Raw genomic sequence first — 144,179 nt, forward strand, 5'->3', positions numbered from 1 at the left:
CTCTAAACGCTTTTGCCACAAATAAGTGCACCAGTGACGTGCGTATATATTTTTCTTGCTGTACTCTTTCAACACATATAACTGCATAAGTGAACTGCATATATATTTTTCTTGTTTGAAAAGATATAAGCCACTAAAGGCTTTTCAACATAGCACTTGCACCCCAAGAACAAATTGCTGGAATGACAGAGCTGTATAATGGCTATTTGGATCCCCAAATAATCTTTCCCTGCACTTGTAAATTGGTTTTCTAGCACTGTCCCTAGCGCCTTCTGACGTCTCTCCCTGCACTAAGATGCTGTGAAATGATTCCTTCCTATCCTTTCCCTGCACTTGTAAATCGCTTTTATGGCACTGTTCCTATTGCTTTCTGACGTCTCTCCCTGCACTAAGATGCTGTAAAATGATTTCTCCCTATCCTTTCCCTGCACTTATAAATCGTTGTTTCAGTTTTTTTTTCACAATCAGGCTTTTCCAATTGCTGTCCCTAGCGCCTTCTAACGTCTGTCCCTGCACTCAGAGTGCTTGAAATGTCTGACTCTAAGATGGCCGCTGTATTTATAGGGCTGTGACATCACAGGGCTGGCTGGCTGCTGATTGGCTGCATGCATGGCATTATGGGTCAGCCCGCCTTCCCAGAGTTCCTTGCCCGATGTCATCACACGTGGAAAAATTGCGATTCGTTACTAAGAAGCGTGAGGAAATTCGCATTAGTTGCAAATCAAATTTTTCCTGAAATTATGATCAAATTCCACTTCGTCTGATTCGATTCGCTCATCCCTAGGTATAATTGTATCAACCTGCAGAAAAAAAAGTTATCATATACACCACATGGTGAACCTTATAAAAACACTGACATAATTTAAATTTTTGCCCACCTTACCTTCTAAAAAATGAGATGGAAAGTGATCAGGAAGCCAAATGTAACCCAAAATGTTGCCAATGAAAAGCTTTTCTTGCAAAAAAATAAACCTTTACACTGCCCAGTCAACAAAAAAAAATTATTATTAAAGTTATGGCTCTTAGAAACCATTTCAGCAAATTCCCTGTTAGAAAATCCAGATGCCGCTCCTTCCTTTCTGAGTCCTGACGTATCCCCAAACAGCAGTTTCCAACCACAAATGGGGTACTTCTGTACTCAAGAGAAAATCGGTAGCAAATTGTGGGGTGATATTCTCCTGTTATCTCTTGAGAAAAAGAAAGTTTGGGCCTAAAGCACCATTTTCTTGTAAAAATAAAATATCATTATTCATTTTCACAGCCAAGTGTTATAAATTCTATGAAACGCCTGTTGGGTCAGTGCTCGCTACTTATGAGCGCTGCCAAGTGCCCATATAGCAATTATACAACCACATATGGGATTGTTTCTGTAAACTGCAGAATCAGGGAAAGTTTGTTTTGTTGTTAACCCTTGATGTGTTATTGTGGAATACTTAAAGGTTAGCAACATTTCTAAAATCAGTTTTGAATGGTTGGAGGGGTGTCGTTTCTAAAATTGGGTAATTTATGGGGGGGTTTCTATTATGTAAGTCCCTCCTCCAGAACTGAATTAGTCCTTAAAAAAGTTTATTTGGGAAATTTTCTTTAAAATTTCCAAAATTGCTTCTAAAATTCTAAACATTCTAACGTCCTAAAAAAATAAAATAATATTACCAAAATGATGTTAATTATTAAGTATTTTATGAGCTATCACTATCTGTCTTAAAAGAAGAATGATTCTAATTTAGAAAATTGTGAATTTTTCCAATTCTTTTTATGAATAAAGGTAAAAGATATTGACTCAAATTAACCATTAACAAGGTGTCACGAAAAAAAACACAGTCTCTGAGTGACTTGGATAAGTAAAAGTGTCCAAAGGTTAAAATTAAGTTTGGTCAGGAAGAGGGTAAATGGCCTGTTCTGGAAGTGGTTAAGTGCCCCACCACACAGAACAATGTCCTTTAAGAGCCTCTCACACAATATGGTGTCCCCTTAAGTCTCCTTATTGCCTCTAATCTGATTACTCACCTGCCCCACATTCCCCCACGAACAGAGCAGAGCAGGTCTGCTCCAGTCTGTGCTGTTCCTGTCATTGCAAGAGGGGCAATGACATCACTGTACCGTGCCTGCACTAAACCACTGATGACAGAGGAATGGTGCAGCAGAGAGCTTCACCATTGTATTCAACTGAATTTACGTCCTGAGGATGCAGATAGAGCCGAAATCAGGCTATGGAGTGGTCTGGACAGCTGGCATCTGCCACCCAGAATCGGACTGCAGTCTACTAGTTGAGGAGCCCTGATGTATATTAACATATTTTTAGTTGCATGAAAAATATACAGTCTTCGTTACTGCCCACCAGATGTCCCCATTGATTTAAACTAGTCTTAGATGTTAACGCTTCAGAACAACACCTCAGGCCTGAATTACCCAGTCAAATTTTCATACAGGTTTAGATGCATTTCTTAATACATTCTTTTAGCCAAACCTAGTAGTGAATCCTGAAGGTGAAGGAAACGCGTAATGTAATTTCATATAATGTTTTATAAAGAAGTCTGGTTCAGTAGCCTTACTGCGAGAGGCACATACTTATCTTTTTCTGCTGTGCTATTTTTTTGCTATCTACAATGCAAAAAACAACGCGTAATATGAAAAAAAGCACAAGTGCACTCTACCATGGCTGACATGCAAAAGCAAACCTGCATGTAGCAGCACCATGCTGGTCTTACCTTGTTTTTGGCATTGTACATTTGGGGGAGTGTCTGCCCTCACTTGGATCCTGCAATTTTGCTCATCTATCCAAGGCTTTTAAATAATATAGCTGGATCCTGCATTGCCCTTAATTTTGTAGGCCTAGGCCAAGGAGAGGCAAGTCTCATCTATCTATCTATCTATCTATCTAGCGTCGAACTAAGGTACCTAGGGCCCACCAGTAAAATTTATTTTGGGGGCCCACCATACGGATACATTCAAATATAATAAATAATCTAACTAATGTTTTTTTTCATGAACATAGGCTGGTTGAGGTGCTGTACATTGAATATATGTATGTAGTGCAGTAAATCTACTATGTTATCTGCCACTTGTGCTGGGGGTGGGAGACTAGGAGCCCACCGGGGATTCACCTGTACCCCTGTGGGCCAGTCCGAGCCTCTATCTATCTATCTATCTATCTATCTATCTATCTATCTATCTATCTATCTATCTATCTATCATCTATCTCATATCTATCTATTATCTATCTATCTATCTATCTATCTATCTTTCTATTTATCATCTATCTCATATCTATCTATTATCTATCTATCTATCAATCATCTATCTATCTATCTATCTATCTATCTATCTATCTATCTATCTATCTATCAATCATCTATCTCATATCTATCTATTATCTATCTAACTATCTTTCAATCCATTATCTATCTTATATCTATCTATCTATCTATCTATCTATCTATCTATCTCATATGTATCTCTTAACTGTGATCTGACCATCTTTTTGTCTGTATCTATCTATCTATCTATCTATCTATCTATCTATCTATCTATCTATCTCATATCTATCTATCTATCTATCTATCTATCTATCTATCTATTATCTATCTATCTATCTATCTATCTATCTATCTATCTATCTATCCATCTCCTATCTATCTATCTATCTATCTATCTATCTATCTATCTATCTATCTATCTATCTATCTATCTATCTATCTATCTATCGTTCTTTGCTTCCCATCCAGTATCCAGTGTAAATAACCAGTGGACACCTCTGTTCTCCATGACACCTCCTCCGCCAGCAGAACTCTCGCCATCGGCCTCCTAGTTTCCATAGTTACTCTGCATTTGTTGCAGAACAAGCATCTATTGTTGCAGAATCATTCATTTCACTCATCACTCGACCTGAGCAAGATTAGAGATGTGCTCTCTCATAAATAAGTAGCTGGAGTTAAATGTTTGTAATATCACGCGGAAAAGGCAGCTCTAGAATTTACAGCAAAGTGCAGCACATGCGCAGTACACTCACTGTTAAAGTGAAGCTCCACCTTTGATTAGCATTGCTTCTGAGGTCAGCACGTGTAAAATCTAGCATTTTCTTTTAAACTTTCATGTTGCCCTTCTTGCTATTTTTATTTATTTTTTGAATTTGTCTCAGGAGTGATAGCTATTGGCCAACTGAGTGTTCTGCCGACAGCTATTTATGTGTATGGCCATCCTTGATTATTTATCAGACACTAGGACAAATTTCATTTTTTGGTAAAGTGTTTTACCTGGGTCAGCGGCGTAGCTATCAGGGAAGCAGGGGAAGCAGCTGCTTTCGGGGCCCGAGCTCAGAAGGTGCCCTGGAGCAGTCACTGTACTTGGTCACCCCATTACCCTGTCAGAGCTGCTGACTTCTCCTGCACCGGGTCCAGAGTCCTGCACTTGCACCTCTGTCACTGACCTGACATCAGTGACATTGCTCCGCCTCTCCCCCTCCTCAGTTCTGATGGTGGACAGTGACCAGCAACAGGATGGTCCAATATGGGCGGAGCTAGCATATTCCCACCCCCTTTCCTACCCGCGATTCCTGCAGCCTGAACCTTCCATGCCCAGCATGCTGAACATCATTTGGATTGCCACAACTGCACCAGTGATGTGAGTTGCAGGGGAACTGCGGTTATATTCAGCTTTCCCAGACTGTGCTCATGTGACCTGCAGTACAGTAGGAAAGCTGGGTGAATTATATCATGAGATGTCATCCAGCTTCCCTGCTATCCTGCATGCACGGCACAAGTGCAGAGGCATTAGAGTAAGGCACAGCAGGAAAGCTGGGTGTCTATATATGTGTATTGTATATGTGTGTGTATGAGTGCATCCATCGATATGGAGAGTGTGTGTATGAGTGCGCCCATGTATGTGGAGAGTGGAGAGTGCATCCATGTATGTGGTGAGTGTGTATATGAGTGCATCTATGTATATGGTGAGCCCATGTATGAGTGCGTCCATGTATGTGGACAGTGCGTGTATGATTGCATCTATGTATATGTTGAGTTGAGTGCGTGTATGAGTGTGTCCATGTATGTGGGGAGTGCGTCCATGTATGTGGAGAGTGCATCCATGTATGTGGAGAGTGTGTGTGTGTGACTGAGTCCATGTATGTGGAGAGTGCGTCCATGTATGTGGAGAGTGTGTGTGTGACTGAGTCCATGTATGTGATGAGTGTGTCCATGTATGTGGAGAGTGCGTGTATGACTGCATCCATGTATGTGGAGAGTGTGTGTATGACTGCATCCATGTATGTGGAGAGTACGTCCATGTATGTGGAAAGTGTGTGTATGACTGAGTCCATGTATGTGGAGAGTGCGTCTCTGTATGTGGAGAGTGCGTGTATGACTGCATCCATGTATGTGGAGAGTACGTCCATGTATGTGGAGAGTGCGTGTATGACTGCATACCTGTATGTGGAGAGTGTGTGTATAACTGCGTCCATGTATGTGGGGAGTGCGTGTATTACTGCGTCCATGTATGTGGAGAGTGTGTCCATGTATGTGGAGATTGCATCCATGTACGTGGAGAGTGCGTGTATGACTGCGTCCATGTATGTGGGGAGCACGTGTATGACTGCGTCCATGTATTTGGAGATTGCGTCCATGTACGTGGAGAGTGCGTGTATGACTGCGTCCAAGTATGTGGGGAGTGCGTGTATAAATGTGTTCATGGCTGCAGTATGAAAGGTACAGAGGCTAAAATACTTGTGGATATGTAGAGGTAAAATAGGACATGTCTATTACAATTGCAGCACAGGTTTTAAAGGGTTTGAGTTGAATATAAACTCTGTCAGCAACTGTAAATGTAAAAAAACAATAAAGTCATGCTAAAAATGAGGGGCAAATAAATAATGCAGTAAATAAAATACAATTATTAGGAAGGAGGACGCTAAAATGGAGCAAAATAATAAATCTTTATTGTGCTCAATAGGGAAGGGGGTGAGACCTATCTAAATACATAGGGCCGAACCCGTCTATACAGATTTGTCCAGCCTCATACAAACACAATATCACTACCTAGATAGGAGGATTTGTCATAAATGTAATGAGGGGATAGACGGACTAATAATCTAAAAACCACCGCACTATTGATCGGATAAGGTGCTCCGAAAAGGCAGATCCAGCCTATACAATAATGATGTGCTGGCGGAGATAGATACTATGTGTAGCAATCCCTGGGAAGACTGTTATAATATGGAGATCCCACATATAACTCAGGGACTGGCACACATAACAAACACTGGTCTGACCAGTGACCGCAAATCACTGAGCAGCAGGCGGTGAGTCACAAGAGCGGCCGTGCACTATGCCAACTCCCGGATTCTACCACCATAGGTGAGTAAACCACATAGACATTAGCTGGTGTTGGCATAAGCACTCCAACAACCAGCCGGTCTGATCATTGAGCTACGGCTCTACGCGTTTCTGTGCATCTGGTATGTGCACGTCATCAGGAGCCAAGTAGCCACTACACCTAGACTACCTAACGCCGATACCACAGATTTGAAATCGGCTATCAATGCAGTGTAATTAACAAGAATCACCGAAGCCTAGTGTGAGAGACGGTGTATTGTTTGTTATAAACATAGTATCGGCTCTGTAATAGCCGCGAGCGGCCAGGCAGACGCCGGAATTTGAAAGGACACACCACGCCCCCAGGAACACGCCTCCAGCCGGCAGCCAATCCACCAGATGATACAGTCATACTGGGCTGGTCCGCTGACGGCAATGGAAGAACACGGATGTGTTCAGGGGGTCAGCGCAGCAGCACTGTACAATCACAAAGTGTAAGGGAAATATCAGCGGTTTATTGAATGACAGGCAACAGTATTTAAAAGCAACATCAGAAATCCTGAAGGTAAGCAATTAGCATCAGACCTGTAATGTTACAAAGCTTGGCTCAGTTGCAAAAGATGACACTACTAGAATATATGATAATGGCCAGGTGTATATATAAACAAGATATAAAATATCTGGGTGAGTGAACAAAACACTCAATCATACACCAATGACCAAAGATTAATTAAATACATATAATCTTGTAAAAGACAAAGTGTAAAGAGGGAGGTGCTATGCTACCATTAAATAAATGGAGTATAAGAGATGGCATCATTTAGACCATTAGGCTTGATGGTACCTAGCCTAAAGATCCATTGTGCCTCCTTTTGTAAGAGGATACGATCCAAATCACCTCCACGTGGTGTCCTTTTCACAGTGTCAATGCCCTGAAATTTAATGACGGACGCATTGCCACTGTGGTATTCAACCACATGGCGAGCGATTGGTGTATCCTGACATTTATTAATGTCTGATATATGCTCACCTATGCGCCGTCTTAGTTCACGTATCGTTTTACCGACGTATTTCAGGTTGCATATACATGTCATCAAATAGACCACACCAGTAGTTTTACAATTCACAAATGGTCTGATAAAGAACGTTCTGTCAGACATGTAGCCGGAAAATGATTTGTTCTTATTGATATGGCCACAGAACTTGCAAGAGCCACATGGAAAAGTTCCCGAAACGGGATTATGTAACCAAGTATATTGTCTGGGGCTCTGATACATGCTGTGAACCAAGATATCTCGCAGGTTCTGACTGCGACGGAAGGTAATCGCTGGTTTGTCCGGGATGAGATGACCAATGTCCGAGTCAGATCTCAAAATGTCCCAGTGTTCAAATAGCACATTGCGCACTTGATCATGAGCACTATCAAACGTGCCAATGATTCGCATACTTTCCATCCCTTGTGGACTTAATTTAGGAGATAGTAGCGAATCCCTATTTTGACTCAAAGAATGTTGGTAAGCTTCTCTGAGTAGCTGGGATGGGTAACCTCGAGACAAAAATCTCCCTTGAAGGTCTACGGCAGCTTTTCTAAAATCCGATAACTGGGAACAATTCCTACGGGCCCTTAAATATTGCCCCTTAGGAATACCTTGTTTCAGAGCTTTCGGGTGACCACTCTCCCATCTCAATAGGCTATTCGTAGCCGTGGTTTTCCTATACATACTGGTAACGATATCACCAGATGTATTGAGCTTGATGGTCAAATCCAGAAATGAAATCTGGTTCTCATTTATTTCTGAGGTAAAAAATAAACCCAGCTCATTGTTGTTTAAAGCTGCCACAAACTCATAGAACAGGGTGGCGCTGCCCCCCCAGAGGATCAGCACATCATCTATGTATCTGATCCACAGGGGGACAGCACCAACAAAACGCTCCATGACATCAGAGAAAACCAGTTCCCTTTCCCACCAGCCCAGGAAGAGATTCGCAAAAGTAGGGGCACAGGGACTGCCCATTGCGACTCCCCTGAGCTGGTGGAAAATCTTACCGTCAAATAAGAACACATTATGTGTCAATATGAACTCCAAAAGTTCCATAATAAAGGCATTATGGCCTAGTAGATGTTCCCCTCTCTGTTGGAGGAATGAGAGGACCGCTCTACAGCCCAAATGATGGGGAATGGAGCTGTAGAGGGCCTCCACATCTAGACTAGCCAATTTGGTACCCTTATCAACATGGATACCATTGAGCCTTGCCAACACATCCATGGTGTCTCTAACATGGGACGGCAGACTAGTAACAAAAGGTCTCAGAATGGTATCCACGTATGTGCTGATGTTTGCAGTAAGACTGCCTGTACCAGAAACAATTGGCCTGCCTTTCAAAGGATCAAGGCCTTTGTGAACTTTGGGCAAGCTGTAAAAGGTGGCAAGAACTGGAAAGTCAGGAAGCAAGAAAGCAAATTCAGTTTTATCAATCAGTTTATTTGCCAACGCATTCATTAAGATGTTCCGCAATTCTAGTCTATAACCCACTGTGGGGTCAGAGGGAAGTTTTCTATATGTGGATTGGTCACTAAGGATGTTGAGACACATCTGTTGATATTTCTCATGTCCCATCACTACAATGTTTCCACCTTTATCAGATGGTTTTATGACCAATTCCGTATCCGACTGCAATTGTTTCAAAGCTTCCTTTTCAGACCAACTCAAATTATCAGCACTGCCCTTCAATGTGTCCAATTGACGAAGCTTGTTGGTCACCACAGACACAAATATGTCTATGGGTGTATTATCATTTATAGGCGGCATCTTCTTGGAGGAAGGTCGTAGATCCGTAAAGGGACCCTCACCGGGATTTCGTAAGGCCTCAGAGTAAAGGTCTGTCAAAATTTGTGCTTCAGGGAGATCAGACAGATCTATCCCTAATTCCTCACATTTGCGTCGATCATGAGTGGCAAAAAATTTACGCCACTTCAACTTGCGAGCAAAGAGGTGCAAATCCTTTACCCAGCCAAATAAATCAAATCTGCGGATGGGCACAAAAGATAATCCTTTGCGGAGGACTTGTATTTCTGTAGATGTAAGAGGACGAGGTGAAATGAGGTCCTCTCATTCCTCCAACAGAGAGGGGAACATCTACTAGGCCATAATGCCTTTATTATGGAACTTTTGGAGTTCATATTGACACATAATGTGTTCTTATTTGACGGTAAGATTTTCCACCAGCTCAGGGGAGTCGCAATGGGCAGTCCCTGTGCCCCTACTTTTGCGAATCTCTTCCTGGGCTGGTGGGAAAGGGAACTGGTTTTCTCTGATGTCATGGAGCGTTTTGTTGGTGCTGTCCCCCTGTGGATCAGATACATAGATGATGTGCTGATCCTCTGGGGGGGCAGCGCCACCCTGTTCTATGAGTTTGTGGCAGCTTTAAACAACAATGAGCTGGGTTTATTTTTTACCTCAGAAATAAATGAGAACCAGATTTCATTTCTGGATTTGACCATCAAGCTCAATACATCTGGTGATATCGTTACCAGTATGTATAGGAAAACCACGGCTACGAATAGCCTATTGAGATGGGAGAGTGGTCACCCGAAAGCTCTGAAACGAGGTATTCCTAAGGGGCAATATTTAAGGGCCCGTAGGAATTGTTCCCAGTTATCGGATTTTAGAAAAGCTGCCGTAGACCTTCAAGGGAGATTTTTGTCTCGAGGTTACCCATCCCAGCTACTCAGAGAAGCTTACCAACATTCTTTGAGTCAAAATAGGGATTCGCTACTATCTCCTAAATTAAGTCCACAAGGGATGGAAAGTATGCGAATCATTGGCACGTTTGATAGTGCTCATGATCAAGTGCGCAATGTGCTATTTGAACACTGGGACATTTTGAGATCTGACTCGGACATTGGTCATCTCATCCCGGACAAACCAGCGATTACCTTCCGTCGCAGTCAGAACCTGCGAGATATCTTGGTTCACAGCATGTATCAGAGCCCCAGACAATATACTTGGTTACATAATCCCGTTTCGGGAACTTTTCCATGTGGCTCTTGCAAGTTCTGTGGCCATATCAATAAGAACAAATCATTTTCCGGCTACATGTCTGACAGAACGTTCTTTATCAGACCATTTGTGAATTGTAAAACTACTGGTGTGGTCTATTTGATGACATGTATATGCAACCTGAAATACGTCGGTAAAACGATACGTGAACTAAGACGGCGCATAGGTGAGCATATATCAGACATTAATAAATGTCAGGATACACCAATCGCTCGCCATGTGGTTGAATACCACAGTGGCAATGCGTCCGTCATTAAATTTCAGGGCATTGACACTGTGAAAAGGACACCACGTGGAGGTGATTTGGATCGTATCCTCTTACAAAAGGAGGCACAATGGATCTTTAGGCTAGGTACCATCAAGCCTAATGGTCTAAATGATGCCATCTCTTATACTCCATTTATTTAATGGTAGCATAGCACCTCCCTCTTTACACTTTGTCTTTTACAAGATTATATGTATTTAATTAATCTTTGGTCATTGGTGTATGATTGAGTGTTTTGTTCACTCACCCAGATATTTTATATCTTGTTTATATATACACCTGGCCATTATCATATATTCTAGTAGTGTCATCTTTTGCAACTGAGCCAAGCTTTGTAACATTACAGGTCTGATGCTAATTGCTTACCTTCAGGATTTCTGATGTTGCTTTTAAATACTGTTGCCTGTCATTCAATAAACCGCTGATATTTCCCTTACACTTTGTGATTGTACAGTGCTGCTGCGCTGACCCCCTGAACACATCCGTGTTCTTCCATTGCCGTCAGCGGACCAGCCCAGTATGACTGTATCATCTGGTGGATTGGCTGCCGGCTGGAGGCGTGTTCCTGGGGGCGTGGTGTGTCCTTTCAAATTCCGGCGTCTGCCTGGCCGCTCGCGGCCATTACAGAGCCGATACTATGTTTATAACAAACAATACACCGTCTCTCACACTAGGCTTCGGTGATTCTTGTTAATTACACTGCATTGATAGCCGATTTCAAATCTGTGGTATCGGCGTTAGGTAGTCTAGGTGTAGTGGCTACTTGGCTCCTGATGACGTGCACATACCAGATGCACAGAAACGCGTAGAGCCGTAGCTCAATGATCAGACCGGCTGGTTGTTGGAGTGCTTATGCCAACACCAGCTAATGTCTATGTGGTTTACTCACCTATGGTGGTAGAATCCGGGAGTTGGCATAGTGCACGGCCGCTCTTGTGACTCACCGCCTGCTGCTCAGTGATTTGCGGTCACTGGTCAGACCAGTGTTTGTTATGTGTGCCAGTCCCTGAGTTATATGTGGGATCTCCATATTATAACAGTCTTCCCAGGGATTGCTACACATAGTATCTATCTCCGCCAGCACATCATTATTGTATAGGCTGGATCTGCCTTTTCGGAGCACCTTATCCGATCAATAGTGCGGTGGTTTTTAGATTATTAGTCCGTCTATCCCCTCATTACATTTATGACAAATCCTCCTATCTAGGTAGTGATATTGTGTTTGTATGAGGCTGGACAAATCTGTATAGACGGGTTCGGCCCTATGTATTTAGATAGGTCTCACCCCCTTCCCTATTGAGCACAATAAAGATTTATTATTTTGCTCCATTTTAGCGTCCTCCTTCCTAATAATTGTATTTGCTATATTAAAGGACGTGTACCTTAGATATATATAATTAATTCTGCAGTAAATAAAATAGCCATATGAGAGGGGTTTGCACAGGAGGAGGGGGTTTGTCAAGAAGTGTGTAAGTGTGTGGGTGGGGGGGGGGCATACAAAAAATTTGCTGTGGGGCCCAGTCAGTTCTAGCTTTCTAGCTACGCCTCTGCCCTGGGTATTAACACATGCAATAATTAGGATAAATACATTCATCCATATGACCTATCTGGTGGAGCAACACGTTTTTCTATGCTGTACAGAGTAGCACTGAATAGAAGATTTAATAGGGTAACCAATTGAGTTGTATGGAGCATGACTATACCTCTGTATGCCTCTGATTTTATATGGAGGCATTCAGTGGTTTCTTATGCATGCTGTGTTGTTATGGTTGCCAAACCACAAGAGAACTCCTTACTGTGCTCTTGCACAATTGTGAACGGAAGACGCTGCTATCTGCTTCCCTGCTCCAGCATTCACGACTGCATGGACCTTCTGTCGTTTCTCCTCCAGTGGGTCCTTCTGCCAAAGTTGCTTTGCCCTTCCACGCACGATATGGACTGCTTCTTGCCAGCAAGTCCTTTCCACCTCTGCCCATAAGGTGAACGCTTCCTCCAGCTCCTAAAGGGCCAGCATGCGCACCCTAATCCACACGAGCCAATGACTGGTAATTTTGGTGTACTTAAGGCACCGTCCTCAATGGAAGGGTGCCTGAACAATAGGTTCACTAGTTCCCTGCAAAGGTGCACTATAGTTCTGTCTGTTTGCCTGTGTACTGGCTTATGCTAGTTTTTTGGATTTGACACTACGCTGCTTGACCTGACCTCTGCCTGATTTCCATACGGACCCTGAGCTGCCCACCCTGACCTTGGACTGTTTATCAGATTATGTACTCTGTCTGCTTTGACCTCTGCTTGTCCCCGACCATGGTTTTACCTGAACCCTTGATGGGTCAGCTGGCAACCAAACAGAGACTACTCCAGGAGGTAGCAGCCTGGTGGTTCTCCTGCAGCAAAGTCCAGATTCTTGTATAGTGGTTAAAAAGTGAAAACCAGAGGACTGCCAGGATAATGCCCTTAAGAGTTACCTCAAGTCATATCTGTTCGGTTGACACATGGTTCCACACCCAATGCATAACATGAGCTTAACTTTTGGAAGGCTAAACATCCCTTTATATTATACATGAATGGCTTTGGACATCTTTTTTTGTTACTGATTTACATGTGTTTGGGGCTAAAAAAGTTTTAATAGGTTTTTGCAGATCCAGTTTCTGTTCTGTGATAAATCTGGCATAGAGCTTGTCTGACAGCTCTTCAGTCCCTCTCTGGCCTCTCCTGAATGAGCTTCTAAGATGGATTTATGGCCAAATGAAGTTTGTTAGAAGTTTGTTCAGGAGAGGTCACAGAGGGACTGGAGAATAAGCCATCAGACAGCCAGTCTGATGGATTATATCATAGCCTCAGCATCCAAGCCCTTTAAAAATGTTAGAATTTCCAGCCTAACATGTCTTCTTTTGATCTTAAATTAAATTATGTGTATTGCTGGGGTTTACAGTTTTTATATATGCGTGTCAGCCCCACATTGGGACATTGGTCACTCATACTTTGTGACGTTTCTGTCGCAGTGTAACCATGCCAATTGTTCATTACACTGCAGAACTGGACATCACCTATAGCAGTTGACTTTCCCGAGTACTACCAGTGTCTCATGGCACTGAAATACCACCAGAACTTAGGGCTGAATTGCACAACAACTGGAAGGTCATAAGAAACATCTATTAGGCACATACCAAGACTGGCAAATAGTAATGTACTGAAAGAAACTCTCTGATAGATGATAGGAACTGAATGATGATGGCCACAGATAGAGTAGATGGGAGTCTTACAGTGGAGTGGATGGGAGATGCAATGGCATACATGTTGATAGCAGATGAATGACAGTGAATGCAAATAAACATACACTCAATTGACCCTGCTCTGAAATACAACCTAGTAAGACAACAAAAAAAAATGAATAAAAAAACAAACTTCAGTGCTGACAACCATAAAACTAGAGGACCAAAAGTTCAAGAATACACTAATAAAACACAATACGCAAGAACTAGGGACTAAAACTGTAAAGAGATGCACAAAGCATACACTATCCCAGCAAAGAGAGAAACAAAAAGGCCTGGACATACAAGGGCCAAGGAATCAACAACTCTACCCAAAATTAATCAGACCAAACCAAAATTCAACAATCGGAAAATGCAAATGTGATCGCACACTACATCCAGCACTCTGCCCTCCATGCTGGATGAGACATTGGTTTATATTTTGGCCAAAGCATAGTAAGCCACTCACCGCGTCAAGGCTGTCTCATGAGTGGTCCCTAACTCTTGTTCCTACCTGTTCATGGGCCATGACAGCCACATAAAATCCAGGGAATGCAGGTCAGCATGCAAGCCAAGTACACTTTGCTTGTAACCCCGTCCGGTGCCATTACAGCTTTCATCGGATCCAGGGATGCAAGTACCAACATGCATGCTGAACCTACCATATACTTCTCCTGGAGCCAGATGGCCAATGGTAGGTTCTATACAAGCAGACTCAGTTTTATACTGACTTTAAAACCAGCTTAAAGGACAGATTAACTGGTCAGGTGTGCAATGACTCCAAGGAGATCGCCACGCCTCCAATATATACTACAAAGAAAAAAATTCAACAATGCTTGTAAATACATGAGGTACTGTAATGGTAAAATCCCTGTTGCTCAAAACTGACGGCTTGTAATAAAGCACCATGAATTTAAGTTTTGGTGGCATCTTTTTTTTGTTCATGCATTCTTTAAATGCACTTTTCTCAGGAGCTTGTTTCTTCTTATAGATAATTCAATGGAAACTAAACACCTGAAAAACAATACCTAGACCATTCTGTGTTTTTCAGAAATGCCACTGACCCAATAAAAGACCCCGAAATGCCACAAAAAAAAAACATTGTTTCGAGATTGTTTCACATTTCTATATAGACTTTCAGACAAAATGTAGCCGTAACATTCGAAAAAGCTTTAAAAATGCCAGGAAAAACACAGCAAAAACCTGTGGCAGTCTGCTGGTGTAAATTATTGTTAATGTGAGGCTGAGGTGGCCCAGACCCTTCCATTCAGCCCACCATTTTTTTATATGTGTTGAAAATGGAAGAACGTTGTTAAAAGCTGAAACTTTTGTACACAATGATGCATAAATATGTGACTATTGTGAATGTTTCCCATTGTGTGACAGTTTTTAAAAAAAATGCCATCTCCAGATGTTAGCTACAAGTCTATGGAAATTTATTAAAAACTTGCATTGCATTTTTTGGGTCCATTGTATTATTTGAAAATCACAACATGCTCTGGCTATGCCATTTTATGGCTCATTTTCCCCTGTTTTTGTGTCAGAGTAAACTTCCATTTTTTTTTGTCCTTGTTTGAAAAAAAGCCTTGTGTCAATGTGTGCTATAGAGAATTGACAACTTTTTTATTTTTATTAAATGATCACTGTAATTGCAGAATTTCCTGTACAACAATTATTTAAAGGGGTATTCTGGTTATGTCAAGTTATCCCCTTACCACAGGATAGGGGATAACTATTAGATAAGTGGGGGTCAAACCTCTGGGACCCCCACGAGGAATGGAGTAGGTAATTGGAAATGTGTGCGGCTGCTCAATTCATTTCTATGGGAGTTGCCGAAATTGCAGAGTACAGTACTTGGCTATTTCCAGAACTCCTATAGAAGGAATGTAGTGGCTGCACGCATTTCTGACCACCCGCTTTGTTCCTTTCAGGTCAGATTCATGGTGTTTGGTTCTCGTGATTGGTGTGGGTCTCAGTGGTATCTAATAGTTATCCTGTAACGGGGAGCCAGCTACGCGCTCTCTCCCTGCAACGCCGCCGGCATCCCATTCGTGAGGAGGAGCGAGGAAGCAACTGGCGTCCTCGTCTCCATGGTAACAAGGGGGCGGAGAGGACTGGGCCTCTTCAGCGTGGCCGGCGTCCTTTGTCCCCTAGACAACGAGCATGGGGGGGAACTGAGCGCTGATGTCAATGAGTCGGCGCTCAGGTTTATTGATGTGCTGGACATGGGTCATGTGACGCTGGCCACGTCACGTGCTGCTGATTGGTCTTGTTACCTCACTAGCGTTCTCTGCATGTGTGACTACTTTTGTTTGACCTCGGCTTGTATTTGACTTCGATCTTGTGTTAACCTTTGTACTGACGCAACCTCTTGGCTCCTGACCTCGCCTTTTATTGACTTCGATCTTGAATTACCCCTTTGTGCCATTGTTACCCCCTGGGTCTAGACCTTGGCTTCTATTGGTTTCAGTTGTGGTTTTACCCAGCCTGGGAAGCTTGTTGCTTCTGTCTTTTCTGTCTTTGTCTTTTGTTTCCTCCCCTTGTTGTTTCCTACTTTTAGGCCCCTGCACGCACGTAAGCTAGGGACTGCCGCCCAGTTGTACCCCGTCGGTTAGAACGGACCGTGCAAGTAGGTAGGGAAAGGGGAGTGGGTGGAGTTTAGGGCTCTACTTATCCCTACCTTTTCGTGACATATCCCCTGTCCTCATTGCTCCTAGAGGCTCATTTGCATATAATAAAACATCATTTTTCTCAGCAATGTGGACACATATGAGCATGGCACCAACACAGATGCCTTCAGCTACCAAACGCACATGTAACAGGTAAGCCAGTTTCAGAGGTACAAATCTGCTGACAGACGCCCTTGAAAGGGACTTTTCATTTTTTTTTTTAATTGATCAATATTAGATTGGTGGGGGTCTGACTCTTGGCAGCCTTGTTGATCAGCTCTTGGAAGCCCCACATCCCCATTGTTTACCAGGCATGGCTCAGTACTTTAAGAAATGGCTTTACCTGGCATTAAAGTGAATGGGATTTAGCTTTACTGTCAGGCACAATGAAGTGTAAACAATGAAGGGGGATGCAGCACCTGCAGGAACTCCACAACCCGTTCAACCAACTTATTGGCTGGGGTCGTCGAGAGTTGGACCCCCACTGATCTAATATTGATGGCCATCATAAGAACCAGAAACCACCATTTAATGAGCACTAGTAGAAAAAAAAAAAGGTATATGGCTAGGTTCACAGCATGTCTTTGCATCATCAAGGCACTGTTTTTTTTGAGGGGTGTTAAATTTAGCATTAAAACAGGATGTGGCAGGACACAAAGTTGATGTAGACTCCTTTCATTGTTCTATTAAAGAAAAGTATCCCAACTTTTTGTACAATAATTAATACTAATTTTCTTCAAGAGCAACAGGGTTTAACAAGATAGGTATGTTTTTTTGCACCTGTTGCATCTTGTTTTAAAGGGAACCTGTCACGTTGAACATGGTGTTGTAGCTGTTATAGAGCAGGGGGAGCTGAGCAGATTGATATAGAGTCTTATGGGATTTAGTAAAACTTGTATTTTATAAATAGATAAATATATACTTTTGTGAAAAAGATTTAGTGAAGCTTGTATTTTATTCATTTAATTTCCTGCTCATTCTGTGCTTGGAAGTCAAGGAGGCGGTCCTATCAGTGATTGACAATCTGAACTCTATGACTGTGTATACAGAGATAGCTATCAATCACTGATGGGACCACCTCCTGGACTCTACAGCCCAGAATGAGTAGAAATTTAAATGAATAAAATACAAGCTTCACTAAATCTTTTTCACAAAAGTATATATTTATCTGCTCAGCTCCTCCTGCTCTATAATGTGCTGCTTACAGCTCAAACACCATCTTCAGCATGACAGGTTTCCTTTAAAGGTACCTTTTTCTTCTAATCCTGAAAAAATGATATCACTGTACAACAGGATGTAAAACAGCGATATGAACCGGCCCTAAGTGTACGGCCACATGGTCAGGTTTCTGCATATGCGGACCTATGAATTTTTTGGGGCAGCAAAAAATGCAGACAGCAAATGGATGACATCTGTGTGCTGTCCACATCCATGCAGTTGTTCCGCAAATTATAGAATTTGCCTTATTCTTCTCAATTTCTACAGTGGGTCCTGTGAAAAGTGAGGGATGCACATGGACTGCATCTGAAATACCACAGAGTGGCATTACTACCTCTTTTGTACCCCCACTGTCTTTATTGGTGCATCATGTGTCATCTCTTATATTTATTTCCATTTCCTGCAATGTGTGTATTCCTATTTACTCATAATTGACAGTTCAAATGTAATGACCCCAAGCTAGAGAGGAGGACGGGAACCGTGGTATGGTTCTCCGTGGAATGCGGCTCCGGATTCGTGCAGGACGACGAGACTGGGGTCAAGTACTTTGTTAACAGACGCTCGGTGAAGTGTCCACACCTACCTCAGGCCCTGCACAGTCTCTACCAAGGGGACCAGGTGGAGTTCACGCCTATGAAGTCTGAGAAAGGCCCCTTTGCCACTTGGGTGAATATGTTGCCGAGGCTATGGTCCCAAAGTCCCCGGAGGTATGGGAAGAGGATACCTCTGCAGTGGGGAGAATGGGATCGCTTCAAGAGACAGCGGGAGGAGTGCTCCGCTACCAGGAGTGACCCAAACCAGAGCCAGAACCGCTTCTTCCTGGACTGCCGGCACCACCCGTAAATCAGATAGGATATGTCTCCACCATCATTACCTCCTTCGAGCCCAGGGTGACCTACCAGCTACCCTGGAAGATGACTGTAGCTCCGGAGGATCGTCTACCAGCGCCTCTGCAACCTGAGGTCTTAGAACCTTTTCAGATGGCCGGAGCGTCCGCTCCCATTAAACAGAAAATGGCGGCACGGGTTCAAAGTATCACCACCCGGTCACTACCGGATCCAACCACCGCAGGGCAGTGGTGCTCCACTACCCAAGCCAGATTAGACTATCAGAGGCAGGACCCTCCTCTTATGTCCTTCTCCAGCTCAAGCAGCAAAGAAGACTTCCAGTCTCTCCTCTAAGGAGCTGGACTATCTCACCTTTACAAGAACATTGATTCTGGGAGCCACAGCGTTGACTGTTCCTGCAGGGTGAGGGCCTGTTGGCATATTCTATGTGTTTTTATGTTTGCAAGTTGCCCTTGTTTTTAGCCCTCACCCGAATGGTCATGTGAGTTAGGACTCCCCCTAGTTACTATTATCTACATCCCAGTTGCGCAAGGTCAGCACCAATTTCCCTTTCATTTTCCCCCCTTTCCAGGTTATTTGGGAGCCTCTGCTAACAGTTTTCATGACCTGTGCTGCTATTTTATACCCTTGTGGATTGCAAATAACTTTCTTACCCATGTGGATTACAAATGACTCTGTTACCTCATTTGGATTACAAATAATGACATTACTGTTCCCATTGATTTCAAAGGACTATTTTTGCACTTAAAGTTACAGTTCAGTGCACTTTACCTTCAAGAACTGAGGAATGGACTCTAAGAGACTCTAATGCAGGCATCCTCAAACTGCGGCCCTCCAGCTGTTGTAAAACTACAACTCCCACAATGCCCTGCTGTAGGCTGATACCTGTAGGCTGTTCGGGCATGCTGGGAGTTGTAGTTTTGCAACAGCTGGAGGGCCGCAGTTTGAGGATGCCTGCTCTAATGTGATCTTCCTATTGCACTACTTTATTGCATTAAAAATGTGACTTATATATCGCCATATGTATTTGCATTAAAAGTTTGCACTAACTTTTAGAATTTTCAGCAACGTTTAAGTATTGTGCCCATTGTGTATTTGTCTTTCAGGTACAACAATGTGATTTTATATGCACTATTGTATGGATTATGTTTGCACTTATTTCAGATCACCAGATAATAGGCACCTTATGTATTGCTTAGTATTATGTACTGCCCCTGAGGACGGCTGGTACGTTCCAAGCAGATCTAACATCACCTTGCTCATTATGGCTCGCCTCTGAGTACAATTAAAAGCTAACTGTCTTAATCTTAAAGGAAACGAGTGGTTATGTGCCAAGCAGATCTAACACCGTTAAGGGTAACCCACTGCTAATATGTGTGTTTTGAGTAAATAGTCCTCATGGAGATATGGGAGAATAACTGCTCCTCCTCCTAATTTGCAACTTGTGTTTAGCCAAGGTTGAGTATGTCCTAAGGCCTAGTGCACCGGCTTAGGAAAAATGTTTTGCTGCCTGTTTCATTCATCAAGGTGACGAACCATCAAGCATAATTAGACCTTGGTGCTAGAGGGGAGTACAGGATTAGGCCACCCTTCTATTTGCGGGCATTTCATTGCATTATGGTGGGATTATGGAGTGAAGACACCCCCATGCTTTCTTTGGTATTCATGTCCAGAGTACTCAAAAGGAAGCCATGATCGCTTGGTGCAGACATTTTGGTTCTCTGGTTTATACCGAGAGGCACAACTGTGAATAGACTCCCTACTCATACGGGCAGAGAGGCCTTTTGGTAGCCGTATTCAATGTCAGTCTTCGTATGTATTTTTATGCAGCACTTTATCTACAATATGAGAGCATATATTTATGTATACCCTAAGCACAAGCCGAGGGTGGTTTGCCTCTTAAGTGCCGGGGAATGTAATACCCCAGAGTGGCATTACCACCTCTTTTGTACCCCCACTATATTTGTTGGTGCATCATGTGTCATCTCTTATACTTATTTCCATTTCCTGCAATGTGTGTATTCCTATTTCCTCATAATTGACAGTTTAAGTGTAATGTGCCTGGTTTACCAGCAGGTGCAAAGCTAGTTTCCCTGAAGAGGAGCATCCTTGTTCCTTCGAGCCCTCTCTAGAGAGGGAGAAGTTCAGTGCTAGTGAGGTCAGTCTAACCTTCCCCTTCTTGGGGACAGGATGTGTGCAGTCTAGCTTACCTTTCCTAAGAGGAAGTCGTGTGTCGGCCAGCAGAGCACTGTCTGCTCTGCTGGGCCCGCAGGCCCTGCCTGTGAGTCCTAAATGGTTGCATGTCCCCGCCTGAGCTTGCATTTTCTATATCCAAGCTAAGTGACATTGTTGCAGAAGTGTTTGCCTGCCAGAAGTTAAGCCAATACCTGCTGATGACCAAGATAAAGTCTGGAAACTGTTTGTATTACTGTTTATTCAAGTAAAGCTGTGTTTAATGTTAATACAAAGTCTGGACTCCATTTATTCTACTTATTCATCACCCAAGTTCAACAACTCCCTTTTTGCACTGCTTCAGACTACCATGTCTGGGATCCAAGGATATCCAGGTAGGAACACCGTGATACGTGCATACAACACCTTCAGAGAGATTGTAGGTCACTCTACACCACTCTGGCAATCCTACACCTGGATACCAATGCTATCATTTACAAAGGGGACTCCATGTCCTCGTTGCTTGACGGCAACTGGCGTCATGACTACTTGCTCTGTAAGAGGGACATATATCGTAAAAACCTCCTAAGGGGCAAGGGATACCCCAGACGCCTGGGAGTGGTCCGCTGCACATCAATATGTTGCAGCTTTGCATTTTGTGGATCGCAAAACATATACAATTGTGTGCAGGAGGCCTTAAAGGCAGAGCATGTGCGGCACACACATTGGAATTGGATGCCACTTAAAGAGGACCTGTCACCACTCCTGACATGCCTGTTTTAATAGCTCCATGCATTCTCCATGTAATCACAATTCTGGAGCATCTATTCTTATGACCCTATGATGTGTCATTGCTTTATTATTTGTACTAGAATTTATGAATGATTTGCTAGCAGTCTGCAGAGGGGTGTTAACCAGTTGGGTGTGTGTACCTGCACAGACTCACTCGATCCAATCAGTGCTGCCATTTTCAGTCTGTGCAGGTACACACCCCAACTTGCTACCTCCCCTCTGTGCCCTTACTGCAGACTGCTAGCAATTCATTCATAACTAAAATAATAAATGAATGGGACAACATAGAGCCATAAGAATAGATGCTCCAGAATTGTTATTACATGGGGAATGCATAAAGCTATTAACACAGGCATGTCAGGAGTGGTGAAATGTCTTTTTATTTGTAACTTTAGGACAGGTCCTCTTTAAGCACTGTCATGAAATGGCACTAGTATTAAACTATGGCCGAGATTTACTAATCATAAAGATGGCGTAACCTTAGATGGGCTTTCTAGATTTGCATCAGATTCATCGCAGGGGCTCAGACTGGATGATGAATGTGGTGCAGGGATAGACACTTTTCTCTGACTCTATACCAACTATTGGTTGGCTTACATTGAGACAGATTTTAACACCAGAATAGCGATGCAATTGTGACTCTTAGGCTCAGCGCCATTTAAGCTCTGCCTGCTTTTCACAAAACCCCACCCCTCACTGAGCATGTAGGAAAAAAATGCAGAACCCTAGATGTGCCAATATGCATAATTTTGCGCCACTTTTTTTAGACAGAGTTTTGGCATAGATACATTAGTAAATCTGGGGTTACATCTTGTGCTTGATTCTAGCCTACAGTCTTAATCATATGAACTAGGCTGGCTGTAAACTGCTGTAATGCAGTTGCATTTTAGTAATCATCACAGACCCTTTGGGGGGTCTAGGTGGGACTGAACACTAAGGCCCCTTTCACACGAGCGAGTATTCCACGCGGATGCGATGCGGCAGGTGAACGCATTGCACCCGCACTGAATACTGACCCATTCATTTCTATGGGGCTGTTCACATGAGCGGTGATTTTCATGCATTACTTGTGCGTTGCGTGAAAATCGCAGCATGCTCCTCTTTGTGCGTTTTTCACGCAACGCAGGCCCCATAGAAGTGAATGGTCTTGCGTGAAAATCGCAAGCATCCGCAAGCAAGTGCGGATGGGGTGCGATTTTCACGCACGGTTGCTAGGAGACGATCGGGATGGAGACCCGATCATTATTATTTTCCCTTATAACATGGTTATAAGGGAAAATAATAGCATTCTGAATACAGAATGCATAGTAAAACAGCGCTAGAGGGGTTAAAAAAAATAATATAATTATTTAACTCACCTTAATCCACTTGATCGCGGAGCCCGGCATCTGCTTCTGTCTCCTTTGTTGAATAGGACCTGTGGTGAGCATTAAGTACAGTTACAGGACCTTTGATGACGTCACTCCGGTCATCACATGGTACATCACATGATCTTTTACCATGGTGATGGATCATGTGATGACCGGAGTGACGTCATCAAAGGTCCTGGAATGAATGCTCACCACAGGTCCTGTTCAGCACAGAAGGAGACAGACGAGATGCCGGCAGCGCCAGCAAGTGGATTAAGGTGAGTTAAAATTTTTTTTTTTTTTTTAACCCCTCCAGCGCTAGTTTACTATGCATTCTGTATTCAGAATGCTATTATTTTCCCTTATAACCATGTTATAAGGGAAAATAATTCAATCTACAGAACACAGATCTGCACACGAGTGCAAAACGCATTACAATGTTTTGCACTCGTGCGGAAAAATCGCGGGTGTTCCCGCAACGCACCCGCACATTTTCCCGCAACGCTCGTGTGAAAGAGGCCTAAGGGTGGTCTTGGTGTTGTAGTCATGCGGGCGCTAAAATGCAAATGTTTTATCTAAAACTGTGAATTCTCTAAGTTTTTTGAAACTACAGCACAACCATTTCGGGTTTGGCACAGATAAAACTGATATATATGTGTAAAAAAGAACAACAAAAAAGACAGATATCCACAAGTAGAACGTGAGTTTTATTTGTGAAGTGAAGTCAGGTTGGTTTTTGAAAGTTCCCTGAGGCCAGATTCACAGCATTTGAAAGATTATAACAGAACAACAGCTAGTCTGCATTAGCCTTTAATGCAACCTTTTATTATTATCATTATTATTAATAATATTCTTATTTTTTGTTATTTTACTTTAAATATTAACAGGAATTTCTTCACATAAACAATCACATAACAGACTCACAAACATGACAAAATAAATATACAACAAGTTCACATGTTCATTTTCTTCTTTTTTTTACTTAAATAATAAATAAATACAGCATTTTATATACTGTCATCAGTGCCTGCAATATTGTGACCCTTTCGTGCTAGAGAAGACTGCAAGCAACTAATCAATGAAGTCTTTCCAGGCACGAAAGGGATTACATAAATTAAACAAAATCAATTACAACAAAAAGAAAACAAAAATCTATTTTTCCCAATTCCCCAATAAAATGAAAATAAACAAAAATATCAAAACTCCTGTTTTATAAAATATTTTTTAAAAAAATTCCCATTGTTTAAAAGAATAAATAACAAAATATATAAAAAATAACTAAGTTTCATCAAAACTATTAGCTGTAGATAGCGATTTTATTTCATATTATTTTCACATGGAATATAATTTGTCAAAAGTTTTTATTTTTTTGTGTTCACATTTTTCTTTTTTTTTTTTCTTTTTTTTACTTTTTGCTCTTTCCCCTTATTACCATGTGGTGTCTGGTTATAAAAAAAACAATAATAAATTAACATAAACTTTAAATAAATATCAAATGTTAACATATGGTTTGAATGAATAAATTACAACAGAACTTGCCAAAATTAAATAATTTACACAATAATTAAACCTATATCTATAGTGTTTCCGTGGAAGTGCAGCTGTTCTATAGGTCGTATACTAAACTGGTATGCTTTCACAAACAGGGTGGGGCTTATTTACAAAAGCAGGGCTGTGGTATGAATTTGCAAAATACATCTAATCTTCAGCAACTCGAAATCTACGAAATCTAGAAATCACTTTTGCAGAATTTAAGAGTCCTATGCGCCCACTACTATGAATTTTAAGAATTCCCTGCTAATATTCTACACTGTAAAAAGCAACTGTGTACAGAATTTCCACGGAAAGCCTCAGTGCACTAGTTAACTGGCTATTACTTGGAATCTACAAAGGTCTTAAAGTGCACAATGAGAAGGTGAGTAGTATTGTGAACCCTTTTCGTGCTGTATGTCCTGTAACTGATTACTCCAAAAAAGACTCAGAAAATGGATAAATGGTAAAAGGATAAAAGGTAAGGTCAAAGTATTAAATTGCTTATTGTTCCACTAGGATACCTTATTCTTCGGCTAGTTTCACACTAGCTTCAGAGATCTAGCAGGCCGTTCCGGCAGGGAACAGCCTGCTGGACCTCTGTGCACTTTTGTAAGGCACTGTCTGGCCCCATGGGGACTGGTAGAGATTCGGCCACAAATATGCCGAAAATTTGCCGGAAGAAAACTTCTGTGTGCAGTGGTTTTCTTCCGGCCAATTCTCGGCATATTTGCCTGAATTTGGCTGGATCTCCGCTGGTCCCCATTATACTGAATGGGGCCGGACGGAGCCTTACAAATCTCCGACAATTCCGGAGTGCACAGAGGTCCTGCAGGCTGTTCCCTACTGGAACAGCCTGTGGGATCTCTAATGCTAGTGTGAAACTTGTCTTAGATTGTGGGATAGTGCATCTCAGTAAAATAATTAAATAAAAATGAAGGAAAAACTTGTTTAGGCCGCTTTTACAGTTAGTGTTTGACCAGTGATTTCCAACAGTGATTGTGAGCCAAAACCAGGAGTGAAGCCTCCACAGAGATAAGGTATAAATATAATGGAAATTGCTCTTGGCCTGTGTTTTTTGACCTGCCCCTGGTTTTGGCTCACAATCACTGATCTGACCAAACACTGACTATTTTAAAGTGGCCTTAGGCCTCTTGCACACGGCCGTGGTTTGGCTCCGCATCCAAGCCGCATTTTTTGCGGCTTGGGTGCGGACCCATTCATTTCAATGGGGCCTTAAAATATGCGGACAGCACTTCGTGTGCTGTCCGCATCCATTGCTCCGTTCCGTGGCCCAGCAAAAATTATAGATCATGTCCTATTCTTGTCCGTTTTGCGGACAAGAATAGGCATTTCTATAATGGTCCGTCTGTTCCGTTCCGCAAATTGCGGAAGGCACATGGGTGGCATCCGTGTTTTGCGGATCTGTAAAACACTGCACGTTCGTGTGCAAGAGGCCTTACTTTGCTTTCATCCTATGTCTTCATCTTGTTTATTGATTTCTGAAGTCTAGATGTGTCAGCAAATCAAAAATCTATGTTAAAAAGATTGGGTCCTACGTAGAAATGTTACACATATAAGAACTTATAATAACTTAATAGCAATAATAACATAATAATTAGATCTATGCAATGGCATAGGTTATCTGGATATACGTTTTCGGTTTTTTTGCGAGGGCTTCTTACTCTACTATGAGGAATAATCCATAATTGTTTTGTTTTTTTACAGATAAATTAAAAAGACATTAAATATTCCCTGCGTTCACAATACAAGTGTTCCCAAAAATAAATTTATATTTCAGCACATGAGACGTAAGCATGTCAAGTGCAGCAAAATTTTATACAGCCACATTTTCAAGGTGGTCGCGAATCATGGTCATGCCATATTCTGGATCAGCCAAGCACCAACCCCAAAAAAAGGCACGCCACCATTCCCGAAGGCCGTATAAATCCCTCTGCTTTACTTTTCTTGCACTGCAGCACACTAGGGACGAAGACATCGCACAATTCCAAAAAATTATAGGACACAGTAACATGACACGAGCTGGCCATCCCACCTTTACTGCCAGAGTGGTCAGAAACGAATTGAACAGAGTGATTCTGACCTCCAACTGCTTACACTAGGGTTAGGACACAAAAATAAAAAACAATTGGACTATGCAGTTGGTAACTCCAAAAGCTTTCCCTGAGAACCTTTATTCCTTTGCGCTTCTGTTGGAATTAAAGAACTGCTCTTCAAATGTTTCTTGTGAAAAACAAAAAGAAAATTAAAAGAAAAAATAGTTACGGCTCTTCTCATAATACTTGTCGCTTGTCTTCTCCTGTCAGGTGGTTTTTTCTAAAGACACAAGGAGTGAAATGGCCCAGACAGAGAGTCAGCAGAGATAAAGCTTCCATTTTGGCTTCTGGTTGAGTTTGGTCCATGTACAAACCTCAGGGATTTGCTGTGGAAAGTTGATTCCTTTGTGTCTTTACACACTATAATCAGACAACTTGGCCCATTCACAGTCAATTGCCTCATCCACTTACAGGTAGGTAACACCTCATTTTTTTATTTTTTTTTGGATGTGTTCAAGCCTTCTGTCTGACTTTCATATACATTTGTAAGTTCAGTCTTTGTCCAGCTTTTTTGGGATTAATTTTCTTAATTCATTTTGGTCCGCTAAGTTTGTGATTCAATGCACAGAAAACAAGGCTTGTGAACCTGAATACTAGATGGGAGAGTCCTCATATCCCCTCTTTACACCTGGATACCTTTGACTGCTTGTTTGATACTCTCAAGCAATGCTTTATTCTCTGGGTTTTGGTAACACTCTTGGTTACTGTACATATCAGTCAGAGTGGTCACATAGGCATCAAAGTTCTGTTCACTGATTGGTTCCTATAAAAAAAAAGAATAATACAGCCCTCATCAAAATTACATATGAATTGATGGATTGAATCTAGAAACCAAGGGGGAAATTAATCATGAGAGGAATATTTGAAGCAGGTTTTGCTTGAGTCTGCATCAACGTACTTTATGCCACATTTATCAAATGTCTCATGTTGTTTGATAAATTTGTGTTATTCTTAAGGCCCCCTGCGGGCCGCAATGCACAAACTCAGTCCGTGGGGCAGCCGCAGCGGATCGCGGACCCATTCACTTTAATGGGTCCGCAATCCGGCCGTTTGGCAAAAAGATAGGACATGTTCTATCTTTTTGCGGAACGGAAGTACGGGACGAAACCCCACGGAAGCACTCCGTAGTGCTTCCGTAGGGTTCCGTTCCGTGCTTCCGTTCCGCACCATTCCGCATCTCCGGATTTGCGGACCCATTCAAGTGAATGGGTCCACATCCGTGATGCGAAATGCCCACGGAACGGCACCCGTGTATTGCGGATCCGCAAATGCGGTCCACAATACGGCAACGGGAAGCACATGTTCGTGTGCAGGGGGCCTAAACCTAATGCTTTTGCCTAGAAAAGCTCCTCCAGTTTTCCTACTCCACCCTCCTACTGGAGTGAGAATGCAACGTTTTTTAGGCAACTTTTTCAAAATATCTCAGTGATAAATCTAGAGTGAAACTCATTAACAGAGCTAACCATGCCCACTTCCTCATCCATATTTCAAAACTGGAGTGAGTGGTGTAAAAATGGGCAGTTGAGCCCAAAAAGTTGCAAAAGCCCCATTTTGCAACTTTTTGAAGCCAGAATTCTGGAGTCAAAGCCTGATAAATCAGGGCTCAAGACTACAGCATTCATGAACCAAAACTATTTTATAATTTCTTAATTTGTCAGCTAGATGATGATATGAATAAAAATATGATTTTTTTTATAATAGGTTTCTTGAAAGAGGTTGTATGAGATTTAACAATAAAATAAACAAACTTGATGGGAGCTGGGCTGCAATGCCACAACCAGCCATGGACAAGAACCCAGCCATGTTTTTCTAATGTTATCCCTACAAGAAACACAGTCTGGCAGGGAGTGGCTTTGGAATTGCTAAAACTAAAGTCAATCGATAAAAACAAAAGTTTATGGGCTGCCTATCCTCCAAAGTCTAAATCAGGGTTCCTCAACTTCAGTTCTCAGGGCCCACCTGCCGGTCATGTTTTCAGGATTTCCTTAGTATTGAGAAGGTGATATAATTGGTGTCAATGCCTCAGGACTTACCACAGGTATTCATTCTGTGGGATCTTCTCAAATCATGACCGGTAGGTGGGCCTTGAGGACTGCAGTTGAGGAACACTGTTCTAAATGATCATCACACCACTGCCATGCAGCAAGAAGAAACTATCGAACACTCACCATTTGTGGAAGGCGGATATTGGTAAGACTTCGTATGAGTGCCTGGCTTAGCCCAGAAAGTTCTACAAACAGAGCTTCATTCTGTTCCTCTATAACCTTATTCTCGTCTTCAATATTCTTCAGGTTCTTCTCCATTGTTGTTATCTGTTTTAAATGAGAATGTAGAAATGTCAAGAAGCAGTCCTCTGATATAGAATTATAGAAAATATTATTCTTAGGATGCATTTACACGATGAATGCAAATACAGGCCGCGTGCACGCTGTATCACAGTGCTGACCCATGATGACCCATTGCAGTGAAGTATAAGACATGGCAGCACGGATGTAGAAGTGCTGCAAAAGGTGGGACATGTCCTATACTTCGCTGCAACGTGTGGACCACTGACCCATTGACTGCACTGTGAAGCGGCTGGTATCCGTGTTTTGCGGATCCCTGGTTTGCAGCCTGCAAAACACTTACGGTTGTGTGAAGGCCTCTTTAGATAGATTCATATGAATTAATTCATCTCATCAAGCTACAAGGGCTGTCCCCTGCAGCTTGGTCAGCAGGGCCGGACATCTTGGCCGGCTCTGACAATCTGGTACCTGCACCACTGCTCCAAGCAGCAGCGCAAGTGCAGAGGCTCTGCTACCACTACTGGAGCAGCGGCTGTGGATGTGGCGCAACACCTCCGAGGACACTGCCTTGCAGGTGTAGAACTCTGAGTGAGGAGACAAATCGAATCGCTCATGATTACTCTCAGATGCTTATTATTTTGTGCTGGCACCTGGATGCTGAAAAAGCCTTCTGAGCTTTGATGTCAATACGACTCATGTTTAGTGACATGGGCCCCAGATCTCACGCACGGGGCCCCACTACACAATATATTTGATTTCTGATGCAGTGCAATATGCAAATATCATTGTGCGGGGATTTTATAGGTGAGTGGAATGTCTCTGTAATATCTGGTGTTCAGGTGGTATTGAATTTTTTAACTGCATGTTTTCATATATTTTTTAAGCCATTTGAAATTTCTGAGGAAACAGGTTGAAGACTAAATGCAGTAAGATGTTGTGATCCTAGTCAACAGGAAATATTTGATTACTTTGCTATTAAATATAGAGAGAATGCTTTCTGCCACAATGTTTGGCCACAAAATAAGACCTAGCCCTGACCTGAGATTGTAGGTTCACCATGTCCGCTTCCATCTCTGAGTTGGATTCTGTAAGCTCATTTATTTCCTTGTTGAGCTGTTTGATTTCCTCGTCGTTTTCTAAGACTGAAAAAAAAAAACCACAAATGGCAGATACATACGACTTAATGAAGACCTGTAACCTCTGCTCACATATGTTGTAGTAACTACTTGCATCCCCGGTGTAATAACAATTCTGGAACATCTATTCTTATGACTCTATGACGTGCCATTCCTTTACTAATGCTGCTTATGAATGAACTGCTATCAGTTTACAATGAAGGTCCAGATGGGTGGTACCAGTTGGTGGGGTTCTCCCTGCACAGTCTGAGGCCTCATGCACACGACCGTTGTTGTGTTCCGTGTCCGTTGTTCCATTTTCCGTGATTTTCTGCGGACCCATTGACTTTCAATGGGTCCGTTGAAAACTCGGCTAATGCACCGTTTGTCATCCGCGTCCGTGATAAGTGGTTCCAGTCCGTCCAAAAAATATAACCTGTCCTATTTTTTTCACGGATAATGGTTCGCGGACCCATTCAAGTCAATGGGACCGTGAAAAAACACGGAGGCACACAAGATTGTCATCCGCGTCCATTTTTTTCCTATCATTTGCAAGGCAAACTTGACTTTTTTTTTTACTTTCCTTCATGTCTGGTGATCCTCCAAAAATAAAGGAAGACACACGGAAACAAAAATGGAAACGGAACAACGGAACCCCATTTTGCAGAGCCTGATATTATCCAGTTATTGCTGCCAGTGTCAGACTGTGCAGAGTCCATGCAACAACAACAAAAAAAAGTAGAATAATATATTAAAGTCCGGGGCTCATCATTGCTTGGGGTGGTGGTCAGTATTGCTTTTACGTCACTGTACATATGATAAGGGTTTACATACATAATATAAAAACAAGTACAATAATCATGTCCTAATAGGCATTGGTCTCTTTTTACTACTGTTCAACAAATCCTTTCCATGCAACAGTGCCAGTGGAGTGTAGTAATATTACAGGTTATAGTCACTAGATTTCTGGAGAAGGGTCGCTGATCCAGGGAGTAATTCTGATTGGATTGGAAGAAGGAAGGGATTTTTTCCCCATAAAATGAGGAAAATTAGATTCTACCTCACAGGGTTGCTTTTTTTGCCTTCCTCTGAATCAGTCCTCATGCACACGACCGTTTTTCGCCTTCGCATCCGAGCCGCAGTTTTTGCGGCTCGGATGCGGACCCATTTACTTCAATGGGGCCGCAAAAGGTGCGGACAACACTCCGTGTGCTGTCCGCATCCTTTGCTCCGTTCTGTGGCCCTGCCAAAAAAATATAGCATGTCCTATTCTTGTCCGTTTTGCGGACAAGAATAGGCATTTCTACAATGAGCCGCCTGTTCCGTTACGCAAATTGCGGAAGGCACATGGGCGGCTTCCTTTTTTTGCGGATCCGCGGTTTGCGGACCGCAAAAAACGGAGCGGCCATGTGCATTCGGCCTCAACTTGTAGGATAAGAGACTGAACTGGATGGACGGATGTCTTTTTCATCCTTACAAACTATTTTACTATTATCTACAGGTAATATGATCTAATTCAGATAATACACTGACTGTTACAGCAGATCTATGTTTTTCCCTCATTGATTGCTTGTGCTGTATTAAAAATAAGCCTGCCAGGAACCAGATTAACGCTGCTCGTATTCACTTACCATCGCTGGTCTTGAATTTTGTTCCAAGTAGCTCATCCCCTGAGAGTTTTCCCTTTTTCCCAGCAAAAGAGGCTCGTGGACAACCTGACAAGCTAAAGAAAAGGGTCCAAGTTATAAACAGATGAGACTTCAATAAAATGGGATAGAACTTCAATAGATACAGACGGGCTAGAGATGAGCGAATCGATTTGTCTCATCAGCAGGACTTAAGGGGCTGTCCTCGCAGGTGAAGAAGCGCCCACCTGCCGCAAGATCGACAGGGACGGACATTTTGCTTGGACCTATTTCCCAATTAGCAGAGCAAGGGCAGAGGCTCTGCTTTGCCTTCGGAGCTGCAACTTCGCAGGCAGGCTAAATGCCTGGCCCTGTTTATCTTGCGCCAGGTGGGGGCTTCTTCACCTCCATGGACAGCCCCTTACAGGTGAAGAGGTCATTAGAATTGGTTCGCTCATCTCTAAAATGGACCATTAAAAGACACTCTTTCCCCGGCAGAAAAGTACTACATGTTTACCTCCTGTGCGTTAAGAAACTGCCGTTGGCATGACCTGATCCATCACAGCCTGGGGTTGGGCATGTAGGACCTTCATTTTTTAGAGATTTCCAGGAGAATGCAGATCCATTCAGAGTGCCTTCCTTCTGTCTTCGAGCAGCCAGAGGACAGCCAGATGCGCTGCGGTGAGAAGCATATTTGCCGCTAATATGTCCGAGTCCATCGCAGCCTGGAACTGGGCACCTAAACAGAGAGGAAAATCAAAGTTTAAATCATTTCTGAAAACGTACACCTCTGTAGATTATTCAGCAGATTCCATCGACATGTAATACTGAGTAACTTTCCAACTTCTACAGATCTTGAGTTACATCTTGTCATATACTACATTCACCTCCAAAGCTACTTTTAGTTTTTTTCCAGGGCCACTTTAGGTTCCCAGTCTGTCCCTGATTCGACCAATGGCTATCTCTTCAAACTCCCTTCCGGCTCTCCCACATACATACACGTTCAGCTCGGTTTGACCCAATGGGAGAGGGGAGAAAGCTGCTGCCAGACACTTCTATTGGCAGCTTAGCTCCCAGGACATCATCTGTCAGGGAAGAGTCGGGAGCTCCCCATACACATTAGACTGTTACCAGCAGTGATGACTGCACGATACATCTCGCTTTACTTGCTGCACATACTTGTATAATTTATAAAAATTGCTCTCTGAAGCTGAAGAACAGGTCTGATGTAATTAAAAAAAAAAAATGCTGATCTTGATTTTAATTGTCTGTAAATGCAGCACAATTTTCTCCTAATATCCTCGCCAGCGGGAACCTCAGAAAATTTATAAGAAAACTGTGTGTTGCTACATCGAAGCGCAAATTAGTAAATCCTCCGGAGAGACAGCCTGCCTCTCTATCACACCTTTATGGCACTTCTGCTAACTGCCTTATGTGGCTAATATAACGTTCATTACATCTCTGCCTGCAATAGTATTAAAGAGTGTCAAACATCTGTCTGCTTCACGTTAACCCCTTAGAGGATGAGCATCCACCTAAAAGCGGAAAGGCTGTGTGTCGTTGGTTCTTTCCATTTGGGATAATTGTAAAGAGAGGGATTTGGTTTAACATCTGCTGTCGTTTATTTGAGGAATGATTAACACAGTGATGGATCCTGAATTGCTCTTCTCTCAGTGGGTGGCAGCGGCGCACAGCCTTGTTCCAGGCAGCCGGTAACACCCTGACAGAGCGACAGAATAGCTTCCATTCCAGAATGCTTAGCCCAGCCGCTGGGGGTGACTATTGATAGAAGACCAGTTGCTTACCACCCAGTGACAATGTGCACTTTGCAACCACGGGAGACCATAAATATGTCACCGCCGCACAACACTTTTACCTCAATGGCTGCCGCTCACTGCCGATGAGAGCTGGGGTTTAAATGTATTTAATTTTTCATTTCCATCGCTGATCACCCTTGGTGTACACAATTCTTACAAGATGTGAACGCTTTCAAGGTGACGCCCCATACATTCAACCCAACACAATTAGGCCTTTCTACTAAATATCTATCTATCTCTCATATCTATCTATTATCTATCTATCTATGTATCTAATTTTTATCTATCTACCTATCGCCTATCTATCCCATATCTATCTATCTATCTATCTATCTATCTATCTATCTATCTATCTATTTCATATCTATCTATCTATCTATCTATCTATCTATCTATCTATCTATCTATCTATCTATCTATCTATCTCATATCTATCTATCTATCAAATCAAATCAAATCAGCTTTATTGGCAGGACTAAATACATTTTAGCATTGCCAAAGCAAGTGGGAAATAATTGGGTAGGGTTGGGGGATGGGGACATATACAGGGTGGGGGTATAGGAGTCCATGGTATATCAGGCTCCTCTCAGTCTATGGCAGGCAGTAATATATTGTGCTGCTATGGCCGCTGTGTTCTCCTCTTCCCCCAGCAGTATGGAGAGTCTCTCTTCCTCCTCCATGGAGGTGAAGTCTGGGCAGAGATCAGACAGTCTCCTGAAGTGAGTCTCCCTCACTGCTGAGTATTTGGGGCACCACAGCAGGAAATGAGCCTCATCCTCCACGGCCTCCTGGTCGCACTTCTGGCACTATCTATCTATCTATCTATCTATCTATCTATCTACGGTATTTCATATCCATCTAATAATAATAATAATGTACACTCAATGAGATTGCTTTTTTTCTATAATGCTTCAATAGTCTTTTTACTGATTAAGCAACTTAGGCCTTTTTTAAGCCGCCATCCCCCTTCCCCCTTTGAAGACAGACTCACACATGTATTTTCAATCATCTGATGTCTCCTAAGCAAGGATAGCAATTTGTATTCAGATAATGATGATCAGGAGTTCAGAGTGATAAACCCCAAGGTCAGTCGGTAATCCAGTCAAGTGTGTTATAGGGTAGAGAGACATGGGCATAACTATAGCCACAGCAGACATAGCATTTGTCATGGGGCCCAGAGACTGGGGGGGTAGCGGAATAAGGTGGAAGAACATTGTCCTTTTTTTGTGGGGAATAGCAATATGGTGGCTTTTTGCTATAATGTGGGTTTTTGATATATGGTGTGATTATACATAACTTTAGTCACTGCTACCTATGCTGCTATTTTAATTTTCTTATGCTAGTTGGTGGGGGCCCCAACTTATTTTGCTCTGGGGCCCTATGAATTATAGCCACGTCGCTGTAGAGGGAGTTTGCGTGTACTTTCCTTGTCGGCCTGAATTTCAGCTATTGTAAGGCTAATGTTGATACTAAAAAGCATTAAATATATATATATATATATATATATATATATATATATATATATATATATAGTCCCATCATCTGTTAGTATGGCACCCTAGGATGATCATTATGGGGCATTTGGGGAGTAAGCCCCAGTGAAATTTTCTTTTAGTTTGTTGTGTTGAGTCTTATTTTATCCTCCTCTGTTATAATGTACTTCATTGATGTCACTTCTATCCTGATGTGTTTGATGCCGCTCGGACAATGGCCTGAGGGCCCCTCAGTAACGTCCTCCTAAACCAATTACAAACAAGTACATTTTTTTTCTCCGATTCTTATATTCTTCTCATCACATTCTAAGGTTCCACTCACTTCATTAGCTCCGGGTCGTCCTTGTCATCTTTAGTGGGTGTAACCTTCATTCCGCTTTTCTTGGCACGAGGACAGCCTGACAAGCTATAAATTCATAGAAGAGGATGTAATTACTGACATCTGCTTAGTTCACATACACAGTACAACCTCTTCTCAGACTGTTCACCCACTGGCCTAGCTACAGTATATTGATAGCAAAAAAAAAATCCAGAGAATGAGGCACCACCGAATCACGGTATCTAGGAATAGCAGCAATTCATAAAGATCTGAACTCATGATGGACTACACTGACAAAGGAGAAGCCACGGCATCTTAGAGGGATATGCGTAAGGCTCTTTTCACACTGTGTTAGGAAGGTCATGTTCATTTAATGGGTGCTGCTAAGTGGCATTGTCACCCACAGGTGAGAAGATAAGAACACCATCAGGGACCACATAATGATAGCATAGAGGTTGGTTGGGAGAGCAAAAAGAGGCTGACAGGTTCCCGTTAATGTTCTAATATTGAATGCTTATAAATAACTGACACATAAATAATAGACTTCGTCCCTTTAACATTTTTACTGCCTAGTTCATATACAAGGACCATGACGCAAGTCACAGAAATACCTTGCCCTGTGTGATTTTCTTGCTTAAATCAAGTTGGGCCTTAGAAACACAATGCAAGCTATAAAAAAAAATACGGTAATTAATTCCCAGAAGCTCTTACCTCCGATGAGACGCATAATTCCCTGTAATGTGTCCAGAGCCATCACATCCTGGGGTAGGGCACCTGGAAAAAAGAAGACAGGAAATATGAAAACTGGAGGAAAAAATCATAGAGATACTTGTGGTTTTACTTCTGTCCCGGATAGGTGTCCATACAGATGATGAAAGGAATATTTCCATTAAATTAAGAAAATATTGTTAGGCACGTGTAATGAAACAATAATCGTATCATGACATCATTTCTATGAAACTAAGGGCGGCCATACACATTCAAAAACTGTCAGACAAATGATCGTTTGGCCGACAGCTATCACTCCCGACTCCCACCCGGCTTCCCCAAAGCCAAATGTGTATGTGTATTCAATTGGGAGAGTGGAGAAGGCCATTACCAGACACTTCTGTTGGTGGCTTATCTCCGGGGCGAACAAAAGGATGGGGCCCCAATATCATCTGTCGAGAGAGAGTTAGGAGCTCCCCATACACATTAGGCCTCTTGCACACGACCGTATGTAATTTGCGGTCCGCAAAAAACGGATCCGCAAAAAATACGGGTAACGTCCGTGTGCATTCCGTATTTTGCGGAAAGGAACAGCTGGCCCCTAATAAAACAGTACTTTCCTTGTCCGTAATGCAGACAATAATAGGACATGTTCTATTTTTTGGCGGAATGGAAATACGGAAACGGAATGCACATGGAGTACCTTCCTTTTTTTTTGCAGACCCATTGAAATCAATAGTTCCGTATACGGTCCACAAAAAAAAAGGAATGGACACAGAGCAAAAATACGTTTATGTGCAAGATGCCTTAGACTGTCGGCCGAACCTTCTATTATTGCCGGGTTTTGCAGACAATATACTAATGTGTATGGGGGCCTTAAGGGTTCATGCACACAAATGATTTTCATGTTGGGTAACGAGTTTAAGATGGACAGCACTGGATGGTCCGAAAACATTAAAGTGGCTGTCTTACTTCAGCAAGTGACTTTTATCATGTAGAGAAAGTTAATACAAGCCACTTACTAATGTATTGTGATTGTCCATAGTGCTTATTTTGCTGGCTTGATTCATTTTTCCATCTCATTATACTCTGCTCATTTCCATGGTTATGACCACCCTGCAATCCAGCAGCGGTGGACGTGCTTGCACACTATAGGAAAAAGCATTGGCCTCTCTGGTGGTCGGGACAGTGGGAGTGAGTAAACACCAGCCTATGTGCACTCCCACGGTCCTGGCCACCAGAGAGGATGATGCTTTTTTCTATGCGTGTAAGCATGGCCACCGCTGCTGGATTGCAGGGTGCAGGGCCGGACTGGCCTGCCGGGATACCGGGAAATTTCCCGCTAGGCCGGAAGGCCTGAGTGCCGCAAGGCCGCGGCCCTGGTGACAAGTGGGGGCGGTCGGCGGCAGGGCACAGCAGCAGGAGATGAGTGCTTCCATTGTGGAAGCGCTCATCTCCATAGTTATCTGTATCACCTTCCTCAGGATGGCGATACAGAGGTCTATGCTACGGCAGGGGAGGGAGAGGTGTGTCCCCTCCTGTTCCTCTGATAGGCTGCCGGCCTAGTGCTGGCAGCCTATCAGAGGCCAGTGCAGGCAGCCCGATGACGTCATCGCGCCGCCTGAGCCGTATAGCAAGGGACACAGGCCGGAAGAGGCCTGCATCGCATCGCTGGAGGTAAGTATAAGTGTTTTTTTTATTTTTAAATATAGGTACAATACTGGCACATGATAAGGGGGGACTACTGGGCTGGCACATGATAAGGGGGGACTACTGGGCTGGCACATGATAAGGGGGGACTACTGGGCTGGCACATGATATGGGGGCTACTGGCACATAAGGGGGGCTACTGGCACATAAGGGGGACTACAGGCACATGATGGGGTGCTACTGGCACATGATAAGGGGGCTACTGGCACATAAGGGGGCTATTGGCACATAATGGGGGCTACTGGCACATAAGGGGGACTATTGGCACATAAGGGGGGCTACTGGCACATGATAAAGGGGGCTACTGGCACATGATAAAGGGGGCTACTGGCACATGATAAAGGGGGCTACTGGCACATGATATGGGGGCTACTGGCACATGATAAGGGGGCTACTGGCACATAAGGGGCGGCTACTGGCACATAAGGGGCGGCTACTGGCACATAAGGGGGACTACTGGCACATAAGGGGGGCTACTGGCACATAAGGGGGACTACTGGCACATAAGGGGGGTTACTGGCACATAAGGGGGACTACTGGCACATGATAGGGGGGGCTACTGGCACATAAGGGGGACTACTGGCACATGATAAGGGGGGGCTACTGGCACATAAGGACGACTACTGGCACATGATGGGGGGACTAGTGGCACATGATGGGGGGACTAGTGGCACATGATGGGGGGACTACTGGCACATGATGGGGGGACTACTGGCACATGATAAGGGGGGGCTACTGGCACATGATAAGGGGGGGCTACTGGCACATAAGGGGCGGCTACTGGCACATGATGGTGGGGGGGCTCTTATTACTGGCACATGATTGGGGGCATCTATGGGGGCACATCTTACTGGCACATGATTGGGGGCATCTATTGGGGCACTTATTACTGGCAGATTATTGAGTGGCACTATAGGGGCATCTACTGAGGCTAAAAAGAAGGGGTATTTTATATGGGGGGCTCTGTATAGGGGCATTTTATACTGGGACACATTATGGTGGGTACTATGGGGAGGGAGGGGGAGCACTATGGGGGTCATCTACGGGGGCACTGAGAAGGGGTATTTTATATTGGCACATTATGGGAACATTAGCTCAACTGGGGGCATTACAAAGGGGTATGTTTTGCACATTATAGAGAATTAGAGGAGAATTGTTACTACTGGGGGGGCATTATGGTGGCCTTTATTACTCCCCCATGGTATGACCCCCTAGTAGCAGCACCAGCCTCTCCCTGCTCTGCTATCCCTCTGCCCCTTCTCCAAATCCTTATTATGAAATCTTTCTCATTAGGATAAAGCACATCAGCTCCACCGAGCCCCCCAGCCAAGTGTTGAAGTGGCGTCTGAGATCCCCAAGGGCCAAGCCAAGTAACTGTAAGTTTTTATGTGAAATATGTTTATGTTTGTAGTTGATCTTTATTATCGATTTTACATTGCAGATTTTTTATTTTTTTTTGCAGCATATAAATATTTATAAATATTTTTATTATTTGGTCGAAAGGCTCATTGGGGGGGATTGTAACAGGACTGCCGTAGAATATCTAAAATAGCTGATCAAGTACAATGTTGCATGCAACAATCATTAACCGCCTCACGTCCGCCCATAGGATATAAACGTCCTATGGGTGGACGTCTATTTCTGACAGCACGTTTTAAAACGTCCTGTCAGAAATAGCAGCTGCACGCTAATCGTGCAGCTGCTGATCGGGTTGCCCGCTGTCAGTGACAGCAGGGCAACCCTAAGACAAGGCAGGGACAGTGCCCAGGTGTCCCTGCCTTCACGATCGCTGCAGACACAGCGCTCACCGAGCGCTGTGTCTGCAGAGCAGGAAGCGCTGTGCGCTTCCTGTTCCGGCCCGGCGGTCATGTGACCGCCGGGACCGGAGAGTGCAGGAGCTGTGTGAGGTCTCTCAGAGACCTCGATCAGCCCTGCACTGAGGCTGTACAGCGCAGGATTGCTGCTGTACAGCCTCTATAGGGGTGCATTTCCACTGTAACTGGGGCTACTATGTCAGCCCCAGTTACAGGAGAAATCAACAGTGAAAAAAAAAAAAAAAAGTGAAGTAAATGTCCCCCAGAGGTCTTGTATGACCTTATGGGGGACGAAAAGTGTAAAATAAAATAAAAATAAAATAAAGTGTTGAAAAAATAAAATAAAAAAAAGGTTCACATGTAAAAAAAAAATAAAATCCCAAGTAAGGAATAAAAAAAAAAAAAAAAATAGAAAAAATAAAATAAAATAGACATATTTAGTATTGCCGCGTCCGTAAAAACCAGCTCTATAAAAATATCACATGACCTAACCCCTCGGGTGAACACCGTAAAAAATAAATAAAAAAAACTGTGTCAAAACAAGCAATTTTTGTCACCTTGCATCACAAAAGGTGCAACACCAAGTGATCAAAAATGCGTATGTCCCACAAAATGGTACCAATAAAACCGTCACCTCATCCCGCAAAAAATGAGCCCCTACATAAGAAAATCTCTCAAAAAATAAAAAAACTATAGCTCTTAGAACATGGAGACACTAAAACATCATTTTTTTGGTTTCAAAAATGCTATTATTGTGTTAAAGTAAAACAAATAAAAAAAAGTATACATATTAGGTATTGCCGCGTCCGTAAAAACCAGCTCTATAAAAATATCACATGACCTAACCCCTCGGGTGAACACCGTAAAAAAAAAATAAAAAAAACTGTGTCAAAACAAGCAATTTTTGTCACCTTGCATCACAAAAGGTGCAACACCAAGTGATCAAAAACGCGTATGTCCCACAAAATAGTACCAATAAAACCGTCACCTCATCCCGCAAAAAATGAGCCCCTACATAAGAAAATCTCTCAAAAAATAAAAAAACTATAGCTCTCAGAACATGGACACATTAAAACATAATTTTTTTGTTTCAAAAATGCTATTATTGTGTAAAACTTTAATAAATGAGAAAAAGTATACATATTAGGTATCGCCACGTCCGTAACAATCTGCTCTATAAAAATGTCACTTGACTGAACCCCTCAGGTGAACGCTGTAAAAATAAATAAATAGAAACTGTGCTAAAACAACCAATTTTTTGGTCACCTTGCCCAATAAAGTGTTATAATGAATGATCAAAAAATCATATGTACCCAAAAATAGTACTAATAAAACTGGCACCTTATCCCCTAGTTTCCAAAATGGGGTCACTTCTTGGGAGTTTCTACTGTTAGGGTGCATCAGGGGGCTTCAAATGGGACATGGCATCTAAAAACCATGTGGAGTTCCTTTCCTTCTGCGCCCTGCCGTGTGCCCATACAGCAGTTTACGACCACATGTGGGGTGTTTCTGTAAACCGCAGAATCTGGGTAATAAATATTGAGTTTTGTTTGGCTGTTAACCATCGATGTGTTAAAGAAAAAAATTGATTAAAATGGAAAATCTGCCAAAAAAGTGAAATTTAAAAATTTGATCTCCATTTTCCTTTAATTCTTGTGGAACGCCTAAAGGGTTAACAAAGTTTGTAAAATCGGTTTTGAATACCTTAAGGGGTGTAGTTTCTACAATGGGGTCATTTATGGGGGTATCCACTATGTAGGCCCCACAAAGTGACTTCAGACCTGAACTGGTCCTTATAAAGTGGGTTTTGGCAATTTTCTTACAAATTTGAAGAATTGCTTCTAAACTTCTAAGCCTTCTAACGTCCTAAAAAAATAAAATGACATTTCCAAAATGATGCCAACATAAAGTAGACATATGGGAAATGTTAAATAATAACTATTTTATGAGGTATCACTTTCTGTTTTGAAAGCAGAGAAATTGAAATTTAGAAAATTGCGAATTTTTCAAATTTTTGGGTAAATTTGGGATTTTTTCATAAATAAAGGTGAAATATTTTGACTCAAATTTATGACTATCATGAAGTACAATGTGTCACGAGAAAACAATCTCTGAATGACTTGGATAAATAAAGGTGTTCCAAAGTTATTACCACATAAAGTGAGATATGTCAGTTTTGCAAAATTTGGCCTGGTCAGGAAGGGGGCAAAGGGCCCAGATGGGAAGTGGTTAAATAGGTGGCCAACTAAAAAGGGGGGGGGTCAAAGGGCGTGGTAAAACACTGTCTGAGCATGCTGAGAGTTGTAGTTTTGCAACAGTTGGAGGCATCCTGGTTGGGAAAATACTGTTCATATTCATATTCGTGTTCACACACGTATTTTAAAATGAATGCTTTCCCCTTTTATAAACAAGTAAATAATGAGGCAATGCTGTGGGGCTGGTATGCAACTTTTCCCAGGGCTGGTTTTTATCCCCAGTCCGGCCCTGGCAGGGTGGTCATAACCATGGAAACGAGCAGTGTGTAATGCAATGGAAAAATATCTAAAGCCAGCAAAAGAAGCAATATGGACAATCACAATACATTAGTAAGTGTCTTGAATTAACTTTCTTTACATGATAAATGCCACTTGTTGAAGTGTGACAGCCCCTTTGAAGTAAATTGGTTTATTTACATGGGTGATTTCTTTTTAACGGGTGATCGTTTCACAGGAAAAAAATTGCAGCGTGTTCTATGTCTTCATATTTTCACACAGGACATGTCCACTCAAGTCAATGGGTCAGTGAAAAAAGATGAAACACACTGCCAGACAGTCCGTTTTCACTTATGATTGCTAGGAGATGTTATGCACTATTCCTCAGTTTTTTCACAAGCATGAAAAAAAGCATCAGAATATAATGGAATGTTACAGAATCACAAAAAACACTGAAACAAAACTGAGAGGAGATCATCACTTTTTCAGCGACAGAACTCATATGAGTTTAACCAGTTAGTGACTGCCAATATTTCTTTTTATGGCATGGGTCTACTGTGCAGTGGAGAGCATGAGCTCTCATGACAGCCAGGTACCTGCTCTAACGGTCCGGATCGTGCCGTTTAACCCCCTTAGATACTGCGGTCAATAGCGACTGACCGAGGCAACGCCGGACCCTGTGAGATCCACCAGGCTGCTCTGTGCCAGAACAGTCTTCCGGATCTCCGAACAGATATGTGAACAAGGCCTAAACTGTAATCTGGCGGAAGTGGACATCTTTGTGGGCTATTCTCAGTATCCATGAGAATGCAATCTGTGTGTTGAGTGAAGCCTCATACGACAATCAGGCTGTATATCAGGGGTGATAATGAGCATTTTCAAGGTGCAAATGCATTCAGTATCACGTAGGGATATTTATTGATGTGTAATTTTACTGTGATAGGGAAAGGTGAGATGGAGGATGCTGAGGAGATAAGAAAACAAACTGGCTGGTGATGCCATGTCAACTGTATAGCCATAGGGACCTTTAACCCACAAATTGATATTCTCCATTGTGAGGAGAAGAACTACCAACGTAGCAGCTGTGGCGGCTGCTGTGGGTCCTGCAGTGGTAGTATAATGATTACTGTGTGTGTGTGCCCAGGCAGGCGCCATGCGCTCCAGGGGCGCCCATGAATGTCTGCCCTCTTACATTTCACCCCTCATTTTAGCAGCTAGCATACCTGAGCGCACAGGCTCCAGGACCACTGGATAGCAGCGAGCATCAGATGTCGTCACAGCACATCTAAGACCAGACACACACAAGGAACTCTCTGCGTGTCAGAGTGGGGGTCCCATCCTGACCTTCCCTCCTCTGAAGGTCCTGGAATCAGTTGTATTACACTGACAGCATTATGTCAGTGTAATTCAGTAGATTTCAGGACTTTAACGGTAAAACATCATTATAAATGCAATTAATAATGTTGGGCAATCCTGTCAGTGGAGCAGGACCTCTCACTGACACACTACCAGTTCCTCACATTCAACTCGCTTGTGTGTGTCTGGCCTAAAGCTGCTTCCCCCCTTGCCGATGGCTGCTGGCTTACTGAATATCCCCCTCCACTGCGCCCTGGGATGGGTCAGGGGTGTAATGGCCCCTACTTCTTCAGCAGAATAGGTAGCTGTCTGTGTGATGTGTGTATAAATATGTAAGTTTGTTTGTGGAACATGTATATGTGTGTAATATATATACGGTATATGAGTGTGCTGTGTATGTATATATATATATATATATATATATATATATGTGTGTGTAATGCATATACATGCGTAATATATATATACACTGCGTGCAGAATTATTAGGCAAATGAGTATTTTGACCACATCATCCTCTTTATGCATGTTGTCTTACTCCAAGCTGTATAGGCTCGAAAGCCTACTACCAATTAAGCATATTAGGTGATGTGCATCTCTGTAATGAGAAGGGGTGTGGTCTAATGACATCAACACCCTATATTAGGTGTGCATAATTATTAGGCAACTTCCTTTCCTTTGGCAAAATGGGTCAAAAGAAGGACTTGACAGGCTCAGAAAAGTCAAAAATAGTGAGATATCTTGCAGAGGGATGCAGCACTCTTAAAATTGCAAAGCTTCTGAAGCGTGATCATCGAACAATCAAGCGTTTCATTCAAAATAGTCAACAGGGTCGCAAGAAGCGTGTGGAAAAACCAAGGCGCAAAATAACTGCCCATGAACTGAGAAAAGTCAAGCGTGCAGCTGCCAAGATGCCACTTGCCACCAGTTTGGCCATATTTCAGAGCTGCAACATCACTGGAGTGCCCAAAAGCACAAGGTGTGCAATACTCAGAGACATGGCCAAGGTAAGAAAGGCTGAAAGACGACCACCACTGAACAAGACACACAAGCTGAAACGTCAAGACCGGGCCAAGAAATATCTCAAGACAGATTTTTCTAAGGTTTTATGGACTGATGAAATGAGAGTGAGTCTTGATGGGCCAGATGGATAGGCCCGTGGCTGGATTGGTAAAGGGCAGAGAGCTCCAGTCCGACTCAGACGCCAGCAAGGTGGAGGTGGAGTACTGGTTTGGGCTGGTATCATCAAAGATGAGCTTGTGGGGCCTTTTCGGGTTGAGGATGGAGTCAAGCTCAATTCCCAGTCCTACTGCCAGTTTCTGGAAGACACCTTCTTCAAGCAGTGGTACAGGAAGAAGTCTGCATCCTTCAAAAACATGATTTTCATGCAGGACAATGCTCCATCACACGCGTCCAAGTACTCCATAGCGTGGCTGGCAAGAAAGGTTATAAAAGAAGAAAATCTAATAACATGGCCTCCTTGTTCACCTGATCTGAACCCCATTGAGAACCTGTGGTCCATCATCAAATGTGAGATTTACAAGGAGGGAAAACAGTACACCTCTCTGAACAGTGTCTGGGAGGCTGTGGTTGCTGCTGCACGCAATGTTGATGGTGAACAGATCAAAACACTGACAGAATCCATGGATGGCAGGCTTTTGAGTGTCCTTGCAAAGAAAGGTGGCTATATTGGTCACTGATTTGTTTTTGTTTTGTTTTTGAATGTCAGAAATGTATATTTGTGAATGTTGAGATGTTATATTGGTTTCACTGGTAAAAATAAATAATTGAAATGGGTATATATTTGTTTTTTGTTAAGTTGCCTAATAATTATGCACAGTAATAGTCACCTGCACACACAGATATCCCCCTAAAATAGCTAAAACTAAAAACAAACTAAAAACTACTTCCAAAAATATTCAGCTTTGATATTAATGGGTTTTTTGGGTTCATTGAGAACATGGTTGTTGTTCAATAATAAAATTAATCCTCAAAAATACAACTTGCCTAATAATTCTGCACTCCCTGTAGTATATGAGTGTTATGTGTGTGTATATATATATATATATATAAATGTGTGTGTAATGCATATACATGTGTAATATATATATATATTGTGAGACAGTGACAGGTCTCACGCAGGGTAGAGGCAAGGAAGGGGTGGATAGTTCGGTCCACACCCCTAGTCCACCACAGGTGAGACCAGCTGGATGTAATCAGGCTGGCACAAAGCACCTCCCAGGGTGTCAGCAAGGGGGCAGTGTGTTACCTGTGGACAGAGGCCTGGAGTCCCTGCCAGTGTGGTCTCAGCGGGGCAAGGCTGAGGGAACACAAGGCTGGGAAATAGCCTGGAGTTGGGTGACGAAGCAACGCCTGGGAGGGTCGCAGGGCTATAGACAGGCGGACTACTAAGCCCCAATCCCCCACTATAAACACTGAACTGGAGACAGTGGGCATACTGGACTCTGTACAGCCAGGAGGCCGTGGGACATTGGCTGACAAAGCCGCATGGGTTCACAGGGTGTGAACTGAGACTTAGGTGAGTCAGGAACTTCATGTTTAGTTAGAGCCCAGCCGGGCAGGTGTTTATTTTGTATTATTTATGTTTGGTTTGCTGAGGCACAATAAATGCACTGTTTGGACCTGAAACCTGGTGTCCTGAAGATGATTCTTGTGAGAATGATCCCCCCAAGTACAGCGATCCCTTACAATATATATACACATTATACGAGTGTGATGTGTATATGTTTGTGTAATGCATATACATGAGTAATATATACACATTATACGAGTGTGATGTGTATATGTTTGTGTACTGCATATACATGAGTAATATATATACAGTATATGAGTGTGATGTGTATATATTTGTGTAGTGGTCAATGGAATGTGTTCAGCTCTGTATGTGTCAGTTATGTACCGAATCCAGCACTTCCGTTACATCTGTAACGCCCCAGAGGTGCATTATTACTTCTGCACTCCGCTACTGTCTCCTATGGTTAACCTAATGTCATCCTGTGTATTAATTTCCAGGTCCTGCATAATGTACATCTCCTATTTTGCAACTGTTTGTGTTCAATTGTAATATGCCTGGTTCACCAGCAGGTGGCAGCATCAATGGCAGAGCTACAGGTACAGAGAATGGAGCCTTCTTTTCCCTTCCAACACCCCCCTCTGTGGTGTGGTGGGCGTGTCCCGCTTGCTGCAGGGAGGGTGGAGTTCAGTTTCTAGTGAGTTCGAGAGTACCCCCTGTTAGGGGAAGGAGTGGAGAGTACCCCCTGCTAGGGGAAGGAGTGGAGAGTACCCCCTGCTAGGGGAAGGCAGCAGGAGCCCATCCCTGTTGGACGAGCCCTGTCTAAACCAGCTGGAGCAACTTCAGCTCAGCTGGACATGGAGGCAGAAGCCTGAAGCCTCAGAAGCCAGGAGAAGAAAGTTTTCCCTGGACAAAGCTAGAGACAGACCAGATTACAAGGTGGAGTACAGCCTAAAGAGGAAGCTGAGTTCTATAGCCAGCCTGTAAGCACAGCAGAGTCAGAGAGCAACAGACTTAGCAGAGAGGAGTTTGCCTGCCACAGTTAATGCTAAAGCCTGCTGGGAACTGCTGGTTAACGGATTGCTCCCAGCCGGGGGTGTTGCGGAGGTCTGCAGGAACCAAGACCAAGTCTGTAAATCGTTTGGAGAAAAGTTTATTGAAAGTAAAGCTGTTATCAACTTCATCACAAGGTCTGGACTCAATCTATTTCATCATCCCCTATATCAACTACCCCCTTTGTCTGCTTCGGACGACAATGCCTGGGTTCCAGTGTATCCTGGTAGGAGCACCGTGGCAATGTGCACCAACAGTAAGGGACATTATAGGCTACCCTACACCACTCTGGCATTCCTACACCTGAGTACCATCCAACACTACATTACTAAAAGGGGCCCTGTGTCCTTGTTGCTTCACTGCAACTGGCATAGCGACAAACATTTGCTTTGAGGGACCCATGGCCATTGCCCCTGTCCGTTGCACATCCATTGTTCTGCTCCTCTAACAGTGGAAATATATAGCAGTGATATAAACTCACCCTTATATGTACTGTATATGTCTGTACCCATTGTACAAGCGGATTTCATTGCAGATTTGAGGTGGCAAAATATGCTGCTTGTAGACCTACATTACATTTTCATGCTTGATGGGGATCCATGCAAAAAATGTGTAAGGGAGCTCAGCCTTTTCTAGATATATCCCAGGCGTGTCACATCACGTGACTATGATGTCACCCATGCTGTCCATCGATCTATGTATGGGAGCATCCATGTGTGTGGCGAATGTTTGTATAAGAGCTTCCGTGTGTGGTGAATGTGTGTATAAGAGCATCCCTGCGTATGGTGAATGTGTGTAAGGTGGTATCCACATATGTGATGAATGTGTGAGGGTTAGTTATAACAAACACAAAGCAAAAGTGTGTAGTAAGGGGGCATAACTACTGTGCCGGGGTAGTAAGGGAGCATTCTACTGTTTGGGGCACTAAGGCAACCTAACTACTGTGTGAGGACAATAATGAGTTTTACTGTGTGGGCAAGCGTGGCAAGGCAAGCGTAGGTGGTCTTGACTAGCTGTGGTAAGGGGGATTGTAGGGAATTTGTGGGAGGAGAGGGGAGGGGCGGCCCATTCAAAAATCTGCTATGGGGTCCAGCCTTTTATAGTTACGCTTCTGTCGATTGATAGTTTAATAGAATTATCCGTATTGCAATGCTGATAGCAGCCAGTAGGGGGCAGTAAGATGGAAATGTCCTAAACTAGCATGCTATAGTTTACACATGGTTTATTATATACTTGACATCCATTCTGTAGCAAATAAGGAAAGCAGGGTGGACAAAGAGTGCAGAAATTAGACTAAAGAAGCAAAATCTGCTTAGAGCTCAAATGACAGACACTAATAGTAATCAATACGTCTCCATTATGCATTTTTTCCTTCCCCGGTTTAAATGACCCACTACAAGCATTTGTTCAGCCTCAGCAGATTTTGACAAGCAGGAGGGAAAGAAAAAAAGTCAGGAGTAGCAGTTCAGCTCAGCGCAAACATACTTGAGATCAGCAGAGTGTGCAGCCATCAGGTTTCTGAGACTCTTGTCAGCAAGAGGGCAACCAGAAAGACTGAAAGAGAACAGATAGATAACTGGATAAGCCAAAATAAAAAAAAAAGGAGGTGTGCGGGATAGTACTAAATAGCCTGCAAGCCAAAGCACAAAGGAGTATCCAAGAGAGGTCTAACCTGCGGTGAGAGGCGTAGTTTCCAGTAATGTGTCCGCTTCCATCACATCCTGGTGTAGGGCAGCTGCATGCAGAGAAAACTCTATGTTAATAAAAAGCACTGGAGGTTACAAAAAATAAATGAAATCTACGTAAAGTTGTCTATGTACGTGTATCCCCAACACCATAGGAAGCAATCATTTTGTTATTATTCCACGGTATTTAGTATCCAGAAAACAAACAAACAAAAAAATTCCAATATGTTGAGGAGATATCACCATGTATGACCAGCTTAAGTGCTTGACCTTTCAAAAGCATTGCAGTTCATTTCAGTGCATTCTGGACACTTGTATTATGTGTGCAAGGTCTGAAAGAATATTGACTATGATTGTTCATCTCATATCTTTGATGTGTACCCTGGGTTCACGCAGGCAGGTTTATAATATCAAGAAATAGAAGAGAAGGGTCAAAAAAGTAACTTGGAATAACTCATTAATTCTTTGGTTGTAACCGAAACGCGTCTATTTAGGTCACACAGCCGACCAGGGCCATTGACTGTCATTTATCGTTTTCCAGGTGAACAGGTTTGCTGCTATGTTGCCCATAATGTTTCGTAAAGTTTGTTATCAATGAAGATCCAGACACCATCACCACAATAATAGACAAGGGCTATGTGCTCAGAGCCACTCAGTCATTAGGCGCTCATCTACAAACACACCAAATACGACAGAATTTACCAGATAAAAAAACATAAAGAACACCACAGTGCAAGACGTGGGCACGGGTACCGAGCTCAAGCGGGTAATATGATACCAACAAACACATAAGGACGTCTGTAGTTAACTCGTAGGGGGAGGGCAAGGCAGGTGGTGTTCAAGTTGTAAGAACTCAAATTACTAATTCAAGCAGTATAATGTTATAAGTTTTCTTGGGTTCCTAAAAGGAGCAATTCCTCTACTTTCTACAACTGATTGTTCCAGAGAGCATACACAGGCCAAATACTCTGAAAAGTCTGCTGTCTTACATAAAGATTTGTTATACTGAAGTTCTAGACTCTTGTATAGTTCCTTTAAGATAAGGTAGATGAAGCAGGAAACATCAATAATCCACAAATCAGCCCAGGAATATTTCCAGGGCTTAAGACAATGGTCAAAAGGCAATCATTTGGGGTGATATTACAGTTGTTATTTTAATGAAATTAGAATATATATTAGTACAGATAAAAGGATATATAATGATGAAAGCTAGGACGATGATAATTTCCAAACAATGTGTAGCTATAACATAACCAATAAAATCAATACAAGGGCCTAAGTGCCAGAGAAACGAGGCTTCAGTGAAATCCAGTAGTAGGTCTTCAGCACAGGTTGACAACCTTTTATAGTTCACGAAACCTTGGCATTTCAACTTACGGAAGAAAGTAGAGGGAAACTGATGTCTGGTAATGCTATCTCTATCTACAACAAGGAATTGTTTCTAAGGATGCAAACAAATGCTAACCTCTGTTGGCATAGGGGTGAAGATGTGATGTCCATTCATTATGTATGCATAACCTTGGCCAGTACAGTGTTTAGATTTTTTTTTTTCTCCCAATAGTTAATCTAAAACTACCAGATCTATAAAAGAAGAGTGCTAACAAACAAGAAATGTCTACTCTGGTGAGATAGTAACAAACAGGAAACCTTTAGTCTTATGAAATACTAAGAGACAAGAAACCTCTAGACCAATGAAGTACTAATAAACAAGAAACTTCTACTCTGTAGAAATACTAACAAACAAGAAGCCTCTACTAAGGTGAGGACTAGCAAACAAGAAGACTCTACTTTCGTGAGGTACTAACAAACAAGAAGCCTCTACTCTGGTGAGGTACTAATAAACAAGAAGCCTCTACTAAGGTGAGGACTAGCAAACAAGAAGCCTCTACTCTGGTGAGGTACTAATAAACAAGAAGCCTCTACTAAGGTGAGGACTAGCAAACAAGAAGCCTCTACTCTGGTGAGGTACTAATAAAAAAGAAGCCTCTACTAAGGTGAGGACTAGCAAACAAGAAGACTCTACTTTGGTGAGGTACTAATAAAAAAGAAGCCTCTACTAAGGTGAGGACTAGCAAACAAGAAGACTCTACTTTGGCGAGGTACTAATAAACAAGAAGCCTCTACTCTGGTGAGGTACTAATAAACAAGAAGCCTCTACTTTGGTGAAGTACTAACAAACAAGAAACCTCTACTCTGGTGAGGTACTAGCAAACAAGACGACTCTACTCTAGCAAAACCTCTGTATTTAAGGAGAACTGCAATACATACATTTCTGGGAAATGTACCAACAAACCAGAATTTTCTATATACATTACAGCTGTAATGCTGGACCACAATTATCTGGTCCCAGCAATTTTATACCATGTCAAGCTTTCCAACATCATTGATTCTCATGGTCTGAAGATACATCCCTAATGTTGCTATGTTTCTTTGTATGCTAAGCAAAGGCTTAATGTACAACTTACTCATTCAGGAGGGTTCCTGCTTTTTTTCCTCCATCGCCCCCTTTTGGACTTGCGCACCCCCCATCACGTATAGGCCGAATATCCCGTTGTGCAGCAAAATATCTGGGAAAATATTGGTTTCAAGTAAGTCCAACGGGAGGGCCATATTGTTCCAGAAATAAAATGTACCCTTTGTCTGCACAGAGTGGAAGCGGCAACTTTGTAGACTGAACTAACATTCATGGGATTGCAAGTTCATTGAATATTGTTTCAGTACACAAAATAGCTGCCTACACAGAGTGCAGGCAATGGGTACACTTAAATGCAGGGGTACATTTGGGCAAAATGGGGACCCTTCATGCATCTCAGGGAAACAATGATACTGACTTACCTCTATAGGGTTCTAGGCTGGAGAAAGGATCTGGGAAAATAGAATATTTTCCCTGCTCCGCTCTCCAGTCTACAACCTGTGTATCTTGCCACGATATTCTTAGAAAGAAAAAACATTATGCTGTAGTCGCAAGGACTATATGTAAACTGTGTGATAAACTGCAGAAACTTGTTTGTCTCTAGATGTCATCTGATCTTTTCTAACAACTACACAACACGAGCACCTTAGACAATGAGTGGAACGCCGGTGTTGCCAGTACACGCACTTACCTGCCCTCCTAACAAGAGTACGCCATGTAATAACTGGATCTTTCGATAAAGTTTTACAAACTACCCTACTTTCTAAAATGTGTCTGACGCTCAAACTAAGCTATTGTGTCTCTCGTACGTTAATAATTCACATTATATTGCATTTTACTTACGTCAGCAGCTCTTTCTTGCTGTCCTTGGAGAGAAACTTCAGTTTGAAATTGCTGAGCGTCACGTCTCCAGGGTATTTGCGGTCTTCAAAGTTCTCCTCCTGCATCTCTTGGTCATCAGCTTCTGATGAAGCAAAAGAAGCTCCCGCTGGTTCAGACTTTGAAGAGAAGTAGAGAACAGGTTTTAATTCTTAAAATGAATACATACAAAATATAATTCCTTACAAGATATAATGCAACTAAGGCAGAATCTATGGCAACGCCCTGCTGAGTTGATATTTTTTTTATTGAGTTTAACTGCTGTTACTGGTTACAATGTTTAATTGTGCATACCTCTGTCAATGGGCATCACTCTAATAAGTAATCATGTGTTGTGTTCTCTGTCACAACCGCCGCCGCCAGCCTTGTTCACGAATTATTGGGGACAGTACTTCTAATACGTCATATGCAAATGTGGCCATATATAGCCAAGGGAGCAGAACCTACACTCTGTCCTCAAGGGAAGTGATCAAAAGAGTGTAGATCATTCCCCTTCAGTGCCAGTGGACCACCCCCTTGGCTATACGCAGCCACATTTGCATATCAGGCACTAATTTGGGAATGAGGGGGCTTCAAAGAAAAAAATAGCACCAGATTACTCAGTGGAGTGGCCTGAATTTGCAGAGGGACGCAGATTTAAAAGTTTTACCAGGTATGCAGGGGTTGTGCCGTTTAGAAGTGGTGAAGTGATTTAACAGAGCGACCAGGGTCCTCTGTACAGGTTACTCATATCTTGGTCAGAGTAGCCAGATACAAAGAATATCTTTCACTGTGGAGGACCTGTCCTGTATTCCACAGACAACAAGCCTAAATGTCCCAGAATTCCAGAGCTGTACCATGATTGATGGTTATCCACTGTATTTAACTATGAATGGAGCAGCAGGGCACATGCTAGACCTGCCGCTTCATCAAGACGGGGGAATGGGACCCCTGTAATTGGGTTTGGGGGGGATAAAGGATAACTTTTATTCATGGCACCACCCCTTAATATTACTTATAAAACTGCCATCATGCCTTGTACCACATTTATTATGTGATTTAGACACTTTTTGTGCCTTGTTCAACAAGGGGGCAAGGCTTAGCAGTAACGCGGCATGGCATACGTTTGTACCAACATACACCAAAATAGTAAGACAACCAATAGGTGGTGTAAAGTTAGACAAAAGTGTCTGAAGATGCTTTAGATTTAGCATCCAGCATCAGTCACTGTGACTGTCATTCCCAATAATTGACCCATGTAAAGGGACCTATACTGCCCAATTTTCCCACAAATTACAAATGTTTGCAGGTGGTCACAACAGGGGCCCACTTTGTGTTAATTTTCTTGTCAAGAACCGTTCTAACAAGTATGGATTGTCCCAAAGTTAAGCAATGTCAACATTTAAGCCTTTAGCAAAATGCTCAAATGGTGGGTCATCAGGCAATAACCTACCTCTTCAGGCTCCTCTTCACGTTGGCGATTTGGCTTAGTGTAGTCAATGGGTCCATCCCAATCATCTTGTCGAGAAGTCTGGCTGGACTGGGGTGATGTCATAGTGCTACTTGTGGCACTAGTACAGTTTTGGCGTTGGGACTGGTCTGGAGACTTCATGCTGGGACTACTGCTGCAACTACTGCTGCTGGGGAATGTGTTTTCCCTTTTCCGATGCTTGTTCATACTCAAGTCCAAAGTGCCATTTTCATCTACTTCTATGTCCATAGACTGCAACCACAGACAAGGGCAGAAGAAATTGGAGAAGATGTCTTGGAAAGGAGTTGCACACTCAACAGTTATGAATGAGGACAACCAAGACAGAAGAACGATTTAAACACATGAACCTGTGTTAAAAAAAAGTAATTGATCTCCACAGACCATTTTTGTGGACCTGTTTCTGGTTGTGCACAAATACTTAAGAGGTAAGAAGAAAATGATTCCAGCAGAAGGATAATTCTGTGCAGTATAATTACATAGCAGCAGCAGGGACTGATAAAGCAGATACTCACTTTACTTGGTAGGTCCTGTTGCTTTGTACTAAGATTCTCTGGCATCTCCCAGCATCGAGTGGAAAGATTCAAGATGGCCGTTGCTGCCATGTGTGCAGCCTCTGCATCATGGGTGTAATCAAAGCCAGAGGAAGAAGATGAAGTGCTTTTGACATAACTGCTAGATGGACTATGACTTGGGGATGAGGCCTTTGGAAATGGTTTAGCTGTAGAGGAAAAGTAAGGTAGCCATGTTAGGAAACGTGGTTTCTTCCGACAACTAAAGAGTCAATAAAAGGGCCGAGGGCGGGTTTTTACTGCGTCACAGCCAATCATTCTAGACATATAATTATCACAGAATGATTATGTGACCCAATCACTCATTGCATTATTGTTCACGTTCAGAAAAGTGAAAGCTTATTTCTTGCATTAAATATCACACTAAGAAGCAGTTCACTAAATGCAATATATCCTCACCCAGAAACTCCTACAAATACCTAATGAATTGCATTATGAGCCACCTCAGCTCTACGTATCTACTTTAAATCTCCTCCTCTGGGAAATTTAAACAGTGGAAAGATTCATCTTCAATTTGCTTCTACCGCCTCCATGAAGTTTTACATTTAATAAATCTTTCCAGCTCGGATGGATTTTCAGTCAGTGAATTAGAGGAGAAGAGCGATGCTGGGACGGTTCGTCGTCCTCGCTGCTTTGCAAGAATTTATTTTGTCAGTACAATTACCCAGAAAAATGCTCTGCAAATATTGCAAATGAGGCGATCTTACTCAGCGGGAGAATTATTTTTGCTGTGAAACAAATGACTTTTCCATCAGTCCTAACCCAAGCTGTCAGTGCCACTTCTCCAATTTGGCATGTAGCCAACGTCATCATTTTGTGTGCGGTGTGGGTTCAGCAATAAAGGAGTAAGTCTCATTGTGTTGCAGTAGCTGAGTCGTCTCTGAAGCATGAACGCTTTTTACTGAGCAGCTGTGTCAGGATTACACAAGGATCTTGGAAAGTAGGATTAGTTATGAGGGAAAGCCCTCTTGAGGCTACTGACATCTACAAGCAGTTAACCAAGACCTCCTGAAATTCTTCTCAGTGCTCTAGAAAGAGATTGCCATACCTCACGGGACTTCCACCTTTTCTTTCGCCATCATTGTTTCATATTCACCTACTGTATTTTTAAAGGAGTTGTCCATCTTGCCATTACTAAGGAAAGATGGGACAAAGAGCTGTCCACCAGGTGTCTAGAAAATGGCGTTGCGGCCCAGCACTCTGTTTTGAAAGCCCCCAGCCACCTAGTGGTCGGCTCTTAGTCCCACCTTGCCTTAATAATGGGGCCAACCCCTTCAAACAGCATTGTCCCAGTAAATGTAAGTCCTTGAGTTGTCCTCTGATATTTAGTTGACCTAAACCATTACAGCTCCAACAGGGGCAGTCACCCATCTTTTCCAAGTTCCTGAGCATTCGATCTGCCTAGTTATCCCTACGTAAAATACTCTAATACGCTGCTAGTTTTTTAAATCTCTGAGTCTTCTTATTAAAGAGAGAAGAGAATAAACCATTGTATTGTATGGTGACCCACACTTACTTTTAAAGGCTTTGGGTGAGGTTTCGCTTGTCTGAATCTTTGGGGCAAGCAAGCGTTTGCCGAAAACCTGAGCATCAAAACTTGCATAATCAAAGGTAACCTTGGAGTATTTCTCCAGCTCCTTGGCTAAATTGGCTCGTGGCGTTGCAGGAACCATGTTGGGCCTATAGCTGCCATACTGGGGAATCTCCAGCTGCTTCACGAAGCACATGGGCCTATGAAAAAAGTGTCAAGGATTATACTTAGGTTATTATTAACTTCAATGATCTAAAAATATATGTAGTAGAGCTACAAATATTAACTAACATATTACAACACTTGGGTCCCAGAGGCAGTAAGGAGTGCACTATGATTTGGCCCCTTACTATGATCAGAATATGCTTGGATAAACTTCAAGGAACGAGGCATCATAGCCTCACCACAAACTTAGGACCTCTTACAGCTCCAGAACAGCTGCCTTCTCAAAATGGGGAGCATCCAATAATTTAGGTAAAAATGAATTTTGTTTCTTTAGGTCAGGGATGCTCCAGCTGTTGTAAAACTACAACTCCCACCATGCCCTGCTGTATGCTGATAGCTGTAGGCTGTCTGGGCATGCTGATAGTTTAAGTTTTGCAACAGTTGGAGGGCCGCAGGTTGGGCATCCCTGCTTTACGTTAACTCAGTAGGTTTTCCTACAGTTGCACATGTGTTTCCTACACGTGACATACTTAGCTATTCCGATGCACTATAGGGTGTACTACATCCACATGAACAGGCAAGTCAGATGTCTGATCTTACCTGAGTATCCTGTCTGAGTTTGTATTATTTTTGGTGAGATCTCCAGGCTGTTGCTGCTTCTCGTGGGATCTGGCCAATTTTTCAGCTGCAGCAATGGGGCATCCAGATAAACTAAGAACAAATGCAAAAATAAAAACTGAGATAAGTTCTTATACAATGGGAATGAGTTACTGAGCTACTAAGGATGCTCCAGTACCTCCTGTGTGTGTTCCTATTGCTGTTAACATGGCCCTGTCCTGTGCAGCCAGGGGTCGGACACTTGAGTACATTCTCATGCATGGCCAGAACTGCAAATATAAAAGAGATGTGATGCAATCATTTAAATATGGTTTATTGATAGATATTAAAGAGGTTGTCCAGCCTTTCCCAAGTGATAACCTATCCTCAGGATAGGCCATCACCAGCTGATCGGCAGGAGTCCGGCACCCCCTACAATTAACTGTTGGGGTGTAGCTCCATTGCTGGAGCTACATTGCACTGTCAACATTGTAGTGGACAGCTCTTGTCACTCAGCTCTGCTCCCACTAAAGTCAATGGGAGTAGCTCTGCAGTGACAAGCTGTGCCCACTACAATGTTGATGGGACTCTGCGCCATCTTCTGGAACAGAGCTACACAGAACAGCTGATCGGCGTGGGTGCGGGTTGCTGGATAACCGCTGATCAGCTAGTGATGGCCTATCCTGAGGAGACTTAAAGCTGATTGGGGGAGACTTACAAAGCTAAAAGTGCCAGAACTGTGTCTAGTGCACATGCTTTGCATAACATTTATTATGTGTTTTAGGCTGCTGCCACATTACATCTTTTCTTTGTTGTTTTTTGGCTTGTAAAAAGATGCAATGACATTTTTTACAGGTAGCATATTTTAGTCATTTTTTCCCCCTGACATTTCTTTTTACCTATACAGAAGTCTAGGAGAAAACATCTGAAATAACCCCACTATCACGGTATGCTATGATTAATAGTGTTGAGCAAACATGCTCGGCCCTTCGGCTCGAGCATCGCAGTGTTCGGCCAAATACTGTGTATGCTCGAGCACAATTGAACACAATGAAAATCAATGGGAGACTCGAGCATTAAACCAGGCACCCCCTGTTCTGAAGGAGAGATAGTGTCTGGTTCACAGAAAAAAGTTAGAAATTGATGGAAACACCACCGAAATAGTTTGAAAACAGCATGGGAAGGATGTCTGGATGCATCTTGGACTCCCATTACCTATGACATACAATAGACAACCACAAAAAGTCTATATACCAAAAGCCAGGTATGTGCAAGCCAACAATCTATCCATGAGACAGATCCAGTCAACATACCTTACAATGGCAGCCTTGTGCACTATGAGATATTCAAAACCATCTCTCATCTGACTTAGAGCCAGTAAGCCTCAAAGTTGCTTCATAACTGTTGGAAGGCTTGGGTGCACCTGCGCACCTAGATCATTATCATTAGGGTGACAAAAGGTTTTCTGATTGTCCTAACATAATATTCAATAACCTTTCTATACAGTTTTGTCATGTAAACTCATTTGCATAACTGTGGGCATATGCAAATCAGCCGAATCTGCTTGTTTTTCAGCTGAAACGCCATTTGCAAAATTTGCGAATAGAATATTCGCGTTTAAACACTACTCTTGAACAGCGTCATTTATTGGATTCATAGTCTTATGACAAGACTATGAATCCAATAGATAGTGCTTTTTATGACTCATGAACAGCACCATCTATTGGTTTCATAGTTTTTTTTTTAAATACATTTTATTAGGTTTTGATATAATTTGCACATTTACATTCAAAGGTACATATTGGATCAAATTACAGGTCATATTCCTTTTATACAGATATGTGCAGTGAAAACAAAGATAAAACACATATAAACAGTGCAATAATCCTTTCCCTAAACATTTCCCTTCCCCCCCCAACCCTCCCCACTTCTATACAGGTGATGTGGTTTAAAGTTTTCTTTTTATTATAGTATTCCTGGAGGTGTACAGTGTCTCATTTCGGAGTTCATGTGGATTTATTGTCGTGTAGTCTCATGGTAGTGCGTCTTTATGTAAGGATTGATGATGCTTTATATGTTATTGGTTTCATAGTCTTATGACAAGACTATGAATCATGAACAGCGCCATCTATTGGATTCATAGTCTTATCATAAGACTATGAATCCAATAGATGGCGCTGTTCATTAGTAGTGTAGATCGCGAATATTGTAATCACAAATTTTTATCACTAATTCTCCATGTAAATGATTTTTCAGCTGAAAAACAAGGCAGATTCTGTTCATTTGCATGTCTTTCCCAAAATTCCATGTTTATGCAAATGAGTTTACACAACAAAACTGTATAGAAAGGTTATTAAATATTATGTTAGGACAATCAGAAAACTTTTTGTCACCCTAATAATAATGATCTATGTGTGGTTGTCTATTGTATGTCATAGGTAGCCAGAGTCCAAGATGCATCCAGATGTCCTCCCCATGCTGTTTCCAAACCATTTTGGTGGTGTTTCCATCAATTTCTAACCTTTTTCTGTAAACCAAACACCTTCTCCTCTTCAGAGCAGGGGGTGCCTGGTTTAATGGTTGGGTTCTTCCATTGTGCTCGGCACTTTGGTGCTCGATCAACACTAATGATTAAAAATAAAAATGCCAAGGGAACAAAAAACCCTAGGAAGCGCCACAAAAAAAGATATAACTTCTTATTAGCCAACATGTAACATCTGGCCGCTGCATTATTGCTTTTAAAAAAAAAAAAGGCTACCAAATGTATATTTTTTTTTATTGGATTTTTCAAAAAAGATGTGCAAAACCATCATTACTTTTTGCAGCTCGCTCAGCAAGGGCATTGTTTAGTGAGATAGGGGTGTGGTTTAATGTGGAAGGTGGTGCATTCAGTAACAAAACTTTGGTGCAAATAAGCCACCCAATAGGTGCTGTAAAGTTAGACAAAAGCGTGAAATCTGTCATGCACCACCATAAGTTTTACACTGTGTAAACATTAGACAGGATTAGTAAGTCTTCCTCATTGTAGCTTGGAAACTGTAAAACACTTTTCAAAATGAAGTCAGAAACGTGTTCAAACAGTTGTCACTCCCTTTCTCCTACTCTGCCCAGTAGCTCATACACATTATACAGAAGCACAGGGAAAAATACACCACACACAACCGCAATGATATGCCTTACTCTCTGGAGGGATCCTGTCCTTGTGTGGGCATCCTGAGAGGCTCCTGTGATGAGGATAAAGTCCTGTTACATGTCCGGTACCATCACAGCCAGGGGTTGGACATTTGATCTCTCTTTTTTCAGGTCTTGCGGCATCTTATGATAGAAGTTGACAATGAATAAATATAAATTGTATTTTTTTTTATTAGAACAGCTCTTAGTACTTGAATGCTGGTTTTTTTTTTTTTTTTTGCATGCATGCATTATGGGATCGTCACTTGATTGTTAGGTCAGGATTAGACAGCCTGACAGGTGAAATATTATAAGGTCTTTGTATATAAAACAGCAAATAAACCAACTGCATGTATGAATTAGCCATCTGTCATCGCAACGTCTCAATGTGCTCTGTGGCTGGAATTGCACAAAATGCTTATTCCCATTGTGACAAGGTAATTAGTCCATGTAAAAACTGTTTTTCTCATTTTCCCTGGTTTATCTGTGCAGCTGTTTGCTTCTAGATATCCACACATGCATTATTCTGTACCATGGCATCACAGATTTTTTTCAAGGCCCCATACACATGGCTGCACACAATTCCAAGTTGTACGGAGACATAACAAGACACCCGTGGAACCTGCTAAAACTCTATAGGCCTCCAAGTACCTAAGGTAGTATAGTCCAGAACTGTAGGAACGCTGTGTTCTGCTGAAGTGGTATAGCCCTCATCCTCTTAATTATATGACTGGCATGGGCGTAACTATAGCCATAGAACTTTCTATGGAACCCAGAGTGAGGGGGTTATCATAGGCAAGAACATTGTAGCTTTTTGTGGGGAATAAGAATATGGTGGCTTTTTGGTCTCATGGGTGGGTTTTATGATATATGGTACTATTATACATAGCTTTAATTATTGCTACTTATGCTGCTGTTTAGATTTTCTTACACTAGGTGGTGGGGGCACCATCTTATTTTGCTTTGGGGCCCTGTAAATCATAGTTATGCTCGTCTCCATACAGTATTGAAATGTATAGGTTCCGATGAGCCGAAGTAAGTTATTCACCAAGTTGCACATGAGTTAATTGATTTTTAAAGTGGAAAACCACTTTAAAACTTGAAACTGAACTCAGCTTCGGTTCCGACTGGTACCTCAGCTGAATTCGGTTTCAAGTTTTCAACTTTAAAAATCAATTACTGAAGTTATTCAACGAAGTCACGCACAACTTCGCGAATAACTAATTTCGGCTCATCGGAGCCCATACATTTTAATACTGTACGGAGACGGACAGCATTATTCCGAAGTTATGAATGAAGCGACTTCCGATGTAACATCCAAAGCTTGCTTCGCTCATCACTACCAGTGATTGTTGAATGTTAGAGAAGATCGTTATAAATCTATATTCTTATCCTTTTTTTTTTTTGATATTACTTTTTTAAACTATGTAAAAAAAACGTGGATGTTGGGTGTGGTCAGATTTCACAGATTAGGCATTATCTGTTAGATTTGTCTATTTTTTTTAATTAATGAACAATTCGATTGCTTTCTGTTCCACACATCCACTTTGTGAAGGCGCAGAATCTAAAGGTCTGTGACTTTCCGTTTAGTGCCTGAGATTCTTCTGAGAAAATAATTTAAGATCCTTAATAAAAAGTTATGTTCATTCTGTTTCAGCAGAATTGCCCGCTTTCCACCTTCCTGACAAGGAAGGGTCAGATACAAAATTTGTTATTCTGAGATATCAAAAATTGTCAGGACAAAGCTGAATGTGACACAGGGAATCAATGAGGTAGATGGTTTTGCCTTTCACGTTTGACTAATCTGTTTCCGGTAAACCAGCAGACGGCCACAAAGAGATTATTTTACACTGTTGCCACACTGCTGGGAGAGTCATATTCTTAAAGCTTTCAGATGGATAAAGGAGAGGAAGCGAAGAGGGAGAACTAGCTAGTAAATCGCTTATGAAGCAGAAAATTTTGCTTATCACCCTTGGCAACAGCATAATGAACTCCAATCTGCAGAAATACGCGATGTTCATTTTCTTTTTAACTTTTTGCGAAATGTGTTAACATCTACAGATAGGAAATGTGATTTTCTAGGACATATTTTTGCAATGTTGATTCCAAGCTGTTCCGGTTGAAGTAAAGTATTCAATTAGAATTGAACGTATTTTCTAGACTGCACTAAACATTCACTGCAAGATTTAAGTAACTTCACCCGAAGTACATCATTTCCACTACAGTTGCCTTGGTTCCTCCACGCAGCGGTTTTACATTTTGCTCAACCGGTCATGAGTTCTACCAAATATTTATTATAATGTTTTTTGTTTACGTTTTTTATTTTACATGCATACATTGATCCCCAGGAATTTGTTGCTTTCCCCATGGCTGCAGACCTGAACATAAGGCCTAAGGCTGCTTTGACATCCCCATCAGAGATGATCCGGCTGCCTGATCTGGCACAAATGCCGGCTGTTGGTCGTACCAAAAAACACTGCATGCAACTGCTTTTGTCCAGTTGAAGCCCAGCATTTATGCCAGAAAGTGGCCGGATCACCGGTTATCTGTTGAATTCGGAAATACCACATCCGGTGAACTCCAGCAGGCTGTTCCATGTTGATCGGAGATGCGACTGTAACTCTACACAACTAAAATTATTTTAATTTACATCCATTTAAAGAAAATTCTCAGCTTTCCTGACTTGTCTCCTTTAGTAAATAGTTGTATTTCCTAGGAAATAACAATGCTGATCTTTATTTTTTTTGAATTCTGTAATTTTTTTTGAATTCTTCAGAAAGAAATTGTCAGTAGGGCATGTACATACAAGGTCTGGGAGGTATAGGGCAAATTCTTTTGACAAAAGGAAATGATAAAATCCTGTTCTTAATGTATGTAAACATTTTAGGAGGAATAACAGAGGAAAAGCATAGGTAGAGGTCTAGAAAAAGATGCCTCAAATAAGTTGACTGGTCATCTCCCAATAGGGGATTTTGTATTCAGGATGCAATGTAATGATGTCTTAGCCAAGAAGTGAAATATGACAAGAAAACACATTTACCATAAAAGCTTTTTCTCATGGTGTCTATCGACCGGTTCTGTTTCTCTTCAGTTTGGTAACTCTTGATGGTGTCTGTTGTTGTTCTGCTCTGCTCCCGAACAACTTTAACCTGTTCAGCCTTCAGAGCAATCGCTTGTTCCAGGAGCCCAAGGTTGCCCCGAGTCATCATGTCGTACATTTCAGATTCATCTGTTACAGCTGATTTTTGAGAATGGCTATCATCATCCTTATCGTCATCTGACCTGACCTCCACAATTACGGAATATTCAGGTTTTGGACTATATTGTCCTTCACAGTGGATTTTAGGGGAGTCCTGAGAAGCATTGGGGGCATCCTGGCTCATCATTTCAGAAGGGTGTTCCTCTGCTTCCTCATCATCATCATCTAGGTCATCATCATCTTCATCATCCTCATCAACATCATCATCATCCTCTTCATCATCATCTTCATCCTCCATATCTTTTTTGCAAGCCTCCTCACACTGTATGTCATCTCGGGGTTCAAGACCTGACTCGCTGCTGGGCTCGCTGGTGACTTCAATTACTTCTTCAGCATCTTCTGTCTGTATGATGATCTCCTTGTCACACACCTCTTCCACTGCCACTTCCTCTACTTCTGGTTGGACTATATGCATTACACCAGAGCCTGGTTTAGGGGTCTCCAGTTCACTTTCTGGCAAATGTCCCTCTGAAACCAATGCTGCTTTTGCTATTTGGCCCAAGTTTAAAAGTGAATTGGCAATGATTTCTTGATAACTGCTGTAAGTGGCTCTTGTGGGAGTCTCGTTGCTTTTTGGAAGTTCTTCATAGGTTGTCTTAGCTGGAGAGCTTTCAGCTGCGATTAAGGTAAAGAGAGAGAAAAAATATTTTTAGTAAGAATGCAATAATAACAAAGGTGTCCATAGGCTTTAAGGTCATGTTTTACTTTAATGATCTGAAGGACAGACCCTACAGTGTACAAAACAAAAGTGATCTAGGTTCTTATAAAGGATACCAGTGGATAATCTGGCACAGGGAGTGCGTGGGTTAAAAATTTAAGACTTAAGTTCTGCTTTAAGCCCTGACAGATGTCAATTGCCACTCAGGTCAGCTGACTCCAGGCATGGATATTAGGTTCTCATATGTAATTGTTAAGAAGGAATGAAATACCTTCTCTAGGCTCTGGGCTTGGAGACTCTTTAAGTTCAGGGTGCTCAGATTCCTCTTCAGTCTCCACCAATGTTCCTTCAGAGTCCTCTGTGCCAGAATCTTCATCTTTCAACTCTGTATCTTCACTACCATCACTGTCCATATTGTAGCCCTCATCCAGGGCCAGTTTGAGAGGATGTGACTTCCTCTTTGATGCTGAGAGTTCAATCTCTGAATCTTGCACCTTGCGTTTACGGGCCAAGGGGCAATTTTGTAAACTGCAGAAGGACAACAGCAAATATGAAAATCTCTATAATGTTTTTTTTTTTTTGTTTTTTTTTACTGGCCTGTCCACCTAATATGTCAGTGGAAGAGCAGTGATGAAGACTAATGTCTTGCAAGAACTTCACCAAATTACCTTCTATGTCTTGCATACTTTCCACTGATGTGTCCTGAGCCAATACAGCCTGGGGTGGGACAGCTTTAAAGGGCACAAATGAGATATAAAAATGCTTGCTATTACTATATAGTGATGTGCAATAGTTTACCAGTCCTTTCCCCGAGTTTCTCTATTTCGACTTATTCCGTATCTCATTTGTATAATGAACCATATAACCTGGCCTCCAAGTACTTCAGAACTAATGAAACACTTCACCTGCCTTAATTAATTGAGTGCTTCATTATAGTTTTATAGCATATGCTTAATTAAAGATTTGTATGTGCACGGCTACAGAGTAAGACACCTTCACTATCTGCGGTAACTCTCACTTCAGGAAAAAAGGAAATGCTGTTTGGCTCTGGTCAGAGAAGATTACCAATGGAGTCCACAGGTTCAAGATGTGTAGATTATAATCTTCCTTCCTGTACCTGTGCTGACAAGAATACTAAACTGTGTAGAGTACGTCAAAATAATGTACACTAAAATACACCGTTTTGTCCATGTTATCCCTGGTTCTGATCTTCAATGTTGAAGCCATGGTGTTGTGACACTGTAGCTGAAAGCATTGTTTCGGCGTAATCAAATGCTTTCAGTACTTGCAAGACTTCAGATATCAATCAAATCAGGCAGCTCATTATAATAGACTGTAAGTGGAGCGAGATAATTGCTTGTGATGGTAGCATAGGCAATATGTGTTAGAAGCAGGGACATTATAGCTATAAAAACAACAACAATAAAAAAAACCTCTGCGCTAATATATAATTTTGTCTTTAAGTGCATACGTTGGCAACACAGTGGAAGCTGCCAATTATGGGCTGAACTTATATTTATGAGCACAGAGCCTACAGATAAAGTAGCTGTACATAACAATTTAGTAAGGAGGAGGATTGCAAAAACAAGACCTTATTAAAAAAAAAATCCCTTGATAATATTTCCATTGCTGTGTGTTTTATATTTTTAAGCTGCCCACAGACAATACATTGCACTGACTTATAGGATATAAAGCAATATGACCAGGGGCGTAGCTATAGGGGGTGCAGAGGTAGCAGTTACTACCGAGCCCAGAAGCCTGAGGGGGCCCAAAGACCCTTGTGCCACATAAGAAGATATTGGTATTAGAGAAAGTGCATGCTCAAGAATTTGGCATAGGGGGAGGGGGGGGGGGGGGGGGCAGCATGAAGGCTATGTGCTTACCTGCCCTTGGCCAGAAAGCACTGAGGGAAGGAGGGCCCAAGCTGAACTCTCCCACCAGGGCTCATGAGTCTTGGTGCAAGAGTCCATGAATATGACCATGATGTTACAGGGTTGGGTTCCCCCCTAAAACCTTACAAAAGGCTTGTCCAATTCCTGTAGTTGTAAAGCTCTAGTAACTATAATCACACTCGAAAAAGAATAATAAATATATTTCATCAGGTTCTGAGAACTTACCTCACTTCCTGCCCAATAAGCTCAACTGGGATACCTGCAGACAGAGCAGTGAAAATTGAAAATGAGCAAAGCAGTTACATACTGCTATAACCCAGTGGTGTAGCGTGTGGGGATGGATTGCCCCTGGCGCCAAATTGGGCATCTAGCTCAAGCCATGCTCAAAACTCCAAAATAGAGCTAAACATGTACTAATATACGCTAAATAGGTAATACACAAATTTACTATATGCAAATGTGGTTCCTTCAAGTTGTATAATATGACAGTATGGACCTCATTCCCCCAAAAAGTTGTGAAACCTACTGAAGACCTATATTTGAGAAGGTCCTTACTAGCACCAGCACTATCCAAAGATCCACAGGAAGGAAATATTTCCAACCATTTTCCTGGATCTTGATAACCCTGAAGGCTACCTTTGATACCCTGATAACCATGTAGTTGCCTTCTTACCCCCCTATGAGTTTCTCTAAGATTCCAGCAGAGCTGGTGTCTTTGTTCTTTACACAGCAGCAGCGAGTGTGTGTCCCTGTATCTCATACCAGTCATGCTGGCAGCGCCATCCCCCAGAGGACCCTCTTCTACACTGCTCTCTCCGCTGCCTCCGCTCTGTACATTTGTAAGTAATTAAGAGGTTTCTAAAGTTCCCATAGATGATGCTAATTATAAATCAGCATTAGCACATTTTGTGAATGAACCTGCTGGTGCGTGATGTCATGGAGATGATGGAACAAGAAGGCACAAGATCTCACCTCGGATTTTGGATCGCGTGCGGGCCCTTTTGTCGTCATTTTCTACATTCATCTGATGCAAAAAGAAATTTCAGGGAAATGTTAGAGAACCCTTGTAAGACAAAGCGGCAGCATCTGATATGTTCTGAAGCCAGAGTCAAGAGGTTGTCATCACCATAGGGAAGCTTGATATCATACAAAGGGCTGCCCGGGTGACATGAGAAGGAATGCATTTGCTCATGCAATATCTATGTGGCCAAGGGACCAGCTATCACCCTTCCCCAGAAGTAGTGTGGATGATCACTCTATTTCCTCACCAGCCTAAAGGTCATGTCACCCTTTAGTGAAAGGAACATGGGGGTGAAAAACTGCTTGGCCATCCAGTCGAGGAACAGTGGTGGCCCAAAGCGTCGTTTTGGTTTTCGGTGTAGTATGGCCCTGGTTATAGTCATCTACTTATTGTGGTGGTCAGGATGTGTTCCACCTTGTTATCTAAATGCAGTATGATTGACTACTGGAAGGACATCTGGCCAATCCTGTCACTAAGACAGCATTACATTTCCTTGTTGGAGCATATCAAAATCCCTACTGCGGGAGAATGCATGTTGCTTTGTCTCCATATTGCTCTCTCCTGGGCACAGTCACTGAAGTCCTGCTTTGTATGTGTTTGCAGAGCAGAACACTTTCCATTCAATCTATTCTACTTGGATGCTCACTGGGCTCTTCTATTTCCTGGGGAAAAAAAGCCTTTGGAGAGCTCTGCTTTCTAATTGTTGTGTATACGCGGTGTAACAGCTACCTGTACATCCACTGCTCTACATCTCAGGCGCTTACGTTTCATTTACCGAAGGGGGGGAGGGGGAGTGCAGAAGCCTCAGTCCTCTGCATCTTGTATACGGTATATATATATAAAAGACAATTAAAACGTAATTTGATTCATAGTAAGTTGGTGGTCCGTGGGCAAGGGTCGGCCACCTCTGTAAGCCTCCCTCCGTCTAAACATTAACTGTATGGCTCTAATTGAATTAGTCCTAAGCAGCTCAGTTCATTGGTCATTAATACCAGCCTGGGAGGATCTATTATGCTGCTGTTACGGATATTGTGGCTTTGGGCAATTGCCTACTTTGGCTCTCCTGTTTGTGTACGACATGTCTGGTTATGCAGGATGGTGTCATTTCTTTATTGAATAACCGTGGCAGCTAATGAGCATTAAGAAATCCCTGGTATGAGGCTGACACTATTCAGTCGTATGTGTCTCTGAGAGAACTGAGTGACTACCTCTGTGGCTTCCATTAAGGCTGCCAAGATGTTGTCACAGCTATGAGTTAAGATATGGATAGATAGATAGATAATAGATAGGAGATAGATAGAGGTAGTCTCGTCTCTGCCATTAGTACCAGGGTCCTATAGGGCTATATAGGACCTAGGTATTCCTGTGTATGAACTCAACTACCTCTGGGGTCTGTTCATACTGATAGTCAGTCAGAATTTTTGTTAGGCTTTTACTAGGAGGTGTCCATCTTCCTTCCTTAGTTCTCAGGCCTGATTCCCTGTTCCCCCCTTCCCTCTTGTTCGGTGTGGTATTTCCCTCCCACACCGAAGTGTGACATAGATAGATAGATAGATAGATAGATAGATAGATAGATAGATAGATAGATAGATAGATACATAGATAGATGATAGATAGATAGATAGGAAATAGATAGATAGATAGATAGAGCGATAGAGCGATAGATAGATAGATAGATAGATAGATAGATATTAGATAGATATTAGATAGATATTAGATAGATAGATAATAGATAGATAGAGCGATAGATAGATAGATAGACAGATAGATAGATAGATGATAGATAGATAGATAGATAGATAGATAGATAGATGATAGATAGATACATAAATAGATAGATAGATAGATAGATAAATAGATAGATAGATAGATAATAGATAAATAGAGATAGATAGATAGATAGATAGATAGATAGATAGATAATAGATAAATAGAGATAGATAGATAGATAGATAGATAGATAGGTAGATAGGTAATAGAATAGAAATATGATAGACAGATAGATGATAGATAGATAGATAGATAGATAGATACTGTTGATTGATTTCCCCTTGGTTTATATGTCTAGTTTATTATTTTGCAGATTTGAATCCTAGTGACACAAGTGGCAGCTGTACCCACGGCTTGTTGTGACGGTATGCCCTCTGGGGGTGTCTTCCTTGCTGCTTGATGTAAATGCCCCTGACAGGGAGGCCATTGTTACTTCTGACTTGAGTAGACAAATAAACAGGAGTTACATCTTGATCAGCGGCACAAAGGATTGCTGCTTGCTTCACGTGATGCTCAAGTGTGTGCAGATTAACATGTCACTGCTCCACTCTGGAGCCCCAGCACATGTACAGCACCAAGACATTTACCATATACTGTATACATGTTTTGATAGGAGCCCCAGGCTAGGGGTGGACATCTACCTGAGCTCACAGCAATCATTAGAGCTGAGTATCTTCATTACACCTCATGGGAAATTCCTAGATACAATGTTTAATACGTTTTCCAGCAAAGGAGAATTCTGTTGGGGGGAGATGTTTAGTCATTGAAGAGGCCGCATTATCAGTGCCGCTGTATGGACTGATTTATCTGTGCCTCTATGGCCAGATGAAGAGATAATCTTCATGGACAGGACTAAATTCTATACAAGTGGGTAGAAAAATGACACACATATGCAAATCCCTCGCCCTTATGACAAGAGGAGCTGCTCCTATATGTTACCTTTGCCTTGGAGTTTCTGCTGGTTAGTCTTTGTTTTGTGTGACAGCTGGTTACTTTCTCGCCACGGGTCCACCTTTGGTTCAGCAGCTCACCTCGGAACTCATCTTCTGGAGAAACAGAGGAAAGCGAAGGTTACTATGTGAGAAGAGAACGTCACTTATTCTTACTATACTACCACAATGTTGTTTTACTAGGCAACATAATCTATCGATATCATATATATATATATATCCATCTCACATCACTCTAATAGTGTTCTATCTATCTATCTATCTATCTAATATCTGTAATAATGATCGATCTCATTATCTATCTAACTAATAATTATATTTTTTATCTATCTATCTCAGAACTATTTCATATCTATCTATCTAACTCACTCACTCATATCTATCTATCTCATATCTGTAATAATTATCTATCTCATTATCTATCTATCTATCTATCTATCTATCTATCTATCTAATAATTATATATTTATCTATCTATCTCATGACTATTTAATATCTATCTATCTATCTATCTATCTATCTATCTATCTATCTATCTATCTATCTATCATCTCTCTCCTCTATCTATCTATCTATCTATCTATCTATCTATCTATCTATCTATCTATCTATCTATCTATCTATCTTATATCTATCTATCTAATAATTATATATTTATCTATCTATCTATCTCATATCTATCTATCTATCTATCTAATAATTATATATTTATCTATCTATCTATCTATCTATCTATCTATCTATCTATCTATCTTATATCTATCTATCTCATATCTATCTATCTATCTATCTTATATCTATCTCATATCTATCTATCTATCTAATAATTATATATTTATCTATCTATCTATCTCATGACTATTTAATATCTATCTATCTATCTATCTCATATCTGTAATAATTATCGATATCATTATCTATCTATCTAATAATTATATATTTATCTATCTATCTCATATCTATTTCATATCTATCTATCTCATATCTATCTCATATCTATCTATCTATCTATCTATCTATCTATCTATCTATCTATCTATCTATCTCATATCTATTTCATATCTATCTATCTATCTATCTATCTATCTATCTATCTATCTATCTATCTATCTATCTATCTATCTATCTATCTATCTATCTATCCATTCATCTATTTATCTGGATGCTCTTGTAACCAATTTCCAACAGATACAGCTGATGTAAAGCCAGCAGTATGACTAAGCTCACATACGCACCACAATTCCAGAATTCTGTTTTGGCCCAGAACAGAATGCCAGAACTGTCGGATCCGGCATGTGTCAGACAGCAGAAGCGCCCAACTATCCCCACTGACTATAATGGGGCCTGTAGGGTTTCTGCCCTGGACACCAGCATTCTGTCAGTCATGGGTGTGATCCGAGCTCGAGCAAGTTAAGTTCTGGAACATATTGTGCACAGAAATCAATAGTAACCTTTAAGGTGACTACAACATCCAGCCTGTGCCCATAGCCTTCATATACCCACAAGATCACATGTAGGACAACTAATGGCGGACTACAAAGGAGCACTTGGTCTTTTTCTGCCATCAGTCTTCTATGTTTCCATTACAAAATGAAACACAGTCAGGTGCGAGAAAGAGGGAGAGGGAGGGAGTGAGGGGGGCTGTAAACATCAACCATCCTCCAACACTGGGAGTTATTTATAAAGGCTAAAAGGACAGAATAATGCTGTAAAGTGACATCACCTCTGTGGTTGGGGGTTTGCATATACGGAATACTGAGTTATGCACAGCAATTTTCTTGCACACAAATCTTTCCTCAGCTGCATTTAAAAGATCTGATGGATCACAGTGCAGCTGGGGTGGGGGCGCTGCGATTATTCTGCTCTTCACTCCCTCTTCTGCATTCGCTGTAATGAATCTTGCCTGCAGTAAAAATGGTGTTTTCTTCTGTACAGTCCCCGAGTGCCAGGCAGCCTCTCTCCTCACAACATCGAGTGTTTTGTTTGGGTGATGAGATATCACAACACGCCAGTCACCCGGGAAAGGGAATCTTGCAGGTTTTAAATAGTGATGAGCGGCAGGGGCAATATTCGAATTCAAGATATTTCACACATATTTTGTAGAATATTCGTCATATATTCGCGAATTCAAGAATTCCCGATTTATTTTCTTGATTGCGAAAATCGGCAATGTAATATTCGCGTAATGCGCCCACAATACAGGCGTGGGTCACTTTTGCTACATTTTCCAAGCTGCTAGAAGTTTCCTGAGACTGGAGAAAAGGGTTGGCACGGCAGAACATTGCAATAGCTTTATATGCAGATAGAGTCAAGGGCTCCAATATATTCACGATTGCTAATCGGCACTAATGATTCTAATATTTTGGCGCAATACATGAAACTTCACATTTTATCAGGTCTGAGTAGATATTACTGATTGGTGCACTAAGTATTGTTGTGACATCACAGCACTATGTCTGTATGGACAGCAAAGAAACAGTAATTCCTATCACACTACCTAACACCCTGCACTGCAACAGCTACACTATATCAGGATATAACCTACACTGACTATCTCCCACTAACTATCTGTATTATATATATGAGCTAACTAACTAACTAACTAACTATCTAACTAACTATCTAATGCAATAACACAGTAAAGCACAGAGCAGAGTAATGTCACTGCTCTCTCTCTCTCAGAACTCCATAAATCTACAGAAAATGGCTGCTGGGGAGGTCCTTATATAGTAAGGGGTAGGCAACTTTCCTATTGGTTGCTAGGGATGTTGCTAAGCCCTGACAAAGATATTGCAGCCTTCTCATTGGCCCACAAGCAAGAAGGGAGGTTACTGATTAAAAAAAATCTAGAATATTTGAAAATACGAATATATAGCGCTATTTTCTAAATATTTGCAAATTCTCGAAGTGCCGATATTCTCGATTAATATTCGCGATTTGAATATTCGCTCCCAACACTAGTTTTAAGTGGTAATTGTGAATTTTCACTGCTGACAAACAGAAAGTGCCCTGATTATCATCAGCTCTTCTGCTCGACGGGCGCTGGCAAATCTCGGCTAATGCCAGTCGCAAAAATCTATCAATGACGGCATGTGATGTTCAAGCCTTTACCCCGGTATCGGAAGTGAACTTGTCTCCCGCTCTTATCGTGTATTTTTAGATGAAGCTGGATGTCTAGAATAAAATACCCTGAGACATCGCTCATCAGGAATGTCTTGCTGGCATTATATTCATTGTTATAGGCCTGGACCTACAGAGTAAGATCTTATTGTTATTCTATGGTGCCAGTCCAACAGGGACAATCGCCTACACGTCACCAGGTGGCCATAATGTTTTCAAGCTGTATCCAGGGGTGCACCTAGCCTTTCTGCTGCCTGAGGCGAAAACTGAAACCGTGCCCCCACCCTGTGCCAATTTCTTAACCTAACCCCTTTGCCCCAATGAAAGCGCATATTGCCCATGGCCCTTCTGCTGCCCCCCTCTTTCCCCTTCCTGGTGCTGCCTGAGGCGATCACCTCACCTGGCCTCATTGGTGGTGCACCCCTGGCTGTATCATATTGTAATGCCATTTAAAGGGGTCTTTCGAGATTTTGATATTGTTGGCCTATCCTCAGAATAGGTCATCAATATCAGAACAGTCGGGGGTCTGACTCCCAACACCCCTAATGATCATCTGTTGACATCACGTTCATCGGTCACATGGCCTAGGCGCAGTTCGGCTCCCTGGGAAGATGCAATGAGGCCGGGGCGCTCACCAGAGCGCCGCAATCTCCTCAAATAGATGATTTGCACCAGTGCCAGGAGTCGAACCCCCACAGATCCGATATCGATGACCTATAATGAGGATGTCATTAAACATCCAGAAAACCCTCTAAGTAGAAAAAGAAACCTTTGTGAATGGCTTACAGCATCCATTGGTGTATACAGCTTCTATGCAGAGCTATGAGTGTCTATGGTTGCATATTATGGGTAGTCTGATATTGCAGTTATGTGTTGGTCTACTTCTTCTGCATTTAAAGGTTTCTACGAACAGAAAGTTTTGAGAACTGACTTTCAACGCTCAAAGTTGACCATAGAAATGAGTGAAAAGACTAGTAGCGTACATAGAGAAGTAAGGGCCCCATAGGAAGGATCATATCAGGCCCCCCACACAGGACAGAAGGGTTTCCGCTTAAACCCCTTTCAATGACTTTCGGGTCATTTTTTCCACTGCCCAAAGTAGTTCCTTTAGCGGGTAGAGTCCTGACCAAGTTTTCACCTCCGGGAGAAGAGGAGATAATCCCAACTAAGACTGGGCCCCCTCTTGCCCTGGGCCCATTGCAGTCGCATGGTCCACCGCTATGGTAGTTTCGCCCCTGGTAAAGACTTGTTAACACCCCATGAGCATGTGGAACAGTATCATATGTGGTCTCTAGTGAACCACTGAATTCACCCAAAACCCAAAGGATCAGCAAAGAGCTCATGATAAATTTAATAGCAGTTATTTGACTTGGACAGATAAGTATGAACAGCAGATTCTATAAGATTTTACCTGAAGAAGAGGGCGATCCACCCTCAAAACGCGTTGTGAATATTTTAGTCATCAATGAACAGTTCTTAGATCTACTGGACTACTGTCAAATTGGGTGACTTGTTCCTGTATAGCAGGCATGCTCAACCTGCGGCCCTCCAGCTGTTGCAAAACTACAACTCCCAGCATGCCCGAACAGCCTACAGCTATCAGCCTATAGCACGGCATTGTGGGAGTTGTAGTTTTACAACAGCTGGAGGGCCGCAGGTTGAGCATGCCTGCTGTATAGGATCTGCTGTTCATACTTTCCTGTGCTCTCCCAGGTCCCGTAGCTGCTTGGTCAGTAGAGATCTGTGGCTGCAGCAAGAAACCTTCTTCAATTGTATCTCTAAAATCGAGTGACCACAACACTAGTAGGTAAGTAGTATATCTACCTAATACTCTCTGATACAATCTGATTTGAGTTGGACTGACAAAAACAACAGCCAATAGTCAAAACTCCAACCTAACCAATCCCTTTCCATCTTCTGTCAGCCCCAGGGGTGGTTGCGGAAATCCTGTAAAGACCAACCATTTTTTCAGGATATCATGGTCAGTTTTATTTTTATTTTTATTTATTTATTTGATCTTAAAGGGGCTGTCTCACTTCAGCAAATGGCGTTCATCATGTAGACAGAGTTAATACAAGGCACCTACTAATGTATTGTGATTATCCATATTGTCTCATTTGCTGGCTGGATTTATTTTTTAGTGTTATGACCACCGTGCAATCCAGCAGCGGTGGTCGTGCTTGCACTCCATAGGAAAAAGCTCCAGCCCATGCGCATTCCGACAGTCCCGGCCACCGGAGAGGTTGGTGCCTTTTCCTATAGTGTGCAAGCACGACCACCGCCGCTGGACTGAAGGGTGGTCATAATAACCTCTAGATACGATCAATGTATAAAGTGATGGAAAAATGAATCCAGCCAGCAAAGGAAGCAATATAAACAATCACAATACATTAGTAAGTGCCTTGTATTAACTTCCTCTACATGATAAATGTGGTTTACTGAAGTGAGACAGCCCCTTTAAACAAACCTTCTATCTGTCCGCCTTTCTATATGCCCTGAGATATGATGTCCCAGTCTATATCACTGCCGTACGTTTTCCTTCTCCACATTGCACTTATACAATACATCTACCCACAGTGTGATGACGAATTGATCATAAAGCTGAGTCCTGCAGATAACGGTATTGTTCATCAGCCTGCGGGTGGGCGTGTGGATGTGTGAATGAAATATTTACACTGATTTCCGACTCATAGAAATTAGTAGTAATGTTTACATCCTTCATCTGCTGCGGAGCCTTATTCAGTGCATCCGAGTGTGACAGTCTCCGCGGTCACTGATATATGTATCATGGGAAATCCATAAAATGTCATCTCTCATAAGTGGGTTCGGTTATCTGCGGTACTGTGTGGATGCCATTGCTGCTGTGGTGCTGTACTGGCAGGTTGGCGGGGCCCAGTGCCAGGGTGGCTTTGTTTAGCAGTAAGGGTGCTGTTTGACTGCTGGGTCCTGTCGCCTGCTGGTGCGCAGCATCAGTGGTCGCCGCGCCAAATTAGAGTAGGTCCCACTTGGGGAGGCAACCTTGGCACAGTGAGTGGGCATTACCTATACCAATGTCTTATGTACAGTATATACATTAGGGGGCTGTATACTATTTATTACGCTGAGAAGCAGTTATAGATCAATGCATAGCATGTGGATGTTTGATCCATGGGGCACATTTATAAAGACTGGCGTTTTAGAATAAGAGGCACTGGCTTCTACATAACTTTGGCAGATGCCACCTCTAAATGTAAGACAGCTTTCTACACCTACAACAGGCATAGAAAATGGTAACTGAGATGTCCCCTTCCGCGGCCACTTTTGTAGATCTGGCGTGAGCGGGGAGAAGTTGCAGATTGTGACGCAAAGGACCTTTGCACAGCAAACTGCGCCAGAAATATGCCTAATTTAGGAGCATTTCTGTTTGATAAACGACCCCCCATGTTTTTCAGTTTTTTCGGTTATCTCTCTATGTTGGGTTTATTATTGCCGTAACGGACTTCTTTGTGTAATGTAGTGATTCCCAACTTCACTACATTGAGGAAATCCCTGATAAATATCTCCGCTTTTGGAGGATCCCAACCCCCATTTATACCTAAAAAGGGGGCTGGTAGAGTAATATTTAATTCTAGATTCTAACATCAGATAGACAGAGGTCCAGCACAGCCATTCATGGTGGACCTTGCATTGCCTGCACTCCCAGCAGCTTACTGGATCTGCGGCTTCCCCAGTATTACTGGCCCAAAGGGGGGATGGACATGCATCTATGGGACCCAGATATAAGTCTAATTACCAAATGTCCATTTCCAGGTTGAAAATTACATTTAAAATAGCAGGTTACATTGGGTATGTCCGCCAGTAACCACTACTCAAAGGCATATACTATAATCCTGGTATAGGTGCTGCACGAGGATGGCTTGATTCTAGAATGGGTTTCTGGGTGTCAAGGGTAATTGTTCTGCAGAATTACAGAGATCTGACATGTATAGTGTATATAGTATATAGTGTATATAGTATATAGTGTATATAGTGTATATAGTATATAGTGTATATAGTATATAGTGTATATAGTGTATATAGTGTATATAGTATATAGTGTATATAGTATATATAGTGTATATAGCGGTGAAAGAAAAGTAGAGGAAATCAGCAGTCAATGTAAAGTGCAGGGAAAATATTCAGTTACATAAAAGATATCGCCTTTCATTTGACCTGCAGGAATTAGGTGCATTCAGCTCAGGGTGTAACAATAGTCTCCGTACACCACATACAGAACCTTTATAGATTTCAGAAAGAAGCTCAAATATACTAGATAGATAGATAGATAGATAGATAGATAGATAGATAGATAGATAGATAGATGAGAGAGATGATAGATAGATATTAGATAGATAGAGGAGATAGATGATAGATAGATGATAGATAGATAGATAGATAGATAGATAGATAGATAGATAGATAGATAAAGGAGAGAGATGATAGATATGGGATAGATAGATAGATAGATAGATAGATAGATAGATAGATAGATATAGATGATAGATAGATAGATAGATAGATAGATAGATAGATAGATAGATAGATAGATATAGATGATAGATAGATAGATAGATAGATAGATAGATAGATAGATAGATAGATAATAGATAGATGATAGATAGATAGATAGATAGATAGATAGATGAGAGAGATGATAGATAGATATTAGATATATAGAGGAGATAGATGATAGATAGATGATAGATAGAGGAGAGAGTAGATAGATATGGGATAGATAGATAGATAGATAGATAGATAGATAAAGGAGAGATGATAGATATGGGATAGATAGATAGATAGATAGATAGATAGATAGATAGATAGATAGATAGATAGATAGATAGATAGATGAGAGAGATGATAGATAGATATTAGATAGATAGAGGAGATAGATGATAGATAGATGATAGATAGAGGAGAGAGATGATATATATGGGATAGATAGATAGATAAAGGAGAGAGATGATAGATATGGGATAGATAGATAGATAGATAGATAGATGATAGATAGATGATAGATAGATAGATAGATAGATGATAGATAGATGATAGATAGATAGATAGATAGATAGATAGATGAGAGAGATGATAGATAGATAGATAGATAGATAGATAGATGAGAGAGATGATAGATAGATAGATAGATAGATAGATAGATAGATGAGAGAGATGATAGATAGATAGATAGATAGATAGATAGATAGATGATAGATAGATGATAGATAGATGATAGATAGATAGATAGATAGATAGATAGATAGATAGATAGATAGATAGATAGATAGATAGATAGATAGATAGATAGATAATAGATAGATAGAGGAGATAGATGATAGATATCTGTACAGTTGTCCATAGCAGCCGATCAGACTCTGCTGGTTTGGTCCCTATGGTTTGCCCCAGTCCTGATACATCTCTAAATCCCCACTATAGACACAGGAAAACAGCGTTTTGTAAAGCTACAGAACCATACAAAAGACCAGGGGCGTTCCTGTGTGCTCAGTGCGGAGGAAAGGCCATTTAGACATCAGCATCTTTACATTGGAGGGTAAAGTATGAACTGTCCTAGTGCCAGAGGCGGATACCGTGTCAGCACTTACCATGGAGCAGGACGCCGATCTAAAAGCATATGGTGCGGGTGGGCAAGTGGTCAAGAAAGGTTCCACTTGATAGACCCGTCTTTTCAACTTATAATGTCCAAACATCAATATAAAGATAAAGCAACACTATAATATCTATCTATCTAATATCTATCTATCCATCTCCTATCTATCTATCTATCATCTATCTATCTATCTATCATCTATCTATCTATCTATCTATCATCTATCTCATATCTATCTATTATCTATCTATCTATCTATCTATCTATCTCACATCTATCCATCTATATCTATAATATATATACCTTGGCCTGGTCAACAGAACATTACTGTAGCCCTGGGTTCCCCGGCTGGGGGAGGGTGGACCTCCTGAATTTACAACTATTGTGTGATGCTCTTTAGTGCCCTGACATTCATAGGATACAATAGGCGCAGATCAGTACTAAAAGAACAGTGTATCAATTTGGCCTTTCAGCTAAATGCTGAAGTCATGCATCAATGTGTGCTTTATGCAGGAGCGAATCAAACCTCGAGAGGCCATAATATTAATCATCAAAGTGCAGAAATAGATTTTCTCAGTCACTCTCCGTGTGCACACATCCATCCTTCCTCCGAATATATTTTCCACACTTGCTTGTTCTATTATTATTCTGCATGCAGCAAAAAAAAAAAAAAATGAAAAAAAATTGATGCAGGAAGGCGTAAAAGCACCAAAAGGAGGGGGCGCCTTACAATCTAGCGCATTGTAACAATAAATTATGACTCCATATTCCTCTACCCACTTCTTGCTGATATTTGTGGCCTGCAGGCAAATTAGGTAGAAAATGCGTTGTTAGCATGCAGATGGGGGAGAGGAAAAAGAGGTTTCTCCATATTATGTTCCCAGTCATTGAAGAGATGTCCTTCTAGGGGCTGCGCTTCACGTCTGATCCGCAAAAATAAGATTATTCCCCTTTTATATGCTGGTTTGTACCAGCAAAATGTATGCCTTATAAATATACAAATGAGTGAGGCTGTGATATATGTCCCTGCTACCATCCTAGGGGCCCGTCGGCAGATGTGCTTTGTGCTGGGCTTGTGAAAAAAAGACAAAGCAGTTTAATTAAAATCGGATATTATTGAGGGTGGGTTTTTTCAAGGCCTCTTACCTTTCCTAAACCACATTAAGATACAATTTGATCTTTATATTTGCCCTACACTACCCTGTGCACAATGCTATCGGTATAAACGGAACTAGGGGTATCATTAATGTACCGTATAGACCTGAAGTTTGTCTTCTTTTATCTCATTTACATGTGGATTAGGTTATTGCCCAAGTTTCCTTTTTTATTTACCTTTTTATAAGATTATGGGGCACATTTATTTAGACTGCGTTTTAGATGCCGGTCTTAGTAAAGCCCTATCGCTGGCGGTGGATCGCTGAACTTATGAGGAGGTGCAGGGCTCTCCTTAACTTTGGCGGATGCTCCACCAGTTCTAAATGTAAGACGGCTTCCAAGCTGTCTTATATATAGACCTTTTTCTACACCTAAAACCAGCGTAGAAAATGGTAAATGAGACGAGCCTGCCAGCCCCTCCCCTTCTCTGCCAGCCCCTCCCCTTCCTGGCTAGCCCCTCCGCTTCCCTGCCAGCCCCTCCCCTTCTCTGCCAGCCCCTCCCCTTCCCAGTCAGCCCCTCCCCTTCCCCGCCACGCCTACAATTTTAGACCTGGCGTGAGTGGGGAGAAGTCGCAGATAACTAATTGTTGTGCTGCAATCTTCGCCTAAAATATGCCTAATTGAGGCGTATTTCAGATTGATAAATGACCATGAATAGAATCCATGTGGCAGATTCATGTAGACAAATACTCTAATTCTGTATCCTTGATTTTTGACTAAGGCATCATGTCCTTTAAAGGGGCTTTTCTGGGACTTTTACGATGATGACCTATCCTCTGGATAGGTCATCAGGATCTGATCCCAGGACCCCCTCTGATCAGCTGTGTGAGAAGGCACTGGCACTGGCAGTAGCGTTGTGGCCTTCTCCTTGCTCAACAATCACAGCGCCGTACATTGGATAGTGGCTGTGCTTGGTATCGCAGCTCAGCCCCATTTACTTCAATAGGAATGCGCTGCGCCTAGGTCATGTGACCGATGAATGTGACATCCTATGGCCTGTGAGAAGGCCGCAGCGCTACTGTGAGCGCTGATGGCCTCTCAAATAGCTGAACCTGATGATGATGTGAGTTTGGGTCAGTAGACCCATTGTTGGGCTTGGACACTCATCAACAATATGATGGGGGGGGGGGACTTACTTGGGCATGGAGCAAAGTGCCTGCTGGGCATCTGCCCTCTGGTTTCTCCATCCCTGCCCCAGCCAAACTGACAATTGATAAATTCGCCAAGGCGATGGGGGCATGCGTCACTCTTTCATATAGCTAAGGCAGCATAAATCTACCGATAGGTTCTCTTTACAAATACATATCCTTTAGTGTATAATAATCTTGCTTCATCTACGTGCCTCAGGACATCTTTATAAAACTTTTATACTAGAAAAAACTGCTATAATGATAGCGTAAAATAATATGTACTGTATTTTAAAATAGAGGGAAACATGAAATATTTTACAGCCGCATGTGAAAATCCCATCTATAGAAACAAAGATCTGCGGACAGAATAAATTAAAAAGGAGGTTTTCCTGTTTAGTTTTTTTTCGTTTAGCGTCGTTTTTGTACAGCAAGCAGTGGAGCTGAAGTTTATGTTGTAATGAAAATAAATAACAGGTCACCTTCGGGTGTATATTCAGCCTGTAAATGTCTCTGTTTTATTGTCGCTGGGAATACATGGCAAAAGAAATATGTTATCTGCTGAGAGCGAAGGGAGGAAGGGACAGAAGGAGCAGAAAAACCTCTGACAGCAGGTTGGGAATTGAGGAACAAGCAGGTGGGTCAAGTGGTCTTTATCTCATGTCACCTTATGCCTCTGTTACCAGGGAACAGACAACAGACATTAACCATCCATCTGTCCCCCGACGACAAAAGTAAAGGTGACTTCCTTACTTCTGGGATGACAAAGAACGTCCCAGTCGGCAGCCACACCTTCCCTACCTGCCTTGCCCAGCTCCCCGGAGAATCACCTGTCCATCTGTCATTCCACATAGGGTGGAAACAAGAACAGACCAGATTTCAGTTCAAACAATAGGCACGCTCAACTTTCAGAGGGATGCTGAAACGCAAACATGAGTGGAGAACGTTTCAGGTCTCCTCTAAAGGTGTATAACTTAATGGCCACCTGTCCTGAATATATTGTTCTTCTGCTTTTGTTGTACGTACATTCTTTTTGTTGTTCCATTTATAACTTTAGCTGTTTTCTACGTAGGTTTATTACTTCCAGTGGACCTTTTCACTCTTTTTTTTTATGTGAAGGGGAGAGTTCCTTGTACATCCTGGGGGACTCTGACATAGTAGGGGCAGGTGGTGAAAAATAATGACCTTCTCTTGTGTACAAAGCATAATTACTGTTTAAAGGACCCAACATTAGCACTGATGGTAAATGCACGTATTAAAATGGATGGACACAGATTTTCTGGCCCGGGGAACCAGGTTATGGAGTGGGTTACCAAACATACTTGATGCAAAATGGAAAACTTTTTGGCTAAAAGACAGGAATACGCAAAGAGGTATCTCCCAAAGAAAGAGAACCATCTCACCAGCGCCAACTATTGGAAGTGGCCCCCTATGAGTCAAGATCCGACTTTCCAACAAGCCTTGGGATATGACAATGAAAAATAGTCAAGCCAGATATCCGTCCGTAGACAGCGGTTTCAAGGTGCTTGCCCCTCATTAGTATAAAGTAGGATCCTGTTTGGCTTAGTGTGATGTTTTGGAAGTGGCTTAGACAGGGGGCTGAATTTCCTTAAAGAGACCAGTCCTGTATTGAGACCTACTGGAAGTACTCCAGGGTATGGAGAGTTATTGGCAATACTACATGGGAAAGGAATATGCAAAGAGGTATCCCTCAAGAAAGAGAACCATCTCGACAACTATTGGAAGTGGCCTCCTATGAATCAAGATTTGACTTTCCAACAAGCCTTGGGATATGACAATGAAAAATAGCCAAGCCATCTGTAGACAGCTGCTTCATGGTGCTTGCCCCTCATCAGTATGGAGTAGGATTCTGGTTGGCTGAGTTTGATGTCTTGGAATTGGCTTAGTCAGGAGGCAGAATTTCCTTAAAGAGACCAGTCCGGTATGGAGACCTACTGGAAGCTCTTCAGGGTATGGAGAGTTATTGGCAATACTACATGAGAAAGGAATATGCAAAGAGGTATCCCTCAAGAAAGAGAACCATCTCAACAACTATTGGAAGTGGCCTCCTATGAGTCAAGATCCGACTTTCCAACAAGCCTTGGGATATGACAATGAAAAATAGCCAAGCCATCTGTAGACAGCTGTTTCATGGTGCTTGCCCCTCATCAGTACGGAGTAGGATTCTGGTTGGCTGAGTTTGATGTCTTAGAATTGGCTAGGAGGCTGAATTTCCTTAGAGACCATATGGAGACCTACTGGAAGTACTCTAGGGTATGGAGAGTTATTCGTAATGCTACATGGGAAAGGAATATGTAAGGAGGTATCTCTCAAGAAAACCATCTCGCCACCTATTGGAAGTGGCCTCCTATGAGTCAAGATCCGACTTTCCAACAAGCCTTGGGATTTGACAAAGGACAGGAAAATCCTTGAAATATTGTGGATAGACAGGACAGCCATTAAAAAGAGTTCACAATGATAACCTGATACCAAACAATTGTTTTAGCTGCAGAAATCTTCCATATTGGTGCTGGACTATCTGAACTTTCCTAACCATATCCTGTCTGCTATTCTATGGAGACATACACAGCAGGCCTAACAGCTTTCATATAAAGAGTAATGTGCGGTCCACGTTGCTAATGACATGCCCACAGATACAAGTGAAATAATCATTTGGTTATCAGACGCGGCTCCCTTTGCAGCCATACGGCAGCGTACCTGCGCACTCTTGATAGGAGGATAACCCCCATCACCACATCATGGGTTATTATCAGTCCCTTTACGGCTACTGTTTAGTTATTTTTCTCCCCTAGCACTCTCCTTCATTACTTTGTCTCTGATTTAGCGCCTGAACCCTTTCACATTTAGTAATAACCAAATGCAAGCTGTGTACTTTAATCTTCCAAACACAGGCACACTGCTGTGAAAATCATACACACTCCGCTCCCTGGCATTGCGTGCCCCCATCCTTTTCCATTTATATGCAAATGCTGACCTTTCACCCCAGCTGGCTACATGAAGAATTTTCCTAAAAATGCAAATAAAAGCATGCAGTCATTTCACCCTCCTCCAATCCTTTTTTTTTTTCCTTCTGAGTGAGAGTAAGCGTAGATGGCAGCAATAATTATTTTTATGAATCCCGGCCTCTATAGAGAAGAGCTTTCAGCTGTATTGCCTCCTGTCTGTTAGTTATGGGGCTGCGGTAGGGGAAGAGCGCTCTGTCCGGTTTTATTTCTAGGTAATGGACCGGCTGTGCTTAATATTTGTGTTGGTTTTAATAACAACAACCGTCGGTGCAGCTCCATAAACGGCGGTGCTGCCACATAAAAGCGGGTTTATGGTAGTAATCAGTAGTTTATGTAGATGGGTTCTATATAATCTATATCCATTTCATCATGGAAGGAAGCGCCAAATTAATATTAATACATCTAATTTAGAGCAAGGCAGCAACATGGGACATTCTATTCCTATAGACATTTACTGTAGGACCATGTGTGCAGTATAGAAGGATGGGCCATGTATATGTATATCTATCTACCTATCTACCTATCGCCTACCATCTATTATCTATTATCTATCTATCATCTCTCTCCTCTATCATCTATCCATCTATCTATCTATCTAATATCTATCTATCTATCATCTATTATCTATCTCCTATCTATCATCTCTCTCCTCTATCATCTATCTATCTATCTAATATCTATCTATCTATCTATCTATCTATCTATCTATCTATCATCTATCTACCTATCTACCTATCGCCTACCATCTATTATCTATTATCTATCTATCATCTCTCTCCTCTATCATCTATCTATCTATCTATCTATCTAATATCTATCTATCTATCTATCTATCTATCTATCTATCTAATATCTATCTATCTATCTATCTATCTATCTATCTATCTAATATCTATCTATCTATCATCTATTATCTATCTCCTATCTATCATCTCTCTCCTCTATCATCTATCTATCTATCTATCTATCTATCTATCTATCTATCTATCTATCATCTATCTATCTATCTATCTATCTATCTAATATCTATCTATCTATCTATCTATCTATCTATCTATCATCTATCTATCTATCTATCTATCTATCTATCTATCTAATATCTATCCATCTATCATCTATCTACCTATCGCTCTATCTATCTATCTATCTATCTATCTATCTATCTATCTATCTATTGCTCTATCTATCTATCTATCTATCTATCTATCTATCTATCCATCTCCTATCTATCTATCCATCTATCTATCTATCCATCTCCTATCTATCTTTCTATCTATCTATCTATCTATCTATCTATCGCTCTATCTCATATCTATCTATCTATCTATCTATCTATCTATCTATCTATCTATCTATTAATCTATAACCATACGACCAGAGAATAGAATTCAAGTGCCACAACATGGCGTCTTAAAGGAAATCTATCACCAGGATAGGTTCCTTGTAAATCAAGTCACCCATGACACGTGAATAGATGTACCCCACCACCGGACTGCGATAGTCTTCTTGATCCTATCAGTCGTATGGAAGGAATTGCATGATGGAAGTGCATGATGTGACCCACCTTGGCTATGCTGGATAAAGGAGGGGTAGGGGGTGCATGTGGCAGGCTACTTGGTGGGCACTAATCTACAGCAGTACTCTCCTTACATAAACTGAGAGACTTTCTTCAGTATCGTGGCTGGTTCTAGGGACGCACCGCACATCATGGTCGCATTCATGATTAGTATATAGGTACACGACTTGCGTGCAGTCCTGTTATGGTTTAAAGGAATTATTATGTTTTCACTATTTTATATAGTACATTTCTGAAGCTAACTAACTTTGTAGATTATTGGCTTGACAAGCTTCCCCATTGCTAATTGCGGGACTAAGAATGACAGCTCTGCAGTCCTATGTAAGTGCAGTACGAACCCGCAGCCTTCAAATGTCAGCTGTTTCCAGAGTGACAACAAGTACATGGTAAATGAAATAGAAGATGATTTCTGCGCAGCGCCCTGCGGCCAGACGCCAGGACAGTGACCTATAAAATTTAGGAGTTTTGCTAATCCCAGGTCTATCCAGAAGAGATTATAATGTATCTGTCCTCTCTACTGTCACTTTCTAGATAAAACTTCAGCTTCCTCCCCCCAAGACTGTCTCTATATATTTGTTATACAGTTTAAAGGAACCCTAAACCTTTTTCTTTGCTTTCGATTTGATGTGCTGGGGAGAGACTCACTGTAATCCACAAACCTTCCTCCCCCAATGATCAGTACTTCATGGCACCCATCTCCACGCTGATAACCTTCAGAATGATTTGCATCCATAGGTGTGACTGATATCAGTCCACTTCTAGAAAAGTGTTAATGACCTTTTAAAACTATACAGCAGAAGTTGTGGAAGAAACATATTAACAATCAGAAGATATGCTTTTAAAGGGGTTGTCCAGGTGTTTAATAGGGATGACCAATCCTCAGAACATTAGATGAGTGAGGGTCTGACTCCTGGCACCCCTGCGGATCAGCTGTTTAAGGAGGCCATGGGGCTCCAGTGAGTGATGTGGCCTTCTTGCAGCTTACTAAGCACAGCACTGTCCATTGGATAGCGGCTGTGCTCGGTATTGTGGCTCAACACCATTCGCTTGAATGGGACTGAACTGCTCCTAGGCCATGTGACACATGAACATGACGTAACAGGCCTAGAAAGAAGTCGAACCCCCACCAATCTGATATTGATGACCTATTCTGAGAACATGCAATCAATATCAAAATATTTGACCTAAAACTACATTCGATTTTCACACAAGTCCTAAAACTAGATAAAGATAACCAAATCAAACCAATGAGACAAAATATTAGGGTTAGCAGATAATTTAGAGTTGTTTTCAATCAATGGGAAGAAAATCAGGTTTGAGTGAGCAACCTGTTTTACATAAAGAACAGGGATCTGTCAAAGAGTGATCTTCACAACACACTTTTGTGGAGATGTATCATGGCACAAACCAAGGAGATCTCTGAGGATCTCAGAAGAAGAGTTGTTGATGCTCATCAGGCTGGAAAGATTACAAAACCATCTCTAAAGGATTTGGACTCCACCAATCCACAGTCAAACAGATCGTGAACAAGTAAAAGAAATTCAAAACCATTTTATTACCCCACTCAAGAGTGGTCGACCAACAAAGATCATGCCAAGAGCAAGGTGTGTAATAGTCCACAACGTCAAAAAGAAACCCAAGGTAACTTTTTACCAACTAAAGGCCCTTCTCACATTAGCTAATGTTATTGCTTGTCAGGAGGACATTGAATAACAAAACAACAATGGTTTGCATGGCAGGATTGCAAGGAGAAAGTGGCTGGTCTCCAAAATGAACATTGCTGCCCATCTGCAGTTTGCCAAAGATTGCTTGTATAAGCCAGAAGGCTATTTCAACAATTTTTCATGGATTGATGAGGCCAAAGTAGAATTTTTACTTCACATGAGATATGTTATGTTTGGAGAAATGAAAACACTGCATTCAAGCATAAAAACCAAAAGAGGTGGTAGTATGATGGTCTGGGCCTGATTTGCTGCATCTGGGCCAGGACAGCATGTCATCATTAATGGAACAATGGAATCCAAGATATACCAGCAAATTCTAAAAGAAAATCTCAAGACATTGGTCTGTGAGCTGAATCTCCAGAAAAAGTGGGTCATGCAGCAAGTCAATGACCCTAAGCACACAAGTCATTCTACGAAGCAATGGTTAACAAAGAATAACATTTTAGAATGGCCAAGTCAAAGTCCTGACTTTAAGAATGTTGTGGAAGGACCTGAAGTGAGCAGTTCATTGGAGGAAAGCCACCAACATAACAAAGGTAAAGCTGGTTTATATAGAGGAATAGGCTAAAATTCCTCCCCGCCTATGTGCAGGACTAATCAAATATATATATATGAGAGCTTAGGTTAATTCTCCCCATATGCACAAGAGTAGACAGGTCATTGTCTTCCCCGAGATCAGCACAACCTTCCTCTTAGGCTACATTCACACGACCGTATGTGTTTTGCGGTCCGCAAATTGCAGATCCGCGAAAAAAAAAAAAATAAAAACGGTCGACATCCGTATTGCCATCCGTTTTTTTTTTTTTTTTTGCAGATCCATTGTAACAATGCCTAAAACAGACAAGAATAGGACTACGGGGGCTTTGCGGGGCTACGGAACGGACATACTGATGCAGACAGCACACGGTGTGCTGTCCGCATTTTTTGCGGTCCTATTGAAATGAATGGGTCAGCATCCTATCCGCACAAATAAAATGGAACGGACACGGAAACAAAATCCGTTCGTGTGCATGTAGCCTTACTCTGAGAGCCTGATTAGAGCTAGCAGAGTTGTACCAAATATGAATTGTCCCTTCAAATCTATAGTTGGCGGACAGATTCTGTTTTCCCATGGACAGCGGGGCCGGGACACCAAAACCAAGCAGGAAATGAGAAGCAGCTGTGTTCATTGTGCAATCTGGACAAGCTGATTAGAAATGGAATGGCAATTGAGGCAGGAGAGGGGCTGTTGATCCAGTAAATGCTGGCTTTTAAATAAATTACAGTGAAGGGATCAAAAGAAAAAAAGGGTTAAGCATGGAAGATGCGTAAAGCCGGCGAGTACGTGAGTAAGGGGTGGGATTCTGCAGACTCAGCTACCTCTGAAGAGCATGTGACTTCCAGCAATAATTCAAAAGCATCTTGGACTAATTCACCCCTATCTAGTAACACAGCAGCCATAGTTTTTTTTTTTTTTTTTTTTAAAAACAGAATTAAAAATGATGAAGGAAATGATGAAGGAGGAAAATTGATTTTTTTTTTTCCATCCAGAGGATATTCAGCAAGCCATAGCTTGGCAGATATATCTAGCAGGAAGGAAAGTTCTCTGGTGCTCAATCCAGAAAATGCATCGTAGCTGATTCAGCTCTGTTTTCAACATAAAGCTTGTAGCTATATAGGGCCCTGTCTGTCGCCAGTGGTAATAATGGGATATATAATGAGAAGATCCATGGAGATCTGATTGCTGCAGTTGGCATATCAAGCTGTCGTTTAGGTCTACGGCTATTTACTAGGACAAAGATGGAGTCGAAACATCTCCATTACCAGAACAATATAAGGATGAGAGAACATTCCATTTTAATGGAGCTCACTGTTTCCGGTACATTCAGTTCACACAGTCATCTCTTCATAATGTCTAATGCCAAATTTAGTTTAGTGTTCATAAACTTCTGCCAATGCCAGAATAATAGATGATAAATGCTGCATCCTACTTTAAAGGAATGGAACATGATGCTCATTGGGGGTCATTGCTGCTGAGTCACTCACAGTACTATTCCAGGTGGCCAAAAAAGCTTGCTAAGCCTAGATGATGAGTAATACTGTTTCTACAATTTCTTACTTGTCATTATACATCAAATATGACTTAAAGGGAACCTATCACCTGGTGTAGGTCCACTAAACCACCAGCTTGCTGTTATGCAAATGGAGTTTAAGTTCCCAAACCTGCCCATGTCAAACCTCTACAGCCCTGCAAAGTTCAGATGTAACTTCCTGGGAGAAGAGTCCAGGACTCATCACCAGCAGCACTGAAATGTTGATTGTCTTATGGGTAGTATATTCTAATAAAGTGTTAAAGGGAACCAGTCACCAAGGTCACTAAACCACCACCATAATTTATGTATGGAGTTTGGGGTTCTAAACTTGCGTATATCAAAGTTGTCCGACCCTGAAAAGCTCAGTAATTGAAGATGAAACTTACCAAGAAATGAGATGAGGACTCCTCTCCAGGGTTTAAGGTCCCAACAGTGTCAGACTGGGGTGCCTAGGGCCCACCAATAAAATTTATTTTGGGGGCCCACCGTACGAATACATACAGCTGGGTGGGGGGGGGGGGGGGGCACCTGATACGAGATGATTTAATATGGGGGTCCCTGCAGCAACTTTGAGAAGGTAGATCCTGGGGAGAAGAGGACACTGGCAGCTTTCCTCTATAGCTAGAAGTCATCTCAGCTATCTGACCGTGTCTATAATAATAAAGTGGGTCGTTTCTTTAATAATCTTTAATGCTCATATATGAACATCGGCTGGTTGAGGTGCTGTACATTGAATATATGTATGTAGTGCAGTAAGTTATGTGCCACTTATGCAGGGGGTGGGAGACTAGGGGCCCACCTTGCTCAGGGGCCCACCGGGGGATTCCCCTGTACCCCTGTGGGCCAGTCCGAGCCTGGGTCCCAAACCTGCCCATATCGAACCTCTACAGCCCTGCAAAGTTCAGTACATGAAGATGTAACTTTCTGGGAGAAGAGTCCAGGACTCATCACCAGCAGCACTGGGCGAATGCGCATTGCACCAATGAAGATGAGGACAATACTCCTTGTTTCACTGCAGATGCCCTACACATCGGGGTCATGCGGAGTGACGCAAGGGGTATCATCCTCGGCTTCATCAGTTCAATGAGCACGCGCAGGATGCTGCTGGAGAGGAGTCCTCAACTCATTTCTTGGTAAGTTGCAGCTTCAATTACTGAACTTTTCAGGGTCGGACAACTTTGATATGCGCACGTTTAGAACCCCAAACTCCATACATAAAGGTGTGGTGGTGGTTTAGTGACCCCCCCCAAACTTGGTGACTGGTTCCCTTTAAAACTTTATTAGAATATACTACCCATAAGACAATCAACATTTCAGTGTGATTTTAAGAGCTATTAGAAAGGCCGTATTGTTTCCATTTCAATGAAATGGTTAAGAGTGAAAGCGCCTTTTTTCCCTACAATCTGGAAGCAATGTTTTCATTGAACTGATATCAATGGATTCTCCTTTTCATGGAGGCTCAAGCCTCATGGTACCATCAAAGATTGTTCTTTCTCAGAAATACCAGCCTTCTTCTTCTCTTGCTGCTTTCAGTTTATTGGTCTCTGATGAAGTCTCAGCTGTTTAATTCCCAGTAATTATGGATGGCCTGAAACGTCTGGTGAGAAGTCACCTGGTCCTACAAGCCACCTCCCAGCCCCCTGTAACCTCGCTTCGAGTGATGAGCTGTGAAAATCAGCTCCTGGCGAGTTCATCTGTAAAACAATGGAAAGCAGCGCCTGGAACAACTATAAAAAGCTTATGAATGTATCAGGCAACAAAGGGAGATGGAGATTGTCAGGCGTTTGTCCTTTACACCAACATAATGAAGACACAAGTAGCTCTCCAAAGAAAGACACTTAACCCACAGCGGTGCTTCGGAGTTTTCATGTACTCTGTTGTATTTTAGCGATATGAACAAGCTGGAAGAATGATTACTTCACACTGAGCTCATATTCTTCCAAGTTTCCTATATGACGAGCATTTCTCTTTTATACCACCAGATGGTAATTAACAAGGATAGGTTGCTTCTGGATAAAAGCATACCCCATGACGTAGGACACCACGTTCACATCAATGAACCATGCACACTTCAGATTAGCGCCCCTACAAGTCACGTCTTGGTCAATACTTACACCAGGGAGCATAGGAGCCACTGTCCATTAGCACAAATACTTGGACACTCTGCTCATACAAACTGAGGGTAGATGCACAGGACTGTATCCGTTTTGCGATCTGCACAACGTAGATACCGTCCGTGTGCGTGCCCCACTTTTCACACTCCCTTTACTAGAAAAACAGACAAGAATAGGACATGCTCAATTATTTGCGGAATGGCCACATGGATGTAGACACGACCATTTTTTTTTGTCCGTGTCTGATCCGTTTTATTTAGGGATCGTACGTGGATCCACTCATTTCGATGGGGCTGCAAAAAACGCATGTGCCGCAAATGATAGAACATGTCCTATTCTTGTCCATTTTACGATGGACAATAGCGGGATGCACATGGACGGCATCCATATTTTGCGGATACGCGCTTTGTGGACCGCAAAACGGATACAGTCTCGTGCTGGAGGCCTAAAAGGCTGAAGAATTAAACACTGTTGACTTTTAAAGTAACCAAGAGCAAATGTTCTATTCACTCTCCAGTGGATGACCTCTCTGATTCCTCCAAGACCATGAAGGCAGAATGTAGTGAGACCAATGGAAAACCATTGGATAAAATATTAGGGGGAGCTATTATGCCCAAACAACGATGAGAATATTTATGTGACCTGTCAATTCCAAGTAAAATCAGCGTCACTGAAGTATAAAACATGATACGTCCGGCTAATGACTGATCTACTTCTACTCTACTGTGCAGAGAAAAGTTGAAGACCAGGAAACCATTTTGTGAGCCACCATTCAAGACAATGGATCCATATGAGTTTTTCTTTTTTTTGGGGAAAACTATGTTTACTGAGCATCATGACTACAAATTCTTAGACCATAAACAAAGTATTGGCCTATATGTAGCCCGCCCCCCCCCCCCTCGATCTATTGTCTCACATTAGAAGGTCTTGTCTACTGGCTGGTAACAAGAGGAACTTTTACTAAAGCCACAAAAGTTGAGCTCTTTCTGAATATAACAAGTCATATAAAGTACATTATAAAAGCGGTCATTAAAACACCAAATTGAATAAGTAAGTAAGTTCTGAGTGGTTGACTATAGGACTGTGTCAGTAGGAGATACCCCCGACCACAAGACTTCAACCCTGTTCAAAAAATACATTGCCAAGTCCTAAGGTATGAAAGTTTCCTAAAACTTAAATATCAAATACAAGGTTATATAAGTATCCAAATCATCACCGTTTGTAAGAGGTCTAGGGGATCAGCCTGGTACCTTGCTTGGTCCAACACAAAGAAGGAATCATGGGAGCAAATAAGTACATTAGAACATTCCAGATCCCATGGTATCTGGGCCTCCTGATTTGCTCGTTGACGATATCGCTAAACAGTTTAGAGCAGTTTAATGAGGTTGCAATCCCTGTAAAGCTGTGATTCAGTGCTCCCGTGGGAGGCGCTCTGATTGGTCAGGCAAAGTTAAAGGCTTAGCCTGGGGCTCAGGACGTGTAGTTGGAAGGGTGACAGGACCCTTCTTTCGCCCTGGGCAGTGTGGCATGGATAATTCATACGTCCCCTTTATGGGATGTCCCTCATGAAAGATAAGGAAGGTTATCTTTCATGGATGAAAAATGTTACCGTCGTGACACTATGCCGTACCAGCGAAGAACCGGACCCTGCAAATTGTCTTCTGTACCTCCTCAAACCTCTGCATCACGAAACTTTCTCCTCCGCTTTATGCATTTCTACATCTCTTGGATTTTCAGCTCTCTACAATGTTCTTACAATAGAAAGCCTCCACACACAAGCTAGAAACTGAGGTGCCACCTAGTAATCCAGAAAGCCTCCACACACAAGCTAGAAACTGAGGTGCCACCTAGTAATCCAGAAAGCCTCCACACACAAGCTAGAAACTGAGGTGCCACCTAGTAATCCAGAAAGCCTCCACACACAAGCTAGAAACTGAGGTGCCACCTAGTAATCCAGAAAGCCTCCACACACAAGCTAGAAACTGAGGTGCCACCTAGTAATCCAGAAAGCCTCCACACACAAGCTAGAAACTGAGGTGCCACCTAGTAATCCAGAAAGCCTCCACACACAAGCTAGAAACTGAGGTGCCACCTAGTAATCCAGAAAGCCTCCACACACAAGCTAGAAACTGAGGTGCCACCTAGTAATCCGCTAAAACAACCCAAAAAAGCAGCATGAGTATCACGTGGCACAAACACTGCATGTCAGATAAGATATCAAGCACATAAAAACAACACAAAGCAGTTGAGCAGTAGGCTTGCCGTAATGATGGCAGATGTCAAGGCAGAAATAATATACAGGACCCTCCTATCATGTGATTACCACGGCCTGCCGTAACGTATGGGACCGGCACACTGTGGAACTTAATGGAAAGTAGTGCTGCCGGGGACATGCCATTGTGTCCTTCTCCGTACACACACAGGCAAATGGTGGCCTTGTTGCCTGTAGTGCCTGCCTCTCATCCCACAATAATCACAGGATACAAAGCATTATGGGGCAGGGAGGCTGCTCCCAGCTTTGGTTTCTATGACAGCGTAGAAGGCTCAGAGTGCAAACCTCCGATTCCCGGATTCTAGGTTCTTTGTTTGCCATTAATTAAAGTGACCATATGGAGCAAGCTGATAATGGCAGCAGAGGATCTAGGAGCGAGGGGGGGGGGGGGGGGGGGAGAAAATGTGGATTTGGTGCAGGAAAAGGATGTGGTAGTTTTATGCAGATTATAATACGAGCTCGGAAAGAAGGGAAGGGGTGGGGGGTTTGGCAATGGATGTCAGATATTGTACGCGGGGAGATCACACACCGATGACAAGACGCAGGCGCTCTCAAGAGTCCGCCTAGTTAGATCCTACTAATGGAATAGTTACTATTAGACTCCATAGGCCACACAGATGCACAATATAAGCCAACTTCACCCAGTATCTCACCAACTTTCCATGAGAAATAGAAGGACGTGCCCCACCGCCACCGCCACCACCTGCCCCAGCGTCACCAACACTTTCCATGGACAACCAGTAAATGTGGAGTCCTGGGGCCGAGGAGCTGCTCAGAAGATATCTGACATCATGGGAGGTGGCTTTGTCTTCCATGCTAAACATCTCCATTAGTGACATGGAGATCTTCCTGATCTCCCCCCCAAAAAAAAGACAAGCCCCATCCTGCAACTCATCCATAGAGTTTACTCAAGTCCTGGACCGAGGGGTGTGGAGGGGGTCCCTGCAAAAACCAGGAGAAGGGGAGGGGGAGGGGGCGTCCAGAGCTTCCACGGTGCTGCTGTCCGCGGTGCTGAAATGCCGGAGCTCATTGTGTGGAGCCCAGGGTGACTTACCTTCCTCACAATGACATCATGGTTACAGGGCTGCGATGGAGACCAGTCCTTACTGGGGGTGTTAGGCTGTTCCTCGCCCTTCTGGAGGCAGGGGGCTCATTCCAGGCTGACGTGGGGCGGGGGTCTCCACAACTCCAGCCTAGCTATGTATCTGTTTACTCTCCGAGGTGAAGGAAATTTACAGTACAGCATCAAAAAAAAAAAAAAAAAATAGAAAAAAAAAAAGAAAGGGAAAAAAAAAAAAAAAAAAAAGGCTGGAGCGGCTCACTTCCTCCGGGGAAGCGGTGGGCAGGCCCAGCTCCTCGCATCCACCTATTATCGCCTCTGCTCCCGTCAGCAGAAGGTGCCTGGCTACAGCAAGCTGATTAATAATTAATATGCAAGAGCCTCTTCGGCGGGGAGGGCACAGGGTGGGGGGTGTGCATAGCACAACTGTCATTGTCACCACCCCTGTGCCATGACAGCCTTTTGGTATAGTCCAATAATTTCTAATAGAAAGAGCCTGCCTGGTGTGTACGCACCGCTAAGGGAAAGTTGTACTTAGGGTCCATCTCTGTAGAAGGGGGGGGGGGTGACCTTCCCCTCCCCCCCTGAAAGCACTATACAACTTTACAAGGCTCCCGCGTGTCACCCGCGGCCCCTCTGCCACCTCCTTAAAGGGCCAGCAGCCCGGTAAACAACTGCACATGTCCCCAGCAGCCAGAAAATGGAGTACTTAACTCCTTGCTGGCCGCTCCCGTGAAACCAACCCCTGACCAGGGCGATGTCGGCAGATCCCTGCCCTGACCCGGAGAGACCCCCCACATGACAGACCATAGACAGCAGCCTAAAGACCTATGGGCACGGGGGGCACGATGTGTGTTCACCTTCTGCTGCCAGTAAGGTCACCTGCATTACATAGGCGTGTGTGGAAGGGGGTGTAGCAGAGCTCGGCTCTATGCTACTGGATGGACTCATTTACTTAGTGTTAGGACAAATTCAGCTCTGCTACTCCTGTGCTAGTCGTGCTTTGTAGTAGATTAGAACAGATCAGTGCAGCCCGGCAGGGTTAGTAATACTGGAGAGTACTGCTACCACATCTTCCTGCTATGTAGTGGAGGTGAATGAGAATATGGTGGAAGCACAGAGTGGGGCTGAGGCTGATACATGTGCCGTATAACATTTCAGCACCGCCGGCTCCGGACAGCTCCTCAGCCGAGGGACCCCGCTTACCGCTGGCTCCCTGCACTGCCTGGTCTCCTGTAGTGCTGAGCCATTGTATCTGTGGGTGAAGCTGCCTGTTGTATGTCTTCTTATATGTTTGTAAAGTATATGTGTGTGTGTGTACAATGTACACGGGTCCATTCACACGCCGGCATTCTCATAGAAAATGCCTTTTCTTGACTGCAATTGCGGACAACAATAGGACATGTTCTTTTTTTTTGCGGAACGGAAGTGCGGATCCGCAAATGCAGAGGCGGACAGCACTTTCTGGCCCCATTGAAAATGAATGGTCCGCACCTGTTCCGCAAAATTGCAGAACGGATGCGGACCCGTTTTGCGGATGTGTGAATGGACCCTTAGGCTACATGCACACGACCGTATGTGTTTTGCGGTCTGCAAAAAAAAATAATGACGTTCCGTATGGCATTGTTTTTTTTTTTTTTGCGGATCCATTGTAATAATGCCTATCCTTGTGCTCAAACTAGAAAAAAATAGGACATGCACTATTTTTTTTGCGGGGCAACGGAACGGACATACTGATGCGGACAGCACACGGTGTGCTGTCCGCGTTTTTTTGCGGACCCATTGAAATGAATGGGTCCGCATCCTATCCGCAAACAAAAAGGGACGGACACGGAAACAAACAACGTTCGTGTGCATGTAGCCTTACACTGCATATACTCACACTTTACATATCCAGTTGTATGTCTGGGATATCTATATGTGTCTGATGCTTGTGCACATATCCATTTGTTTGTGTACTTATTGCTGTGTGTGACTGTGTTATGTACCTGTGTGTATATATATATATATATATATATATATGTGTGTGTGTACATATAGGTGTGTATATATATGTGTGTGTGTACATATAGGTGTATATATATGTGTGTGTACATATAGGTGTGTATATATATGTGTGTGTACATATAGGTGTATATATGTGTGTGTGTACATATAGGTGTGTACATATATGTGTGTATATATATGTGTGTGTGTACATATAGGTGTATATATATGTGTGTGTACATATAGGTGTGTATATATATGTGTGTGTACATATAGGTGTATATATGTGTGTGTGTACATATAGGTGTGTACATATATGTGTGTATATATATGTGTGTGTGTACATATAGGTGTATATATATGTGTGTACATATAGGTGTGTATATATAGGTGTGTATATATATGTGTGTGTACATAAAGGTGTGTATATATATATGTGTGTGTACATATAGGTGTATATATATGTGTGTGTGTGTACATATAGGTGTGTATATATATGTGTGTACATATAGGTGTGTGTATATATATATGTGTACATATAGTGTGTATATATATGTGTGTACATATAGGTGTATATATATATATATATATATATATATATATGTACATATAGTGTGTATATATATATGTGTACATATAGTGTGTATATATATGTGTGTACATATAGTGTGTACATATAGGTGTGTATATATATATGTGTGAATGCATATTGTTATCTCTGTATGTGTATATATCTGTTTTATACATAATTCTATATGTACACGTGTACATATCATATGTGTGTTTACATATCTGTAGGCATAATTGTAGCTCTGTGTGTGACTGTATATACATATATATCAGTGTTGTGAATGCAGCGTTCCTGGGCCCACCAGAGGGGATAGTTCTGATTGCCCCCTCTGTGTGTACAGGACATATACACATTCATACTCAGGTGTAGTTCCAAATCCTCTCTTGCTAGACGTTAGGGACCCTTCATTATAAAAGGCCCATTACTGTGTCAGAGCTTGGGTCCCGCAGGCCGGTCGGTCCAGTGCGTACATATATGTTTTTTATACCCGTGTGTATGTAGACGTGTGCGTGCCTACATGTCTGTGTGTATTACGGTATCTTTTGTCGCCTGTGTATCACAATTAACACTGTAAAGTATTACCGTGTTAAAGCTGATGCATTCAGTAGAAATGATGGAGATCCGCTGAAGGCGACGCTGAGACAGCACTTTCTGAATAGACTCAACGACTTGAGATTGCAGGAAAAAAAGTAAAAAAAAAAAAAGACCCTAAAATGCAGCCAACTTCAGGCTGCACTTTGTCTAATTGGCAGCAGTCTTCCCGGTTAGCAGCTGGGTGAAGATCTGCCTACCCCTTCTTCCATGTTCCTATGCAGATGGACCTCCTTAATACCGCAGACTACAATTAATGCCGTTGTATTTGATGAATTTAAATGGGCCTGCATTAATATTGTATATAGAACAGCTGAAGGGCTGGATATACCGGCAAGGGGAGACCCCCTGGCAGATGGAGGAAACAAAAAAAAAAAAAAGTTTTTAATAAGGCCTAAGGCTAACAATGTCATAATGACACCCCTCCCCCTCCCCGCGTCCCACCCCTCAGGACATACAATTGCTTTGTCTGTAAAGAAAGTACAAGTCTAAAGTTTTCTCTCTCAATGGGACGACAGATTTGCATTGCCCCTTTTTTTTTTTTTTTTTTTTACGTTAGGCAAATATTGAAGCTGTGCTTCTCTGATGTAGAGTACGACTTGGCAGGCGTTCAGCCTGTCTGCCCTCTGCTTTGTGTTCTAGGCCTACACATGGCACCACAAAAAAATAATAATAATAATACTTTGAAAAGTTACAAAAATTCTAATTTATCTCCGATTTCTAGTTATAGACCCAAGAGTTTTCCATACAATAAAAAGCGCTAACAATAATGCAGTCATAACAATCAGATCTATGGATGCATGAAAAATGGATCCATATGGAAAATACTGAAAAAGATCAACAATAACAAAAAGTATACATATATAAAAAAGTATACATATATATAAAAAAGTATACATATATAAAAGTACACATATATATAAAAGTATACATATATATATAAAAGTACACATATATATAAAAGTATATATATATATATATATATAAAAGTACACATATATATATAAAAGTATACATATATAAAAGTACACATATATATAAAAGTATACATATATATAAAAGTATACATATAAAAGTATACATATATATATAAAAGTACACATATATATAAAAGTATACATATATATATAAAAGTACACATATATATAAAAGTATATATATATATATATATATAAAAGTACACATATATATATAAAAGTATACATATATAAAAGTACACATATATATAAAAGTATACATATATATAAAAGTATACATATAAAAGTATACATATATATATATATATATATATATATATATATAAGTATATATACATCATTTCTTTCCAGGATGCTAAAAAGTTAGGACATGGTATACGTATGGTTCTAGGTAACAGTACAACCCTCAACCAAATCATGCCGTATCCTTATAACAAGACAAACAGTAAAAAGCATTAACCGGCATATAAAGCTGATGGTCCAAACCAAGACCGGGTCACAAAGTACAAACTCTATGAACTAAATCCAAGTGTCACTGAACCAGCGGACGCACAAAAAGTTTGCACTAACCTAGAAAAGTTTCGCACAACGTCATCTTGGCGTGTTATCTTTGTCCCGGGATCCACAGTTCAAGTCAGAAGTTACTTCATTCCTGAAAAGTTGCAGCAAGTACCAAAAGCTTATGTGCCCAGGAGCCTAGCCCAGGCCCCGTCCGCCCCAATCACAGCCGGCCTGGGATAATTACACAACAATGGCAGCCAATCCAACTTCTGGATACACATACAATTACTGCAGAGCAGGAGGACAATGACAAGCTGCTGCTCCTCTCACTCCCCCCCCCCCTCCCTTCTTCTAAGGGCTATTCAAAAGTAACTGCTTGCTAGAACTTAGAAGACCAATATACCTCCCCCGGGCCGGACCACCTCACTATGGGGAAAAAGTTTGAAAATAAAAGTAACTCCTATGCTTATATGTAATGTAGCATTTATTGAGCGCTAATAAAATCTGCAATCTGATCAACTGATTGTAATATGTTTATTTTTTATTGTTTGTAAATTTTATATGTAAAATTGGGAAAGGGGGCGATTTAAACTTTTAGTATTTTGGTGTTTTTTTTAAAACTTTTTTTGAAACTTTTTATTTAATAACCATTTTCCCCCTTAGGGGCTATAACCTGGATCTTTTCATCCCTTGTCCTATTCACCCCGATAGAGCGGTATTAGGGTGAATAGGACTTTTACACTCTCCCTGCTGCCCTGTGCATAGTACACACAGCAGCAGGGAGGTTACCATGGCTGCCATGGTAACCGATCGGAGCCCCAGCAGTGGAATCTGCCACTGGCACCAATGGAGGGGAGGGGACCCTGTGGCCACCATATAACAATGAGGGGGGGGGGGGGGCCTGTGGCCACTGAGCCACCAATGATACTAATAAAGGGGGGGGTGGGAGGGCGCACTGCACCACCAATAATACTAATACTAAGGGGGGCGCACTGCACCACCAATAATACTAAGGGGGGGCGCACTGCACCACCAATAATACTAATACTAAGGGGGGCGCACTGCACCACCAATAATACTAAGGGGGGGCGCACTGCACCACCAATAATACTAATACTAAGGGGGGCGCACTGCACCACCAATAATACTAAGGGGGGGCGCACTGCACCACCAATAATACTAATACTAAGGGGGGCGCACTGCACCACCAATAATACTAATACTAAGGGGGGGTGCACTGCACCACCAATAATACTAATACTAAGGGGGGCGCACTGCACCACCAATAATACTAATACTAAGGGGGGCGCACTGCACCACCAATAATACTAATACTAAGGGGGGGCGCACTGCACCACCAATAATACTAATACTAAGGGGGGCGCACTGCACCACCAATAATACTAAGGGGGGGCGCACTGCACCACCAATAATACTAATACTAAGGGGGGCGCACTGCACCACCAATAATACTAATACTAAGGGGGCGCACTGCACCACCAATAATACTAATACTAAGGGGGGCGCACTGCACCACCAATAATACTAATACTAAGGGGGGGCGCACTGCACCACCAATAATACTAATACTAAGGGGGGCGCACTGCACCACCAATAATACTAAGGGGGGGCGCACTGCACCACCAATAATACTAATACTAAGGGGGGCGCACTGCACCACCAATAATACTAATGCTAAGGGGGGCGCACTGCACCACCAATAATACTAATACTAAGGGGGGCGCACTGCACCACCAATAATACTAATACTAAGGGGGGCGCACTGCACCACCAATAATACTAATACTAAGGGGGGGCGCACTGCACCACCAATAATACTAATACTAAGGGGGGCGCACTGCACCACCAATAATACTAAGGGGGGGCGCACTGCACCACCAATAATACTAATACTAAGGGGGGCGCACTGCACCACCAATAATACTAATACTAAGGGGGCGCACTGCACCACCAATAATACTAATACTAAGGGGGGCGCACTGCACCACCAATAATACTAATACTAAGGGGGGGCGCACTGCACCACCAATAATACTAATACAAAGGGGGGCGCACTGCACCACCAATAATACTAAGGGGGGGCGCACTGCACCACCAATAATACTAATACTAAGGGGGGCGCACTGCACCACCAATAATACTAATGCTAAGGGGGGCGCACTGCACCACCAATAATACTAATACTAAGGGGGGCGCACTGCACCACCAATAATACTAATACTAAGGGGGGCGCACTGCACCACCAATAATACTAATACTAAGGGGGGGCGCACTGCACCACCAATAATACTAATACTAAGGAGGGGGCGCACTGCACCACCAATAATACTAATACTAAGGGGGGCGCACTGCACCACCAATAATACTAATACTAAGGGGGGGGGCACTGCACCACCAATAATACTAATACTAAGGGGGCGCACTGCACCACCAATAATACTAAGGGGGGGGCACACTGCACCACCAATAATACTAATACTAAGGGGGGCGCACTGCACCACCAATTAAACTAATACTAAGGGGGGGCGCACTGCACCACCAATAATACTAATACTATGGGGGGGCGCACTGCACCACCAATAATACTAATACTAAGGGGGGGGGCACTGCACCACCAATAATACTAATACTAAGGGGGCGCACTGCACCACCAATAATACTAATACTAAGGGGGGGCGCACTGCACCACCAATAATACTAATACTAAGGGGGCGCACTGCACCACCAATAATACTAATACTAAGGGGGGGCGCACTGCACCACCAATAATACTAATACTAAGGGGGGGCACTGCACCACCAATAATACTAATACTAAGGGGGGCGCACTGCACCACCAATAATACTAATACTAAGGGGGGGCGCACTGCACCACCAATAATACTAATACTAAGGGGGGGCGCACTGCACCACCAATAATACTAATACTAAGGGGGGCGCACTGCACCACCAATAATACTAATACTAAGGGGGGGCGCACTGCACCACCAATAATACTAATACTAAGGGGGGCGCACTGCACCACCAATAATACTAATACTAAGGGGGGCGCACTGCACCACCAATAATACTAATACTAAGGGGGGCGCACTGCACCACCAATAATACTAATACTAAGGGGGGCGCACTGCACCACCAATAATACTAATACTAAGGGGGGGCGCACTGCACCACCAATAATACTAATACTAAGGGGGCGCACTGCACCACCAATAATACTAAGGGGGGCGCACTGCACCACCAATAATACTAAGGGGGGGCGCACTGCACCACCAATAATACTAATACTAAGGGGGGCGCACTGCACCACCAATAATACTAATACTAAGGAGGGGGCGCACTGCACCACCAATAATACTAATACTAAGGGGGGCGCACTGCACCACCAATAATACTAATACTAAGGGGGGGCGCACTGCACCACCAATAATACTAATACTAAGGGGGGGTGCACTGCACCACCAATAATACTAATACTAAGGGGGGGGGGCGCACTGCACCACCAATAATACTAATACTAAGGGGGGGCACTGCACCACCAATAATACTAATACTAAGGGGGGGCGCACTGCACCACCAATAATACTAATACTAAGGGGGGGGTGCACTGCACCACCAATAATACTAATACTAAGGGGGGGGGGCGCACTGCACCACCAATAATACTAATACTAAGGGGGGGCGCACTGCACAACCAATAATACTAAGGGGGGGGTGCACTGCACCACCAATAATACTAATACTAAGGGGGGGGGGGGGGTGCACTGCACCACCAATAATACTAATACTAAGGGGGGCGCACTGCACCACCAATAATACTAATACTAAGGGGGGGGCGCACTGCACCACCAATAATACTAATACTAAGGGGGGGCGCACTGCACCACCAATAATACTAAGGGGGGGAGGGGTGCACTGCACCACCAATAATACTAATACTAAGGGGGGGGCGCACTGCACCACCAATAATACTAATACTAAGGGGGGGCGCACTGCGCCACCAATGTATGTAATTAAAGAGGACCTTTTATGGGTCCAAAGAATATGTACTTAGTAGCAGGCTGCATACAGCGGCGCCCAGGGATCTAAGTGCACTTACTATTATTCCTGGGTGCCGCTCTGTTCGTCCGCTGTGGCCCCTGGTATTTTCAACATTCACACCAGTGTCTCTCCTTCTCCCTGACAGCAGCGCTGTCCAATCGCAGCTCAGAGCCAGGGAGGCGGGGTCTGTGATACCGCTGCCTATACTTGTATTAATATGTTTTACATTCATTGGTGGCGCAGTAGCCACAGCTCCTCCCCTCCTCCTCCCTGCTATCTCCCCATTGGTGGCACAGTGGCCACAGCTCCTCCCCTCCTCCTCCCTGCTATCTCCCCATTGGTGGCAGTGGCGGCTGCGTCTCTCCCGCGGTACCCCCTCCTTCTCCAGTGTGCTAGTGAAGAGAACATGGCGCGTGTCATGTTCCTTAACTGATACTAGGCTGCGCAGCAGCGCGGCGGTCTAGTCGCAAATGGCGACAAGACTAAAAAGTCATGTCACCATCTGCAAATTTTAAAGCGCATTGGCGACCGTTTTGGTCGCCATCTGGAGCAATGGGGTTGCTGAATTAGTTTGCTGTTCTCTAGTGGGGGCATTGGCGACCTCATGGACAGGGGAGAGGGGAGGGCGAAATCAAAACTGGATTTCATTTGTCTAATGTTTTATAAATGCACAGATGATTCTTAAAGGGGTCCTCTCACTTCAGCAAGTGGCATTTATCATGTAGACAAAGGTAATGCAAGTCACTTACTAGTGTACTCTTATTATCAATACTGCTTCCTTTGCATCACATTATACTCTGCTCGTTTCCATGGTTACGACCACCCTGCAATCCATCAGCGGTGGCCATGCTTGCACACTATAGGAAAAAGCACTATCCTTTGTGAGCTCCCACGTTCCCAGCCAACGGAGAGACCAGTGCTTTTTCCTACAGTGTGCAAGCACGGCCACCACTTATGGATTGCAGGGTGGTCATAACCATGGAAACGAGCAGTGTATAATGTGATGGAAAAATGAATCCAGCAAAGGAAACAATATGGACGATCAGAATACATTAGTAAGTGCCTTGTATTAACTTCCTCTACATGATAAATGCCATTTGCTGAAGTGAGAGAGCCCGTTTAAGGTAGGTTCACATTTGCATTTTTCAGATCTGTTCCAGCCTGCCAAAGCTCACCGGATCTGGCCTAGCCAGAGACTGCCGTTCACCGCTGGACACCATTGACTATAATGGGATCCGACCACTTTCCGGCATAATACACAATAATAAAGGATAAGAAGAAAAGGTTTAACGTTTTCAAAATCGGTATGATGAACTTTAGAAACTTTACTGCAAAAAATTTGTGCATGTCCTATTATTGTCCGCAAATCACGGTCCGAGGCCCCATTCAAGTCAATGGGTCCGCAAAAAATACGGAACGCACACGGAACACATCCGTATGTCATTCGTATTTTGTGGATCCATACTGTAGAAATTCTATGCCCACCCCATATTGCTCATGTGTTTGGTGATTAATAAGTTACTGTTTTCCAATCTGCAAAAAACGGATCGCATACAGAAACCATACGGATATGTTTTGTGGAATAACGGAATGGAAGAGGAATTAAATCAGAGAGAAAAAAAAACTCAGATACGGAACAACGGATCCGTGAAAAACGGACCGCAAAACAACAATGGTCGTGTGCATGAGCCCTAAGTTAGAATCTTGTCCCTGAGGTCTGCTGTCATGGGAGTAGAAAATAAAAAGCAAGGTTCCAGCACCAGTCCAGTAATAAGGGCTCCTGCACGCGACCGTTGTTGTTTTGAGGTCCGTTTTTCACTGATCCGTTGTTCCGTATCTGAGGTTTTCTTTTTCTCTGATTTAAGTCCTCTTCCGTTCCGTTATTCCACAAAACATACAACTCCCAGCATGCCCAGACTGCCTATAGCTATCAGCCTACAGCAGGGCATGGTGGGAGTTGTAGTTTTACAACAGCTGGAGAGCCTCAGGTTGGCCATGCCTGCCGTATGTGATCCGTTTTTTGCGGATCGGAAACGGAAACAGTAACTTATTAATCACCAAACACATGAGCAATATGGGCTGGGCTTAGCATTTCTACAGTATGGATCCGCAAACTGCGGTCCGCAATGAACGGGCTCTGACCGTGGGCCAGCCGCATGTGGATTGCGGACCCATTCACTTGAATGGGTACGCGATCTGTCCGTTCCGCAAAAAGATAGAGCAAGTTCTATCTTTTTGCGGTGCGGAGGCACGGAACGGAACCCCAGGAAGCACTCCGTAGTGCTTCCGTGTGGTTCCGTTTTCCGTGCTTCCGTTCCGCACGGCATCTCCGGATTTGCGGACCTATTAAAGTGCCCCGTGTATTGCGGACCCGCCATATGCGGGCCGCAATACGGCAATGGAGGGGCAACGGCCGTGTGAATGAGCCCTAATAAAACATACACTACTTTTTTGCGAAACGGAAATACGGAAACGGAATGCACACAGAGTACCTTCCGTTGTTTTTGCGGACCCATTGAAGTGAATGGTTCCGCATACGGTCCGCAAAAAAACCGGAACAGAAGCGGAAAGAAAATACGTTTGTGTGCATGAGCCCTAAAACTTCCTTTATTAAATAATTAAAACATAAGCAAGACCTACTCGTTTCGAGGGGACACCCCACTCTTAATCATAAAATATTCAGCCAAAGTACCCTACTGTTGTACGGCCAGCATGTCGAAGCCGGCCAAACAAGAGGGGGCGTGGCTTAAAAGTCAAACACAATGCAATTAAACAACCACAAAATAAATTATTACAAATAGTATCTGGACTAGTTATGTTATTAACCCTTTCAGGCCCAGAGGTTTTTTTGTTTTTGCATTTAAATTTTTTACTCCCTGCCTTTCCGGCACCATAACTTTTTTTTTTTTCATTTTTCTGTTCACAACTTGCACTTTCTAATTTTACCATTTAATATGAAATATGATGTAGTGAGGAGCCAGTGTAATTGCAAAAAAAATAAATATATGTAATTCCGCAACAGTTTTATTGGATTTGTTTTGACTAGGTTCCCTATGCGGTAAAACTGACCTGTTACTTTCATTCTCCAGGTCAGTCTGATTACATCAATGCCACATATGTATAGTTTTTCTTGCGTTTTTACACTGAAAAAAAAAAACGAAAAAAAAATTCGAAAAAAAATATTATCGACCTATTCTGACCCCCATAACTGTTTTGTAGTTATGTGTACGGAGCTGTGTGAGGGCTCATTTTTTTACGGGGTAATCTGCACTTTTACTTGATACCATTTTAGGGTGTGTACGACTATTTGATCACTTTTTATTTCTTTTTTTTTGTAGGAAGTGAAGCAACCAAAAAACAGTGCATCGGCCATTTTGACTTTTTTTTTTCCATTTCGCCATTTGCCATACGGGATAAATATTTTTATATTTTAATAGACACAAAACATTCTAAAAGATGGCTGGCTCACAATAATTTGCATATAACTTTACTAATTCATATATATAATACAACACACTAAAAACAATACATAAGTATAAATTAAAAAAAACATAACAAAATTCATACACCCTATTAAATGATCCCTTTATATATAATGTTCATATAGAAAATTCATATGTATAAAAAAATTTGAACACGGTTTCCTTGTAGTTCATCACTTTGGCGTGCAGTTAGTAGTGTCAGTTGAGTTTTGGCAATTGCATCTCTCTTCAGTGTCAACTGAATTGCAAGGTTCTCTTAATTGGTAACAAACTCATAAAACATCAGAACATCATGCTCCAATGTTCCCTTGTGGTTGAGTGGCTTATTGTATTGCTTGCTAGTTGAAGGGGTTGTCTCATCCCAGACAATGGGGGCATATCGCTAGGATATCCCCCCATTGTAATATAGGTGCGGGTCCCACCGCTGGGACCCGCACCTATATCGAGAACGAAGACCCAAAAGTTAAGGAGGATGCACTGCGCATGCGCAGCCGCCCTCCATTCATTTTCTATGGGGCCGGTGAAAATAGTCGAGCGCTGGCTCGGCTATTTCCATCGGCCCCATAGAAATGAATGGGAGCAGGGGCTGCGCATGCGCAGTACGCTCCCATTCACTTCTATGAGGAGCCGGCTTGGTGGTGGCCAGACCGGAGTCCTCCAGCCACCACCTTGCAGGGCTCCGTTCTCAATATAGGTGCGGGTCCCAGTGGTGGGACCCGCACCTATAAGACAATGGGGGTATATCCTGGCGATATGCCCTCATTGTCCATGATAAGACAACCCCTTTAACTGGTATGTAATGCGCATATATTGTATTAGTAAAGCCTTTTCTTTAATCCGTAGTTGTTTTCAGCAATGCTTCATACATTTCTATGATACAATGAGCGCTTATCTCCCACAGACAGACCTCGTTACATGCCAGCTTGAATATGCATCGTCTTCTCTCGCGCTTCCCCGTGCATGCGTACTGGGATCGTCACGACGCCAAGAGCCGGCCGGAGCTCTGCTCTACCGCAACACTGGTAGATGTCAATGCACGCCTTCAGCTTGGAAACCACCACCAGACGCATTTTGGAACTTACTGTTCCTTCCTCAGTGGTGAAGAGCAGGTAACTATGCTTTCCTCCACAGGCCCCGGCATGACGGGGGGGGGGGGTCTGCCGAAAGACCCCCAGAAGATTAACAATCCCTTTATGGTGGCCATACAATGGGACAATCTATCATTCTTTTGACAGAAATGAGCATAAGGCCTCTTTCACACGTCCGTTTTTTTTTTCCATTTACGGGTCGTTTTTTGCGTTCCGTATATATAGTCCATATACGGAACCATTCATTTCAATGGTTCCTCAAAAAAAACGGAATGTACTTCATATGCATTCCGTTTCCGTTTTTCCGTTCCGTTGAAAGATAGAACATGTCCTATTATTGCCCGCAAATCACGTTCCGTCAATGTTCCGTCAAGTCAATGGGTCCGCAAAAAAAAAAACCACATACGGAAATGTATCCGTATGTCTTCCGTATCCGTTCCGTTTTTTCGGAACCATCTATTAAAAATGTTATGCCCAGCCCAAACATGTAAGACCAATTACTGGATACTTTGAGGAACTAGAAGTGATCAGTATCTCAAAAAGAGACATAAAACATTTTCACAAAGAAAAGCAAGTGGTTGGACCTCTGCTTTACCATTGACAAAAAGTGTTGGTGAAATATTATTCACTATGTGGAGAGCTTTAACCACATCTGCATTCGAAATTTAAAGTTCCATAAATCTCAATGCCCCATGTCATATCTCTGGGGTCGGGAAGTTAACATCTGGGGTGCTGTCTGGAACGCACGTACTCTGAAGGGTTCTTCCAACCGTTTCTCTGCATACAGTAGTATAGATCTTTGTTGCCTGGACCATGATAGAGTAAACCTGAAATTTCAGCTTTTGGGCAGAAGAGTGCTTTAATCTTGGCAGAGATGCTCTCACTGCAATTTTGGTCAGAACATCATTTATGACTTGTGGAAATCTGGCAGAATTAGCTTTCTGATTTTGTCCAGATAGGAATTTTTCTATGGAAAATAAATAAGTATTGGGATAGAGCAAATATTGTAATTCTCCCCTGACTGGGGTTAGGTCTTCATGTTTATGCTTGGTTTTATTATTTGTCCCCAACTGTGAACATCTAATGAGGGAACATCAGTAGGATGTGCTTGAGACCTGGAAAAGCTGAGCTGTGACAGGTTGTTGTACATTAGGAGGTTCCACACCTGCTACACGAGATTGCAGTTTCCAGAGAAGGTCTGGTAGATTCCCACCAGCAGATGTGAAGTCTGATCTCCAGGGTCCATTATTAGATATAAATATCCAGTTGTCTCTTCTGTAAACACAGAGCGGCTCCAGCTCCAGTGTGCGTGGCCCTGTCGTGCTGCTCGTATCACACAATCTGTTTTGTGAGCAGAAACTTCTGAAAGATGAATGAGGAAAGTTGAATGGCAGCTGTAGGGTGGCAGGGACGTGACACAGGCCAGAGATGTCATTACTGGAGACACTCAGCAGATGCACCGTTATAGTCTCCGAGGGCCTCTGTCCTGTGTCATCTGAATCTCACATTAGATACATTGTTTCATTTATTTTATTTTTTTCCGACTGTCATGAGAATTTAATCAATGTTTGCTTTCCTGGATTATGGAAGGCACATGTTCCAATTAGGAAATATTAGGACATATGTAGGATAGGCTAGATTCTGGGCAGTCTGGAGTGGACTGAAAGACACTATAGGGCCAGATTTATCATTAGCTCAGGTCAGAATAATGGAGTGAAAAAGTCCCCAAAAAAGTCCCAAACGCTGTAAACTGCGCACAAATTTGCGACTTTTTTCTGCTCTGCGCTATGCTCGCCAGTTTTCTGAAAGTGGGCGTGTTTTCTTATGTAAATGAATCTCTAGACAGATTTACTATTGGGACTATTTAAAAAGTCGCAAAAAAGTCGCAAAAAAAGTTGCAATTTCACTCCAGTGAGGACCATGCTTCTTATGAGACTTTTTAATAGAACATGCGACTTTTTCATAAAAACGTGCGACTTTTTCGTAAAGACGTGCGACTTTTGTAAAGCTGCTTGCAGATGGATAAACTGCTACCGTCAAACCACATTTATTACAGTCTTAAAGGGCCGATCATAAATCTCACTTGGCTAAAACTGACTTTAGCCATATGTGAAAGTGGAGAGTAAGGATAAATCTGGCCCTATGTCTACATTTTGTCAGGGTATGTCCCTTTTAAAGGGTTTCTGTCACCAGAATGAAATGAACCCTCTTAAACTGTCTGACATTAGCGATGTGCTAATGTCAGCAGAATCCAACTGCTATTTGTATGTTTATTCATGCCCCCCTTGCTGCACAATTCTTACTTTTGTGATATGCAAATTAGCGCCTCTAGGAGCAGGTGAGGGGGGGGGGGGTAAGGCGTTGCTCCTGCTCCTAGAGGCTCTGTTCTCCCACCTCATTCCACGCCCTGCCGTCCTTGATTGACAGGCCAGCATTAGTCTTCTCCTGCCAGCCCTGTGTGCTGGGAAAGTCTCGCGCCTGCGCAGTGGCGTTTAACCAGCACACAGGGCCGGCAGGAGAAGACGAATGCTGGCCTGTCAATCAAGGATGGCAGGGCGTGGAATGAGGTGGGAGAACAGAGCCTCTAGGAGCAGGAGCAACGCCTTACCCCCCCCCCCCCCCCCCACCTGCTCCTAGAGGCTAATTTGCATATCACAAAAGTAAAAATTGTGCAGTAACGGGGCATCAATAAACATAAAAATAGCAGAATTGGATTCTGCTGACATTAGCACATCGCTAATGTCAGACAGTTTAAGAGGGTTCATTCTGGTGACAGAAACCCTCGAAACAGTGTAGTTTTGTCAAGTATATCAAAATAATAGCTAATGTCTCACTTACCTGGGCCATGGATGTAAGATATTTACTGGAGCTTTAAAATTGTGCTATGATCTATCGGCAATGTAATGTGTATAGGGATGGCTTTAAACCCCTCTGGTCCTTAGTTGTGTCTGTATTTCTGCACAAATAATAGAATGAAGCATGGCCGGTTGCAAGAGTGGATATGCTGATTCCTAACCCAACCCAAGAAGTGGCTTCCATTTAAATGGTCACTGTAGTTTTACACAACTTTGCATACATCAATAATGCAAGTGAATATAAGAAACGTTGTAATATATCTTATCAGAGAAGAGAGTTCTCACCTGTTTTCTTCCTCCCCATCCCCTTTACTAAACTAACGTTCTCTGTGAAATTTGTGAGAAATCTGTCTTGTTAAAACAATGACAGGCTGCCTGCTCACTGCAGGATCAGATTATGTCACCCCATAGAAGCCTAAGAAGAGAGGAGGGGTAGGAGAAAGGAGGAAGTGCAGAAAGAAACAAGCAGAAAAAGACAACATGGATTCAGCAGTCAGTAGTAAGTGTTATCTCTCACTCAAGTGCTTTATTCATGTCTATACTGCTCAGTAGTTCTCTGTAATGGCCCATATGGTGCCTCTAAGTGAAAGAATGTATGCAGAATCTACTGTTCCCATGTATAGTCTATAACGGGGTAGCCTCCACCTTCCAACTTAGAGACAACTTAGAATTAGAGATACAGCATGCAAAGGGGTGCAAAATATGCCAAGTACAAGTCATATAATGGTCAGATATAGTAGTGTCACTCATGTATACACATATCCCAGCTTATATTCTGAAAGGTTATCTGAACTGATGGGTATGCTTTAAAGGGGTTCTCCTATATTGATGATCAGCTATATGAGGAGATGGCGCACACATTGTGCACGTGCCGTCTCCCTTCTCTCTTCCTGCTCACCACTGATGTCTATGGCAAAGCAGCAGTGAGCAGGAAGAGAGACGGGAGACAGCACGTGCACACTGTCTACGTGGAACCAGAGATCTCCTCATTCATAGCTCCAGTTGCTCTCCTAGATTTATTTCAAGCTGGCTGACCAGGGTGTGTCCTTTCTCAGGGGGTATGTCATTTCTGCTGTAGCTCTTTTCCTGTAAATGCCACAGCTTCTAACAGAAAATATGGCTGCTGACAGTTAAAGATTTAAACTGAGAGCATGCGACCATCAAAGTGAGATGGACAAGAAATAAGTAAAGAGACCGAACAGCAGGTGGCGCTGTGCAGATACATTTTATTAAATAGCTCAATGACTATACTACATTTTCAATTACATGCAATCACAAAAGTATTCAGATCCAGGTGCTGGTTTGAAAAATGTAGAATATTATTTGTGGCAAAACTCCTTTATGGCCTCCATACACATGAGTGTATTGTCAGCTGAACCAGCAGTTCTCAGTGGGTTTGGCTAATGGGTGTGGGAGAGAAGGATCGGGCAAAGTGAATATTTTTGCACCAATCCTTTTGTTCGCTCAGGAAAAAAGCTGCCGCAAGAGGTGTCTGGCAGCGGCTTTCTCTGCTCTCCCCATTAAAAACACATACATGCTCAGCCAAAGCAAACATGTACAGTACAGACCAAAAGTTTGGACACACCTTCTCATTCAAAGAGTTTTCTTTATTTTCATGACTATGAAGGCATCAAAACTATGAATTAACACATGTGGAATTATATACATAACAAACAAGTGTGAAACAACTGAAAATATGTCATATTCTAGGTTCTTCAAAGTAGCCACCTTTTGCTTTGATTACTGCTTTGCACACTCTTGGCATTCTCTTGATGAGCTTCAAGAGGTAGTCCCCTGAAATGGTCTTCCAACAGTCTTGAAGGAGTTCCCAGAGATGCTTAGCACTTGTTGGCCCTTTTGCCTTCACTCTGCGGTCCAGCTCACCCCAAACCATCTCGATTGGGTTCAGGTCCGGTGACTGTGGAGGCCAGGTCATCTGGCGCAGCACCCCATCACTCTCCTTCATGGTCAAATAGCCCTTACTTTCAAAGTTTTCCCAATTTTTCGGCTGACTGACTGACCTTCATTACTTAAAGTAATGATGGCCACTCGTTTTTCTTTACTTCTGCTGCTTTTTTCTTGCCATAATACAAATTCTAACAGTCTATTCAGTAGGACTATCAGCTGTGTATCCACCTGACTTCTCCTCAACGCAACTGATGGTCCCAACCCCATTTATAAGGCAAGAAATCCCACTTATTAAACCCGACAGGGCACACCTGTGAAGTGAAAACCATTTCAGGGGACTACCTCTTGAAGATCATCAAGAGAATGCCAAGAGTGTGCAAAGCAGTAATCAAAGCAAAAGGTGGCTACTTTGAAGAACCTAGAATATGACATATTTTCAGTTGTTTCACAATTTTTTGTTATGTATATAATTCCACATGTGTTAATTCATAGTTTTGATGCCTTCAGTGTGAATCCACAATTTTCATAGTCATGAAAATAAAGAAAACTCTTTGAATGAGAAGGTGTGTCAAAACTTTTGGTCTGTACTGTATATGTATGGGGGAGTTGGGAGAAATAACTGTTGGCCAAATGACTGCACGGCCAACAGCTACTGAATTTTTATAGCTGCCCTTAGAGTAGCCCTTGTCCGCGTTGGTACAGTAAACTTTTCGCCACCTATATGTATCCCCTCCACGTTAGCTGTAAGTTGGTTTCCTTTGCTGCTTCTCACTGACCTGATACTGATTCTGGCCATGACAGCTGTCACATAAGTAAAGATCACAGTGCGGTGGGGCGGCCATAAGAAAGAATGGGGTCACTGTGTGACTCGCATGTTTGCTATAAATCACAAAAAATCTAACACTGCTGCATGTCACCGTCGTAACAAACAAGCAAGTCACACTGTGACCCTATTCATTCCTGTGGGAGACCCACTACAATGCAATACTTGGATGCGACATGGGCGAGCAAAAGGTGCCACGGACAAAATTGCCATGTAGAGGTACCCAAATTGGTTGTATCCGATTTAAGGTCTATATGAAGGAGACAAGTAAAAGCTCACACAAAGGACAGCAAAAGATAAACTCCATCTAACACTGCACAGTACCACTTCTCCTGTCCTGTATAATGGGTGTAAGTCTCATCATCTCCCCTTTTCTGTATATATGGACACTGCACAGTACCACTTCTCCTGTCCTGTATAATGGGTGTAAGTCTCATCATCTCCCCTTTTCTGTATATATGGACACTGCACAGTACCACTTCTCCTGTCCTGTATACTAGGTGTAATTCTCAGTATCTGCCCTTATTCTGTATATATGGACACTGCACAGTACCACTTCTCTTGTCCTGTATACTGGGTGTAATTCTCACTATCTGCTCTTATTCTGTATATATGGACACTGCACAGTACCACTTCTCTTGTCCTGTATACTGGGTGTAATTCTCACTATCTTCTCTTATTCTGTATATATGGACACTGCACAGTACCACTTCTCTTGTCCTGTATACTGGGTGTAATTCTCAGTATCTGATCTTATTCTGTATATATGGACACTGCACAGTACCACTTCTCCTGTCCTGTATACTGGGTGTAATTCTCAGTATCTGATCTTATTCTGTATATATGGACACTGCACAGTACCACTTCTCCTGTCCTGTATACTGGGTGTAATTCTCAGTATCTGATCTTATTCTGTATATATGGACACTGCACAGTACCACTTCTCTTGTCCCGTATACTGAATGTAATTCTCAGTATCTGCTCTTATTCTGTATACATAGACACTGCACAGTACCACTTCTCCAGTCCTGTATACTGGGTGTAATCCAGAGTATCTGCTCTTATTCTGTATATATGGACACTGCACAGTACCACTTCTCCTGTCCTGTATACTGGGTGTAATTCTCACTATCTGCTCTTATTCTGTATATATGGACACTGCACAGTACTACTTCTCCTGTCCTGTATACTGGGTGTAATTCTCAGTATCTGCTCTTATTCTGTATATAGACACTGCACAGTACCACTTCTCTTGTCCTGTATACTGGGTGTAATTCTCAGTATCTGATCTTATTCTGTATGTATGGACACTGCACAGTACCACTTCTCCTGTCCTGTATACTGGGTGTAATTCTCAGTATCTGCTCTTATTCTGTATATAGACACTGCACAGTACCTCTTCTCTTGTTCTGTATATGGGTGTAATTCTCAGTGTCTGCTCTTATTCTGTATATATGGACACTGCACAGTACCACTTCTCCTGTCCTGTATGCTGGGTGTTATTCTCTGTATGTGTAGGGTATATACACTGAAAAAATATATATAAACGCAACACTTTCGGTTTTGCTCCCATTTTGCATGAGCTGAACTCAAAGACCTGAAACATTTTCTACATACACAAAAGACCCATTACTCTCAAATATTGTTCACAAATCTGTCTAAATCTGTGTTAGTGATCACTTCTCCTTTGCCGAGATAATCCATCCCACCTCACAGGTGTGGCATATGAAGGTGCTGATTAGACAGCATGAATATTGCACAGGTGTGCCTTAGACTGCCCACAATAAAAGGCCACTCTGAAATGTGCACAGTTTTGCCTTACTGGGTGGGGTGTCAGAAAACCAGTCAGTATCTGGTGTGGCCACCAGAAGAGTAACAGACAAATGCATATAACAATAAAAATAGTACAAAATATACAAAATATACACAATTCAAATAATAGTACAATATTACAATGGGCTTTGTTTTGGTTCAGTGTATATAGTTAGACAGCAAAGAGACAATATGCAGGAATAGTTGTAACAAATTCTACAGTGGAAGTACAGTAAAGTAAAATCACTCATTGTGACAAAAATATAATAGTAGGAGATATATAAGGGGAGGGTCAAAAACTTTTTGTGACAGCACTGTACATTTACAATACACTAACCAGCAGACTGTTCCTTAACCGTTGTCAGAAACATGTCAAAGATCAGAATGGTGAGTGCAGTCCCACGCTGCTGTAATGGAAGGCTGTACGGGGTAAAAAGGAAACACAAAAAAAAAAAAAACACAACAAAATGAAAATATATCTATGGGGTGAGAATCAAAAGCAGCAGTCGGGCTTGGCCTTTGAATTGAGAGGGCAGATGGATGCATTGCCAAATCTCGATCACAGCTGGGGTGAACTGGCTAAAATTCTGTGAGAACCACTTTCACCAGCCTCCCATATGGAGTGAGATGGGGGGCTGGGTTACCGAGGAATGTATGGAACAAAGACTTCAACTTGGTACAATGGAAAGAGAGAAAACTTGTCCCATTTATCGAGCTTATTACTAATTTAAGAGGCCAATATCTTCCTTGAACAGATGTTGTTAAATTGGCCCTATAATAACCAATTGCTTCTTTTCTCTTTACTGCATTAAATCGATCTGCATTATTTCTTTTATTTTTATTTCACTGTTGTTACTCTCATTTATTTTAACTCAGATTCTAAAAAATGTAAATGACCATGTGATCTGTAACAGCATATCAAATGGGAACTGCTATCTACAAAGCCGATTGTAATATTGTACTATTATTTGAATTGTGTATATTTTGTATATATTATTTTTTTTTTTTGACTATTTTTATTGTTGTATGCATTTGTCCGTTACTCTTCTGGTGTTGAGCCTCAGTTTATTACAACAACAAAAAAACCTTAAAGAATGACGGGACATTACATGAAACTGCTGGGATTGTAAAAACCAATAATACAGACCGTGGAACGACTAAGAGAAAAGTTTTAAAAGAGAAATAAAGAAAAAAGACGTGTGCGCCAATTAACGCTTTCTTGTAAATGTACACTTTAACAGTTCGTGGTAAAGAGAGCAACGGACAATTTCTGCAGATTGCTCGCCTGTTCTTGTAAAATAGGGGGAAAAAAAGGCAGAAAAGAAAGTTTTTGTAGGGGGAGACAGGTGGCTGAAGTAATGGCTGATTGGGACAAAGCTGGGCTATTATTACAAGAATGGAGAATGCAGTCATTTGACTCAGCAGGCCTGGGGTTGAAAAGACGATCGGGAGATAATAGGGCAGTAGGCACGTCTGGGGTGGGATTCTAAGTTTGTGGAGGTCTGATAAGCCTTCTCTTAATTCCTCTTGTTCCTGGTATCAATAGTTTTAGTCGTTCTGTGGGATGCATTCTTGTAGCCAGAAATTAAGAGGCCACATAGAGATCCTTGCTCTCTCTTATATTCCAATCCTTATATTGACAAATGGAAGATACTATCTATACTCTATCATGCTGTCTCTACCGAGCAAGCAACAACCCAAAGAACAACTGTATACAATGGAGCGATATGGAAGTGGGAAGAAATGAATCACTTTCAAATAAATCTTCACTGAATTAGGCCTCTTTCACACGACCGTATGGCTTTTTCAGTATTTTCACGGATCCATTGTTCCGTTTTGTGTTTCCGTTTCTGTTCCATTTTTCCGTATGGTATATACAGTGTACAGTAATTACATTGAAGAAATTGGGCTGGGCAGAACATTTTCAATAGATGGTTCCGCAAAAACGGAACGGATACGGAAGACATACGGATGCATTTCCGTATGTGTTCCGTTTTTTTTTGCGGACCCATTGACTTGAATGGAGCAGCGGAAATACAGAAACGGAATGCATACGGAGTACATTCAGTTTTTTTTTTGCGGAACCATTGAAATAAATGGTTCCGTATACGGACTGTATGCGGAACGCAAAAAACGGCCCGTAAACGGAAGAAAAAAAAAACGGTCGTGTGAAAGAGGCCTTTATCTAGATCTTCAGCTTGCACTGAACCTAGATGGCCAAATTACTTTCCCAATAAATAGGCCGCTCACACTCGCGTTTGGTGCGGATCCCTCATGGATCTGCACAGACGGATCAGTTCAGACAATACAACCATCTGCATCCGGCAGGACCTGGTGACCACGTGGTGAATGCGATGACGTCAGCAAAGGTCCTTTTGCAGGTCCTGAAAGAAGAAAGAAGACGATGCCGGCTGCGCGAACAACAGGATGAGGTGAGTTATTTTTTTTATAATATTTTAACCCTCAATTGACATTATACTTAGCATTCTGTATTAAGAGTGCTATTATTTTCCCTTATAACCATGTTATAATGGAAAATAATAAAATCTACAGAACACCGAACCCACACCCAAACTTCAGTGAAGAAGTCCGGGTTCGGGTCTGGGTACCACACTCAGTTTTTTCTCACGCGCGTGCAAAACGCATTGCACTCGCGCGGAAAAAACTGAACATCGGAACGCAATCGCAGACAAAACTCACTGCAATTGCGTGCCTATTAGCGCGGGTTTCCCGCAATGCACCCTGAACGCATCCGGTCCTCACCCGCGACGCCCGTGTGAAGGGGGCCTATGCCCTATCCTGGGACATGTCTCACAGAGCACACATTTGGAGACAATTGTTTCCAGAGGTCATCAGGTCCATGTCCTACACCAGGGATCAGTAACCTTCAGCACTCTAGCTGCTGTAAAACTACAACTCCCAGCAAACACACTTACTTGGCTATTCTCGTAACTCCCAAAGTGAAAGGAGGATTCTGGGCGTTGTAGTTTCAGAACAGCTGGAGTGCTTCAGTTTCCTGATCCCATATGGTCCCATATGGTCCTCACTGCTGTGCTAAAAATCTTCCACAACATGGAAACTTTTTGATACGGGCATGTGAATAAGCCCTTATAGTGCACAGTGTAATGTAATAGTGACGGAGCAATGGAAATGCCTGTTATTATGGAAACAGGTCTTCTCCAACTCGTGGAAGAGACGTCACACGTTCATATACTGTATATTTTTTCCATGCACAAGTCAATGGTCTAACACGCCTTAAGAATAGATATTTCGGTGTTAACATGTTTAATATTCTGGACCTCATTCCTGTATAAGGCTTTTTTCACAGTCCGGAGGTCAACATGGCTTGTAGACCAGAGCTTACATGAAGAGATCCAGTCTGAGCCTCTTGCTAACAATATAATTTAGAGGGACAATCTATGACTGATCTGGGCCCTGGGGAAATGCAGGCAATAAGAATGGAGGACGGGGCAAGTGATAACAGCAGCAGATGGTGTGTGGAGTAGTGGCCTGTGAATCAAGTCACTCCTTTGCCTATCACAGGAATCTCAGCCACTTTAAACCTTTTAATGCAATCTGCTGCAAGCGACTTTTAAAGCTTACACCATGAAAAATGGGCTTGACAAGGCGGAGCACTCTGAGAACACAGCCAACTCGTCGTCACAGCTTGTGACACTGTGGGTGTTCTGCTGTCCCCACTAAAGTCCATCTTGTGGGATATGTCTCCGAGAACCACACAAGATTACGTTTCCCCACCATGTTTCCATCAAAACGCTAGTTTCCTTAAATAATTATGATTTTTGGCAATTAACAAGGAGAGAATACATCCTCCCTTTGTCTGTAAATGGGGCTTCCTGTGTTTCAGCCACTAAAATTGGAATAGGGAAGGGCCACATGTGAAGGCATCATGTTGGAGGGTAAATCCGCTCACCTGGCAAAGTTATGCAGAGGGAATAACACCTTGCAAGGCATATAGAACTGCCCATGGCAGGCTCGAGCTGTCGGCCACTTCAAATACACGCAGGAAGTAAGGACCGGAACTCGGGCGCGGCGCTGCTGGACAGAGACACCTCAAAAAATCTTCCAAGTTTGTTTCTTTATTGTGCAAATAAGACGCGTTTCGGAACCAGACTTGTTCTTCCATCAGTTACACATACTGTGTTTTAACTGATGAAGGAACCGGTCCAGTTCTGAAATGTGTCTTATTTGCACAATAAAGAAACTTTGAAGAGTTTGTGAGGTGTCCCCCTCCAGCGGCACTGCTCCCAAGTCCCGGTCCTTCCTTCCAATGTTTCAAGACATGGTTATATTTTACTTACTGAAACCTTCTAAAGGCTGCTTTCACATTGGCTTAGTAGCAGGAGTCCAAAGGGCTCCAATGACCACTACCTATCCAACCATTTCTTAGCAGCAGGCCTCATTTTCCGTTTGGAGATACTGTAGTCTATGGTAATGCAAATATAATAATACCCTCCCTGCTGCTGGAGCCAGGAGGTCATCTTCTTGATATGCTTTATACCACACATGACCACTGCAGCCTATCAGTGGTGTACGACACAAGACTGCTGAGATCTCTGATTGGCTGCAGCAGTCACATGTATACTGGCACGTTATTGCGGCATGTGAAAAAGGTCAGGCCAAGAGGATCAGAGTGCAGGACTGAAGCAAAGGGTGGAGGGTCAGCAGCTCATGGACAGCATGGAGTCCATGACAGATCCTATTTTTATAAGTTCTAGAGCATTTTCTTTGAAATGATGACAGAAGATAAGGCTACTTTTACACTAGCGTTAATATTTTCCATTGTCAATGGGGACAAAACGTAACTGAACGAAATGCTTTCCGTCCTGGGAGCGGAGCAAGACGGATTTGTCATGACCCACAATGCAAGTCAATGGAGACGGATCCGTTTTCTCTGACACAATAAAAAACTGATCCGTCCCCCATTGACTTTCAATAGAGTTCATGATGGGTCCGTCTTGGCTATGTTACAGATAATACAACCGGATGCGTTCATAACGGATGCGGATGGTTGTAACGGAAGCGTTTTTGCTGAACCCTGCCGGATCCAGTAAAAGCACTAGGAAAGTAGCCTAAAATAGAAAGCGGGAAGAACCAGCACTTCTAAAATCCTGTCGATGGAGCCCCATGGAAAGATGTTGCCCAGTTTTATAAAGATGTCCTGCACCTAACCCAGGGAAGATGTAGCTGTATACTGACAGCGCCTGGAGTCTTCACTGCCCGTCCTGACATCTTTCTGCAGAAATGCCTGATCCTATAACCCCGCACAGCATAAATTAGCTTCACTAGTCTCATCATTTGCATGTTTGGCATGAAAAAGCTTTCACGTGGGCAAACAGCAAAATTTATTAAAGCAACAAAATGGACGCGGTCAGCATTATAATAAGCTGGATGAGCAGCAAATAGGATGGAAGGAAACGGGCAATATACAGTCTGTTCGTGAACTTTTTTGCTGAAGGGAAAATCTCATCAACTCCTCGAATACATTTTAATTATTTCTTAATTTAGACAAAAACACAACATAAGTTTTTGCCATAGGACTCCTTTTTCCTAATTCTTATGTGCATTCGGTCACCCCATCTGTTTTCTATTTATTTTATTTTTTTGGTAGACACTCCAGTACACTGGGGATATGAATGATCCCTGCCAATAAACATGGTAGTTAGAATTCATTCCAAGTTTCTGACTGACTTGCCATTAGTCTGCAATAAAGGTCCTTCTGGGTGTTACTAGTGTGGCGGGTGTCCGTCACAGTCTGACTACCCAATCAGTGCTGCCAGTAGCAGGGACACCCCTCCAACTGCTAACACTTATATGGACATTTATTGCACACTGCTAACAATTCAATTATAGAAGAATGGCAGAACACAGAGATATAAGAAATGATGATCCACAAACAACTGCTATTTCATGGGGAATGCAAGGAGAGGTGCCAGGTTCTCTTTAAATAGTACATATTCTTAAAGAGGTTATCCCATCTGGACCTGAATAGGATATGCCATAAATGTCTGACAGGTGCAAGTCCCACCCCTGGCACCTGCTCCTATCTCAAGAAAGGTGTCCCTTCAGGGGCCTAGCTAAAGGCTTGTCGACCCTGGTGCAAAAATTCAGCTTGGGCCCCCCTTCCCTCAGTGCTTTGTGGCCAGGGGCAGGAAAGCACATAGCCTTGGTGCTTCCTGAGGCAAAAATTTAAATGGCACCTCCTCCCCCTATGCCAAATTCTTGACCTAACCCCTTCCCTCCAGCCAGAAGAGTAACTTGACCAGCATACACTTTCTATAATACTGGTGTCTTCTTATATGGCACAAGGGTGTTTGGGCCCCCTCAGGCTTCCGGGTCCGGTAGTGACTGCTACCTCTTCAGCCCCTATAGCTACGCCCCTGGGTCCCACTGTGAACAGAGAGGATGCTGCATCTCCTCGCCATTCACCATTACAGGACATCCAACTGTAGGCAAGCCAGCACTCTATTTTTTTTGGAACTCCAATAGAAGTGAATAGAGAAAGCCAGACATGCGCAGAGCTCAGTTCTTGAGATAGGACCAGGTCTCAGAACTGGGACCTGGAGCTATTGGTAAATTAGGAAACAGGTGGGACAACTCCTTTAACTAGAATTTCTAACAACTGGGAAAAAAGTAGTAACACTAGTTACAAAAAGATTCTTATAGCCAACCAGCATGTATTCCCCCAAATTTACTTTATCCAGAGATTATAGGGTAAAAACCATATATAATGCAAAGCCTGGCCTGGGATGGGTTGGAGGCTATGATGTCTTCTAGGACATCAATATTAGAACAATGAAACTTGATGACTTTCCACCACTTGTTTTAGGTCTTGTGTGCTCTTCTTACTAGCTCTCTTCTTAATGTTTGCAGCGAGAGAAAGCGTGTCCTCTGTGAGATCTCCACTTTTCACAGTACGAGGATGTGTTTTCCTTGTACAAGAGGAATTCCTATTGCCATAATGATGGATAAAAGATGTGAAGAGCAGCCGTTGGAAGCTGTTAGTCATTAAGGTTCTCTGTTGGATTTCAGCACTATCGCCTAAAAAGTACCCCTGGAGTGCTGAATGTGGTGTACAGGAGCTTCAGTGAGGGCTAATTGTGCTGCTAGCTAAAGAAAATAATAAGTGCTATGTAGAAGTGTCAGTGAACCCAAAATGAAAACTTCCACATCAGGAAACAGAGATTACACCTCAGGTGTACTGACCAGTTCCGGACTACATACAAACTTCAGATGAGCAATAGTACGGAGCCCAATCCATGTAATGTTCTTTAATTGGGAGGGAGAAAAGTTGTGTGGAGTTTTCCCAAGATTCAACAGGTCTCATGTCCAATTTGCGCTGAACATCACATATCAGATCCTATTGAGTAACCTTGGCCGTAATATATTTAAGGGAAAATTAAAGGGGTTGTCTGGCAGGTAAATATATATACAGTACAGACCAAAAGTTTGGACACACCTTCTCATTCAAAGAGTTTTCTTTATTTTCATGACTATGAAAATTGTAGATTCACACTGAAGGCATCAAAACTATGAATTAACACATGTGGAATTATATACATGACAAACAAGTGTGAAACAACTGAAAATATGTCATATTCTAGGTTCTTCAAAGTAGTCACCTTTTGCTTTGATTACTGCTTTGCACACTCTTGGCATTCTCTTGATGAGCTTCAAGAGGTAGTCCCCTGAAATGGTTTTCACTTCACAGGTATGCCCTGTCAGGTTTAATAAGTGGGATTTATTGCCTTAAAAATCAGTTGCGTTGAGGAGAAGTCAGGTGGATACACAGCTGATAGTCCTACTGAATAGACTGTTAGAATTTGTATTATGGCAAGAAAAAAGCAGCTAAGTAAAGAAAAACGAGTGGCCATCATTACTTTAAGAAATGAAGGTCAGTCAGTCGGCCGAAAAATTGGGAAAACTTTGAAAGTAAGCGCTATTTGACCATGAAGGAGAGTGATGGGCCTCCACAGTCACCGGACCTGAACCCAATCGAGATGGTTTGGGGTGAGCTGGACCGCAGAGTGAAGGCAAAAGGGCCAACAAGTGCTAAGCATCTCTGGGAACTCCTTCAAGACTGTTGGAAGACCATTTCAGGGGACTACCTCTTGAAGCTCATCAAGAGAATGCCAAGAGTGTGCAAAGCAGTAATCAAAGCAAAAGGTGGCTACTTTGAAGAACCTAGAATATGACATATTTTCAGTTGTTTCACACTTGTTTGTTATGTATATAATTCCACATGTGTTAATTCATAGTTTTGATGCCTTCATAGTCATGAAAATAAAGAAAACTCTTTGAATGAGAAGGTGTGTCCAAACTTTTGGTCTGTACTGTGTATATGTATATATATATATATATATATATATATATATATATATTTTATTACAGAGGGTGCAGAATGGGTTAAAAAGTGAAAGAAGCGATACTCACCTAACAGATTCCCCGGTGGACCAATTCCTTGAGTGATTTCCAGGTCCCCCACCAGCCTCTCCTTCCTGGTTCTTCTCCATCACTGATCACAATGGTGACCTGGCCCAGCCAATGGTAAGGATCAGCGAGGGAATTATAATTATTTTTTTAACCCATTGTGACCTTTTGTAAAAAAAAAATAAATAATAATGTTTAACTGCTGGAAAACCTTCACAGTGTTTTATTGTATCTATGCCTAAATAAGTGACAACCACCCCTAAGTGACTGGCAATTAGTGTTGAGCGAATAGTGTTTGGATTGCTGTATCCGAACATGATTCGCTTGTAAACTTCGTTAACGATGTAGCCTTCTTCCTACTGTAAAATGTATGGACTCCGCGGAGGTCTTTGCGAATTTGTGCCAAATATCGCGAGACTTGCTTCGTCTTGCGTCTATGACTTAAAGCTTAGTTTATTTGCATAAATTACAGTGTCAAAATCCGAAGCTGAACTCAGCTTTGGATTTTGACACGGTAATGTATGTAAATAAAATAAATGTCACGTCATAGACATGGCACGAAACAAGTCTTGCGATATTTGCCACAAGTTCGCAAATACCTCCGCAGAGCCCATACATTTTACGATGGGACGGAGGCTGTATTGTTTAATGAAGTTTTCAAACTAATTGGGTTCATATACAGTACAGCAATCCAAACCCGATTCGCTGAACATTACTCATAATGGTTGTCACCTACTTTTACCCCACACAGGTCAGGAGAAGTTTCTAGCAGAGCCTTAAAACAAAGAATTATGGACCTGAGTTTTGGAACACCAAAAGCAGATGAATTGATGATGTCTGATGACACACATGACACAAAAAGTCATATCTGTTTTAGTAATTGTTTTCCCCTTAATATAACTCTACATTGTGCCATTTTTCAGTTGTTCCTAATACAGGTGAAACTCGAAAAATTTGAATATCGTGCAAAAGTCCATTTATTTCAGTAATGCAAATTAAAAGGAATTGCATTAATGCAGCTTAAAATTAGAATTTTGTGAAAAGGTTCAATATTCTAGGCTCAAAGTGTCACACTCTAGTCAGATAATTAATCCATACCCCCTGAGCAAAAGGTACCTGAGATTATGATTTTGGGGTTTTCACAAGCTGTAAGCCATAATCATCCAAATTATAACAAATAAAGGCTTGAAATATCTCGCTTTGCATGTAATGAGTCTATCTCATATATTACAAAGAAAAAATGTGGGTGATTCAGTCAGCACAACCCTGTATGCAGGTGCACATCGCTATGGTGAAATACATATACAAACGCAAAATACAAATGCAATAGCACTCTGCAACCAGCATTCTGCCCTGCCTCTATGCTGGATGAGGCATTGGTGTACATTTTGGCCAAAGCGTAATAAGCCACTCACCACGTCAAGGTCGCCTCTATGGAGTGGTCCCTAACACTAGTTCCTACCTGTTTATGGGCCATGACAGCCACACAAAGTCCAGGGAATGCAGGTGCAGCATGCACGCCAAGCACACTCTGCTTTTAACCCCGTCTGGTGCCATTACAGCTTTCATCGGATCCAGGGATGCAAGTACCAACATGCATGCTGAGCCCACTATATACTTCTCCTGAAGCCAAATGGCTACTGGTAGGTGCTATATAAGTAGACTCAGTTTTATACTGACTTTAAAACCAGCCTCCAGGACAGATTGACTGGTCAGGTGTGCATGACTGCATGGAGATCGCCACGCCTCCAATATATACTACAAAGAAAAAATGTGGGTGATTCAGTCAGCACAACCCTGTATGCAGGTGCACATCGCTATGGCAAAATACATATACAAACGCAAAATACAAATCCAATAGCACTCTGCAACCAGCATTCTGCCCTGCCTCCATGCTGGATGAGGCATTGGTGTACATTTTGGCCAAAGCGTAATAAGCCACTCACCGCGTCAAGGTTGCCTCTATAGAGTGGTCCCTAACACTAGTTCCTACCTGTTATGGGCCATGACAGCCACACAATAGTCCAGAGAGTGCAGGTACAGCAGTGGTGAGTGGCTTATTACGCTTTGGCCAAAATGTACACCAATGCCTCATCCAGCATAGAGGCAGGGCAGAGTGCTGGTTGCAGAGTGCTATTGCATTTGTATTTTGCATCTTATATATTAGTTTCACCTTTTAAGTTGCATTACTGAAATAAATGATCTCTGCACGATTTTCTAATTTTTCGAGTTTCACCTGTAGAAGTTTATGAATCATTTGTCGACTGGATTGTACTAGTTGGGGGGGGGGGGGGGGGGGGGGGGTGTCCCTGCACAGTCTGACACTGGCCATTCACTGCTGACAGTGGCATACTATGTAGGGACACACCTCTTGACAAGGGAAATGGTAACACCCATTTGTAAATTTATTCCTAAACTTATAATAGAAATAACAGAGGAACGGCACAATCCAGAGTTAGGATAAAAGTTGCTCCACAATTTGTACTTTACACAGAATGCAAGTATTTACTAAAACAGACAAGGCAGGAAAATAGGTGCATGTATCCCAAAATGACACCAATGAAAACTACAACTTGTCCCACAGAAAACAAGCCCTTGCACAGCTCTTGGTGATAAACTAAAAATGTTAGGGGTCTTTGATGACAGAGATGCAAAAACATAATTTACAAAAATAAAGAGTATTTATTGTGCTAAAGTATAAAAACATAAAACATATACAAATTTGGCATTTTCAGAATTCTACTGAATATTGACCCAAAGAAAATGATGATGTCACTTATGCCACATGGAGAAATCCATAAAAATATAATACAGAAAACAATGGTAAAGTTTTTGCATGCCCTACCCCCAAAAATGAGTGAAAAATTACACAATACATTAAAGGGGTTGTCCAGGCTTTATAATATTAATGACCTATCCTCATGATAGGTCATCAGTAACAGATTGTGGGGGTCCAACACCCAGAACCCCCGCTGATCAGCTGTAAGAGGAGACAGGGTGCGTAGTGCCGTCTCTCTTCTCTCTTCCTGTTCGCTGCTGTGGTCTATCGTCTTTGCCATAGACAGCACGATGAACAGGAAGAGAGACGGGAGATGGCACGTGTGCATTACGTGCGCCATCTCATCTTACAGCTGACCGGCAAGGGTGTCGATTTGATATTGCTGACCTATCCTGAGACTAGGTCATCAATATTAAAAGCCCAGACAACCACTTTAAATATACGACAAAACGGTACCACTTAAAAATACAAAATGATAGGTTGTTATGTGCACAATTCTCCTCATGTTTTATGTTGTTGTTGATTAGAGATGAGCAAATCGATTCTAACAAATCAGTTTGTCTCATCAGCAGGACTTCTTCACCTGTGGGGGGGGGCGGTCCCTGCAGGTGAAGAAGCCCCCACCTGCCGCAAGATTGACAGGGATGGACATTTAGTCCAGTCCTGACAATTTCCTGCCTGCACCCCTGCTCCGATTAGCAGAGCAAGGGCACAGGCTCTGTTTCGGCTTCGAGCAACATTTGCGCAAGCTCTGCTCCTGCACAGAGCCGCTCCGAAACCAAAGCAGAGCCTGTGCCCTGGCTCTGCTAATCGGAGCAGGGGTGCAGGCAGGAAATTGTCAATTGTGGAAGGTGGGGGCTTCTTCACCTGCGGGACAGCCCCCATTACAGGTGAAGAAGTCCTGCTGATGAGACGAATGGATTTGTTAGAATTGATTTGCTCATCTCAGTGTTGATTGTATTTTTAAAAAAACTAAAAACCGCTGCTTTCATACATGACAATAAGTGAGCATTCTTCTATACACTTTAGTATTAATTCTAGGAGGAAGGTTTGATGATTCATCACCAGGGGGGCTACATCTGGCCCTGGCAGGTTTTATCTAAAATAAATGTGTATGTGGGTCAAAGCAAAGATGTGCATTACGTAGACCGTGAAAGGTGAAAATCAGGAAGATTTTGGAAGTGATTGTAATTGTTTATACTGAGCCGACATTAAAACACTCCCACCTCCCTCCCTTCCCCACCGCTACATCCAATCCTCCCCACTCAAACTTCTTATACACAGTAAGCTGCCAGAGAAAAGAAAAAGATATTATATACAACACCAACACTAGTCCTACTGTAATATACAGTAAAAAGTGACACTTCCTACAGTAGCATGTGTTGCAAAATCCATGCATTTTGGTCGAAGGCTTACAAAAAAATCCCCCCCCCCCCCAGCCAGGATTTGTGTGAAACTCAAAGGAATAAGAAAGTTATTCTTGAATGATTTTCCGATGAATAGTTACAGTGGGAAACTCCATGTTTTTTTTTTTTTTTTTTAAAGAATAAATCAATTTTGGTAACTATTCAGGCTCATTATCATGTTTACGAAAAACATTATCATGTTTGTTATATTCTTGTTTATTGGAGGCAGTATTATAGTAGTTATATTCTTGTACATAGGAGACTGTATTATAGTAGTTATATTCTTGTACATAGGAGACTGTATTATAGTAGTTATATTCTCATACATAGGGGACAGTACTATAGTAGATATATTCTCGTACATAGGATACAGTATTATAATAGTTATATTCTTATACATAGAGACAGTATTATAGTAGTTATATTCTTGTACATAGGAGACTGTATTATAGTAGTTATATTCTTGTACATAGGAGACTGTATTATAGTAGTTATATTCTTGTACATAGGAGACTGTATTATAGTAGTTATATTCTCATACATAGGGGACAGTACTATAGTAGATATATTCTCGTACATAGGATACAGTATTATAATAGTTATATTCTTATACATAGAGACAGTATTATAGTAGTTATATTCTTGTACATAGGGAACATAATTATAGTAGTTATATTCTTGTACATAGGGAACATAATTATAGTAGTTATATTCTTGTACATAGAGACAGTATTATAGTAGTTATATTCTTGTACATAAGGGAATTATTATAGTAGTTATATTCTTGTATACATCAAGAAATATTTGGAATCAATACCTCTCTTAATTATTATCTATTAAAAGTTAAATTTTAATTGAATAGCTAATATTTCTGTGATACATTTGATGATAGCTCTTCACACTAGTATATGACACTCTGTGATTGTGTAGTTATATTCTTGTACATACTGTTAGAGGCACTATTATAGTAGTTATATTCTTGTACATAGGGAGCAGTATTATAGTAGGTATATTCTTGTACATAGGAGGCAGTATTATAGTAGTGATATTCTTGTACATAGGGGCAGTATTATAGTAGTTATATTCTTGTACATAGGGGCTGTATTATAGTAGATATATTCTTGTACATAGGAGCAGTATTATAGTAATAATAATAAATAATAAAATGTATTTATATAGCGCCACCATATTCCGCAGCTCTTTACAAATTCATAGGGTTCATGTACAAAACAAAAGTAACTGGCTAATATGCAACTGAAACACTAGGAGTCAGGGCCCTGCTCGTAAGAGCTTACAATCTATGAAGAATTGGGGGTGACACATAAGGTAGTTGATTGTGATAAGTAGGATTTGAGCCATTATTGAACTGACAGAAGTGGTGCCGGCTGATCTGCTTCGGGTTTGGGACTACTAGAGGATCGAGTTTAGGCCAGAGGAGTTGGTGCGGGAGAGGTTTTGTCTGGGAAAAGTCATTTTAGGTAGCTTGATAAGCCTGAATCACTGCAGAAAATGAACCAAAATGATATGCAACTGACAATACTAGCTAATTCCTCAAGCCGATGTTAAAAGCTGAGAACTTTGCCAATATCTTCCAGTCAGGAACATATCGGAGCCTCTCATGCACCACATCACGGTGTCTCAGCAAGCATGGGGTCCTACCATTATCACCCGTGTTGTGTGAACAGGGTCTGAACAGTGCTAGAAATCAACTCATAACCCCGGTTATAGACACGCTACAGTGTTTGGCTTTGGAGCATATCCACCCGTTTAGGCCACTTTTTTCAGTGAGCTTGATAAGCCTGCCTGAAAAGATGTGTTTTTAAGGCACGTTTGAAGGTGGAGAAGTTGTGAATTGACCTAATATTCCGGGGAAGAGTATTCCAGAGAGTAGGTGCAGCTCAAGAAAAGTCTTGAAGAAGGGAGTGAGAGGAACGAATTATGGAGGTTATTAATCTTAGGTCGCTAACAGAACGGAGAGCACGAGTAGGGTGGTAGATGGAGATGAGGGAAGAGATATATGGAGGTGCAGCACTGTGGAGAGCTTTAAGGGTGAGGGTGAGAAGTTTGAACTGTATTCTGTGGTGGATGGGCAACCAGTGAAGTGACTGGCACAGACTAGTAGAATCAGTGTAGCGGTTGGATGGATAGATGAGCCTAGCTGCAGCATTTAGAACAGACTGAAGAGTTTAGTGAGAGGGAGACCGATTAGTAATGCGTTGCAGTAGTCAAGACGAGAATGAATCAAGGCAACAACAAGAGTTTTTGCCATTTCCACCGTAAAAAAAGGATTCTGGCGATATTCTTGAGGTTCAGACGACAAGAGTGTGTAAGTGATTGAATATGATGAACAAAGAAAAGATCAGAGTCAAATGTGGCCCCAAGACAGCGGGCATGTTGCACAGGAGTTATAATAGTGCTGCAGACCGAAATTTAAATATCAAGTTTAGGTGGGTTAGTAGATGGGGGAAAGACAAGAAGTTCAGTTTTTTAGAGGTTCAGTTTTTTAGAGGTTCAGTTTTAGATACAGAGAGGACATGATGTTAGAGACAGCTGCCAGACAATTACTGGTGTTTTGGAGTAAAGCAGGGGTGATGTCAGGGAATGAAGTGTATAGTTGGGTGTCGCCAGCATAGAGATGGTATCGAAAGCCAAATCTACTGATAGTCTGTCCAATGGGGGCTGTATAGAGGGAGAAGAGTAGAGGACCTTGTACTGAGCCCTGAGGACCACCAACATCAAGAGGAAGAGGAGAAGAAGAAGAGCCAGCAAATGATACACTAAAGGAGCGGCCAGAGAGATAGGAAGAGAACCAAAAGGAGAGCAGTGTCCTTAAGGCCAATTGAGTGGAGCATGGCGAGGAGGAGTTTATGGTCTACGGTATCAAACGCTGCAGAGAGATGCAGCATAATTAGTAGAGAATAGTCATCATTTCTATTTGCTGTTAGGAGATTGTTAGACACTTTAGTAAGGGCAGTTTCTGTAGAGTCAAGAGGGCGAAAGGCAGATTGTAAGGGGACAAGAAGAGAGTTTGCAGACAGATAGCTTATTAAGCGAGAGTAGACAAGACGTTCAAGGAGTTTAGAGATGAAGGGGAGGTTAGAAACAGGTCAGTAATTAGCAGCACAGGTCGGGTCAAAAGATGGTTTCTTTAGTAGTGGGGTTATAATAGAGTTAAAGAGGAGGGAAAGATACTAGAAGAGAGAGAGAGGTAAAAAATTGTAGTTAGTTGAGTGATGACAGCCGGGGAGAGGGACTGGAGGAGGTGTGATGGAATAGGATCACTGCTACAGGTCGTGGGTCGAGAAGATGAGAGAAGCCTGGAAACTTCTTCCTCTGTTATAGGGTCAAAAGAGGAGAGAGAGCATGTGGAGGAATTGGAGGGAAGAGAATTAAAATTATTTGGGGACTGGGAGATTATTTCCTGCCAGATACTGCCAATCTTGTCTCTGAAGTAAGTGGCCATGCCATCAGCGCAGGGGTCAGTGACAGGTTCTGGAACTTTAGGGCTTAGAAGGGAATGAAAAGTGTCAGAGTCGTTTTGGGTTATTTGAGAGTGAGGAGATGAGAGAGGTGAAGTACTTTTGTTTGGCAATGTTGAGAGCCAAATTGTATGTTTTGAACATAAATTTATAATGGAGAAAGTCTGGTGATATTTGTGTTTTTTTCCAAAATAATAAACTAATTTAACTTACCCCATCCACTTGGTCGAGTAGTGGATCTCCTCTTCTTTCTTCAGGACCTTTGTAAAGGACCTTTGATGACGTCACTGCGCTCATCACATGGTCCATCACTATGGTGATGGACCATGTGATGTACCATGTGATGAGCGCAGTGACGTCATCAAAGGTCCTTTACCCAGGTCCTGAAGAAAGAAGAGGAGATCCTCTACGCAACCAAGTGGATGGGGTGAGTTAAATTTGTTTATTATTTTTTTACCCCTCCATCCCTAATTTACTTAGCATTCTGTATTAAGAATGCTATTATTTTCCCTTATAACCATGTTATAAGGGAAAATATTAAAGATTGGGTCCCCATCCCGATCGTCTCCTTAGCAACCATGCGTGAAAATCGCACCGCATCCGCACTTGCTTGCGGATGCTTGCGATTTTCACGCAGCACCATTCACTTCTATGGGGCCTGCGTAGCATGAAAAACGCACAATAAAGAGCATGCTGTAATTTTCACGCAACGCACAAGTGATACATGAAAATCACTGCTCATGTGCACAGCCCCATATAAATGAATGGGTCCGGATTCAGTGTGGGTGCAATGCGTTCACCTCACGCATTGCACCTGCGCGAAAAACTCGCCCGTGTGAAAGAGGTCTAAGTGTGAAAAGTAGGATTGCCATAAGAAAAGTGAGAGGTCTTTATGGTAAATGAAAGAAGATTGTGGTCAGAAAGTGGGAAGGATAAGTTACTAAAGTTTAAGACTGAGCAGTGACGGAAGAAGACTAGATCAAGTATATTGTCCTGTTCATGCGTGGCAGAGGAAGTAAGTTGTGATAGGCCAAGAGAGGAGGTAAAGAAAGAAAGTGAGTGGCTGATGGGGAGGTAGGATTATCAATGGGGATATTAAGATCACCCATAATAAGAGTTGGTGATTCAGAAGATAGGAAGTGAGGAAGCCAAGCTGCAAAGTGATTCAGAAATTGGTGGGGGGAGCCTCGGGGACGATAGACAACTGCAAATCTCAGGGGAATGGATGGAAAAGTCTAATGGTGTGAACCTCGAAAGAGGGGTATGTGAGAGAGGGTACAGGGGGAATGACCTGAAATGTGTACTGTGGAGAAAGTAGTATGCCTACTCCTCCACCGTGCCTGTCATCAGGTCTGGGGGTATGGGAGAAGTAAAGTCCACCATAGGATAGGGCAGCAGGGAAAGCAGTGTCAGAGGCTTGGAGCCAGGTTTCTGTAAGGGCTAGCAAGTTCAGAGAGTGTGAGAGGAAGAAATTGTGGATTGTGGGTAGTTTGTTACGAACTGACCGTGCGTTCCAGAGTGCACAGTTAAAAGAGACTGTAGAGAATGTGCAGTGAACATTAATCAGATTTTTGGGGTTTCTGTGTGTGGCAGAGGAGAAGTTAGCAACAGAGGGAGGGCCAGGATTTGGTGAAATATCCCCTGCAGCTAGTAGCAGAAGAACAGAAAGAGACAGCAAGTGGTTAAAAGATTTACAGTACAGACCAAAAGTTTGGACACACCTTCTCATTCAAAGAGTTTTCTTTATTTTCATGACTATGAAAATTGTAGATTCACACTGAAGGCATCAAAACTATGAGTTCACACATGTGGAATTATATACATAGCAAACAAGTGTGAAACAACAGAAAATATGTCAGATTCTAGGTTCTTCAAAGTAGTCACCTTTTGCTTTGATTACTGCTTTGCACACTCTTGGCATTCTCTTGATGAGCTTCAAGAGGTAGTCCCCTAAAATGGTTTTCACTTCACAGGTGTGCCCTGTCAGGTTTAATAAGTGGGATTTCTTGCCTTATAAATGGGGTTGGGACCATCAGTTGCGTTGAGGAGAAGTCAGGTGGATACACAGCTGATAGTCCTACTGAATAGACTGTTAGATTTTGTATTATGGAAAGAAAAAAGCAGCTAAGTAAAGAAAAACGAGTGGCCATCATTACTTTAAGAAATGAAGGTCAGTCAGTCAGCCGAAAAATTGGGAAAACTTTGAAATTAAGGGCTATTTGACCATGAAGGAGAGTGATGGGGTGCTGCGCCAGATGACCTGGCCTCCAGAGTCACCGGACCTGAACCCAATCGAGATGGTTTGGGGTGAGCTGGACCGCAGAGTGAAGGCAAAAGGGCCAACAAGTGCTACGCATCTCTGGGAACTCCTTCAAGACTGTTGGAAGACTATTTCAGGGGACTACCTCTTGAAGCTCATCAAGAGAATGCCAAGAGTGTGCAAAGCAGTAATCAAAGCAAAAGGTGGCTACTTTGAAGAACCTAGAATATGACATATTTTCTGTTGTTTCACACTTGTTTGTTATGTATATAATTCCACATGTGTTAATTCATAGTTTTGATGCCTTCATAGTCATGAAAATAAAGAAAACTCTTTGAATGAGAAGGTGTGTCCAAACTTTTGGTCTGTACTGTATATTGGTGTTTTTTTATAGTGCACCGTTGAGGAAGATGGGTCAGTGTAATGTATGAGGGTATAAAGTGTATGGGAACTGAACAAGGAAGGAGGGAGGGACTGATGTGGAGAGAAGGGACAGAGGGTGAAAGGTGTGGTTGATTTTGAAAGTAGACAGCCATAGTGATGAGAAGAGCAGCCAGAGCCTGAGTGAAACAATATCGTAGCATACCTGTGCTGTGTGTAACTTTGAGTAGTACACATAGCATCTCCGTCTCCTGCCCTGTCTAACTGCCATGATTAACTGCCAAGCGCTTAGGCAATATGGCGCTTTGGCAGAGATGGTGCTTCTGGCTCGTGCTGACCCCTGCGAGTGCTTCCCCTTAGACTGTGTCTATAGTAGTTATACTCTTGCACATAGGGATCAGTATTATAATAGTTATATTCTTGTACATAGGAGGCAGTATTATAGGAGTTACATTCTTGTACATGGGGGCAGTGTTATAGAATGTATTATGACTAAGGATGCGCCAAGCATCTGAAATGTGTAAATACGGTCTTCCTGTGTGTCCATCTGTACTGTAAAGATGAAAAGCTCCAATAAAGACTCAATGGTTTTATTCTACTTTCCTGGTTGGGACTTTCATTGTTTCTGTCTGGTTCCACACCATTCCGTGCTGGATCTGCACCCGTTAGGAGCTCGCGTATTTTGTTTGCATTATTAATATTCTTGTACATAGGGGCAATATTATAGCAGTTATAGGTTTGTATATGGGGACATTGTTGTAGGAGTTAAACATTGCACATAGGAGGCAATGTTATAGTAGTTATAGGTTTGTGTATGAGGACAGTATTTTAAAAGTTTGAACAACAGAAAATATAATTCTGAACTTCAAAGTAAGAAATTAAAAATGCATAAAATTACATTTTAGTGGTTATTTTTAGCCAGTGATATTGGAAATATGACATACAGTATATTCATTCATTAATCCTCCATATGCCTTGTACTTTAAAGTCACTTATACACACTAAGCAATGCTGTTACAATTATTGCAGGAGTTAAATTCTGCAAATGTTTCTCTAATCACTGTCTATGCAGATCTGCTCGCACACTGTAGAAGAGAATGCTGATCTGTGTGTTCAAATGGGAGGGCTGATTTTGGGAAATTAATATATTTGGAAGTAATGAAATGCTTTGGTCGCCCACACACACATTTATCAAGACTTCGTAAGAATGCAGAACATACACAGGTTTGCATTGGATGAGATGACTGTTTCCCTATGCAATTAAGTATAACTTAAGGTTGCTGTGAGCAAGAATGTAAAACCTATGAACCAGTTAGACAAATCTTAGGTCTATTAATCGAATTTAAAGGAACGCTACTTTTTAAGATTTCTCCTCTATTTTCACTTGGCCATCACAAGAAGTAAGCATTGCAGGACAGTAGTTCATTGTTTGGCACTCATGCTTTACTACACTAGAGTTATAGGTTTTATTCTAACTAGGTCAACAATTGCTTGGGATGTACATTTTCTTCTATATGTTTGTATTGTCTTCTTCTACATTCCTTGCCTTGATCAGTCAGCAATGTTTAAGCAGTTCACTGTGTTGCTGATTGACCAAAAGCAACATAATAGACTGGAGGTTCACCAACTTGCTAAATGATTCATCTACTATACCGAAGCAATTTGCAATCCCCAAACTGTGGATCAGTACACGCTATAATCACTTCAGGTAGGGCTATATTTTAACCATTTAAGGGAATCATTCAGATATGTGTATTTCAGGTGCATCTGTCTCATAACTAGAGATGAGCGAATTTCTAAAAAATTCGATTCGGTCGGTTTGCCGCATTTTCCGAAAAGATTCGATTTGATACGAATTTATTGGTGGCGAATCACGTTAAAAACCAGCTATTTCCTGGCTGAAGAGAGCCTGTCTAGTGGTGTAGAACACTGTGTCTTGCAGTAACACGCATAGGGAGTCTGGTAGTGAAACAATACTGTGAGTCAGTATGACATGCAGATGACAGGCGTCGCTCTTAGAATCACTGCACACTTCACTCATTTGGTCAATTACAGGGTCAAAACTGACCAAATAACTCAAGTGTGAACTCAGCGTTACAGGCCAATGTTAGTGCCAGGTATAAAGAATCGTGCAGAGGCCCAAGATCCTACTATAGCGTGACAGAGAGCACTCCTTTCACACCGTCGTCAGCTGATTCCACATAGATGTCTACAGAACCTGTTCTATTAAACTCTTATACAAGTAGAGCCCTCCTGACATATTTCTTCCCTTTTTTTTCCTATTTCTACACCCCAAAAAAAGAAATATAATAATCACAATTCACTGCAGAACGGCTAATGGGATGTACGTATATTTCCTTTTTATACACTACGTAAATGGCTGTAGTACAATGTAACTTCACTGCTGAACGGCAATTAAGACATATATCTATTTTTTCTAATTAATATAAACTCCCCCCCAAAAAAAATAAAAATGATCACAATTCACTGCAGAACAGCAATTAAGATATATTCTTTTTCTTATTACTACAACCCCAAAAAAGAAATATAACAATCACAATTCACCGCAGAACAGATAATAGGAAGTAGGTTTATTTTCCTTCACTACACCCTGTAAATGGCTGTAGTACAATGTAACGGCAATTAAGATGTATTCTTTTTCCTATTTCTACACCCCAATAAAAGAAATATAACAATCACAATTCACAGCAGAACAGCTAGTGGGACGTATGTATATTTTCTTTTAATACACCCCATAAATGGCTGTAGTACAATGTAACTTCACCGCTGAACGGCAATTAAGACATATATATATTTTTCCGATTAATAAACTCCCCCCACCAAAAAACTAAAAAAATAAATCACGATTCACCACAAAACGGCTAATAGCACATATGTATATTTCCTTTTAATACACCATGTAAAGGGCTGTAGTACAATATAACTTTATCACAGAATGGCTAATGGGACGTACGTATATTTTCTTTTCATACACCACGTAAATGGCTGTAGCACAATGTAACTTCACTGAACGGCAATTATGACATATATTTTTCCCTTTTTTTTCCTATTAATACACCCTAAATAAAATAATAAAACTATGTAAAATCAACGCAGAACGGCTAATAGGACGTACGTATCTTTCCTATTAATACACCCCGTAAATGACTGTATTACACAGAACTTGCACCCCAATCACAAGCAAGGTTTGCTGGAATTAGTGATGTATCATATAGTGCAAACAACCTAAATGCAGCAAATTGGATCCTCAATTAGTGCAGCAAGGTGTAATAGAATCGCTCCTATTACCCAGTCTGTACAATCTCCTATTGCACTCTGTTCTCCTTTTATAGTGTGGATGATGCCTCTCTATCCTTTCCCTACACCTCGAATAATCTTTCCCGAACTTGTTTTTATAGCACAATTAAGTTTTTTCTAGCACTTTCCCTAGCGCCTGCTGACGTCTCTCCCTGCACTAAGCACACTGGAAAATGGCAGAATCCAAAATGTCTGAGGCTATTTGTAGGGCTTTGACATCACAGGGGCTGGCTGGCTGCTGATTGGCTGCATGCATGGCATTATGGGTGATCCCACCTTACCAGAGTTCTTTGCTCCATGTCCTAACACTTGCAGCAGCCATTTTAGGAAAAAATGCGATTTGTTGCCATGAAGCTTGAGAAAATTGGGATTCGGTGCAAATCAAATTTTTCCTGAGATTTGGATCAAATTCCACTTCATTAACTTCGATTTGCTCATCTCTGCTCATAACCTGACTATCTTTCCTTAAAACCTGACACTTCAAGTTTTCGTTCATGGGATAACCAAGACAGGAATCCATATAATCCAGCAGTAACTAATGCAAAATAAACAAATTTTATTCACAAAGGATGAGAAAACATAACAGTAACAAAAACTCCTGTCTATGAGTGAGAATGCTACATGGACTGCGCATGTAGAAATTATGAAAAGTCTCAGATATAGTATTTTATTGTTCCATTCTGAGTAGAGATATGCAAATCATTATTAGTGCAATTCTTTGTAAGTAGTGAGTGCAATGACTGGGAGCGGCAATTGCGCTGCTCCCCATTATTATACCCCTCAGATGCCCCATTCATACATGATCGCGGCATCTGATATACAAACCGGATTCCAAAAAAGTTGGGACACTATACAAATCGTGACTAAAAACTGAATGCAATGATGTGGAGGTGCCAACTTCTAATATTTTATTCAGAATAGAACATAAATCACGGAACAAAAGTTTAAACTGAGAAAATGTACCATTTTAAGGGAAAAATATGTTGAATCAGAATTTCATGGTGTCAACAAAGCCCCAAAAAGTTGGGACAAGGCCATTTTCACCACTGTGTGGCATCTCCCCTTCTTCTTACAACACTCAACAGACGTCTGGGGACCGAGGAGACCAGTTTCTCAAGTTTAGAAATAGGAATGCTCTCCCATTCTTGTCTAATACAGGCCTCTAACTGTTCAATCGTCTTGGGCCTTCTTTGTTGCACCTTCCTCTTTATGATGCGCCAAATGTTCTCTATAGGTGAAAGATCTGGACTGCAGACTGGCCATTTCAGTACCCGGATCCTTCTCCTACGCAGCCATGATGTTGTGATTGATGCAGAATGTGGTCTGGCATTATCTTGTTGAAAAATGCAGGGTCTTCCCTGAAAGAGATGACGTCTGGATGGGAGCATATGTTGTTCTAGAACCTAAATATATATTTTTCTGCATTGATGGTGCCTTTCCAGACATGCAAGCTGCCCATGCCACACGCACTCATGCAACCCCATACCATCAGAGATGCAGGCTTCTGAACTGAGCGTTGATAACAACTTGGGTTGTCCTTGTCCTCTTTGGTCTGGATGACATGGCGTCCCAGATTTCCAAAAAGAACTTCGAATCGTGACTCGTCTGACCACAGAACAGTCTTCCATTTTGCCACACCCCATTTTAAATGATCCCTGGCCCAGTGAAAACGCCTAAGCTTGCTTAAAAATGGCTTCTTCTTTGCACTGTAGAGTGTTAGCTGGCAACGGCGGATGGCACGGTGGATTGTGTTCACTGACAATGGTTTCTGGAAGTATTCCTGAGCCCAATCTGTGATTTCCTTTACAGTAGCATTCCTGTTTGTGGTGCAGTGTCGTTTAAGGGCCCGGAGATCACGGGCATCCAGTATGGTTTTATGGCCTTGACCCTTACGCACAGAGATTGTTCCAGATTCTCTGAATCTTCGGATGATCTTATGCACAGTTGATGATGATAGATGCAAAGTCTTTGCAATTTTTCGCTGGGTAACACCTTTCTGATATTGCTCCACTATCTTTCTGCGCAACATTGTGGGAATTGGTGATCCTCTACCCATCTTGGCTTCTGAGAGACACTGCCACTCTGAGAAGCTCTTTTTATACCCAATCATGTTGCCAATTGACCTAATTAGTGTTAATTGGTCTTCCAGCTCTTTGTTATGCTGAAATTTACTTTTTCCAGCCTCTTATTGCTACTTGTCCCAACTTTTTGGGGATTTGTTGACACCGTGAAAATTGGAATCAACATATTTTTCCTTTAAAATGATACATTTACTCGGATTAAACGTTTGATCTGTCATCTACGTTCTTCCTGAGTCCAGGGAAAGTACTGCATGTAGAGTTCCTTGATGCTGGATCAGAACTTTAGTGGGGAAGCCCCATCGATAAGGTATGTTGTGATCGCGTAAAGCAGCAGTAAAGGGGGCTAAAGCTTTTCTCTGTTGAAGGGTTGGGGCAGATAAATAGGCGAAAATTTTGATCCCTTCATGCGGAGCAGGTAGCGGGCCTTTCTTTCTAGCTGCATTCATCAGTAGTTCCTTTACGTGGAAGAAATGGACCCTAGCTAGAACGTCTCTAGGAACAGAGTCGGGAAGATGTTTTGGCCGGGCCACCCTGTGTGCTCTGTCTAGAGTAAGATCTTTATCGCTCATGTTTATCAGGAGCGACCTCATAAGATCGAGAATATAGGCCTCCAGCTCTTTAGGTGGTATGTCCTCCGGTATACCCCTAAGCTTGATGTTGTTGCGGCGGGACCTGTCTTCTAGGTCCACCACCTTGTTTTTGAGTCTCTCGACTTCAGCTGTAAGCTCTTCGTGGGCATCTACAAGCTGGTTATGCGATGCGGCGAAATCCCCCATTTTAGACTCTACATGAGTAATCCGCTTGTCCGCCTCAGTAATGGAGGCGTGCAGAGGAGACAGCAAGGCCGCTATTTCTGTATGCATGGAGCGGCTGAAGGCTACTAACATCTCCTTTATCATGCTGCCGGTCGCTAGATCATCCGTAGTGGGGAAATCTGCTAGAGACGGAGCGCTCTGATCACTCACCCCTGCTGATCCTTGCGTGTCGTCTTGAAGCCATGGCTTCTGCTTTTGCGGGCTCTGGCAGGGAGAGACGTCTGTGCATACCCGGGAGTCAGAATGTCATGGTCTTACCTGCTTGCTGCTCTCCTTCGTTTGACATGTGCTGGCGGCCATCTTGGTTTCTGGGTTTCTTGTAGCCTTCCACCCTGCGGCTCCTCCTTCCCCTGGGAGGAGCTGGATGCCTAGCTCATATATATAGGAGGTCTGTGGCTTCAGTTCCTTGCTTGGTCCTCTTGTGTTCACATGCTTCTAAGACTGCTGCTGCTTCTGGTTCCTGATCCTGGCTTCGTCTGACTACCCTGCTGGTTCCTGATCCTGGCTTCGTCTGACTACCCTGCTGGTTCCTGATCCTGGCTTCGTCTGACTACCCTTCTGGTTCCTGACCTCTGGCTTCGCAAAGACTCTGCTCGGTTTCACCATCCGTTTGGACTTTTGCTTTACAGCTTTATTTTCAATAAAGCCTTCTTATTTTCACTTATCTCTTGTTGTACGTCTGGTTCATGGTTCCGTGACATTAGGACCAAGCCATGAATTCTGACGGTACAGGGCCATCCTCGCTACCCACGCTGGTTGCCAGACTTGATCAGCAGGATCACCTGTTGGGTCGGTTCGCTGTGGCGTTGCAAACCCTGCTTGAACGCACGGCTCATTTCGCTCCCGTTGCCGATGGGTCGGTTGTCGCTCCTGGGCTCGCTCCTACTGCCGCTCCGGTTGTTGCGCCAGAGTCTACCCCGACACCTGTTGTTGCGCCTGCGGTGTTTCGGGGTATGACCGGTTCTGCCCCTCTTCCACAGCGCTTTGGGGGAGAGCCAACTCAGTGCCGAGGTTTCCTTAACCAGGTAGGCATTTATTTCGAGTTGCTGCCACATGCCTTTCCTACTGAGAGATCAAAGGTGGGCTTCTTGATCTCGCTGCTCTCGGACAAGGCCTTGGCCTGGGCCAGCCCTTTATGGGAGAACAACAATCCGGTGGTTGCCGAGTTTTCCGGTTTTGTTGCTTCTCTTCGGAAGGTATTCGATGTGCCGGCTCGTGCCGCCTCTGCTGCGAAGCTCCTTATGTCCATCAGACAGGGTTCACGATCCGTAGCTGAATACGCCATTGAGTTTCGTACCCTGGCAGCAGAGGTGGGCTGGAATAATGAGGCTCTGGTCGCTGCTTTCTCTCATGGTCTCTCGGATGCCTTGAAGGATGAGGTTGCAGCTAAGGACCTACCAGTTGAGCTCGAGTCTCTTATTTCTTTCCTGATTTTGATTAACACCAGACTCAGGGAGAGACCTTCCTTTAAGGAGAACCTGCGGAGGTCTTCTAACAGATTGGTGCCTACTTTTGCTGTCCCACCCGTGCCTCCCTCTCCTCCCACGCCTCCTGGGGATGACTTGTCTGGGGGTGAACCCATGCAGCTGGGGTTTGCTCGCCTGTCCGAGGGGGAGAGGGCACTCCGGAGACGCGAGGGCCGATGCATGTACTGTGGTCTCGGTGGGCATTTTCGGTTGGCATGTCCGAACCGTCCGGGAAACGCTCGTACCCTGAGATCCTGTCGGGGGCAGATCTTGGGTGGAGTCTCCTCGTCCCCGGTTTCCCGTGTTGACAAACCACTGATCATTGTTGTCCTCTCCTGGGTCGGGGGCTCGGTGACGACCCAGGCGTTGGTGGACTCTGGTGCTGGTGGTTTGTTCATTGATAGTGTGTTCGCTGCCGCCAATTCCATTCCTCTGCAGGCTCGAGGTTCCCCACTGGCTCTTGAGGCGATAGACGGCAGACCCCTTCTGCCGCCACACGTGACTCATGAGACCCTTCCAGTGGGGATAGCCATTGGTGCCGTTCACAGAGAGTCGGTCTGCCTCCAGGTTATTTCGTCTCCACACTACTCGGTGGTCTTGGGGTACCCCTGGCTCCAGAAGCATAATCCGACTTTCGATTGGAGATCGGTCGAGATCCTCTCGTGGTCACCGCAGTGTGGGGCTAGTTGCATCCATGGGTCTGTCAAGTTGCTGTGTACTTCCTCGGACTCTCTGTTGCCTCCTGAATACGAGGAGTACCGGGATGTATTCGATAAGGTGCGCGCGGTTGCCCTACCTCCGCACCGCCCATACGATTGTGCCATAGAGTTACAATCTGGTGCCGTTCCTCCTCGTGGCAAAGTCTATCCACTGTCGGTAGCGGAGAATGAGGCCATGGAGGAGTACGTGAGGGAGGCGCTTTCACGCGGACACATTCGCAAATCTTCGTCCCCGGCAGGGGCTGGATTTTTCTTTGTGAAAAAGAAGGGCGGTGAGTTGAGGCCTTGCATCGATTACAGGGGTCTCAATCGCATCACGATCAAGAACGCTTACCCGATACCCTTGATTTCCGAGCTGTTCGATCGCCTTAAAGGGGCCACGGTCTTTACCAAACTCGACCTGAGGGCGGCATATAACCTGGTAAGGATCAAGGCGGGCGATGAGTGGAAGACCGCGTTTAACACCAGGACCGGTCATTACGAATCCTTGGTTATGCCCTTTGGGTTGTGCAATGCGCCCGCAGTCTTTCAGGAATTCATCAACGATGTTTTCCGTGACCTGTTGCAGCAGTGTGTGGTAGTCTATTTGGATGACATCTTGGTATATTCTGAATCCATGGAGGCCCACATTCTGGATGTCAGACGAGTGTTGCAACGGTTACGAGAGAACAAGCTGTTCGGTAAGCTTGAGAAATGCGAATTTCACCGATCCCAGGTAACCTTCTTAGGTTACATCATTTCCGCTGAGGGGTTCTCCATGGATCCTGAGAAGGTTTCGGCTGTCTTACAGTGGCCCCAGCCCAGTGGTCTTCGTTCCCTGCAGCGCTTTTTGGGCTTCGCCAATTATTATCGGAAGTTCATCAGGGACTTTTCCATGCTGGCCAAGCCTCTCACAGATCTGACCAGGAAGGGCAGTAATTCCCAGGTCTGGCCGCTCGAGGCCATCCGAGCTTTTGAGGCCCTAAAGTCCGCCTTTGTGTCGGCTCCGATTCTGTCGCATCCCAACCCTGGGTTGCCCTTTGTCCTCGAGGTGGACGCGTCTGAGACGGGAGTAGGCGCCCTTCTGTCTCAGCGTAGAACACCAGAGGGTCCTCTGCTTCCTTGTGGGTTTTACTCCCGGAAACTGTCTTCCGCGGAGTGCAACTATCAGATTGGTGACAGGGAGTTATTGGCCATCGTGCAGGCCCTTAAAGAATGGAGGCACTTGCTCGAGGGTTCGGTGGTTCCGTTTTTTCATCCTGACGGACCACAAGAATCTGACCTACCTTTCTGAGGCCAAGAGATTGACACCACGTCAGGCCAGATGGGCTCTGTTCTTGTCACGTTTTAATTACGTGGTCTCCTACCTACCCGGTTCCAAGAACATCAGGGCGGATGCCTTATCACGGCAGTACTCCGAGCTGTCCAGGGAGGAGTCGATTCCGACTTCGGTCATACCTCCGAATCAGATCCTGGCCGCCATTCGCACCAGCCTGACCTCTCCCCTGGGTGAGCAGATTTTGGCGGCTCAATCTGGTGCTCCCTCTGGGAGACCCAACGGCGGATGTTTTGTGCCTGAGGAGTTGCGCACTCGGTTGTTGCGAACCTACCATAACTCCAAGACCGCGGGGCATCCTGGAAAGAATCAGCTGTCCTGGGCTGTTTCACGTCTGTTCTGGTGGCCTTCCCTACGTTCCGACATCGCCGCATATGTAGCGGCATGCTCCGTTTGTGCCCAGAGTAAGTCCCCTCGGCACCTTCCGTTGGGCCTTCTGCAACCCATAGCCACCGGGGAGCGCCCATGGTCACACCTGGGGATGGATTTCATTGTGGACCTCCCTGCATCCCGAGGCCATACGGTCATTCTCATGATTGTGGATCGGTTTTCCAAAATGTGCCACTGTGTTCCTCTCAAGAAGTTACCCTCTGCACAAGAGTTGGCCACGATTTTTGCCAGGGAGGTCTTCCGGTTGCACGGTTTGCCTAAGGAGATTGTGTCGGATCGGGGGAGTCAGTTTGTGTCCAGGTTCTGGCGCGCCTTTTGCTCCCAGTTGGGGATTCATCTCTCCTTCTCCTCGGCCTACCACCCTCAGTCCAATGGGGCCGCAGAACGATCCAATCAGGCCTTGGAGCAATTCCTTCGTTGCTATGTCTCCGATCACCAAGACAATTGGGTTGACCTCCTGCCTTGGGCTGAGTTTGCCAGGAACACGGCGGTGAACTCTTCCTCTGGGACGTCTCCCTTCATGGCCAATTATGGGTTCCAACCTGCCGTGTTACCGGAGGTATTCTCTCCCCAGGATATTACGGCTGTGGAGGATCACCTTTCCGTCCTACGTGCTTCTTGGGTACAGATCCAGAAGTCCCTTGAGGTCTCTGCGCAAGCCTGCTCCTTCCTACCAGGTCGGAGACCGTGTATGGTTGTCCACCCGCAACCTCAACCTTCGAGTGCCCACTCCCAAGCTGGCGCCTCGCTTTGTTGGTCCCTTCCGAGTGCTTCGCAGGGTAAACCCGGTAGCCTATGCCCTTGCGCTTCCTCCTGGCATGCGGATCTCCAACGTGTTTCATGTCTCCCTGTTGAAGCCACTGGTGTGTAATCGTTTCACTTCCTCGGTTCC

At 42.6% G+C, this 144,179-nt stretch overlaps 1 protein-coding gene across 1 annotated transcript; it reads right to left on the reverse strand.

The window, feature by feature from the left end:
- Positions 1-27,199: 27,199 nt before the first annotated feature.
- MYT1 (myelin transcription factor 1) lies at positions 27,200-66,189 on the reverse strand. The gene is made up of 21 exons (XM_040435827.1): positions 66,138-66,189; positions 65,391-65,424; positions 63,942-64,004; positions 63,545-63,801; positions 62,391-63,230; positions 59,366-59,500; positions 56,385-56,475; positions 56,189-56,299; positions 55,405-55,623; positions 53,836-53,980; positions 53,285-53,554; positions 51,817-51,971; positions 48,548-48,610; positions 48,361-48,429; positions 35,943-36,005; positions 35,235-35,318; positions 32,120-32,341; positions 31,609-31,700; positions 29,901-30,004; positions 28,746-28,889; positions 27,200-27,340 (listed from the first exon to the last, which is right to left on the reverse strand). The coding sequence occupies exons 1-21, from the start codon at positions 66,187-66,189 to the stop codon at positions 27,200-27,202; spliced, it is 3,354 nt and encodes a 1,117-aa protein (XP_040291761.1).
- Between the last annotated feature and the right edge of the window lie 77,990 nt (positions 66,190-144,179).

This window comes from Bufo bufo, chromosome 6, assembly GCF_905171765.1.
Source record: "Bufo bufo chromosome 6, aBufBuf1.1, whole genome shotgun sequence".
Classification (NCBI taxonomy): Eukaryota; Metazoa; Chordata; class Amphibia; order Anura; family Bufonidae; genus Bufo; species Bufo bufo.

What these genes read in the sequence shown, in the direction of transcription:
- MYT1 (XM_040435827.1), bottom strand. Translation starts at nt 66,189, where the DNA reads ATGAATGTAGAAAATGACGACAAAAGGGCCCGCACGCGATCCAAAATC. An exon ending in AAGTATGCAAGACATAGAAG is followed by an intron (nt 63,802 to 63,941) that starts GTAATTTGGTGA and finishes GTCCTTCTGCAG; the next exon opens with TTTACAAAATTGCCCCTTGG. An exon ending in AACTCAGACAGGATACTCAG is followed by an intron (nt 55,624 to 56,188) that starts GTAAGATCAGAC and finishes CTTTTTTCATAG; the next exon opens with GCCCATGTGCTTCGTGAAGC.